Here is a 144,179-nt window from a genome sequence, read left to right as displayed (position 1 = left end):
TAAATCCAAAACATCCGATACAACATTATAAGTCACAAAAAGAAAATGGACAATAAAGCCATCTTAACTATCCTTGTCAACATCTATAGATTCATTGGGCTCTTGTTGAGTCAAAGTATAAACCTATGGTCGAATATTCTGCCTGGATTGATTTTGCACTGAACCTGCAACTGATGGTTCTATCATCTTGGGTTTGCCAAAATTCCTCTATGAAGGTGTTTTATTTGATCTCATTTCTCTTGAAGTCTTCTGAATCAATGCAGGACTATATTTTGCTATGTGCCCAGGCTAATGACATCAATAGCAAGTGTTTGAACCAATCAAACATTCACTCTTATACAGTCTAGCACACTTAGCACAAGCTTCCATAACTTTACTAACAGTTGCACCACTAACTCCACTAGGACTAAACTTGGGTTTCTTCTCATTTGATCCTCCAATCAGATTGCTTTGTATTCCTCTTCAAAACTTTTCCTTTTATATTGATCCCTTCTCTTCTGAGTGGCTTGCAAATCAAACTCGATCCTTTGGACCCTCTCTACCATAGTAGAATAATCCTCAATACCAAAAGGAATCAAAGGTTGTCTAATGATATTCTTCAAGCCAAATAAGAACCAATAGCACTTCTCTTCTGCATTGGGTACCAGATGTGAGACATATCTGGAAAGCCTGGTGAACTCATCCTCATACTGCGTAATAGATCTATCACCTTGTACCAATATGATGAATTTATCCTGCATCTATCTCTTGGCTAACATGGGTACATACTAGTCTCGGAACATTTTCAAAAACTCTCCCCAGGAAACTTGATTGTTGGATCGCCCTCCAAAAGTCTCTTGTAGCTGGCTTCGCCACCACCTTTCTGCCTCACCATCAAAGGCAAAAGCAGCAAGAGTAACTCTTCTAACTTCAGGGCAGGACATACGCTCCAAAATCTTCTCTATCCTTATCACCCAATCTTCTGCCTCTATGGGTCCACCACATGAAAATAACGGATGCTTCATATCTTAGAACATCCTTAAATTTTTATCCATTGGAGTACTAATACCACCGCCCTGAGTCTGAATATTTTTTAGCAATGGGTCATTGCTGCCATCATTTACGTAAAGGATTCCATAATAGCATTGATACTACTACTCGAAGGCTCTGATATGGCTGGTAGCTCCCTCCTAATTTCTTCCGAATTGCCATCAATGGCATCATTTTCAGGATCCATGGCCCTAAGATATAATGCGATGAAATATTTTTAGTCTATAACAACACGCACCCTATACATTCTCTAACCTATAGAATCATCCTATTGTCTCTTTTATATTTATCAGTATGTTAAAACCTTTCGTTCTAATACCACTTTTGTCACGACCCGACCCAGAGTCTCTAATTAATGAGACGGGAACGGATGGTTGGGCAGTAGATCAAATTTTTATTTCCTTAAACCTATTACAATAATCTTGAAAGAGTCACTAAACTTCAAAAACATAAAATGATATATATAAAATAAACATAGATACATTTATTCTTATGCCTCACATCTACAGTAGACATTTCCGTCTCTTCTACTCATTAGATTACATTAAACTTACCTGAAATAAAAGTTAGAGCAACAACAATAAGTCAAAGCTTAATGAGTAACGCATGCCTCTAAATTATAGTAATTCAAGAAAGTAAAAGTAATATGTTAGATATCACTTTCATTTAAACATATCATAAATATTATTTCTTATAAAAATATCATTTAAACATATGCATAAATCATAAATACATATCATTTCATATTCAGTTTATATTTATCATATTTGCATTCATAACTTTCTCATTTTCATATATAGTAAAATCATCACAGAAGTCACCATCTAGTACCAATGAAGGAACTCCTTTACCATATCCTTTTTCACAACCTTTACCAATTTAACGTACACAGGTACAGCGTCCCTAGCTAGTACCATCAGGGGGTGAGCTCCATTTCAACATGCACATGCAATTATTCATATATCAATCATATCATATTCACTTATCATAATACTATGCTCTATCATATCTTTTATGTAGTAATATAGTGAATCACTTAATGTGCGAGAGATAAAATATTGAATCATTTGAAATACAGTAAAGTGAATAACTTACAATATTAATTAAGTGAAAATTTCAAACGATACAATTATAATAACATAGAAATATGTTTACTAAACTTGAAATTGGGAATTGATTTTCTTCACTTGTACTCTTTCCTTCGAGTTCAAAAAAATTAACACCTATAAGAAATAATTTAATATTTATAAGCTAAAGCTGATAATCTCAAACTTAATTCTTCTTCTCCTATAAAATTACCATAGGCTCTCTTTCTTTCTCTCTAATTTTATATAATATCACTAATCACTCAAAATTAACCTATTGCTAAAGCATAATTTATTTTAAAATAAACCTAATTTTTAGAGTTAAATTAATTAGAAATTAGAAAAAATAATATTTAAGAAAAACCTTATCTATATCATTAGAAATCCTCTTTTTATCCATTACATAGTACATGCATAAGAAAATCTCCCATACATTTATTACTAAAGAAAATACAATTAATTTTTTTGGATTAATCTAAATTTTAATAAATTAAAATAGCATTTTGTGTAAAACCCTAAATTTCACCTCTAAAATCCTTCCTAAGTCTATTTGAAACCATAATACTTAAGGGTTTTCATGATTAAGGAAAAGCCCTAATTTTTTAAACTTGAAATTACTCATAAAAATCACATTAACATCCAATAAAGACTCAAATATCATTAGAAAGCATTCTTCCAAAAATATTTTGAAAGAAAATGAAAATTGAAAGAAACCCTAATTTTTAAAATCCAAACATTTTGAAGAAAAAACTCATTTCATGCTTAAGATCATCTCCTAAACCTTCCTTATCAATCTCCTTCAAAAATATTTAGTTTTGAACAAACCTTAGATTTTTCATCTCAAAAATCTATGAGAAAGATAAAAAATTCTAAACATACCTTAGTGCTCCTTAAGCTTTCCCCTATAATTTCGCTCCAAAGACCTTGCCGGCAAACCGCCCTAGCAATCCCATCGCCTAGCTCCCGCCGCCCTCCTTCCGTCCACCTCTCCTTGCGTTCGGCCGAAAAAAAATAAATGTGGAACGAATAAGTTTCGGTCCCCTTTAGAGGGAATGGTTATGTTTAATTGCTTAATGTCCTAAATATCCCTTTCAAGACTCATTTTCGCTTTAATATTAATAAGGGCATTTTTAGTCATACTGAAACTTCTATAATTTTTAGCTTCAAAATTAAGCGAAATTCACTATGTCATTTATATCGTTTTGCTCGAAATTTTATGTACAATTTTATAAAATTAAATTCATCAAAATCCGATGACTTTGAAAATTCACTTAAATTTCATCGTGGCACATCGAAAAGCGTGTGATATATAAAATTGTCATTTTTGGGTTTTACAATTACTACATGAAAAAGAAGTTGAATTTGGCATAGAACTGCAACCATAAACATCGGCAATTTATAAATCTCCTTATAGGATGGCTCCAAAGGAATTATAAGAGTTAAAAATGCAATTACAGGAATTGATAAAGGATTTATCCGAGCTAGCCATTCACCTTGGAGTGCACCTGTATTTTTTGTTAAGAAAAAAAATGGATCCATGAGAATGTGCATTGGCAACAAAGAGCTGAATAAAGTGACTATCAAGAACAAATATTCACTGCCCCGCATAATGATTTATTTGATCAATTAGCACGTGTCACAGTATTTTCCAGAATTGATTTAAGATCAGGATATCATCGGGTAAGAGTCAAAAAAATATATGTCAGTAAGACGGTCTTTGGGACTAGGTATGGTCATTTTGAGTTCAAAGTCATGCTTTTTAGGTTGACAAATGCTCATGCTATCTTTATGGATATGATGAATCAGATTTTCAAAGATTACATAGATAAGTTTGTGATTATTTTCATTGATGACATTCTGATCTACTCAAGCACTAAAGATGAGCATGTTAAACATTTAAGAATAATTTTGCAGACATTGAGGAAAAATCAATAGTATTCAAAATATTCAAAATATGAATTTTGGTTAAGAAGTATTTCCTTCTTAGGGTACATTAGTGGTAAAGGAATTTTAGTAGACCCGCAAAAAGTGAAAGCCATTATGGAATGACCTACACTAAAGAATATTATAGAAGTTCGTAGTTTTTGGACATTAGCAGGATAACATAGAAGATTTGTTAAGGATTTTCACAGATTGCTATGTATTTGTCCAAACTAATGAGGAAAGAAGTCAATTTTGAATGGACAACTGAATGTGAGAAAAGCTTTTAAGCATTGAAAGAGCGTCTAACTACAGCACCAGTATTAACACTTCCCTCAGGAAAAGAAGTATTTCAGATTTACAATGATGCTTCTTTGAAGGGTTTTGATGTGTTCTAATGCAAAATAGAAAGGTGATTGAATATGCATCGAGACAGTTGAACCCTATGAAAGAAATTATCCTACATATGATTTAAAGCTGACTACAGTGGTATTTGCTTTGAAAATTTAGAGACATTATCTATTTGGGGTAAGATGTGAAATTTTCATTGATCACCAGAACTTAATATATATATTTTCAGAGAAAGAATTAAACTTGCGACAAAGAAGATGATTGGAACTCATCAAAGATTATGATTTGAATATTCAGTATTGTCCAGGAAAAGCAAATATTATGGTTGATGCTTTGAGACGCAAGTCTACATGAACGAGGAACTGTATGATTACTTAAGAGGTTAAATTGATCAAGGAAATTGAAAATCTGCAATTGGAGTTTAGAGATTTCAAAAATATGGGACACTTGCATCAAATGACAATAAAGCTCACTTTAACAAACCGTATCAAAGAAGCTTAAAAGTTCAGTAGTGAATATTCAAAATTGATGGAACAAGCCCAATCAGGGAAAAGACCAGATCTTTCTATTGATGTGGATGAAATTATTAGGCACAACTCTCAATTGTGTGTACCCAGTGATCCGGATTTGAGAAGAAAAATTTTGTAAGAAGCTCATTATTCTGGCTATAAATTCATCCAGGCAATACCAAGATATATAAAGACTTGAAAGTAATATTATGACGATCGAGCATAAAGAAAGATGTTGCTAAATATGAAGTTAAGTGTGAAGTATGTCAAATTGTGAAAGTTGAACATCAGCGGCCTAGTGGATTACTGCAATCACTGCTTATTCCTGAGTGGAAGTGGGAAGAAATTGCAATGGATTTTGTTACGAGATTTCCCAAATCCAGACTGGGACATGATAGCAATTGAGATTATTCATAGACTGACAAAATCAACTCATTTTTTGCATATCAAACAAACTGATTCAGTAGACAAATTGGCACGCCTGCATTTGCTATTGTCTCAGATAGAGATGGTAGATTTACTTCTAGGCAATAGAAGAGCATTCATAAAAGCTTGGGTATAAATTTGCATTTCAATATAGTTTTTCATCATTACGGTCAATCTAAAAGAACCATTCAAGTATTAGAAGACCTGTTGAGATTATCTGTTCTAAATTTTAGAGGTAGATGGGAGGATCACATACCATTGATCGAATTTACCTACAACAATAGTCATCAATCAAGTATACAAATGGCATCATATGAAGCACACTTTATGGTAGAAAATGCAGAACTTCATTAACTTGGATAGAAATAGGAGAAAGACAGTTAATGGGTCCAAAGTTAGCTGATGAAGCAACAGAGAATATCAGATTAATTAGCGACAGATTAAGAGCTGCGCAAGATCACCAGCAAAAGTATTATGACCTCAAGCACATAGCAGTAGAGTTTGAAATGGGTGACTTTGTATTTTTGAAAGTTAAGCCTGTAAAAGGTAAAACCAGATTTGGGCAAAGAGGGAAATTGAATCCTAGGTACATCAGACCTTTTGAAATTATTGAAAATATTTAAAAAGTTGCTTACAAACTTGCTTTCCTAGCAGACATGTTAGATATACATAATATTTTTCATGTGTCAATGCTAAGGAAATGATTTACATATATCCATTAAAGAATTTCACATTATGAAATTGAGCTAGAGAAGAATTTGACATATACGAAAGAACTAGAAAGAATATTAGAATTTAATACTAAACAACTTAGAAACCGTCAGATCCCTTATGATAAGGTGAAATGAAAAAACAGGCCAAAAAAAGAGGAAACCTGGGAGAAAGAAGAAGATATTAGGATAAAGTATCCTTATTTGTTTGAAGACCACTAAAGCATTGAATTTTGAGGTTGAAATTTAAATAAGGTGGGGAGAATTATAATACCCAAATACTTAAAATAAATGGTAAGTAAAATATCTGTATAGCTATTAAATCAATAACTGCTTATTAATAAAGCCACAGTTATATAATAGTTAATTCATTTTAATAGTTAATGCATTAGTTCCATTAATAGCTAATTCATTTTAATCTATTTTCAGAAAATTCCACTAAGGCTTGCATGCATTCGCTGATGAATTCATTACTCTATCCAACGGCTAGCAATGCAAGAAAGTGGCTTAGTGGAGGTATGAGTGGATTCTGAGTGGAATTTCTTGTATAAATATCAGTATAAGGTAATCAGTTAAAAACCTTAAGCTATTTTCCTCACATCCGTCACTCTAAGGGCAGCTGCCAGTTGCATGCTTGAGTGAGGTAAGAAGGATTGCTGTTGCCTGAAAGAAAATTTTGAGCAAAGAGGGGCAAATGCTGCTGGACAGAATTCATACACGCTTCTATGGGGGAGAATTTCAGGAAATCTCAACAAACCAAGGTAAGAGAAAGAATTTAGGTGCTGCAGTTGTGGTTGAAATTGTTATTTGGCTGAAATTATGTGTTGTTGATTCAATTAGGTAGTGTTTTTGCTGATTCATGCGAAAAACAGTTAGGAAATGAATATAGTTTTGCTGAATTCAGATATATGAATCCAAATAGAGGCGGTAGGGTTGCTAAAATTTGCTAAAATCAGTGGGTTAGTGCGGAATTCAGCGGAGATAAGGGATTGCTGCTATATTTCTATAAAAAGGGATGTTGCAGTGGGATGAAATTGAGCTGAAGCTGCTGTAGTAGTGGCTAATCAATGAGGAAAGGAGAGGAAAAACTGATATCAGTAAGGTAAGAAAGCAGTAAAGGTAAGGGCTTTAATTTTGTTAAAATCAGTGATGTAGGCAAGGGGAGGGGTCAAAACAAGTTGAGTTTTATTTTTGGTGGTTTTAATATCCTCTACTAAATGTCAGCTCATTAATATTTAGTAGAGTGTTTTAAGCTCATAAATTGATGATTAATTAGATTAATCCCCTCCTCCTTGTGGCTCTTAGGTTTCTTCCCTTGTGTCTTTTCTCCTTCCCCCTCTTCTTTCTTCTTGTCTCTTGGAGAATCGTGGCTTGCTCTTTAGTGATGGCTGAATTCAAAGCATTACCTTCCCCCCTTTCTTCTTGGAAAACCGTGGCCTGCTCTTTATTTATGGCTAATTCAATGCAAAATATTAATGAGGAAGTTATTGATTTTAATGCTTTACCTTTGGGAATTCAGCCAGCCTTTGTTTTTTCCTAAATGGAATGCTTTTCCCGTAACTATGCTGCTTTGAATTTCGGCCTGCTTGCTGAAACCGTGTGGAATTTTCTGTGCTGGAAACTTCCACCTCCTCTGGAAATCTTGCGAGCTCTTTCCAACCTTCGTCTCGGCTTCTAATCTCTTTCTTCTCTCCATAGTAATCATTCCATTGTATCCTTCTTCTCAAAGTAAGCAAGTTTAGGGTGTCATTTTGTAAGTTTCAAAGTTGTAAGTGTCGTCAAGTAAGTGTCTATGTTTGTAAGTTTCTTTATATAATATAAAAGTGTCTTTTGAGTATTTTTAAGTCTTTATTTTGTTCTTAGAAAGAGTTTCTTCTTTTTGTGATCAAAAATTTGGGTCCCTCTCCCAAATTTTTGATTGCATCAATCAGTAAAAAATATACTGAATTATCAGTGTCCTGAATAGGGATTTGCAAGAATTCAGGTTCTCAACAATCATTATTTGGGTGTTGTTATTCAGTTGTTGAAGCCAGTAGAGAAAAGAAAAGAAAGGAGGGAAATGAAAGTAGAGGGGAGAAACTATGTGAATGAGGAGAAATTTAATAGAGGTTGTTTACAGAAGGAAAAGAAGGCAAAGTATTGTAGAAGAACCAATTGACAACGAGGTGAGATACCCAACCGATGCATAAGAAATAATAAAAAGTTTATATAACTGCAAATTGATATTTATTAGGTTTTTAATATCATTTCTTTCCCATGATAGCATGTGTTTCAATTTGTTCAATTGCTTCATATGTGGATTACACATGTAGTTGTTTCCAATATATATAAATTATTGGTTATGATTATGAAAATGTACCTGAAATGAAGGAGAATATAAAGTGCTTTAAGTCATATGCTAGGGGATAAGTCTGCACAAGTAAAAACGAAAGAATTGACAAGGTAAGCCTATACTCTCAATTCTAGAAGTTGAAAATTTAGACCCAACCTTGAGTGAGAGAATAGTTCTAATTCTAAAAGTTTGGAAGTCAGACCCATCCTTGAATTGGAAAGTTGAATGGGTGTAAAAGCTTATAGTTATCATATAACTTATACGAAAATGTTGAACAGTTATTAAGATAGAAAGTCATATTATGCCTTTCTTAGATTTTTAAATTAATTCTTAGATTCACTAACTTTTATATATTGCTTGTGTATTTCATTGAGCCAACCTCATTAGCAACGGCTATACTGCAAGTAGGGCACTAAGCGGAAAAGGAGATGACAGTTCTTTTAGTATAAATATGTTTTGGGTGTGCAAAGAGATCTAAAAAGATACATGAATAATGGTTGTACATAATTTTGGGTATGTAAATAAATTTTAAAAGTTTTAATAGAGCTATGTATTGACTTTAATCATATTTGATGTTGATTGATGTACTTTACATGCTTCCTATTGTTAAATATAGAACTTGATATATTGACATGTTAGGAGAGTCTAAATAGACTTTTTTTCTCACTTGATTCTAACAGAAGTGGCTCATAATGGGTGTTGTTAGTAAGGAGCATATTTATATTTTTCCTTCTCTGTTATACTCCAGGTTGACCATTAGGGGTTGGGCACACTGGGGTGTGACGAGCATCATTGACCAGACAAAAAAATGGGAGTAACCCTAATATAGGGATAATGAGGGAGAATCAGGAGGTGAAAATAGTGGGGGAAGAAGAGGGGATGACACTTTGGAGCCACTTCCAAGGAGAGAAAATGGCGGAGTGGGACTTTTAGTGGAGCTGCAGAATTTGGAAGGAAAAAAAGATAGAGAGAAGATAGAAGCGCCAGATATGATTCTACCACCCCTGCAAAAGTATCGAGAGGCGTTCCAACAAGTTCAAATGTTGAATCCTTCACGGGGAACGCGAGTATGTTATCATCTTGAAGGAAGGAGTCCAACCTATCAGTGTTCATCTATATCGTCATCCCCAAATCAAGAACGAAGAGATTGAGAGATTAATCAAGGAGATGCTCAAGACAAGGATCGTTCAACCTAGTGTCAGCCCATTTTTTAGTATAGTGGTATTAGTCAAGTGCTTCAGCAGCAAATTTGTTCGTTCTACCTTGAGGACAAGATGGAACTTTGAGAGGGGAGTATTATTAGACCGATTCAGCTGGTTTATATAGGACTGGCTTACAGGCGGAACTTCCGCCTCCTGTACGCATCAAACACATGCTCGGGCCAACCAAGCCGTCTAGGAATAATTGTTTGGGGAGTTAGGAGGGAAATTTGAATGTTGGGACTATTTAGAGATTTCATTTTGGTTTGTATGCATTAAATAGTTTATTTTCCTAGGGTTAGGGCATCTTGAATTTGGTTGAATTTTGGGATCTCTAAGATTTTTCTTGAGCTCAAGCAACATCTAGAGATTTGGGAGAGATAGATCCTCTCAAATAGATGGGAGAGATAGATCCTCTCAAATAGATGATCAATTATATCTTTATCTCCTTCTGTTAGTTTGATTATTGCAATAAAACTATTATTTTTCTGGTTTTCACTAGAGTTTGGAAGAGTTTTTTCATTGTTTTGTTCGAAATTGATAGAATTTACTTAAAATCCTCAAGTGTTTCCTAGTAGAGACTCACTGGGTTATGCATGATCAATTTGAATTTTGAAAAACTTGGCTTCTTGAAGGGAGCCATGTAATTTTTTTCTTTGTTAGGAAAATATGAGGCCTAAGAATGATTTTATGTTGTTTATATTTTAGTATAAAGAAAAATTAATTTTGTCCTAAGAGCCTACTGCATCAAACATATTCATGCCACCCCCCAACAAAACAAGAAAAGAAACCTAAGAAAAATCATGTATTTCTACTGCATAATTAGGTAAACAATCAACACATGTTTTATATATAAATCAACCAAGGCAGAAATATAAATAATGTCTCAGTTATTACAATCAAATTTGGCAGCTGAATTGTCTGTCATTATACAACCAATTAAATATTTATTTACAGACTCTTACTTATGGAGGTCTTCAAAATTCAACTTTTAGGTAGATCTTACGCTTCAACTTCAACAAGCATGTCCTTCTTGATTCATCTCTCCTTTGACTAAACCACATAAGTTTAACATATAACTCAAATTTAATCAAATACATTTAGAAAATGAAAAAACTCAAAGCTGCAAAATAAAGGGTTAGAAAATAATTTATATAAAAAATATGTCACATCCAGAATTTGCTTAGTACTTGAGTGTCAAGCACCTATTTCCACCATATTGGCCATATCTCTTAAGAGGGTTTAAGCAGCAACTATCATGCAAACATTTTTATTTATGATTTATTGTGCCCCCTGTTGGATATAGCCACCTACAAGAAAACAGTGATGCAATCTAAAAAAATAACACACTAGAATTGCAAACAAAAACTTCCTTTTCAATAAACATAGACAAACAAAACCATAAAACTCAAACTACTTCAAACTCACATTAAACGAGACACTATAATACCTTACAACTTATCAAAGATCTGAGAATAAAGAGACAAATGGAATGGCAACCATGGATAGAAGAAAAAGATAGAAGTCCGAGACAAAATAGAAGAAGTAAGGTAAAGAAAGATAACTCGCAAGCTAACCCGCAAGTTATAGTGTCCAAATATATTCTTCACCATTCAACATTCTTTTCCAACAGCAAATCAGCCCTATTTATAGGGGGAAAATGGTCCAAATGCAAAGAGGGGAATTGAACAGCCACTAGCAGGAATTCCAAAGCCCAGGAAAACCGAATATTCATGGAAAACAACTGCAGGAATTCCAAAATCTGCTTGGAAAATCAGCAACCGAAATCTGCATGGGAATCACAAAGCAGCCAGCCAATATGGGCCAAGCCCATTAAAGAAAATATAGCCCAAGATTATATACCCACTTAGCCAACAAGGAAGCAAAAATCGAAAATATAAAAACTAGCTTTGATTGCATCAATTCTCCCCTGGTGGAAGAACCTCATCTCTTGATGAGAATACATCAGTAACACGCTGGAAAATATCTGGACGACGATGTTGCAACTCCACAGCTCCAATCCATGAACTATCGGACAAAGAACGTCCACTCCATTTAATGAATAATTGTTGATGCATTATTTATCTTGTTTGGAAGTACGAATATCTATGACATCTTCAACAAGATCATCATATGCCTTAATTGGAATGAAAAGTGGCCTAGACTCTAAATCTAATAGTATTATCATTAGCAATTTTATGCAAAACAATTTTATGAATTTTTTCTAGAATTTTCTTTTTTTTAGCATGAAAATATTCCTTCCCAGTTTCCTGAATTAAAATGTCGTACTTCCTTCGGATCTTTTTTTCTTATTCAAACTCTCATTGAAGTAGACGCTTTTTATCTTCATATCTCTTTGCACATAAATATTGTTGTCTTCGAATTTTGAAAAGTTCATTTTGTATGGATTAGTGGATATATATATATATATATATATATATATAAAGGAAGACACAAACACGAAAACCTATGTATCTAAACCAAATTGATGCAATAAAAAATAGAATTGCAAACTAAAGACTTCGTTTCCATAAAACATAGACAAACACATATAGAATATAACAATACTATTATAAAAACGACACACCTTACAACTTCAAATAAAATGGATACAACACCTTACAACTTAAAATACAACACGACGCAATGACACCTTACAACTTATAAAAGTTTTGAGAAGAAAGATACAGGTAATGAGAACCGTGAAGAGAAGAAGTAAATAGAAGTTCGAAATGAAATATAATAAGTAGAAGAGGATAGCTTGCAAGCTACGACAAACCCGCATGTTTCAAGATCCAAATATTCATCATATATCTCTCCATTTTTTTCAAACTCGCATTAAACATGACATAACAACACCTTACAACATACAAATAAACATGACAAAAATAGATAGAAGTTCGAGATGAAATATAAAAAGTAAAGTAGAGGAAGATAGCTCGCAAGCTAAATAACCCACAGGTTATAGTGTCTAATATTTTTCACCATTCATTATTCTTTTCCAGCAACAAATCAGCCATATTTATAGGGGGAAAAAGGTTCAAATGTCCTCATAAATGTGTCACCCCAAGTAGCCAATAGAAGTCACATCTTAAGAAGATAAAACATTAATCTAGGAAACAACAAGGATGGGAATTAAACAGCCACCAACAGGAATTCCAAAACCCATGAAAATCGAATCTGCATGGGAAACAACAGCAGGAATTCCAAAATCTGCTTGGAAAATTAAAAACCGAAGTCTGCATGGAAATCACAAAGCAGCCAGCCAATATGGGCCAAACCCAATAAGGAAAATACAGCCCAACATTAAATACCCACTTAGCCAACAAGGAAGAAAAAATAGAAAATATTAAAATTAACTTTGACTACATCAAACAAATAGAAAACTCCTAAGGAACATCTAAATGTTATGATTTAAATGTCATAAGAGGAGGATTAATTGTTAAATGAAAGGATACTTAGAATTTTGGTCTAAAAAAGGGATGCCCAACATGTAGCTTTTGGGCTAGTTGTTAGAGAATTCTCCTTAGCTTTTAGAGCTATGGAGAGGAAAATTTTCTAAAACTTAGAGGTTGGAGGAAAAAAAGGAAATCTATAACTTTGAAGATGAAGAAATGGATGTTTTCTTTAGCTTTGAGGCTAAAGAAAGAAAAAGGAGGTATCCAACATTAGCTTTTGGACTAAGTGTTGGAAGATCCTCCTTAGCTTTTGGAGCTAAAGAAGGGAGGATGTAGGAATCCAACATGTTTCTTTTGAACTAAATATTGGATGGTTCTCTTTAACTTTTGGAGTTGAAGAGGGGAAATTACCTAAAACTTTTGATGTTGGACGAGGAAGAGAAGGAAACCTATAGCTTTTTAAGCTAAGGTTGAAAATCTCCTAAGACTTTCTAAGCCCATAGAAGTGAGGAAAGATTTGTAGCTTTGAGGATACCACCTTGAATATTTGTATTCAAGGAGAGGGAGATACCTTTGCTTAGTTTAGATCAAGCAAATGAAAGATGGATCACCAATTAATTTTGGCTCAATAGGTGAGGGAGATTTTGTAACTTTGGAGTTGCAAATCAAGATGAATTGTCATTGAATTTTTATGTTAATGATGAATATTTAATTTGTTAAACGTAGGTAAAGCAAACATGAAAGGTTGATATGTAAATTTGGGCTACATATCAAGGAATTATCATTGAATTTTATGTTCAATAAAGGATGCTTGATTTGCTTGATGTGGATGAAGCAAATGCAAGAAGGCGATATGTAGGTTTTGACTACAAATCAAGATAAATTCTTTAGACTTTTGGGTATCCAAAGATAGATCATCATTCACCTAGTTTAGGCTAATTGAATGAGAGGAAGCTAAGGTTTTAATTCCTATGCTTGTGTAGGATTATTTGTTGATTTTGATTTAACAAACAGATGGATTAGATGTATGATTTATTAACTTAACTTGGGTTAAGGAAATGGCAGGAACTCCTTACAACTCAAGAGTTGTAGGAAGAAGGGAGAAGTATGTAACTTGTAGGTTACAAATTAGAGAAAGATCCTTGAACTTTTGATGTTCAAAGAGGAAGATTCATTTTTCCAACTTGGGTTGGAGAGAAAAAAGGAGAAGAAATGCAACTTATGAGTTTCAAATTCATGATTATTCTTTGAACAATTGATGTCCAAAGAAGATCATTCATTTTCCATTTTCATTGCTATGCAAATGAAGGAGGATTTGGTGGTTCTTCTACAATCCTGACTTATAGTAAGGAAGAAGATGCAGCTTGGAGGTTGAACCTTGGAGGAAATTCCTTGAACATTTGGTGTTCAAAGAAAAGTAAATAAAACTAAAGAAAAATTCGCCTAATTTGGGTCTAGGCAAACGAGGGGAGAAATGCAATTTAAAGATTGCAAGTTGGGGATATTCCTTGAGCACTTGGTGTTCAAAGAGAAATAACCACTTACTTAATCTAGGCCATGTAAATGGAAGAGTTTCTTTGAGTATTTGGTGTTCAAAGAAAAAGACATACACTCACTTAATTTAGGCTAAGTGAATCGTGGAGCAGACTAGGATTTGAATCCTAAGACTAGGAGGTTATGTTCATTTGTTGACTTTGTACTCCAACAAGTGAAACGAAAGGACCTAGAATTGGGTCCCAAGTTCAAGAACCATGTGCAATGATATTGTTGAAGTTTTGGAGGACTTCAAGCTATCATACAAAGAGGATTATTTGTTGGTTGCTTGCTCCAATAGATGAGATAGGATCATAGGAGAGCATAAAATTAAGTCCCAAGCTTAGGGATTCATGGCATAACACGTGTAAGATTTTTAGGAAAATCCAAAATATCATGCAAGAGGGATTGGTGATGGTTGTGTGTTTATTTTGGAATCAACAAACAATACAACATTTATAATTTGAAAACCTCTTTATGAGTTTTGAGGTGACGAATGAAGAGATGGTTTGTTTGTTTTGGGTTCCAACAACAGACATGAGGGAACTTAGAATTTGGTTCTAAGTTGAAGGTTATCATGCAATGATAGCTTCTTAGAACTTTGGAGGGTATTTCTGTGATGCCCCAGGATCTAATTTGAAAGAATTATTAATTTATCATTTAAATAATCAACAACCAGAGCTATCTAATGTCATTTATCGGTAATAAACAGTACAACATATTCTACAATTTAAAACATCTTTGACAGCATGCAGTGCCCAGAGAGCCGGAAGGTACTAGCTATATTCCTATTTGAATGAGAGGCTGAGAGATAGTGGATTGGACAGAAGAGAGAAATTTCAGAGGAGGACTAATGCTGAGATCACTTGGGAGGATTTCATTATAGTATTCAGGATGTGGTTTGTACCTCCATCAGATCGGAGACAAATGCAGGAAGCTTTCATTAAGTTGGAGCAAGGACGCATGACAATAATGCAGTATGAGGCCAAGTTTATTGTTCTTGCTAGGTATGCTACTTATTTGATCCCCATTGCTGAAGAAAAGTGCACATCTATCATGTCCTGAGTACAAAAGAATACACAACAACAACAACATCAAGCCTTTATCCTACTACGTGGGGTCGGCTACATGAATCCTTTTTCTCCATTGAGTCCTATTAAAAGTCAAATTCTCGTTTAAATCTAATAAAGAAAGGTCATTCATAATATTTTCTAACCAAGTCTTTTTAGTTCTACCCCTACATTTCTTAACACAAGTCAAATCTAATACCTCTACTCTCCTAACCGGATCATCGGAAGTCCGCCTTTTTATGTGACCAAACAATCTAAGGTGACTCTCTAATCTTATATTCTACTAGAGCTACTCCAACCTTTTCACGTATATGTTCATTTCGTATCCCCTCTAAGGGTAAAGCCACTCATCCACCTGAGCATCCTCATCTCTGCCACACTTAACTTAGTATTATGCTTTTCTTTTAATGGCCAACATTCGGCACCATAAAGCATTGCAGACCTCACTACCATCTTATAGAATTTTCCCTTAAGTTTGAGGGGTACATTTCTATCACATAACAAGCCCGATGCATTCCTCCACTTCAACCATCCAACTTGAATTCTGCTAATAATATCATCATCTATTTCATCATCACTCTGAACAATAGATCCAAGATATCTAAAACGTGTACTCTTATTAATGACTTGATCGCCCAAAGTCACAATCCCCTCACTAGGTCTATTACTACTAAAATTACACTCCATATATTTCGTGTTAGATCTACTCAAGCGAAAATCTTTAGACTCTAAGGTTGACCTCCATAATTCAAGTTTACCTTCAACTCCCTCTCTAGTCTTATCAACAAGAAGAATATCATCAGCAAAAAGCATACACCAAGGTACATCCTCTTGCAAATGTCTAGTGAGAACATCCATGACTAAAGCAAAAAGATATGGGCTTAAAGCTGATCCTTGATGTAACCCAACCGAAATAAGAAAATACTTGGTCACTTTGATACTCCAAGCACATCTTTTGCAATATTCTTAATATCACTAGTCACTTTTTCCCACATAACATTAGCATCCTCATGCACAAACAAAATCTTAAGATCTAAAATTTTACTCTCAAAAATATTTTTGTTAATATTATTTAAATGCCCCCATCTAATCCTAACAAGGTTTAAAATTGCATAATTAAGCCTCGAGACGGTTTTCGTCCGTGAGGCAAGGCGTAAGCCTCGAGGCGGTCTGAGGCATAAGCCTCACGGACACAGAATTGCGTAAATGAAAAATTAAGGATTTTAGCAGGAAAATAATAGCAATATTATATCTTACAATAAAAACATCTAAATGATATATAAAAATAGTCGAAAGTAAGAAAATAGATGTAATAAAATCATGTCCCAAAATACAAAATCACAAAATATTTGTTTAACAAAACTCCCAAAGTATAAAAAACATATAAAATGCAATCATATCACATCACTAAATGGGTTTTTAAGGGAATCTTCTTCTCCAATTGTATTTATGAATGTCATATCATCATCATTTTCAATATGACTCACTTTTCTCTTCCCTGTTTAATAAGAGAAAAGATCATTATCATGTTAATTGCTCACTTGATATAAATATAATGTAATAGCATATAATAAGTTGTGGAATACCTTTACTTGATTGTTGTGCTGCAGAACTAGTGGATGTGTGTGGTGTGGTACTAGTGGATGTGCCAACTTGATCTGCTTTGCCCCTCAAGACATCCACACTTAGATTTCTAGTTGTAAGTCTGATAATGACAAATATGTCTCATCAGTTATGAACCACTCATTATCAGATGACACATCTTCACACACCAACGGGTCCTCATCATCCTTCAACCCCTTATTCCTCAACCTCCTATCTCTTAACCTCTTGTTGTGCATAATATATACGAGGGAGTTCGTTCTAAGTGTTGATAGCCGATTTCTTCTCTTTGTTTGCACTTGACTATATATACTCCAGTTTCGCTCACACCTAGAAGAAGAATAAGTGTGGCCCAACACTCTTACAGCAAAATTCTGTAACTCAGGGGTGGAATCACCAAATTGGATCCACCATTCAGCTGTTTTCAATAAGAAAAAATATAATCAAAACTGAATAAAGTGTCTTGCATTTACCAAAATAACTATACCTGGAGACCGTTTGGCAATGGTTGCTTTTGCTGCATTCAGACCAAAAAAACCCTCTTTATTCCGAAATAGAACAAGTTGTAAATCTGCAAGCTCCCTATCTGCCTGCTCCGATATTAGTCTTTCCATATAATGATACAGACCAATCTTCACCTCCGGGTTTGAAGATTTCTTCTCTGAATATTGAAATTAAGGATTGAGATAATATGCCGCTGCATGTAGATGGCGGTGTAACTGCACCTCCCACCGAGCATTAATGATATCCCAAATCTCCCTATAACTTGCCTCCTCTCCTCCCAAGTTGTGTGCAATCAACTCCTTGGCCTCATCCATAACATTATAAATAAAACTCATAGATGGTTTCTTCTCTTCATCCACTAAGCATAGTATTTGCACTAAGGGTCTCGTGCTCAATATGGCATAGGTCACAGTAGCCCAAAATTTATCATTCAGAATAATCTTTATTATTTCCTTCCCCTCACTTTTCTTCCCCCAAGCAGAGTTAAGTCATTCAGTTGATATAAACATTGCTTTCAAAGGTTGCCTCACATCCATCAGGCTCTGCAGTGTCAAATAGGATGTGGCAAACCTATAGATTTGCAGTGCACAAATTTAAGAACATACCAAGTGGTTGCAGGGCGAATGATTTCCTTTTTTGAAAACTTTCTCATCAAGCTTAAGACCAATGAGTGATTATAGATGAACTTTGTAATCTTCTTCGCCCTAGAAAGAGCACTCTTGTGTTGAGGTAAGTCACCAAGATCCTCTAAAATGAGATCGATACAATGTGCTGCACAGGGGGGTCCAATACAAGTGTGTTCTCTTCTCAATCAACATGTGACCAGCTGCTTTGTATGCACTGGCATTATCAGTCACTACCTGGACAACCAATTGCTCCCCAATCTCCTCAATAACCCCATCACGTAAATTGAAAATGAATGTAGCATTTCTCACCTCATCTGAAGTTTCAACTGATCGTAGAAAAACCGTGCCGTAGGGATTGTTGACAAGGATGTTAATCAAGCTCCAGCTCTTCATGTCAGACCATCCATCTGACATAATGATAACACCAGTCTCAATCCATGTCCTTTTAATCTCATCAATTCTCCGCTCTATGTTCTGCATCTTCTCCTTTAAAATCCATGTTCGCAACTCATACATGGAATGTGCCTTCAACCCTCTCCCATACAACCCTACAGACCGCAACATATTGAAGTAGGCAGGCGACGTAGCAACATTAAATGGTATGGCATTTTCAAAAAAAAAACCAGCCAATATCCATGCAAACCTGGCGTCGACCCTCTCTAGTACCAGCCGCAGGCATCATTTGTGTTTGTCCTCTATCCTCTTGTGGAATAGGCATATACTGATCCATAGGACCCCGTGCACCTCTGTTATGTATAGTGGAGGAAGAGCCCTTTCCACTCTCACTGCCAAAGTAAGCACCGTACTCGACCCTATCATCAAATTGCTCCTTTTGTAAGTATTTTGTCGCCGTACTTTTCTTCATATATGCAATAATTTCATCCTTTACCTTCTCCGGCACATTTGCACATGGCGCTACGTTTTTATGAGAGCATAATAAGTGCTCCTTCATGCGGGTAACTCCTCCCTTAACCACTTTTTCGCAAAAATTGTATTTCAAATAAACATAACTCTTCTCTCCGACGCCTATGTCAACTTGTACATTATATTTTCAAAAAGTGTCCCTCCGCAATGACGTATTCCCCTTCTCCTTACCTCTAACCATGTTCCCTAATGCAAAAATCCAAAATCAAACAAAATAATTCAAAAAATCAAAAACCCTAGATTTCCTTTAACTTGAAAAATCTAACCAAAAACTACATAAAAATACCTAAAATCGATTGTGGACTTCTCCTAGAAAGCGGCTGGATGCTTCAAGTTCGCCGGAGAGAGGTGGCGCCGGCGGGAGAGGCGGCGGGACTGGAGGTCGACCGTGCGGGATCCTTTATTTTTCGCGAACTGGAGCTTGCAGGAGGGAATTTTCAGGAAATACCTTGGCCGGACAGGTGTGGGGGAAAAGAATGGCTCATTTTAAGTAGGTGGGGCCATTTGGATGAGGCGTACGCCTCACCCAAAATTGCGCAATTGAGGCGCGCCTCACACAAGGTGAGGCGTACGCCTCATCCAAGCTCCAAATTATGTGCGCCTCGAGGCGCCTTTGGGAAGAATTGCGCAGATGCGCGCCTCTTGTAGCATTTAAACAGAGAATCTTAGAAAAACGTTTTACTTTATTTTTTATTTTATGCCTCTTTATCTTAAAGTCCAAAACTAATAATCGATGTTGGGTACATAAATTTTCACTCGGAATAACTTTACAATCTTTGCAATCTAAACGATTTAATTTTATAAAAAGAAAATAGTCAATCTGAGTTGTACTATATCCATTTTTATAAGTGATGAGATGCTAATTTCATTTTTTAAATAAGGTATTAGCAATTGAAAAATCATAAGCTAAACAAAAATCTAATATGGTCTTGCCACCTTCATTCGTCGTTCCAAATCCATGGTTATCATGAATGCTTTAAAATCATCTACCTCTCTACCAACATGTCCATTAAAATCTCCTCCAATAAAAACTCTTTCTTCAAGAAGTATCTTTTGTATTAATTCTTCTAAGTCATTCCAAAATTTTAATTTAGAACTCATATTCAAACATACTTAAGAAGCATAAGCACTTATAATATTAACAATCTTATCATCAACAGCAATCTTTAAAGCTATAATTCTTTCTTCAATCCTATTAATTTTTATAACATTATCCTTTAAACTCTTATCTATAATAACACCTATACCATTTCTAGTACGACTCCTACCCGAATACCAAAATTTAAATCCTAAACTATCAATTTCCTTAGCATTCTCTCCAACCCACTTAGTTTCCTGAATGCACAAAATATTTAATTTCCTATGAATTATAATATCTATTAATTTCATTAATTTTTCTATAAGGGAACCTATATTCCAAGTTCCTATCCTAATATTAGTTTCATGGAGTAGCTTCTTTGCCCACATTCGTCCTTGATGTGGGAACCCTTGCCTATTTAACACTGCACCCGGGCTTCGGTGTAGCGGCCCTTGCACACTTGTCACTATATTCAGGCCATACAGCGCGTCGCTTCCAGAGGACGTCCTAGCATTAACACAATTTCTTAAAGGATTCATGTCATTATTGTTCAAAAAGTTTTACGCTGGCTGTCGACTACCTAACGCAACCCTCCACTTTTCTCATCCAGGACTAAAATAAAAAAAATATAACCTGAAGAACTCTGACCAGCCTCACACTCCTGCTCCCCTGTCCTGACCTGAAAATATTTAACTACATATAATGAGCTTAAAAAGCCCAGCAGGTCACCAAACCTACAATTGAACTCAAAGCACGGTAAATGAGCAATATGAATGTCAACAGTCAAATCATAGCAGTTACATTCATATGATTATTGAATCAATGCAGAAATAGTAAAACCCACAAGCAGGAGCAGTATAATTTGTAAATAGTATAAAAGCCCATAAAGTAGTAAACCAGTACGAGTGTCAGATCTCTAAAGAAATCGTCGTATCCATAATATCAGTCAGTATAAAATCGTATAAAACATCAAATCAAAACATTGTTAATGATTGTTGAAATCAAATCAATGTAGTAAAATCATATCGGAATGTATACATGCTATCCAGTTATTCTATATCACATGCATAATATCAATACAGTGAATCAGTAGTATCGAATAGTACCAGTGTCTATATCAGTAATAATAACAATACGGTGGCAGGAGCAATAATGCAATAACAGCAAATCCGTGCAGTAACAATAAATTTATACAATAATAAGAATAATGCCTCAAAAACATGCATTTCAATAGTCACTTTAAACAAGTAAAAGCCCTGGCTATCATGGTGTTTTTCAATATTGTATCAGTATCAGCAAACCATTGGCTCAATAAACAGAGTCGTCACTCTTTGCCCATTGGCACAATAATCATCTCCTTATAACACACAGTCAGTATCATGTGAATCAAAAGAGGGTAACACCAAACCACAGTATTTAAAGGAAAGTCAATCAGCCCACCATCCTGTACAGGTTTATTAATCTCCAACCAACAGGTCAACCAGTCTTTACTTATCTTTTACACACAGTAGTATCATAATACTATAATAGCAATTTTAATCATGTATCCACATTTATTTTCAATGCATTATAACTGAACTTAATAAGATACCAAAATGACATAATGGTACACAACAAAGAATCCTATTCGGCAAAAATATACATTTCAAATAATTATCAAATTATCAGGGATTATATAAAATGATATTTTAAGACTTTTATTCTACTACATTACTATTTTTAGTCGTCAAAATAAATTTTGGGGTAGACAAAAATTACTGTATTTTTAAAATTGCCGAGTGAAAAATCTCAAATAAATACTCAAAATGCTCATAATCATGATCTCTGTAACATACAAAAAGTTACGCTGTGAAAGTTTTGTCAATACAAAATTATTCATGTTTTTCGATAACTGAAGTACAAATTTAAGCGGAAAGATACCAAAAACACAAAATCTTTAAAATCAGAAATAGGATATGGATTCCTAACAGTGAGACGAGCAAATCTTTCAACTAGCCCAACAAACAAAAATCGCACCGTGTCCTCCAAATCTCAATTCTCTTTTTCTCTCTTCTCAAAGCTCTCAAAAGCCGTAAAATATTTCTCTGTTTTCCAGAGATGGGAAAAGGATTTAAATAAAAATCTTATAATGCTTTGAGATATTTTCAATAACTAATAATATAATATTATAAAATTAATTTAAATAATTTGTTTTAGTATAAAATTTAAATAATTCATTTAAAGACTCAGAAAATTACAGAAAAATATTCGTAAAATAAATCATAATACTTAAAAAATATAGGTGAAATCGGTTTACAAAACAGACACTTGACGGTCCCGAAACCCTCACTTGTACTAACATGTACAAATTCCTTAAGGATCTTCACCGGTGTCCAAAAATTACGAAAAAAATTATGTAAGTAAAATACGTCAATCAAAATACAATGACGAAAGCGGTTTATGATTTGGAGTTATAATGACTCCAAAAAAATGGTAAAGTCAAAATATAGGATATTACAATTTCAAATTATCATGCATGAAAGGGGATGAGAATAATTGTTCATCAAATTTGTATTTCAACAAACAAGGGATGGGTGGCTTAGAATTTCGTTCTAAGTTCCAAAGACTCGTGTAATGGTTTTGTTGAAGTTTTGGAGGATTTCAAGCTATCATACCTGAAGAAAGAAAGGATTTTCGTTTGTTGATTTTGTGTATCAACAAACAAAAAGGTGGATTGATTGATCATGTAATGAAGCATTTGGGGCATTGAGATGCTCCAAATTATTCATGCATGAGAAAAATGAATAAATGTTTGTTGATTTTGCGTCTCAACAAACAAGAGATGCAAAGCATAGAATTTGTTTCTAAGATCCAACAACTCATGTAATGAAGTTTGTCTGGAGCCTTTAGAGGCTCCGAATCATCATAAATGAGAAGGGTAAGGAATGGTTGCTTGTTGGTTTTATGTTAACAAACAAGATGAAGTAAACCTAGGATTTGGCCCTAGAATATGCTTATGCTCTTTTGGGCTCTTTAAAGGTTATTTGAAAACCTCTATGTGAGCTTTACAAGAAACAAGAAAATTATTTGTTAGTTCATATGCTCCAACAAATGAAATAAGAGAGCTTAGAATTTGGTTCTAAGCTCCAATGATTCATGCAATGACAATTATGCTACCTTGAGGAGACTCCAAATATCATACAAGAGAGGAGTGAATGGTTATTTGTTAATTCTAAGCTTCAACAAACAAGGTCGAATAAATCTAGGATTTTGATTCTAAGATTATATGATTCATGTAGTGAAATGTTTGAGAGCATTGGGGAAGCTCGTAAATATCACACATGAGGGAAAAGAGCATTTAGAAGAAAGCTCCTTATGTATGCTAGAACTCATGCAACATAAAACTTGGAGCTTTAAGGAAGCTTCAAGTATGATGCATGAAGAAGGATGTGCACGAGAAAGAAAGCTTCCTACTATTCTACAAATGTTTTGGATTTGTTTGAAGAAGTGAAGATTGATTTTCTAAAGCTTTGGAGAGATTTATAAACCAATTTTGTCCGGATTAAGAAATTTAGAGACTTATGGAAATACAACCCTACAATTTCTAAGATGTTTGAAATTGTTTAATGTGATCTAAAGGATTTAGAAGTGCATGTGCAAGTGATTTGTATCTTAGGAGATTTCACTTCAACCTTCTAATTTTAAAGTTACATAAATAGGATTAAATAACTCTAAACATGAGGGCTCATGGGCCTTTAAAGGCCATGCTACATATCAAGTTCATTTTAGAATTAAATATGTATATTTACTTATCTTCCAAACTTTCACAAGTTAAGGATTATAATCCAAATCATGCAAACTAATTTAGTTAAGTTTGCAATCATTTGGATTAGAGTTATTCATCATTCATCTTTCACTCTAAATTTGAGAAAGCATCAAAAGTGTATTCAAATAATTTCATTTATCATGGAATTCGATACATGAATTTGAGGGTTCATGAAAAACCCCACTATTTGTTTGCAAGCTCTCAAAATTAATTTATTTCATTTTCTTGACATTCAACAAATTCAGACGAAATTACAAATGCTAGCAATGAAATGCTTCCAAATCTCTAAGTTAATTTTTTCATAACTTACAATTTGCTAAAAGTGAAGTGCATGCTACAAGATGTTAAAGATCATACACATTGTCATTTAAGTTATGGTTGAATGACAGCGCTTAGCCTAAGGCTTGGTCATAAGCAAAAGTGTTTGGCACAAAATGAATGTATTACAAGCAAGATAGAGTGCATTGAACACAAGCCAATCACTCAGCGCCTCGCCTCCATGGCTCTCACATGAGAGCAAATCATGAAAACTCACCTGATTTCCATGGATTTGGAAAGTAAAAGCGAGGTTTTCTAAAGAACATATGCCTTTGGAGCATCATACACACAACCATTGGCTTAGGGACCTAGGTCTTGCCAAGTTTTAAGAGTTTTACCTCGCCGAATTTTCATGGCGCTGACCACACTCCACTCACCTTGCAAAGGCAAGAATACGGCGGAGGATGGAGGAAGAAACTGATGTCCAAGAAGCTCTAAGTGTTGTCCATGTTGTCAAGAGGTCACCTTGTTCCACTCGACTCTTCCAAAGACACAAACGGATGACAAAATGGATCACAACTTAGAGTTTTGGACGCCTAGACGAGGTCAACGGCTTGAAGAGGTTCAGCAAGCTGAAGGAATCGAACGTCTAGATGTAAGACTCGCGACCTAAACGTTGGCGGCTCGGATGGTTTGGACAGAGACGCGCACAGATCCAAGCGGCCCTGCTCCCTCTCTTCATCGAACACACAAAAAGAAGGCATGCAGAAGACTGGAGACCTGGACGGGGTCGGACGCACGAAGCTTGCGAAAGACTTCCGCCTCCACCTTGTTCTGCTTCTCTCGATCTGGACGCATGAAAAACACACAAAACCCAACAAATCCTACTCTTCGTCTCCGGCCTCTTGCTCTATTCGGGACGCACGTAAGCCAGAGAGGCCAAATATGGCCTCTTCTCTTATCTCGCGCTCCCTCTTATATGCGAAACAAGGGGATTTTCGCTCTCGAGTGGATCTTCTGGGAGATATCAAGCTGTAGCAGGTCGAATCATAGGGAAGTGACGGGTGAACAACAGCTTTTTGAATCTCAACCGTTTGATTTAGTTTCTTGATGAGGGAAAATGATTACAAAAAACCAAGAAGCCAATTTAACCTATTTGGGGTTAAATTGAATTCAAATTAGGTTGGGCTAGAATTGAGCCCGAATCGAGAACCCTAATTTGATCAATTTGAGTTGATTCAGGTTCGATTGGATCCGATCAAATCAATTTAATGAAATTAAACTTGAATCAGCATCGAATTTGGTTCGACGAGGCTCAATTTGGATCGATTTTGGGTTGGCTAGATCAATTAGCCTTTAATTTGATGAAATTAAATTTAATTTCATCTAATCATGGCCCAATTTAGATAAATTGACGCTCGACGATAGTCGATTGAGTCGATTGAGTGCAGTCGGGCACAAATCAGCTTGATTTGGACTCGACGTGAAAATATAAATCAACAGTTTTGTCAAAAGGACATGTATTACTTTAACTTCAATTGACGTTGACCAACTTAATTAGTTAGCTACTATTGGTCAATCCCACCATGGGAGTAGCTATTTAATAGTGGCTACTAATACGAATGAGTCTTCTACAACACCAGTGATCAATAGCACATCCTATGTTGTACAAATTAAATGCTCCTGCTAAATTTAAGGGGTATACAGCACCATATCCCACTATGTGGGGTTAGCTATATGAATTATTTTTCTCTATAGTATCATGTTAAGAGTCAAATTATCATTTAAACTTAATAAAAAAATGTCATTTCTAATATTTTTTAACAAATTATATTTAAGTCTAACTCTTCTTTCTTAACATAGGTCAAATTCAATACATTTACTCTCCTAATCAGGGTCATCTAAAGGCCGACATTTTAAGTGTCCAAATCATCTAAGGAAACTCTCTTTAATCTCATCTACCAGTAGAGCTACTCCAACCCTTTCACGTACATAGTCGTTTTTTAATTTATATCTAAGAGTGAAGCCACTCATTCACCTGAGCATTATCATCTATGTAACACAAATTTTATGCTTCTCTTTTAATGACCAACATTCTGCATTATAAAGCATTGGAGGTCTCACCACCATCTTATAGGATTTTCTTTTAAGTTTGAGAGGTACTTTTCTATCTCGCAACAAGCCCAATGCATTCCTCCACTTCAACCATCCAACTTGAATTCTACTAATAATATACTCATCTATTTCAAAATCAATTTGAACAATAGATCCTAAATATATAAAACAAATACTCTTATTAATGACTTGATCGCTCAAAGTCTAAATCCTCTCACTATATCTATTATTACTAAAATTACACTCGACGCATTTGATTTTAGATCTACTCAAATGAAAATCTTTAGACTCTAAAGTTGGCCTTCAAAATTCAAGTTTTCTTTCAACTCTCTCTCTCATCTTATCAAGAAGTAGAATATCATCAATAAAAATCATACACAAGAGAACATCCTCTTATAAATATATAGTAAGAACATCTATGACTGGAGCAAAAAAATATGGACTTAAAGTTAATCCTTCATGTAATCCAGCTGAAATAAGAAAATAATTGGTCAAACCACCTTATGTTTGAACACAAGTGGAAGCTCCTACATACATATCTTTAATGACTTGAATATAAGCATTAATTACTACTTTTTTCTCTAGAACTCTCCAGAGCACTTCTCTTGTAACTTTATCATATGCTTTTTCTAAATAAATAAATATCTATGTATATTGTTAGACCGGCCCAAGAGGGGCCGTTTCGGCCGATCAAGAAGGGGTCGGTCCAATGTTATACCAGGCGGAAGCCTAGGCGGAACCATGCAAATCCCGCCCCCTTTGGGGTGGGGTCCACGTTTTAAAGAAGAGAGAGAGAGGGGTGGATGAGCGGGAGATTTAAATTTAAAGGGTTGTTTGGACCTTTTACATTGTATTATTTGCTTTTGATAATTATTCTCATGCTAGGGTTAGGGGGATGGGTGTGTTTTGGCTGAATTTAGAAGTTCTCTAAGTTTGCATGGGCTCTAGCCACCGGCTAGAGATGAGAATCGGATCTTCCTCTCAAATCGAAAATCTATTGTATCTTGCTTGTTTTTCGTTCACCTTTCATCTATTATTAAGTTCTCATATTGATTTGCCAAAGAATTTCTTCAAATTTCTTTAAATTTCTACTTGTTCTTGCTGAAATTCCAAATTTCAACCACAAATTTGATAATTTATGTACTCTTTACCTATCATTTATCCTCTTTATTCTCTTTATACTTCTCCGTCAAACCTCCCAATAAATGTATAGCTTCAATAGTAGACCTAACGACATTAATCCAAATTGATTTTTAGAAATCTTAGTATCACGTCGTAACATATGCTCAATGAATCTCACCCAGAGTTTAGGGTATGACACATTAACTTAATTCCTATATAATTCGTACATTCTTGTGCATCATCTTTATTCTTTAAAATAGAAATCAACACACTTCTTTACTCATCTAATATATTTTTAGTCTTCAAAATTATATTGAAATGTTTTGTAAGTCAAAAAATTCCTTCATCTCCTAAGCATTTCCACACCTTTATTAGAATATCATCAGGTCCAACCGCTTTTCCACACTTCATTTTCTTTAAAGTCTCTAACTTTGATTTTATTAATACGACGATAAAACAAAAATCTTTAATTTTATTTAGGATGATAGTCACTAAACTCAATCATGTTCTTACAATCTTCATTCAAAAACTTATCGAAATATCTCCTACACATTTGTTGAATATTTTCTTTTAATAAAAATCATTTTTTATCTTCATCCTTAACGCACTTCACTTAAATTAAATCCTTATTTTTCTTATCTTTGTGTTCAATGAGCTTATACATATATTTTTCACCATCTTTAGTATCTAATATATCATATAAATCATTCAAAACTTAATTCTTTGCATCACATATTGATTTCTTAAATTCCTTACGGGCCCCTTTATATCTTTCTCAATTTTTCAAACTTTTACATCCAAATCAATTTTAATAACAAAGCTTATTTTTTTATTTTTTCTTGCATTATTTGATTCTACCGCCAACTATTATTACTATTAAGGCCTTTTGCTTTTGATACTCCAAACAAATCTTTTGTAACATTCTTAATAGCACAAGTTATTTTTTTCACATAACATTAGCTTTCTCATGCAACCACTATAAGTGATGAGGTGCTCCTCTCTATATTAGGTACATAAACTTTCACTTGGAATAACTTTATAATATTTGTAATACAAACGATCTATTTATTTTATAAGAAAATAATCAATCTAAGTTTTCTTATATCCATTCTTATAAGTGATGAGGTGCTCCTCTCTTTTCTTAAATAATATATTAGCAATAACAAATTATAAACTAGAACAATATCTAATATGATCTTACCAACTTCATTAGTCGCTCCAAATGCATAGCCACTATAAATATTTTTAAAATCTTATATCACTTTACCAACATTTCTATTTCAAACCCTCTAAAAAAAATCTTTCTTTAAGAGGTATATTTCGTATTAATTCTTCTGAGTCATTCCAAATTTTTATTTTTAAGCACATATCTAAACCTACTTGAGTATAAACACTTACATGTTAATAATCTTAGCATTAACAGCAATCTTTAAAGTCTTACTTATATCTTCAATTCTAATAATTTCTATAACATTATCCTTCAAATTATTATTTATAATCACACCTATATCATTTCTAGTACAACTCCTACCCGAATATTATAGTTTAAATCCTAAATTATAAATCTCCTTTAACTTCTCTCCAACCTATTTAATTTTCTGAATTCATATAATATTTATCTTCTTATGAATCATAATATATATTAATTCTATTAATTTGCTAATGGATCAACTGAGCATATACAGTCGAACAACCCAAACCCAGCAAAGGGGGTAGGTCTAGCTGGCAAGAGGAAGAGCCCTGTGCCCCAATAGTGTGGGCGGCAGGCAAGGAAAGAGGGGGGCTAAAAGGGTCTTAATTCTACCATTAATTACTTACCATAGAAAATCAAAATTGTGAGGGAATTAGGAAGGTTTATTTAGGAAAATATGACTGATTTGAATTCAAATTTGGAAGGAAATTAAGAAGGTTTATTTAAAGAAAGATGGCTAATTTGAATTAAGATTTTGGAGGGAATTAGATAAGTTTATTTAAGATTAATTAGGTTGTTTTATTTTCATTATATAATTTTATGTTTAAAAGTAATTTTCTTTGGAGTTATTCCTGGTGGCACCTAGGGATTTTGGAGAGTCAATCAACCTCTCGAATAGTAGTTCAACTTGTATCTTGATTTGTTGTGCCGATATCAATAAAAGTATACCATAATCTCATTCCTTCTCGTTGATTTATGTTGTATTTTCTCTTTGTTATTGTTGTTTTTCTTTTGTTGTGCGGAGATCGAATTCCTATTATGTGTCTATAAGAGAACATATATTCCAAGTTCCTATCATAATCCTAGTTTCATGGACTAGCTTATTTGCCCACATCCATCCATGATGTGAAAATTTTTACTTATTTAGCACTGCACCCAGTGTCGGTGCAACAACCTTGCAAAATTCTCGTTATATTCAGATCATACAATGTGTCGCTTCCAAGGAACGCCCTAACATTAACACAATTTATTAAAGGATTCATATCATGATTATTCAACAAGTTTTATGCTGGTTGTCGACTACCTAATGTAGCCCTCTACTTCTCATCCAGGGCATGGGACCTGGCACCATCAACAAAGTTAACTATGATATACTTTATTTTGATTATACCTTTGGGGGGACAAATATAAATTTTACTTTTGCATCAACAAATGCTCATTTGAAAAGGTTGGAGTTGCTCAAGTAGAAGATAAGATTAGAGAGAGTCGCCTTAGATGATTTGGTCACATAAAACGGCGGCACCGATGACCCGGTTAGGTTTTGAATCAATTCACTTGATAATAGTTCAATCCTATTTTTATTTCTTTCTGTCTATCCTTCATACCCATTGGCCACATGTTACTAGTAGTCCATGACCACCAACCCATCTCGCCATCTCTCTATTTTCCCTTATTACAAGTTTTAACTACATCAAAAATACATCACCTACAGTTTTAGCAACTAGATGCACCAACCTGTTGCACAATTTTCGTCTTGTCTCGACTCAAATTGAATCAAGTCAGGTCCAATTGGGTTCAATCAATCCCAATCGATTTGATCAAGTTTGACCAAACTCAAATTGAGTTCAAGTTGACTCATTTGGTTCAGCCCAATCTTCCAAATCAAATAATCCCATCAGACGGCTGAGATAACCTTAATACACTAACCTGCATTGTAGTCTTTCGATCCTATCCCAAGATTTTTGCGATTGGAGCAGTCCAAGTAGCATGGCTTCTCGCTCTGATTACCTAGAAATGAAAAACCAAGCGGGCTTAAGTTGTTTTGTTCGGCTTCTCGAGCATAAATGAGGGAGAGAACAAGTGGAAGAGGCCTAGTCGTGCATGCTTGGGTAGATCGAACATGAGTGGCTAGAAGCAGGAGGACCTAGCATATGTGTTCGAGTTGGACTGAGTAAGGAAACTATGCCTAGGGGCATCTCGTCCATGTTTGGGACGAAGAAGAGCAAGGGAGGATAGTCATTTCTTAGGTTCTCTTGTGTGCATGTCAAGGCCGAGTCAAACGTCTAGGCGAGCTCATTCATATAGCAAGGGAAGAAATCGGGGAACACTCATGTTTGCACGGTTCGGGGAGAGCTCAAGGGGGGAGACGCTGCTGCTCATCTTGTTTCTTCCAAAACCAATACAAGGAAGTAATTGCAGTCAAGCAGCCACTTGTGATTCTCCATAGAGCATGAGTCAAAGGTTGAAGTGAGTTGTGTGCGTCCAAGCAAGACAAGCAGGCTCGGCAGCTACTACTTCTCCTTCTCACTGCTCTTCCAAACTGAGAGAAGCAGGGAGACCTCATTGCCTAGACAAATCTATTAAAAAAGGGGTCAAGTTTCTTCCACCTCTTTCACTAATTCTGGCGAGGCGTTGGCAGAGGCAACTTCTCGAACAACGGTCATCCTTACATTTAAATCATCTTTGTATCTTCAAGACAAAGGTGATACGATCGGAACCATCGAACGTTAGCTCCAGTGAGGTATACTTCTAAAACTTAGAAAGACCTAGGTCTTTACGCCTTTTGTGGATGTATGTATAGCACTCCCAAACTCCTAGGTCCTTAGAAACCATCATTTTACGCTTTCCAAAACCCAAAATGCCCGTTTCCCTTGTTGCAAATCCGTGGAAATTCGATGATTTCCGATGGATTTTTTTCACCTAAGAGCTTAAAGAGAGAGATGACGAAACGCCAAACCATTGGACTTGTGTCTAATGACCCCAATTGCATGATATGCATTCATGTTGCTCCCAAATCCTTCACCTATAAACAAAACCATAGGCTTTCATAGCCATTGGATCCAAATCCAATGGTTATGCACTTGACCAAATTAGGTTGCATTTTGCTTAGGACTTCGTTTGTGCCATAATAAATCAACAAAAATAATGTGTTATAGGCCTCTTGTAAGGGTTGTCGCTCTCCTAAAAGAAAATTTTTGCAAAGTGTGTAAATATGTTCATTTAATTTTGAGTGTTTGGAAAGCTAATTTGAAGTATTCTATAGACCCTTAAAGATCCATATAGATTATACTCCATCTCACTTTAGAATTATTTAAGCTTAGCTATCAATTCCCAAATCAAATGGATAAATAAAATGATAATTAACCTAAGCATTTGAGAAAACTTCTAAAATTGTAAGTCATTTAATACACACCTGAGTCCTTAAATTTGGTTTAGCACCCTTCTAAAGGCAAAGGCATGATCATTTACTATTTTAATGAATCCAAATTATTCAAAGAATATATATATAGATATAGGAACTCTTGTTTAGGAGCCTTCTATTCTCATGCATGATGCTTTGGAGCCTCTTCCAAGACTTCAAAAAATTTATTGCATGAACTCTACGATTCCTTAGGAGTTACCATCATCCTAAATAAATCCTAGGATTATCCTGAATCAAATTGAGCCAAACCCAACTTGACTAAGCCAATCCTTTAGCCCCCTTACTTGGTGCTTCTTTGAGCTTGCATAGAGGTTTCCAAATAACCTTTAAAGAGTTCAAGAGAGCATTGGAGACTCTTAGAACCAAAACTTAAGTCCCATTGACCAACCTATTGAACCAAAATTAACAGATGATATTCGCAACCATAGAATCCCAACCCTAGCTTATTTCATTTGCTTAAACATTTTAAACAAATGGACCTTTATCCTTAAAACAAAAGTTCAAGGATCCCTTGATGTTTTGTAATCCTAAAGTTATAAATCATCCCTCATTCCTATAGTCCCAAAAAGTCAGAAAATTCTCCAATCCCTAGGATACCATGAATGACAGGCTTACCCCAAAGAGGTGAAATGTCTACTTCACTGGATCTTAGGATACCATGAATGACAGGCTTATCCCAAAGCAAGCAGAGATCATTCCATGGATTCTTTTTAACACTCTAAAAATCAAATAAAAGTTTTCTAAAGTGCTCCAAGAATCATTGTATTTCTTAAAAAATGTCCCAGCACTAGCATTAGTTGATTGAATGATTGAACTACTATTATGCAAAGAAGTACAAATAGAAGTATAAACTTTAAAAAGTTTTCTATGAAACTTTCTAAAGCACCGTTCTAAATTTTTAATTTCCAAATAACTAGGCCTTTTTCACAATTGATGGAGCAAACATTCTAAAACTACTATTAATCAAATATGTAGAAGTAGAAAACATAAAGTGATGCTAAACAAAACTATAAAGCTAGTATGAGGCCATTTATAATGATTATGATGTTCAAATTTCATTTATTTAATAATTTATTCCAATCATGTAATCTGATTTGATGCAAACTCTAAAGGCCTAACTGTAATAGTCAGCTAATAATATAAAAAATCTATTAACATGCCAAAAGAAGCCTACAAATCATCCCTTGGTGAAATTAAACTTTAAGAAATAAATTTCAAAGCCAGTACAAAGTGAAATATAGCATATATTCAATGGAATTGAGAAAGAAACTCACGGTGGACAATAACTTTATCAGGATGTTTCTTGATGAACTGTTCCGCAGCAAACCTCCAGTCTTTTGCACTGCAAACAAGCAAAAGAAAAAAGAGAGACAGAAAATTTTAGGGCATAATGTAATGAGTAGTTTAATGGTTATTGTGAGGCATGATGATTTATAATTTATAGGTTATTAGTGATTTAGTGTTTATTACACTGTTATTAGATCATACATCATTAGATGCTTTGGTATTCTATAAATACTCTCCACTTGAGAAGGATTATACCAAAACAAAGATGAAGAAATTGAGCTCAGGCTCGCTTCCATCCCCCCCCCACCCCATTGCTACCTAGAGTTGTGGTCATCCTACAATTGCCTTCTGATACCTCAAATTGTCTTTTGGGAATTCATGCAATCTCTGAGTTTCGTAGTTGTAATGAATTTTCTATGTGCTACTGTATTGTTATTGTTTTGGCTTGCAATAATGATGCTCTTATTGAGCCTCACCAATGTCCGGTACTCCATCCATCCTACACCAAATTCCTCTTGATGCCTCTTTGATTTCCCCTTGCTTGCTCTCACACCCCTATAGCTAGATATGCATCGTCCAGTCATGAATCACTCAATCTAGAGACTTTGGCTCCAACCAAACCCTCACATCCAAATCTAGCCACCTCCGCCTAAGACTCATTGTCACCCGATCTAACCACCTCCATCTACATCCCGAATCATAGAGTTTATAGTCTTTGTTTTGTATCATCTCAAGGCAGTCAATGGTCATCTTGCCAAACCTATCATTTGCCTCCACTTATGTCTTGTCGTCTGGCCCAATCCATCCACAGCTACCTTGCCCTTAAAGTCCTTGTGAAAAGGTGGATAAAGAATAAATGTAATGAATGGTTTAGTGGGTTATTGGGAGTCCTAATAGTTTATAGGTTTTATGGCTTATTAGGTTTTTATTAGGGCATTTTGTGTATTTGTACTCTATAAATACTTTCCCTTATGGAGGATTAGAGAAGGCAAAGTTAAAATATTGAGCTAAGGCTCACCTCCCTCACCCCTCAATGCTACCTAGAGTTATGGGAATCCTTTAACTGCCCTTCTACTTCCCCAGCCTATTTGTCAGGAACACTAAGCTGTGTGGTTTGTTAACACCTAAGTAATACGATTATTGCTTATTATCTGTTATAACCTTTTCTTGTAATCCAATGGCTAAGCTACACGTGTAAAGCAAACCTATCTCTATCTTTATAAATAGGTAGCTGTACTTGTTCTCTAGTAATGAAAATCACTTTATCTCCTTCGTGTCCTTTTCTGTTCTTGTCGTCTTCTTCACTGTTCATCTTCTTCATCTCCGGCAAGAAGCGGAATATGAGTTTCTACATGGTATCAGTAGAGGCTTGATCCTGCGGCCAACCCTGTCCATGGCTTCATCTATCTCTCGCTCCTCATCTCCTACACCTCCGTCTAACACTGACGCTCCGTCGTCTAATCTTAAACATGGTCTGTACCCCTCTCTTAAATTCATCATAGGCCACCTGAAAACTTTGGTTCCTCACCATCTATCCTCGGATAACTATCCCATATGGCGCCATCAAATCCTTAAGCTGTTTAAGGTGAATGGATTCGCTATCTTTCTTGAAAAACAATCGTTTCAAGATCAAGAAACGAGCGATACTCTCTACACTGAAACCTCCTGGGCGTTCACCAACCAAAATCTTGCGGCTGCTATCTGCTCCACCATATCGGAACCGGTATTACCGTACGTAATACATCTTGAATCCTCCTACGCTATCTGGCAAGCTCTCCAAATCAGATTTCAGTCAGCGAATAGATCCAAGGTAATGCAACTTAAAAACGAGTTGAACAACATTACAATGAAGAATATGTCGATGCAAAACTATCTCACTGAAATCAAAAAGATAGTCGATAACATAGCCTCTGCCGGATCCTCTCTTGACACGGAGGACATTATTCTTCATATCCTGAACGGATTGCCACCGTCGTATCAATCCTTCAAAACGACGGTCCGAACAATGCAATCATCCCTCAGCCTCGACAATTTCTACGCGATGCTCATCAGTGAAGAAATTCACATTCAAGCTGACTCTCTGCGTTCGTCTCTTCATCAAGATCAGCAAACCGCTCTTTACGTGAACCATAACAGAAGCCGCCGTGGTCGTGGTCGACAGCAGAATTACTCGTCATCCGTTCCTAAACCTGCTACCAAATCTGTCATTATATGTCAAATTTGCCAGAAGAAAGGTAACTCTGCAGATGTTTGCTGGCATCGTCACAATGCCAACTACATTACCCCCAAGCCGCAGACTGAAAACAAATCGGCTCTGTTTGCAACCAACGCTGAATCTTCAGAGGATTGGTTTCTTGACTCCGGCGCCTCAACGCACATGACTAACAAACCCGATCATCTCACTCAAAGCTCGGTCTATCATGGTAAAGATCAGGTAATGGTTGGGGATGGTCGCTCCCTCCCGATAGCTCATTCGGTCACGGGAATTCTCCCCACACCAGATCGTAAGTTACTTCTGTCTAATCTTCTTCATTTACCTGTTATTTCACATAATCTTATATCTATCTCAAAATTGGCTTCTGCCAATCAAATTTCAATTTCGTTTACCCCTAATGACTTCTTTCTTAAGGATCTGCAGACTAATCGTATCATACTCAGTGGTCCCTGTAGAAACGGGCTTTATCCGATTACTATCCCGTCCAGAAAACAGACATTTCAAGCTATGCCGGCAGTTCAAATCAAGAACATCAACTGGCACGCCAGATTGGGTCACCCTCATCAGCGGACAATTCAGCAAATTTACAAATTATTTCCTAGCATTTTTACTTCATATAAATCGTCTTCTTGTTTGTCCTGTAATGTGTGTAAGAGTCATAAACTACCGTTTGATAAAGCTGTTCATAATACTAGTAAGCCCCTGCAATTACTACATTCCGATATCTGGGGTCCGTCCCCGGTTATGGCCATGAACGGCTATCGCTATTATCTTCTAATAATTGATGACTACTCACGTTACTGCTGGACATTCCCTATGTTACTCAAATCTGACACTACTAACATCTTCAAAAATTTTATTGTGTTTATTGAAAATCAAACAGCACACAAAATTAAATGTATTCGTTCAGACGGTGGAGGCGAATACATGAATATGCAGTTTAAAAACTATCTCGCAACCAAAGGCATTCAACATCAGGTGTCCTGCCCCTATACCCCCGAGCAAAACGGAGTAGCTGAGCGTAAGCACAGACACATCATAACTATGGCCAGAACAATGCTGCATTCCTCGTCCACACCTCATACATATTGGCCTGAAGCAGTGCAAACAGCGGTTTACCTTATAAACAGGCTTCCATCTCCCACCACGCGTCAACAAACTCCGTTGCAGCTCATGTTCAATTTAACTCCGGATTACACTGTTATGCGTCATTTTGGCTGCGCATGTTTTCCCCATTTACCTCAGCACGCTTCTCACAAGCTTCAACCAAATTCCACAATTTGTGTGTTTCTCGGTTACTCGGAAAATCACAAAGGCTACAAATGCCTGAATCGTATAAACAATCATATATTTATTTCCCGCCATGTCAAATTTAACGAAAACTTCTTTCCTTTTCAGAATCATACTACCTCCACTACTACACCTCAGCCGGCTCTTCCCGTCCAGCTGCTTCTTCCAACATCCAAAGCTACTGATATTCTGATCAGCTCTTCTCTCCCCACGGGTAGCATCAACCCGCCTCAGGAAGTCACACCTTCGCACACTAATCACCAGAACAATTCTATACCCAACTACCAATCCATGGAACCCGAACCTTTACATCATGACGCTCAAATCAAGCATCCCATGATAACCAGGTCTAAAACTGGTTCGCTCAAACCTACGCGCAAAATGAATCTACTTCATAACACCATCTCTGTTGATCATCATACCACTCCTACCAACTACACTGAGGCAAGCAAAGTCTTTGAGTGGCGACAAGCTATGGCAGATGAATTTGCGGCACTTCAAAAACAGGGTACTTGGACATTGGTTCCTCCGTCACCAAACATGTCCATTCTGGGATGTCGCTGGACATTTCGTAAGAAATTCAATGCCGATGGTACAGTGGCGAGATTCAAAGCAAGACTTGTTGCTCAAGGCAACCGACAAGAACATGGTTTGGACTATGAAGAAACCTTTAGCCCTGTTGCAAAACTTCCCACAATTCGCGTTCTTTTCACCATAGCGCTGCATCATGGATGGCCGGTGCAGCAACTCGATGTATCAAACGCATTTCTTCACGGCAGCTTACAAGAAACAGTTTTTATGCAGCAACCTAAAGGTTTTGAGGACAGCTTGAATCCCGACTATGTCTGCCACTTGAACAAAGCGATCTACGGGCTCAAGCAAGCCCCACGGCAGTGGTATACTACATTCACCAATCACCTTACTACTCTCGGGTTTCAGTACAGCAAGGCCGACCCATCTCTCTTGGTTTACCGTCGACATGACATTCAAATATTTCTTCTAGTCTACGTCGACGATATCCTCATTACCGGTAATAACAGCGAGGCTATCTCCCACCTTCTCCGACAACTTCATCTCAAGTTTACGATGAAGCACCTGGGAATTGCAAATCAGTTCCTTGGCATCAACATTAAAACTCTTCCAGATAAGTATTTTTTATCGCAATCTACGTATGCTCTTTCCTTACTCAAACAAACCAATCTTGACAAATGCAATTCTCTATGTAATCCTTCCTTCATGAAACAGCCAAAGCAACTCAGCTCGGTCGACAATCTCCCTGATGCCGTTACCTACAGACGGATTACCGGTGCTCTGCAATATCTCACCATCACAAGACCTGATATAGCACACGCCGTCAATACTCTCTCTCAGCATTTACAAAATCCGGAACAAATTCACCTATATCTGCTCAAGAGGTTACTCCGATATATCAAAGGCACTATTAACTACGGTCTTCCCATCAGCAAATCATCTCTAACGCTTCGCACATACTCTGACGCTGACTGGGCCGGTGATCCCGTAACGAGAAAATCTACATCCGGTTTCTGTACTTTCCTCGGCTCAACCATCATCTCCTGGACTGTCAAGAAACAAACGACAGTCTCTCGGTCGTCCACTGAATCTGAATACAGAGCCTTAGCTGCGGCCACCGCGGATACCATCTGGCTAAAAAGGCTTCTCGCTGATTTTCAGATCAGTCACGACGAACCAGTCTCGGTGTTCTGCGATAACACATCGGCGATTGCTCTGGCAAACAATCCGGTGTTTCACGCTAGAACGAAACACATAGAGATCGACCAGCGATTCATTAGGGATCACATTCAGCAACACACAATAAATCTGCTACCCATCAGCACCGTCGACCAACTCGCAGATATTCTCACCAAACCGCTTCCTACTCTGCGCTTCAAGCAACTCAGACTCAAACTGACGATCGACGAAGAATCGGCAGTTTGCGGGGAGCTGTTAACACCTAAGTAATACGATTATTGTTTATTATCTGTTATAACCTTTTCTTGTAATCCAATGGCTAAGCTACACGTGTAAAGCAAACCTATCTCTATCTTTATAAATAGGTAGCTGTACTTGTTCTCTAGTAATGAAAATCACTTTATCTCCTTCGTGTCCTTTTTTGTTCTTGTCGTCTTCTTCACTGTTCATCTTCTTCATCTCCGGCAAGAAGCGGAATATGAGTTTCTACATGGTTCTCTTCACCAATGCATGCTCATTTTAAAAAAAAATTCTAATATGATGTACAAGCAATAGCTTAAGCAACAAAAAGCTCAGCCTAGGCTTTAAAAATGAGTATTTTGACAAGAACTGTGAGAAATCCATCACTCCCACAAATAAAATAGAAAAAAGGCCTCGCAAACTAATTTCTGGTGGAATAGCAGAAAAGACCAAAGCATGTGAAATAAGAGAAACGAACGAGCAAAAACCAAGCAGAATCGTAAGATACCTCCCAACGAGTCCATTAACCATGACGACGAGGTGCTCCGGGATCCCTCTCCTGGTCGACGAGCCTTCCATACCTTCAGCCCAGAGATCCTCGCTGCGCTGAACAATCACCACATCACCCTTATTTTCCGTCTTCATCATTGGAGACCGAAAGCAGCCCATCCACTTCGCCGCAACGCCGTCAGCCGACGTGGATCGCGCGCGTGGCCGCAGCTCTAGGCAAGGCATTCCACCCGGTTGGCGGATCCAATATTGACCAGTTATACCAAAAGCAAAGGCCGAAGGAGCTCCGGCGGACAGCATTCGTGCCCGATAGGGTGCTCTTAGGACTCACTTGTGTTTAAGGGAAGAAGAAAGAAAGCGGACGCATTTCGATGAATCTTAACGGAACTTTTGGTGTTGGGTTCGGTTTGTGAAGAGATTTGAGAAACAAAAGTGGTGAAGATATAATTTCTCGACTTCGCCGGGTGTGAGGGAAGACGAGGAGCCGCCGCCTTCTGAGGTCCAGCGCTTCTTGCGGACTCTGCCGACAAACTTGCCCGGCTGCGGAATATTGTTGACCTTGATTGGCATAAATTTTGAGCCATACTCCTCTCAAATATCTCTACTGTTTATATTTTTTAAAATATGATTAAAATTCATTTTAAATGATTTTATTCTCATTTATATTCATAAATTATTTATTAAAAATATATCGAGAGTAAATTTTATTTAAAGTTATTAAAATTTGAATATTTATTCAAATAAAAGTTTCAATTCGATAAAAACATTATTCAATTGATTTCAAATCTTAGTTTTAACATACTAGAGTAGGCACAATCAAAATTCAAACTTGAGGAATTTTGTCCATGAGTGCGTTAGGAGATACATCGCAAGATTGCTGACATGCGACCTTAAAATTATTGGTTTACATCGTAGGATTGACGGCATGTCATGAGAAGAGTTCGCAGTTGAGTGGGTGTTTACTTTGGAAGGTATCGTATGGTCATTAGTGTGTGACATTAACATTATTGGGGAGTCATCACAAGTCAAATTTGTGTGAGAAGAAGGCGAGTTCATGTTTGAATGAGAAAGACATCACGGGATTGCTCGTGTGTGATCCCAACGTTGTTGGGAAGGCAACACAAGCTAACAGCATTTGAGGGGACGAGAGATTCATATTTGACAAAGAAAGACATTGTAGAACCACTTGCGTGTGAACTCAAAGTTGTTAGGAAGACATCACGGACCAGTGATTTAATGAACCTCCATTTCATTAAATAAATGATCTATTAATGATCTAATAAGAATATGATATTTTTTTTAATAAGAACTTGATATGATTTCTTGCATAAATGATTTTTTTCCTAGAGCGTTGTGACGCTATGTTGGTGAATGGAGTGGTGCTAACCTCTTTGTATAGTAGCATTTGGATTGAGCAGTGCAGCGGCAATGGGCTCTCTTTGGGAGAGTGTTTGGCGGAGGACAAGAAAGGAGAGAAGGGGGAGAGAAAAGGAAAAAATAGGAGAGAAAGTTTGCCTCAAGCTATTTTTCTCCGTCTTGGCAGTCGTGAAAATTGCTCATCTCATGCTAGGTGACCTTAACGTTAGTTATATTTTTAGTTATTTTGATTTCAGGGTTTTTCTCTCTCAAATCTCATAAAAATGTATTATCTTAGGTTTTACTGAACTTTCATCATGTCACTTTTGATATGTTGTAGATATCTTTATTTTGAATACTTTGATATGATCATATTCAGATTTCACTGATTAGTTTTTCATATATGGTATTATACCTAAAATGATAAGAATAAGGCACATAAAATATAATTTAGGACAATTTCATCTAATGTGATATAGCATGAATCTACTACTATACATTTGACATAACATGCATAGCTAATAAAATGCATCTAATTTGACTTATATATTGACAAGATTTATAACATGCACACTAATAGGCATACTGAATATATATGTTACAATTCATAATATTGATATGATTTATATATTATTTTAATTGCACTAGATATGCACATGATATAGGATGTATGTTATGTTAATGATAAAAATATGATATGGCATATGTGTGTATTTGCAAGAAAGGCTTGTTGGAGATTTGACTAATTCAAGTTGGCAAAGATATATTACCCTGTATAGAAGGGTGAGCTGTCAAACTTTCCTTTAAAAAATATTCGTGATATAATTCTAAAAGATTATATGAAAGGCATAATGAAAGCTTGATTAATATGATATGATATGATACACCGACTTGCAAGAAGTGACAACATTTCATATGAAGTCCCCTGACTTATGATTCATGAGACTGATGATTGATATGACTTATTCCTATAGGTTTGGCCTATAGGGCATAAGATATCTAATATAGAAGAAATATCACACGAGCTAGATGTCCTGATTTGCATAGCATTGTATGATATGTGCAAATGACATGATTTTATATGGTCAAATAGAACATTACATGGCATGATAGTTGCAATTGTACATTACATAATATGTTTGATATATAAAACAAGATACATAATAAAACGGATACGTGTATATGATAATAATATATTGGTTTATGATATACATGAATTGAACTGATATGATATGATATTTATATAAGTAGACATACTGATATATGATACTATATAATAAACACACTTATAAACATGAAATGATATAGAGATAACAGTTATAAAACAAAATTGCATACATTGATAATTGATACAAAACAATCATGATCCTGATACATTGACACAAATAGAGCATATATATATGATGCATTAATAATAAAAATAATAATTATATTGTTCAGATAACAAATACGTACTAATTTAGTTGCTAGTGAATTGTATATGGTATAGCCACATAAGTGGCTTATATAATTCATTGATAAAATTGACACGATTGTATTAATTCATATGATAACATTTCACATAGCACTTCACATGATAAACTAGAATAGGATTGAGATAATTATTATTTATCTATAATATGTTTATTGTTTGTATTGATTGGAATTGTTCATACTAACTGATATTATTCATATTGATCTAATTTTAAATATCTCATGCATATTATTTTTTTTTTATGTGCATTGAATGCAGTTATAAGTTTTATCTGACCTATTTGGATTGTTAACTTATAATGTGATCTACATGTTTTTTTAGGAAGGTAAGGTCATAGTGGAGTGAGAATTGATCAGAGCCTGGTATGGGTATTTCTTTTTGTTGTTAGGTTTTTCCATTCCTTTGTAATCATGGATGTATTTTTTGTTAGACTAACATGATGGTATCGATGATTATTATACATGATTTCTTAGAATATGTGATATGTATATGATGATGTATAAAAATGATATTTTTGTTGTATTTTTTGCATATTAAAAATTATTTTCTATGGGTGAATGATTAGAAGAGTAAAGATACAATTCTTTTCAAATCGGACTTGGGCATTTTTGATGCCTCAACCTGATCCAAGTTAATATGTTACAACTATAGATTAAATAGAGTTGGGGTGTGACTAGTGATGGTGAGGAGAGGAAAAGTTCACATTCAATCAAGGAAGGTATCATAAGACCATCTGCATGTGAGCTTGTTGAACTATAAATGTGTCATAAGATAATACCAATTATACTCAATCAAAATTGATATTAATGGAAGTTGTTGAATACAACATTAAGCAAAGTTAATCAAATGCCTCGGTCATGATAAAATCATTGAACTAGTGCTTTATTCTCAAGTCAAGCTAGACCAATATGTCCAAATACTAAAAATAACTAGAAAAGCGCTCACATTATCAAATTGCAACACGATGAAGAAGATAAATATTTGATGTGATGTCAAGCAAAAATGCACAATTGATGCACATTTTTTTAAATCACCAATAAAAGTATCTCTTTATTTCATATTCATCAAATAAAAGAAAAAAAACAAAACAAAATTTTCCCGTGCGTGAGAAAACAATATGTAATTCAACACTCACAAGAGATGGATATATATATCCACTCCTCATACATTATATGTCATGGGAAATCCCATTTTCATATTGGTATCATACGAGTTTATCAGTGAGAGTCCCATGCATCTTCACACATAATGTCCCTTCTATCCCTTTCACTTAAAAAACAAAAGCTAAATACCAAACATTACCCATATCTCAAGGTCTTTGATCCTTTTTTCTTCCTTTCTTAAGCAAAGTTGAACCCATCAATGCTTCCTTTACCACAACATGCATCATTTCTCTCCCAGTAACTCATAGGCTCTTCTCCCTCAAGCTCCCTCCTTCCTACCTTCATCATGTTGCCATCTCATGCTCTGTCACCCTAAAAAAATAGAATGTGACCACACATTTGAACCTTCAACCTCTCTCTCTCTCTCTCTCTCTCTCTCTCTCTCTCTCTCTCTCTCTCTCTCTCACACACACACACACACACACACACATCTTCAATTTTTATTGGGTGATGACAATCTTATTGGTTATTGTACATCATTGCCTCTCTTCTTGCCTCCATCTTCACATGCCTTTGTCTCAACCTCATACCATCTCCCTCTTTCTTCTCTCTACCAAAATATCATGTGAGCCTCCTCTTTTTGTTAATTTTGTGTTTGCAACCCACAACATGCAATAGTAACAATCTTCTCAAGTTCTTTGTTAATTAATATTGCTTGCTAGTAGGATCATGTATCATCGGCACATACATTTGGATCTAACAGAGAGAGAGAGAGAGAGAGAGATGGGGGAGTGGAAGAGGGAGAGGGGGAGAGAGAGATGTGGGTATTCATTCTTACAAGTTCTTTGTCATCTTGCATTATCATCGATCACTTGGCACAATATATAAAGCAAAAGCCTTAAAAGTAAGTACAGTTCAGTATTTTTTCAATGCATTGAGGAATTTTGAAATCTATGTACCAATGCACATTGTTTGAGCAAGATGAGAATATTCATACTTAAGTACTTATGCCCATTATTACAATAGAATATATCAATCTTGCATATTTCTTATGTAGGTAATGAAGGCATATGCATGCTTTTTTTAAGTGTAGTAGGTATGAAGACCCCTTATCGTAGTGTCTCATGACACAAATTATACCAATTTTTTAAAGCATGATGGACAAACTCAAACTCCCCATAAACTTTGACTACAAAATGAAAATGTGGGAGGTTGTAGCAAACATGACTAAGCAAACTCATAGGGAATAATCAAATGTAGCTCTTTAAAAACTTATAAGATAAAATTAAAAGAATAAAATATAAATTAAGAGTTAAATTAAAAAATCATAAATGTTATATAAGCAAAGTTTGAACATGGAATTGAACTTAGGGCTTGGATGGAACTTGTAATGATCACTCCAACTTGCTTAAAGTAGAATTTGAACTCTATTACTACCCTTAGTATGAGACCTCCATATTTAGAGTTCAATTCATACCAGTCCGACTCGGCTAAACGTCAGGTAACCAATTAACTCTCTGTATTTGAACTCTTTTAATCATGTTTGAGAGTGTTTTGCGTGCATGTGAAGGTTTGCATGTGTTTTGTATCAAATATAAGCAGTGTTTTCGGTCCTTTTAATTTGAGAACAATATTTTCAATCATTTTGGTTTGAGCTATTGATTTATGTTTTAAACTATGATATCCTACTGAACTATGTTAGCTCACTCATACTTTTGCTTCCTTTTCAGGTTGGGGAAAAGGTAAGGAGTAAGCTGAGTAGTTGATAGCATGCTCTAATTTGTATTGTAGATATATTTTGGCTATCTCAGTTTTGTAGGCTTAGCTTTTATATTGTTGTTCTCTCTATTATCAAACGTTATTATAGATAGACCTTGTATTATATATATATATATATATATTGGATGATATAATAAAATCCATTTTTGAGATATAGTTTTTTTAATTTTATATTCTATAGTGGCTCTTTAATGTGTTTAATTTGGAAGTGTAATTTTTTCATCACTTCTCCAATTGGATCTTGGAGTTAATTTTTTGTTCTTATCGTGATTGGGCATGGTATGACCTACGTGGTATTGGGTCATATTAGGTCAAGTTGTGACAAACATTTTGGTATCAGAGAATAGGTTGCAAAACAAATTGTAAATGAGCCATGGGATTGAATCTATAGAAGAGTGAGATAATTTTGGGCATTTTTTGTGCTTATTTTGTTTATTTTTCATGTGCATGTGTCACATATAGTTATGTTAAGTGCTTCTGAGATGGATTAGCTAGATCCATGTATGACTAATGGTTAGAGCTCTAATCAGACAACTCAAGTTTAAGGTACAACTCCAGTGATTAGTTTTGAGGTAGTTCCAATCTGCAGTCTCTCAAACTTTTAGGTGTTGTTGAGCCTAGAGCGGCAAAGGATTAATTAATTAGAATAGAGAAGACTCTACATGAGATACATTATCCTCCTAAGAGGAGAGTTACATTAGTTTCATTTCTATTAGATGATGAGGCAAAGCATTAGTAGCTTGGACAATAGAAGGAGAAGTTTCATGGTTGTGTAAATACCCTGATTACTAGAGAGGGGTTTATGGAGACATTCAAGGCATGATTTGTACCTCCATATCCTAGGAGACAACTACTATATGGCTTTACTGTTCAATGTTTATTGATTTATTATCACTCTATGGATTTATTGTTACTACTATGGGTTTACTAATACTGATACAATGCTGATATTATCACTGATACTGATACTAATATTACTACTAGTATACTATTACTATTGATACTACTATTATTAATTCACTATATTATTTATTTATTGACTAATTATATGATGTACTAAGCATGTGATTACGATGATACACTTGGTGTAGAATGTGATTACTGTTATTAGTTAACTATATTGATATTACTACTCACAGTTTACTACATTGATAGATTTACAATAGCCTTTACCGATGCTTTAGTTTTACTAATATAAATGATTAATTTCTGATTTTTATTGATTGATAGTATTGATATGATGATTATTTTATGGTTTCGATACATATAATAGTTTATTGGTTTTCACAATATATTGCTTTATAGTTTCCCGTACCATACTATTTTACTATTTATGTACTCCACTACTACTTTATGTGAGTTTTACTATTTATGTATTGGTTTATGATCATATAACTATTATTTATGTTGAACTGATTAGACATGCATACTAATTTTTACTGTGTTTTGGTTCAATTATAGAATTTGGTGACCTGCTCAGCTATTTAGCTTATTATATATGGTTTAAATGATTTCAGGTTATGACATATGATCAGAAGTGTGAGGTTTATCAATTTCTCCAAGTTTATTATTATTCAATTTTTTATATCTATACTTATTATGTTATACTGAATACTAAAATGATAGATCACATTTATATGATTTTTTAGTATTATATATAATTTTGAAAAAATGAATAGAGATACATATGAATGTTTTGATCAATAGAATTTACTTTCGCTAATATTTGATTTCATTACTTAAAAAGAAATTAGATAGCTCTATTGAACAGTAAAGCCATACATGCATAAGGAGGATTAAATTTTTTATGCTTTGATTTTAATTAAGGTTTAATTTTAAATTAAAAATTTTTATAGTTAATTTTAGTTAAAATTGAGGATTGAATTTAATTTTTGTTGATTAAAGGATTAATTTAGAGTTGATTGCAATTTATTTTTATTTGTTATGATTTTTATATAATTAATTCTGATTTTTAGAAAAAATCAACCCCTAAATTTGTGGTTTATTTTTTGGGTTGGTTAATTAAATTTCTTAATGATATCCTATTAAAATGTGAAAGCCAGTTTTCTTTCATGTTAAGTTTTCCTTTCAGGTTCGTCCGAACGAAGGGAAGTTCGTCCGGGATGAATAGTTGAGAGCTTGGTGACAGAGAGAATCACCCCAGGATGATCATAATTATCGTTCGTACGAAGGCAACCCGAGGGCACCGTCCAGGGACGTAAGCAGTTTTCATATGAACGATTGGAGTCCAGAAGAGATCATCCTGGGACAATTGGGGCATATCGTCCAGACGATCGAGTTTGATAAATATCTGAATACATAGGCGGATCCACATTGGCCTAAGTTCCACTAAGTTATTTTTTGGGTATCACAATTATACCATATTTATAGTTTTTGTCTAACCATTCTATAAATATGTTTTAGGAGGGGCATTTGCCCACCCTCAAAAAATTTTTTTAAAATATTTAGAGGGAATTTTTTAGAATATTTTGGATATTTTGCACATTTTGCCCCTCCTAAAACAATTTTTTTGTCCTAATTTTATCAATCCTAAGCATCTTTGCCCATCCCTTAAAATTTTTTTTTTGCCCACCCTAAAAAAAGGAGCTGGATCCGTCCCTGTCTGAATAGTGATTTTTTTGAAGAGAGAGAAGGGCAGGAGAGAGAGAAACGAAGGAAAGAAGAGGAAATTCGAATTTTGGGCATCTTCGGTCTGTTTTCGTCCTTCGTCGCAGTTGGGAGAGTTGACCGACTCGAGGTAAGACACATTATGCCTTTCTCAATTTTCAGAAATTTAATTTTTGACGAATTTTCTGTTTAAGATTTTGTTTCCGTTAGCAAAAAACGGGTATAATTTTGCACCGGTAAAATTTTTATAGCGTAACTTTTGGTATGTTGTAGAGATTGTAATTTTGCACGTTTTGAGTATTTTTTAAAAGTTTTTCACCGGGTATTTTGAAGTCTGTGGAGTTTTTATCGAATAGTAAATTATCTGGTTGTTGAAAAATATTGCTTCAATACAAGAAAAGTCTTGAAATGACGTTTTACACGATCTCTGTTAATTTTGTGATTTTCTGAAATTGTGCATTCTTGATTCATTGGCTTTCTGTCATTAGTCGCTATACAAAAATGTGAAATTTTGATATGTGTGTTTTTATTCGCGTTTTGGCATTTTAATTAATTATATAATTTAATTAAATTTTAATATAAAATTCATATAAATTATTTTGGAGCTCCAAAAATTGTAAATTTTTTTCATAAAATAGTCAATTTTATTTAGAAAATTTTGGTTAAATTGGTTTGCAAAATGAACACATGATGGTCTCAAAACTTCTACTTGTACCGATATATATATGTCGATTTCTTAAAGATTTACACCAATATCAAAAAAATATATGAAAAACTAGTATAATCAAAACATTGCAATGTATATGTTATGTCAAAGGCGATTTGTGATTTGAACTTATAATAACTCTTGAAAAAAAAATTGATTAGATCAAATTTTGGTTATTGAAGTGTGGTGGTCGAGTTTTGGAAGCCATGGAGGTGCATGGAGGAAAGAACCAAAGCAAGGCCATGCCTTCATGTAGTTAGTCCATGACCTCTTTGAGTCATTTGTAAAAACTTTTTTGCTATAGTTAGAGAATTGAAGAATAATTAACTCAAAATTAAGCTAAATTTAGAAGCTCTTATTGACTTTGTCTAGAAAAGGATAAAAGCGAAATTTTCACCCAACTTAGCCCTGACAATGAAACCATTAGCAATGCGATGACTATTGAGAGTGTTACCATAGAGACCTAACACAGTAGTACTTATTCAGATTGCAAATGTATTGGATGAATACTGTTGAGCTTGTAAACAAAAAAGGATACATAAGGAGATTAATTATTAAATAAATATAATGCAGGGAAGTGAAATATAAGAAGAGACCTTAATGGAATTGACTATAAGCATGTTGAATTTGACTATAAGTATGCTGAATTTGACTGTAAGCATGCAGGGAAGTGAAATATAAGAAGAGACCTCTATTATATGATTCATATCGCTTCTCCTCATCATAAAATATTTATTCAATATTTAAGCACCTTGATGATACTAGATTTGAGTGATTTTGTGTTCGCTCGAATCTTCTCATCGAACCGTTCAATTTGAGAATTTGGAAATTATTTGTCTATCTAATTAGTGTTTGAAGTTTTCAATTATATTTTAAGTGTTTGAAGTTTTCAATTATATTTTAAGTGTTTGAGTTGAGCTCATTTAGATTTGGATTGGATCACTTTTAGTTTAGTTGGATTTGCCTTATTCAGACGTCCAAATCAACTTTAAATTTGATGAGATTGAAGTTAACGTTATCCTAAATTTAACTTTCAAAAGTTCCCCATTTAAAATTCTAGCAGGACATTATAAGTAATTTTAATAGGATATCCAATATAATTTTAATAAAATTTCAAGAAAGAACAAGCATCAGCAGAAAAATCCTGACATAAGGAAGATAACACGCAAATTCTAAGTTGACCAATCGACATCAATATGGAGTTATCAGCTCTCAGTCCAAGCTCCGCCCAATGGCTCTTTTCCACGAACCCTAAACCTACCACTGATCCTCGGATCCTAATGAAAAGATATAGTGGATGGAGAATCCAAGCTTCCATGGCGGATTCGGGGGAGTCTTTTCAGAAGCACACAAAAATAGTCACATTCCTCGGTAAGGGAGGCTCTGGCAAGAGCACTGCCGCTGTTCTCGCGGCCAAGGTATCATCTCGTGGTGCTTTTTCTTCTTTCTGTTGGTTCACGTTTTATCTATATTCTTTATGCCCTTTCACGAGCTACATCTAATCTGATTTAGTTCTCTTCTTTTTCATTTAAACATTAATTAATACTTGATAAACTAATCTATCCTTTTGTCATTATAAGAGGTTTAAAAATATATGCTCGTTACTGTGGTACTTCTCACTACATTGGCTCTGTACTTGTTTAAAATATATGCTTGTTTAAAAATATATGCCCTTTCACGAGCTACATCCGGACTCCAATATGTGCAGCCTTGTAGCGGCCTGACGACCCGACGATCCGACTCCATGAAATTTTAGGATATTGGCGGAGTACTTTCGCCAACTGAGACAAGATTTCTACTCAGAATAAAGTTGAGAAAGAAAAGATAGAAAGAAAATAGAGAAAGAGAAAGTGGCTATGAAGATGAAAACCAATAAACCTTTATTGGGAGTTAAAGAAGTTTCTGAGTTTGCCAATTTCGTCTAAATTGAGACCTGTTGATTCGATATGACAAGCCTATCCTTTTGGGTGACCTTTATTTATACCATAACTTAGGTGCTTTTCGTGTAGATTTCAATATTATTTTTAATGTTTTATTTCTTCTTATAGTAATTGCATCATAGAATTAAAGAATGACAAAAACATTCTTTAAGGGTCAGTAGCAATAAGTCCCTTATGCTGAGATTCGGTGATTACATGATAGATTTTTAGGAGATCGAAGCATTAAGCATTACTGTCCTTTCTTCTTCGACTTGTATACAACAACAACAACAACATCAAGCCTTTATCCCACTACGTATGGTAGACTACATGAATCATTTTTCTTCATTGTGTCATGTTAAGAGTCAAATTCTTATTTAAATCTAATAAATAAAGGTCATTTCTAATATTTTATAACCAAGTTTTTTTAGCTCTATCTTAGGGCTGCAAACGAACCGACCCAAGCCGAGTATGTGAGTGTTCATGTTTGAGTTCGTTTATCATTAGCTTGTTCAAGTTTAGTTCGTGTTTGATTCGAGCTTTATTGTTTGTGTTCATGTTTGATTCATTTAATTTAAGGGTATTCATGTTTGGTTCGTGTTCGGTTCATGTTCAGTTAGTTTAATGCTTATCGAGCTTTAAACAAACAAGCCTTAACTAGCTATGTTCGTGAACAAATTTAACAAACAATCTATTGAACAAACAAATATTAAATTTGTTCATGAACATCTTAAACAAACAATCTAACAAACACGGATAAATGTGAAATGTCTTTTGTTCAGAAAATTAAATTTATAGTAAAAGCAATTGTCTATTTAAAATAAAAATATGATTAATCTATATGAATATATTCTTAAATGAAGCTTACCTGTTGCATTTCTCTCCATTCGAGCTTTTTAGCGAGCTTAATGTCGAGCTTGTTCACGAACTTCAAATGATGTTGTTCGTGAACATAAATGAACCGAACACATTAGTGTTCAAGCTTGTTTATTTAAGGATCGAGTATTTAAAATGTTGTTCAAGTTTGTTTGTTTAGTTAGTTAAACGATCACAAACGAGCTTTACTCGAACCGAGCATCGAGTAGCTCGTCGAATACTTGGTTCGCTTGCAGTCCTAGTCTATCTCTACCTTTCTTAACATATGCCAAATCTAATACATCTACTCTCTTAACTGGGTCCTCGGAAGGCTAACGTTTTATGTGACCAAACCATCTAAGACAAATCTCTCTAATGTGATTTGCCATTGGAGCTACTCCAATCTTTTCCTATATATACTTGTTTCACATTCTATCTTTAAGAGTGAAGCCAGTCATCCACCTGCATCCTCATCTCTGCAACACTTAACTTAATATTCTTCTTCGACTTGTATACAACAATAACAACAACAAGCCTTTATCCCACTATGTGAGGCCGGCCATAGGCGTGGGGGGGGGGGGCCCTTTTTTTTTTTTTTTTGAGGGGCCTTATTTTTTTTTTCTTGACTATGTGTCATATAAAACCTAAAGCAAATTTTTTTATAAGAAAAGTAAGAGATTGAGGCATAATTATTCATTCACCATTTTTACTACATGCAGTATATTCATAAAAAAATAGTTACAGAATTTATTGATTTTTTTCGTCAAAATGGATCTTAAAAGTATTGTATTTAATTTGAGATATGTGTAATATACATTTTAATTGAATTTTTTATGTTTTGCACTCATTTTAAAGCAATTTACATAAAAAAATAAGCATTATTTTTATAAAAAATAAGACCTAACAATTCCCTAATTTAACATGTAAGAATATGCTTTAGACTTTGTTCGGAATAGTAATCATACTAATTTTCACAATAACTTTCTTAGAAAATTTTTTACTCTGGCAACAATATCATATTACATGCCCATACGGAGATTGCTCCCAAATGGCTTTCTTTCCCTCGACCCAAACTATCTGCTTCGTTTTCCCCTTTGCTCCTCTATCGCAACTCACAATCTCGAACACGGCTTTCATTTTTCCTTTCGGTCCTCTCTCGCCATGTTATTTGCATTCTTAATTTTGATCTTATAGTTCCTCTTGGCTCTAGTAATGAGACGACAAACGGAACTATATTAATATATTCTCAAATTCCAGATGAGATGGCATACTGTCAGAAAATTGACCATCGGTGACCGTCGGAAAATTCTATTAGTAACGGGTGATTTTTCTGTAGTGTTTAATTTAGGCCCCCCGAATAAACTTTCTGGCTCCGCCACTGGAGCCAACTACATGAATCTTCTTCGACTTGTGTGAGAGAAAAAAAATCTCATGTAATGATGTTAGATTTACTCTGTTTAAGATTTTGACATGAATTTGATCGAAGTTTTTATTGAGTCCTTCAAAGAATTAAAATACCTTTCTCTTTCTTGAAAATTTCCGCATCATCACAGCATATTATCTTGAGATCTCGATAATAATACAATTCAAAATAATAAACCTTTACTATATTAAAGTATTCAATAACTTGAATGGTACTTTGCCTGGTTGTTGAAATCCTAATTTTGATCTCTTATATGATGGTAACATCCTTCACTTTTGAGTACATTTGTTTGATGGTGTTCCAAACTTTTTTTGGTTGAGAGGAATATATGTGACCTATTGATATGAAGTACCATGATATTTTATGACCATATCATGATCATGAAATCTGTTTCAACTTAAAGTATAAATTTTAGGTCTTTCGCCTCTGAAGGAAAATTCTTAAGATGATGGATCTTTCTCTTTTCTTTTAGAAAGACGTTCACAATTTAAGACTATTCAGATTTCTCTCATTCAAGACTATTCAGATTTCTCTCATTCATGTGATGGGAGGTTTGTAGCCCTTGAATCTCTCCTTTAGTCTGATTTTTATTATTCATGATGGTTGACTTCTTGGAATGAAAGTTAAAGAAACCAACTATAATGAAGAGAATGACGCATCTTGACAATTAGGGAGAAAAAAGAATATAGGTTGGAACACAAAAACCTTAGTCTTGCTCTGATACCATTTAAAAAAAGTAGAAAAAGTTACTTTCAATTTTATTTCTTAATTCTATACAAAGTGTATAAGTATTTATTGATTTCTTCAAAAAACTTATAATGGAAATAAATCAAAACAATTTAAAACAAAGGAAAATCATCCCCAAGGGGGGTCGACTGCTAGAATATGAAGATGTGACACACATATTGCAATCTAAGGATCATGAGAGGATCGATCCAACTGTTAGAACCCATAATCTGCATGCTCAAAGATTCCTATCAAGATTAATTGATTTGTGGGTCCCATGATCCTTCAACATATACTTTATCTATTACAACACATTATGTTTGAGCTTGATTCATGTCACTTATATGAAGTTTTTTCCTTGTATTTAATCATATTTTTTCAGCTTTAATCGTGATACACAGCCTTGGAATGATTCATTATATTTCGCTTTTGGATTGTAAGTTGTTTGCTAGGGAAGGACTGCAAACTTGTTTGGTAATTCATTCACAAGATATTACGATTAAGCAGCTGATGGGTTGCACAATCGGAAATTCTCCTACCATGATTTCTGAGAATCTATATGCTGTTCAATTGCAAACCAGTAAGGTAATATGATATTTTCTATATGTTTTAACTGGTCAGCATAGTTGATATTATGCATGAAATAGTAGATGGTGATTATCAGGAATTTTTTTCTTCTAAAAACTGCAGATGCTTCTTGAACCTCTTGATCGGGTGAAGAAGGTAGATGTTCGTATGAATTTAACTCAAGGAATTCTTGAAGGGGTGGGTATGCAAGCATTGGATTTATGTTAGTCACGCAAAGATTTTTCTAGCTTCCTCATTTAGGCTTTGTTTTTGAAGATGGTTAAGGGTGAAGAAAGTGAAGATAAGTAGAGGTTTTTGAAGTTTTAGTTGACTGCGCTTGTGTATTTCAATGTCTTTTATGTCCTTTTGCCGTCCTTACCTAGCAAAACTTCAAACATGAATTGATTCGTCCATGTAATAGGTAGTAGGAGAAGAACTTGGTGTCCTTCCAGGGATGGATTCTATTTTTTCATCATTAGCACTTCTTAAATATGGAAATGTTCTTGGAAGTGGGAGGAATTACTCAAAGAAAAAGTTTGATATTGTTATATACGATGGTAGCAGTTCTGAGGATACATTGCGATTGGTTGGTGCAACTGAAAGAGTAAGGTAGGGTTTAATGTTTGTGGGAACCATGCATGGAACCTTCTTAGCTTAAGGATATTTTGACGTTGCAGATGTTATCTAAAATATATTCGGAACCTGGCTGAGAAGACAGACATTGGAAGACTGACTGCACCCTCGTTCTTGAGGCTATTCTATGAATCCGCTATGCCTAATTCAGGGTCTGTTGAAGGCAAAACAAGTGCTGATATATGGAATGGGATTGAACAAATCCTAGAGGTCTATTTTTGTGTATAGTTCTTTTTTTTTTGGATGAATACATATTCTTTTGTTAAGCTTTAGAATTAATGTTTGAATAGGACTAAATAATGCAGGAAGCTTCTGCATATTTTTGTGACTCTTCAAGGTTTAGATGCTACCTTTTAATGGACCCAATCAGGCCGTTGTCAGTCATATCTGCTTTACGCTATTGGGGTTGTGCAATACAAGCTGGGACCAAAATTTATGGTGCATTTGGCTTTGCTCAAAAGTTTTCCTCTGCCACGCAGGAAACCACGGAGAAAATATCTCCTTTGTGTTTTGCACTGCTTCCATATATTTCCTCGTATTCCTCTTTAGATTGGGATGTAACCCTCAAATCTTTCAGGAAAGATGCAAGCCACCTACTTCTTGGCAGTACTATTTCTCTTCCTTCATCAGTTTTATTTGATCGCAAACAAAAGTCTGTTACCCTTTTCCTTCCTGGCTTCGACAAGTCTGATATCAATTTGTACCAGGTAAACTTTTCGCTCTTTAGTGTTACTTTTTGACTGATTAAAAGCACCAATTAAATTGTCCTATTACACGATTGATTTGCCATGTACTGTTCTTTAAAGCAATTTATAAGCAAAATATTTTCTCTTTTTTTCATCATTTTGTAGTTTCTCCTCCTAGACTTAATGGTATAATGTGTTTGTTGATTAATGTCATTTTCTGAGGAGAAAGTTGCTGTGATATGAGATACTTAAGCTTCATTTGAGACAACTTTTTTACAGCTTAAAACAGCTTTTTAATTAAAAAAATTAAAATTTTTATACTAGAAAGCTAATTTAAGAAGCATTAAAAAAACTGTTCCAAACTAACCCTTAGTATATTAGTGATGTAGAACGAAAAGGAGGGTTTGCTAAGGAGAGTATCCCCTCTCCAAAAATCTGATAGCAAGCCTAGGTGAGGCCCAAACTTCCTCTCCTATATTCTGAAAACAATTTCAGAATTCTCAACAAAGAATTCTAAGAGGAGTTCTCAGATTTCTAACAAAAAAACCTGAGACAAATTCTCAACTTTTAGTAGACTAGGTTGTGGAGAAAACTGAGAAAAAATTTGCCAAGCTACAGGTTCTGCACTAGAAAATTTTGTCTAGAGCCAGTAGGAAAGAGGGGGGGGGGGGTGAGAGAGAGCTAGGCCAACGGGATTTGAATCAAGGAAAATATTTTAGAAGAATTTATTCCAGCAAGGAGCCACGGGCTCATATTTCCTAATTCTCATATCTAGTATTAGGAAATAAAATTAGAGCCTAGGTATGAAGGAAAATTCGGCTCATTAGGAATTAAATGCCATGAATTCCACTTAACTTCAGCCTAGCCGAAATTATTTCCTAATCTAATCTCTCACTTAGGAAATAATTTGAAATCCCCATAATTTTCCCTGAGCCGAATTTTCCTTCATACCTAGGCTCTAATTTTATTTCCTAATACTAGATATGAGAATTAGGAAATATGAGCCCGTGGCTCCTTGCTGGAATAAATTCTTCTAAAATATTTTCCTTGATTCAAATCCCGCTGGCCTAGCTCTCTCTCACCGCCCCCCTCTTTCCTATTGGCTCTAGACAAAATTTTCTAGTGCAGAACCTGTAGCTTGGCATTTAGGCTGACAATTTTTTCTCAATTTTCTCCACAACCTAGTCTACTAAAAGCTGAGAATTTATCTCAGGTTTTTTTGTTAGAAATATGAGAACTCCTCTTAGAATTCTTTGTTGAAAATTCTGAAATTGTTTTTAGAATATAGGAGAGGAAGTTTGGGCCTCACCTAGGCTTGCTGTCAGATTTTTGGAGAGGGGATCCTCTCCTTAGAAAATCCTCCTTTTCGTTCTACATCAATTAGTTTACGAAGCATTAAGGTACTCCATTAGGCAGTGCTTTCAATAAGCATATTATTGTTAACAAATATATTTTTGAAGCATAATTAGCTTGAAAATTAATTGCCACCAATCATTAATGAGACATTAGCGCAAGCTAAATTACAGATTTGTAGAGATCTTAAATGGAGAAATAGCATATAGGAGGATTAAAAAAAAATGCTATCCATTCTGCATTGACTCCTGGGATCTCTCATTGAATGTCAAATATATGCGCAAAATAGTATTGATATATTATGCAACACTCAATGCAATAAGTGCGTATTAAATAAGTTAACATCAAGTAGTTGGAATAAGGCTAATGATGAGGAGGATATAAATTAAAAATATTGTATTTAGTGACCATGAAAAAAGGATATTACAATGATTCTAATAAAGCCTTCATTCATTTTTAAGTTCTACTTTCCCGTGAAAAGTTAAAACTTTTAGCTTATAATCCACTTTGTTGCTTGAATTGTTATCACTATGATAAAACCCTCAGGTTTCGCATGTGGAATGGAGAACGCTTATTAAATTGAGTTGAATGGACAATCCAATGACGTTTTATTAGGACCAGCAAGCGGTATATTGTATGGGTGCAACACTATAGGTGTGTTTCCAGCAAGAATTTCATTTTAATGGCGCAAAACTTCTGATTTTGGATAAGCATTGTCTAATCTTTGAATGATCCAACAACTAGAATGTCAAGCCTTGAAGGTAGAAAAATGATTGCAGTTTCCTGGGCATAGGTGAATTTGCACAGCATAAAAAAACGTAAACCAAATCATGATGGAAACGAATGCTTCGATGCCTATTTTAATCGGTAATTATAGATATAAAGATTTGGGAAATACTGAAAAACAAAAATATTATACTTTCTGACCACAGATTATTGGACTAAAGCTAAGGATCTGGATCAATGATAAGAAATAAGAAAAATATATAATTCTTCTTACATTTTTAAGTTCATAACAATTCCAATAATATTCATGATGAAATTCATCACATTCCACTATTAATATGAAGCATTCTGGATATTCCATTTATAAGATATATACAACGTACAGAGCAACTACAACTCCAAAATATTTTCATAACAAACATCCTACATCACTCAGATCATGATCTATCTTTGACCGCTATACAATAAACACGAGTTTTAATTCTCATTTAAATCTAATAAAGAAATGTCATTTCTAATATTTTTTAACCAAGTCTTTTTAGGTCTACCTCCACCTTTCTTAACATAAGCCAAATCTAATACATTTACACTTCTAATCGGGTCATCGAAAGACCATCATTTTATGTGACCAAACTTTCTCTAATATTTTCTTTCACTTAAAGCCACTCATCCACTTGAACATCCTCATCTCTGCAACACTTAACTTAATTTTATGCTTCTCTTTTAATGGCCAATATTCTGCACCATAAAGCATTGCAGGTCTCATAACCATCTTATAGAATTTTCCCTTAAGTTTGAGGGGGACTTTTCTATCCACAACAAGCCCGATACATTCTTCCACTTCAACCATCCAACTTCAATTCTAATAATAATGTACCCATCTAGTTCACCATAACTATGAGAAATAGACTCAAGATTTTTGAAACATGTACTCTTCTTAATGACTTGATCGTCCAAAGTCACAATCCGCCACTAGATCTATTACTACTAAAATTACATTCCATATATTCGATTTTAGATATACTCAAACAAAAACATTTAGACTCTGAGGTTGACCTCCATAATTTAAGTTTACCTTTAACTCCCTCTCTAGTCTTATCAACAAGAAGTATATATGTTGTAACTCGGGCTTTCGAGTTTAAGATTTTGATGATAATAAATATTATTGATTACCTCTTCATTTCTCCTAGTATTTGTAGTGCATATTGGTTTTATGTGTTTTGTTTATTTGTTTTGTATGTTTGTTTATCTGTTTTGTGTATTTAATTTTTATTATATTTTATGCAGAATTTCATGTTTTCATTTTTTATTATGTTGTTATTTTCTTCCACATTTATTTTAATTTTAAGTGTTATTTTATCCATTCTTTTTGATAATGTCAAAGGGAAAAAATGTATTGTGGTTGGTTGTATTTATGTTTTATTTTTTTTTTAATTTTATGTTATTTAGCTTTAAAATTTATGTATTAAAAAAATGCTTTCCCCTATTTTTAATGTAATTCTTTTAGTGGGTGAGAGTTTACGAGAAAATCTTTTTAGTTTGCAAATTCAACCAATATTATTTACCATCATCAAAAAGGGGGAGATTGTTGTAACTAGGGCTTCCGAGTTTATGATTTTGATGATAACAAATATTATTGATTACCATTTTATTTCTTCTAGTATTTGTAGTGCATATTTGTTTCTGTGTTGACTAATATTTCAGGTACACAATGCACCATTCTTTGAAGATTCATGGCTCAAGATTGGGTAGAATATGTTATGTTAAATGAGTCTATAATTTTCATTTTTTTATTTTTTTAATTTCTTGAGTCAAGTCCTGTAATGATGTATGTTAGCTTGGTGATCGTGCATACACACACAGGGGGAGTAAAAATGATTTAAAATATTTTAATTTTTCTATACATTGTACTGTACGATATAGATCGTACTGTACGATCTGGTGTTACAAAAATTAATTAAAATATTTTATTTTTTTTTGAAAAATATTTTTGAAATATAACTAATCATACAGTACGAACACCACATCATACTGAACGATTTGTTATAGTTAAAAAGCTTGCATTAGACAAAAAATTGAATTTGAAAAGTTGTTCTAATTGTACTGACGAATTTGATCATATTGTACGATGTTTAAAACTTTGCCTAATTTAATCCCGTGATTAGTCAATCGAATCTGCTTAATTTTGATATTCTGATCATACTGTACGAACTGGATTGTACAGTACGATCAACAGAGACGATTTTGGTTGTCTCATGATTTGTCCTGGACGAACTGCGTTTCAGTTGAACTAATTGTAATGTACGATTGGTCATTCGTATTAATGATCGTACAACACCAATATGCAAAATGAATTGTTTGTATTGATGTTCGTTCTGATGATCGTACAGTACGAACAGACAAATTGAATTGTTCGTACAATACTAACGGGTGATCGTACAGTACTAACATGTCAAATTCTGCACATCGCACTGGACGATTCTGAGATTATACTGTACGATCTTTGATGGCTATATTCATTTTTTAGGGTTTTTTTAAGTCCTCTATTTAAGCTTTCTTATAAGACTTTGTAAGTGTCTTTGACAGTCATTATATCTTCGTTCTTCTAGATAAAACTTGAAGAGATAACTTGAAAGGAAGAGTGGAAAGGGTGGAGTTTAAGAGGGAAGATCCTTGGAGGAGGATTCGAAGGAGTGTGGAGGGGATTTCACACGGTTGCTCTGGCAAGCTTGCACTTTAGTACCATCGGATTCAATGTTTGTCTTGAGGGAAGTTTTGGGAAGAAAAAGATCTCTTTGGTGTCAAAAGACCTACTTCGCTGCACCGGGGAAGGTGGAAGTGATTTTGTAAGAGCTTCTCCGCCTAGCTGTGGGGGCTAAAGGAGAATCACTAAAAGTTTAGTGCAATACTCGGAGGGTTCCTCCGGGGAGTGGACGTATGCCAAGGTTTGATTGAACCACTATAAATTTGTTGCGTTCTTTTTTATTTCATTTTCAAAAGTTTATTTTTCTGCATTTTATTTTTTATTATAACTGCTTGGTTGAAAATCTGTGATTGATATTATGTTGTATTGATTAGATTATAATCACCATATTTATAACTTTTGATAAGTGTACTAGCTTTCACATCAAGTGATAATATTGCTTCCGTATTAGTATGACTTAGGGATAATTCATTGAGGTCTAAGAACCTCCAAGAACTTTCAATATCATCAGCAAAAAACATGCACTGGGGTACATCCTCTTGCAAATGTTTAATGAGAATATCCATTACTAAAACGAAAAGATATGAGCTTAAAGTTGATCCTTGATGTAATCCAACGGAAATAGGAAAATACTTGATCAAACCACCTTGTGGTTGAACATAAGTAACAAATCCTGCATACATATCCTTAATGATTTGAATATAAGTATTATTAACCCCTTTCTTTTCTAGAACTCTCCATAACACTTTTCTTGGAACTTTATCATATTCTTTCTCTAATTCAATAAATATCATATGTAGATCTTCTTTATTATTTCTATACTTCTCCATCAAATCTCTCAATAAATGTATAGCTTCCATAGCAGACCTACCCGACTTGAAGCCAAATTAATTTTGAGAAACATTAGTATCACGCCGTAACTTATGCTCCATAACTTTCTCCCATAGTTTTAAAGTATGCCAAATTACCTTAATTCCTCTATAATTCACACAATTTTGTGCATCACCTTTATTCTAAATACCCTAAACCCTAATATTTTTAAATACTTATATAATTTTAATTTCTAAATAATATAATAATAAATTTTAGGTTATTAATTATCGATTTATTAGCTGTAGCCGAACAAACCCTCACGTAGTCGAAGCCCCGAAGCCTCATGAACGCACCTGATTCCATGTTTCCGCACGAAATTCTACCTTCGTTCACGTGATTTCGGCTGTCGTTCGTCCCTCGTATTCCTTCCTTCCACTGCTCCTTGTTCGTCCAGGTGATTACGGTCGTCTTTATTCGTCCGTTGCTTATGGAACTAAGAGATCCTGACGTCTCCTTTGATAGTCGACTCATCTGATTCCTCCGAAGTCAAGGGTCGTTGTTAGATTACAATCTTCTTCTTCGTCCTTTGGTCAATCGATTTTGATCAACTTGTATTTTTTTTATTTATATTATAAGCTTAGGGAAAATGCATCTACTACAAGCAGATCTTAGGGAAAATGTTAAGTAGAAGAAACAAAGTCTGAGACTAAAAATGAAGGAAAATATCTGTGTGGGCAAGGTATATTTTTCAATTTTATAACTTTTATTAGCAGCAACTTGTATGTATTTTCTTGATCGTCTCAATATACTTAAAATGCAAAGTTATCAAAGTTCCTCTATCAATCCTAATAATATCTTCATGATATATCAAGCAAGTTTGAAGAGTCATGAGCTTCATTAAAATGCCTACCTATATAGTAATATTTACTTTATTTTATATGCTTATTATTCTGTTTTATTTTACGTCGTGTTCAAAATGGCACGCGCCGTGCGCTATGCGTCATGATTTCACGGAGAACTCTGCGCCGTGATGAGCCATTCACCGTTGACAAGTATGGGATATGACAAGCTCATCAATAACCTTTTTTTTATTAGTAGATAAATTATATTAAAGCTAGATAAATCCAAATGGATCTGAAAGAATAAGAGAGAGAGAGAGTTTAATCTCTCTTCTTCCTTTAGCGGATGAAAAAGCTTTGAATAGATAGCTTTACAAAACACGTCTCTCTCTTCAATTAGATGGTTTTGCATTTTTTATGAAGCCCCTGGGATTTGATTTCTCTTATGCTCCATGAGTCCAGTTTGACTTTTAGGCATGTCACGTCTTAATTGGATCTAGCTTATGCTTGAGTTTAGGCTTGCAATTTGACCAGATCAATTTATGCTTGAACCTCCAAGATCACCTATGGATGAATGCCATGCCTTGAAGTCCCATCAATGCAACTTTGGGAGTTCTTTAGAGGGATTAGTGCCTCTGGCTTTGTTCCTACATTTGCTAGAGGTTTTTTTCCACTTTTTAGCATCACTTTTGTTAGCCTGTTTTAGTTTATGGACTCTCGTTTCCTTTACCGGAGCATCATAGATTGTACCAGAAAAACTGCAGTGGATTCAAATAACGGTCTTTTTACCCTGAACACAAAAGAGGTAGAGCTTTTGCTATCACTTGTGTTTTTACTATTTATATCTAACTCGCTATTTGCATTCTTTGCTTTGATTACTATCATTCACTGGTTTATAACTGATACATTTTCTTTAATGGCATGAATTATTTGAGCCACTTTCCTATCTCGTGGTTTGTGAAAGATTGATTAATTTGGACGCTGGGATATATATAATATATGGTGGTTGGTTTTATCTAGTATCAAGCTCTGCTTTCTTTGTTTTATTCCATATACATCTTCTTAATACAGTATAGAGGGGGCACGGAACTTCTGATAGAAGCAGGGGATCAAAGACGCATCATCCAATTGCCTCTAGCTATGCAAGGAAAGGTTGCAAGTGCTAAGTTCATTGAAAGAAATCTTGTGGTTACGCTGAGGTAGGTAATATTCCTTGTCAATGTTTTGTAAAATATCCAAATTGCAATTCTGAGGATTGCCACTCGCTATGTTTGATCAATCCTATTAATTGATAAGCTTCTTATTATCGGGTCTACGCTCAGGAGGGAAATGCTAGAATCCGATCCCATCGGGTATATACTGAGGAAAAAATTGTGTTGATATTCAAATTTACTCCATAACGATTTTCTAGTGATTGATTTTATTTTGAAATGAGTATAATAAATGCTACAACTTATATGTTTCACTTATCTCAAAAACAAACAGGGAAGCAATTTTAAAACTCATCTTGATCCAAATTTTTTTTCTTTTTTACTATGAGCGAGGCAGTCAGTGCGTGATAGTGTTCTAGGCCTCCAAATCATGGGTGTGGTTTTGACTTAAATTTGACTAGATTGTTGATTTTTGACTTTGACTGATTTTTGAAGGTTTAATATTTTTGATAAATTTTAGATTTTATTGAGTTGAATGCCTTTAAGTTTGATCAATTTGAAATTTTTTGAAATTAGTTATGATTTTTTAAAGTTTGAGTATTTATTGAATTATTTAATTGATTTAATTATGTGGGCCTTTTATGATTTGAAATCAAATAAATTCCAAACTCCTTGATATCACCGCCAAAGGTCAGGAATGACCTAATGAGAGATTCCCAAGTGTTTAGGAATTTTTTGAAAATTTTAATTATTTTTAATTAATTAAATTAATTAAATATTGATTTTCTAATTAAAATTAAATTAAGCTTAAATTTGATGTCAAATCAAAGGGGTTTTAATTTTCTTAAGTTAAGGTTTGAATTTTGGTCAATTTGAGGTATAATATGTATTTTGTTAGATTTAAATTTTATTTATTAGATTTTTTTGAAGTTTTTTATTTTTTATTTTTTTATTTATTTTTATTTATTTTTTTTAAGATTTTTTTGAAGTTTAAATGCTTAATTAAGGGTTTAAATTTAAGTTAATAAATTAAGCGGCTTAATGATTTTTAAAGTTGTTGGAAATTTTTCCATGGGCCGGAGATGGAATTTTATGTCAATAGGAGGTGTATTATATTTTCTAGAATTATTCTATGTTTTTAAGACGTGTCATTAGTTATTGTCCTTAAGGATAAGTGCATATTTGTTAAGTGGGTTTAAATCAATGTCACTAACCCTTAATAAAGACATATACAAACATATACAATCACAATCAAGTCTTTAAAATTAGAGCCTAGGATAAGTGCATATTTGTGCATCTTATACATGTAATATATTCAATTAATTGGAAGATTAATCAATGAGTAATTAGTAAAATAATTACTCATTGCTTAATCATCACTCCCCATCAAATCTGTTCAAGCAAGCTCAACATATGCTTAAAATTTTAAAACTCTCAGTCAAAGCTCTCAAAATTTACAATATATAATTTTAAAATCAATTATATATATGGAACATAGCTCGAACTTAAATTTTTTAAAGAAAATTAAGATATTATTAAAAATTAATTTAAAAATAAAAATTAAAATAAATAAAAAATATCAAAATATTTAAAATAAATTAATTCAATATAAAATAAAACTTTTTAAAATTGAAAAAAAATTGTACTTATTTTAAATAAATAATAATTTTAAATATTAAATATCTCATATTTTAAATAATTTAAAAGTTATATTTAATTTTAAATTAATCTTAATTTTAAATTAAAGAAAATTAAATTCTAAAATTTTAATATAAAATATGTATTTTTTGGATTTAAAAATATTAATTAAAAATCATTTTAAATGAAACGATGGTGTAGCGACAGGGTGTTGGATACATTTTAGTGCTTGATTGGGCGATGCAAACCTCGGCGGCGGTGACAATCATTTGCACTAATTACGCCGCCGTGTAATCATTGCAATGGTGGCGCGGGTCGAATCTGTGGCGTCTTATCCACGTCTGCACGCATAAAGGCCATCTGATCCTTCACAGTTTGAAATAGACGGTCTGTCGAATGATGAGATAAAAGGTCTTATCAGCAGTCAAATTCGAACCGTCTAATCTTTTGTAATGAGAGGGTTACGTAAACCAAACCCTAAAATGGGTTTTTGAGCTCATTCTCATGATGGGGTGAACCATTTGTCTTGAAATTTAAAAAATGTATCAAGCTAATGAACAAAAACGTTGGGGAGTATTTTTGACGGTTTGAAAATCACTTAATAGAAAGTTAATTAGTCCTAAGTGATGTAACCTAGGTCTAAGGGTTTTGAGAGATTTAACTGTTGGATTTTGAATTTTTTGATCTCTTTGAGCTTGTTGATTATGGTGTACTATACCTACACTTATACTATACATATATTATAATATATTATACCATACTTATATTATATTATGATATACTAAAATTATATTACCACTATACTATACTAGAACAATATTATACTATTCAAATATTTTAATATACTATGTTATAACTGTATTATATTATACTACCACTACATTATACTATAATATGCTCTCTCTAGTTTTTTGTTTAGAGAGATAAGCTATGGTTTTTTTAGGGTTTTGACGCGTTTTGGTTTTTCTTCCCGGCCGCCTGGCCGAGATGGCTGCCTCTTCTCTAGATTCCCCCCCTTCCAGGTTCTTCTTCCTTGCTTGGGGCTGCTCCTCCTCCCCCTCCTACTATGTCTTATGCTAACAATCTCACAGCCCCTCCTTCGTCTCGGGAGGAGTGGCCGATGTCTTTTGTTAACCCTACCAAAAAGCTTTCTTTTGCATCTTCCGAACTTACAGAAGGCAAAAGCCTGTGGGATCTTTCTCTGGTGGGATATTCTCTTGGCCAGAGGCCTTATTATGAAAGACTTCTGGGGGCCATGAACAAAGCTTGGAAACTTAAGGGCTCATTCTTGCTTCTCTCCCTGGCGGGCGACTTTTTCTTGCTGAAGTTCACTTCCATTGAAGACTATGATATGATCTGGTCTGGAGGCCCCTGGTTTCTTCTCGGTAAACCGTTCTTCCTTCAGAAGTGGTCTCCGAAGTTTCAGCCCAGGCGGGATGAAACTGCTGCGATTCCTCTATGGGTCAAAATTCTCAACCTGCCACTTGATCTCTGGACCCCCTCAGGTATCTCTAAGATAGCAAGCTACATTGGTATCCCGTTATATGTTGATTCTCTGAATGCTAAGAGAACGAGGCTTACTTTTGCGCGTATTTGTGTGCAAGTTGATAAGTCGTCTGAATTACCGGATGAAATACCGTTAGAGATTGATGGTGAGGATCTCACGCTCAAAGTGGTTTATGACTGGAAGCCCTCTAAATGTGAAGGGTGTGGCTCCCCCATTCACTCCTTCGCCCTCTGTCCATCTAATCCTAATCCGAAACCTGCTCTTCCACCTAAATCGGTTCTTCGTGGTAGAAGTAAAAGCCGGGCTCCCACTGCCAGGGAGCTTCGAGGCCATCTGAAAACTTACAAGATATTCCTTCCACCTCCATTATCCCTGTCCAGTGTCCCTATTCTTGTTCCTCCACCTGTAGCTGCTTCTTCCACGCCTATGCAGGTACTTCCTCCTTCTAAACCAACTCCTGCTAAACCTCTATCTCTTTCTCTTGACAAGGAATCCCCCCTTCTCAACCTCAATTTGCCTCAGGAAGAAGCCTCTTCTTCAGAGCAACCTTTCTCTCACTTGTTGTTGCAACCTTCACAAGTTATTCTAGCCAACAGTTTTGCTGCTCTGCCAGTGGAGGCCACTGACAATCCTGTTGAGGATAACATTGAAGTGGAATGCTCTTCCACTTTCAAGACTCATGGGGATGACCCCCCTTTTTCCTCTCTCTCTAAAGCTTCCCCCTCTTCCTCTAAACCTCCTCCTACAAAAAATGATTCCCCGACCAATAAACCTAAGCCAAAAACGGCCAAGAAGGCCAAAAAACCTAAGTGATCCATGTCTTTGCCTGCTATAGCTACTTGGAACGTTAGGGGTTTCAACAACCCTGTTAAGGCCAAGTATTGTAAAGACCTCATTGCCACCTTTAGTCTTAAGCTTATGTGTATTCTAGAAGCTAAAATTCATCAATCTGCTTTGGACCCTTGGTTCTGCCACACCCACACCTTATTTGATAACGAGATGAGTTGCGATAATTTCGCTTGTTCATCTCCCGGCAGAATTTGGATTAAGTGGGACTCTTCCCAGGTTTCTTTTAAGCCCTCTTTCACCTCAGCTCAAGTGATACACGGTATTCTGGAATCTGGTTCCCTTCCCCCTATTTTCCTCTCTGTAGTTTATGCCGCTAATGACCTGGTGCAAAGAAAGTCTCTGTGGGATGATTTGTTAAGCTTCTCGTCGAATGGTGATCTTCCCTGGCTTGTCATGGGGGACTTCAATTGCTGTAGGTTTGAAGGAGAAAAAGCTGGGGGTAATCCCCTCACTGTGGACAGATTAGGGGAACTCAACAGCTTTATTTTTGACTCGGGACTGCAAGAGTTGGCTTCAGTGGGGCTGTTTTATACTTGGTTCAACCAACAGTGTGATAATCCTATTCACATTAAACTTGATAAAATTCTGATAAATTCTTGTTTTTTGGAGCTGTTTCCTGTGGCATATTACAAAGTTGACAATCCTTCTGGGTCAGACCATTCCCCTTTAATTCTTTTTGCGGCTCACTTAAAGAAAAAATTATCTAGATTTATGTTCAAGATTTTTTGGACTAAATTTGATGCTTTTTGAGATGAAGTTTTTACTGCGTTTAACAGACATATTTGTGCCAGCCCTATAGTTTTCTTTTATGATTGCTTGAAACAGCTCAAGCTAGCCATCCGTGGGAAGCATTGGAATTCTTCTAATTTCATTTCTAACAGTATTTTAGAATTGAAAAGCAAGCAGCAACAATGCTTATCTGATATACAACTGGACCCGTTAAATCTGGCTTTAAATGCTTCCCTCAAAGATACTAATGACAGTTTAGTTTCCTTTCAATCTGCATGGTTCTCTTGGATTTCTCAACTGGCCAAGGCTTATTGGCTTTACCAGGGTGAGGATGATCTTGGATTTATGTATGCCAAGATTAGATCTAGAAAAAACCAGAACTCTATCAAGGAACTTTCTGCTGTTTCTGGGATTGTTTCGTCTCATGAGGGCTTGGCTCAAACTCTTATTAGTCATTTTAGGGAGCTTTACAACTCTCCCAACCCGCCTTTAGAAAATTCCTATAATATCCCGATTGGCAACATGGTCCCTCCACACTTAATTCCCTCTCTTATCCTACCGGTTTCTAATGAAGAAATTAAAATGGTGATTTTTGAGGGTAAAGCCACTTCTGCTCCTGGTCCGGATGGTTTTTTTTTTGGCTTCTATCAAAAGACTTGGCATATTATTGGGTACCACCTCTGTAGAGCTGTTAAACACTTTTTCAATACTGGTTTCTTGCCTAAAGGAGCCAAAGCCACTGCTATTACGATGATCCCTAAGGGTTCTCATGCTCATAACATCTCTGATTTTCGACCTATATCCTTATGCAATGTTTTTTATAAGATTGTGGCTAAAATTCTTGCTAATAGATTGAAACCTATCCTTCCTTTCATTATTAATGAGAGCCAATCGGGTTTCATTTACAACAGATGCTCTACTGATAACATCATTCTTGCTTCTGAAATTTTGAGGGAATTTAAAGATCGACATAAACATTTCTGTGCAAAACTGGACATAAGAAAAGCCTTTGACTCGGTCTCTCGTACTTTCATTTTAAACAGGTTGAGACAGAAAGGTTTTCCAGAAGGCTTTATTAATTGGATAAGGGGCTGTATATCAGATGTGTATTTCTCTATTTGCCTCAATGGGGCCTTGGAGGGTTTCTTTCCCTCTTCTTTTGGCTTGAGACAGGGGTGCCCCCTTTCTCCTCTTCTCTTATGCATTTCTATGGATGCTCTTTTTGCTTGCCTTGATGCCCCTCAGGCTTTTCTGGGATTGGAAATTAACAATAGCAATTTTAATCATTTGATGTATGCAGATGATCTTTTGGTGTTTGGCCAAGCTAACATTGAGAATGCTTGTTCCCTTAAGGAGATTCTTCATTATTTTGGTTCGGCTTCTGGCCTTCATGTTAATCCCAGCAAAAGTGCCTTACTCTTCCCTAAAAGATTTGTTTCTGGGAATGACATTAATGCCATCTCTACCTGTCTTGGTATTAATCGGGTGGAGGACTTTATTACTTATTTAGGCATTCCTATTTCAACCTCCAGGCTCAATTTTTCTCACTTCCAGCCCCTTATGAGTAGAATTTCTACTCTGCTTGCGGGTTAGAAAGTTAAATTTCTCTCTTTGCAGGTAGACTTCAATTTTTAAAGTTCACTATTGCAAATACTATCGCCTATGGATTCGAGGTGCTGTTATACCTAAGGTCTGCCAAAAAACTATTAACAGAATATGTTCTAAATTCCTCTTTTTTGGCAACATTTTGGACAAAAAGCTTCATCTCATTTCTTGGAGTAAGGTGGTTTTTCCTAAATTTAAAGGTGGTTTGGGGCTTCCCTCCTTTGACTACCTGTACCATAAAATGGCCACTTCCTTTTTGTTTAGAATGTACAACAATTTCACTTTGATTGGGTCTTGGTATAGAGAGAAATTTGTGTCCCCTTGGAAACCGTCCACGATTGGAGCTTTTAAATTTTAGAAAGTTTTTTGTAGTTTGGCTGCTTCTATCCTTCCCTCTATTGCTCTCTCGGTTAAAAAAAAAACAGCACTCTATCTTTTATGTGGGACCCTTGGTGTAAGAACAAGATTTTGGCTGACTATTATTCCTCTCCCAGCCTTTCTCATCGTAGAGTTAATACTTTTATTTCTGGAGATCACTGGGCTCTTCCGGCTGACTTACCTGAGGTGATTTTCTCTCTCATTGTTGACATTCCTATTTGGGGGGAGCAACCAGTTATGACCTAGGATGGCTCCCCCACTTCCCCTCCGAAGAAGGTTATTGCTCAATTTTACAAACACTGGGATAATGTCAACTGGTTCAAATATATTTGGCATAAAGGCAATGCCTTGAGGTTTTCTTGCTATGCTTGGATGGCTTTAAAAAGGAAGTTAAAAACTGTTGATAATCTTATTTTAAGAGGTATTGCTATCCCTCATTTATGTTCCTTCTGTAGTGGCAATGTGGAGAATTACTCTCACATTTTCTTTGAATGTGATTATATGTTCACTTTGCTCACGAATTTGCTCCCGGTTACTTCTAAGTTTTATCTTAGACCTAATCTGTTGCAAACTTATGATTTTTTGGATAATTTACGGGACTTTGACAAGGAGGACAAACAATTTTGTTTTCTTTTAATTGCCACGCTTGTTTATTATATCTAGAGGGAGAGGAATAGTAGGCGTTTTGCGAATGTGTGGATGTCTCCTCTTGACTTGAAGGTTGATATTATCAAGGCTATCCGTGCAAAAACTACTCACTAGAATGGATATTATAGGCTCAAAGAAAAATTCTTGGGAATTCTGGGCTGATTGTCTTGTTTTTGTCATTGCCGCCCTGTTCGAAGTTGTCTGGATAGTGAATTTCTGGAAGGTTTATATGCTGCTGTGGATTGAGCTTGGCCCTGTTTCTTGTTTTCTTTTCTGCTGCTTCTTCTTGCGGCTGGATGCTGGTGCTTTTTCCTGGAAGTTTTTGGTCTCTGTCACGGCCACTTCAATGCTGCTACAACATTCTTATGCTTTCTCATGGCTTGTGGACGTGTCTGAGATTTTGGATTTTGGGAATTTTGGGACGATGATGAACAAGGACTACATCAATCCAGCACCAGGTTATTTGTGGGAGGTTATTTTGGCACTGCGAGGGTCGGTTCCCCTGAATCTGGCAACCAGTGCTTTTGCTGGATTTTGGCGTTCCTTTTGCCTGATCTTCAGGCAGTTATGATGTAGTTCTTTTACCTGAGTCCATTTTCTATTTCCCTTTTCCTCTCATTGTTTTTGTAATGTAGTGTTTTTCTTCTCTTAAGGTTTTGGGGTGGTATAGATTTTCTATACTTACTTGTAACTAGCTTTTGTAACTTTCATTGATTAATTTATGGGCTTCTGCCCCCAATTCTCCCAAAAAAAACATTATACTATAATATACTACAACTACACCTATAACTATTATATATTATACTGTATTATACTTTACCATAACTACACTATAATATACCATATTTTTACTATATTATACTTATACTATACCTATATTATATTATAGTATACTACAACAATACTATATTATACCTATATTATACTATACTACAACTATATTATATCATATTATATTATATTGTGCCAATGTTATACTATATTATGCTATAACTATACTATACTATATCACAACTATAATATACTATATCATATCTTTACTATACTATACTTATATTATACCTATATTATATTATACTATACTACATCTATACGATACTATATTATACATATAATATACTATACTACAATTATATTATATTATACCTATATTATACAAATACTATACTATACCTACATTATACTAAAATCATAATATATTATATTGTACTACAACTACACTATAGTACACTATAGATATATTATACTACACTATACTATATTATAACTATAATATATTATTCCACAACTATACTATATGATACATATATTATAATATACTATACTATATTATACTATACTTATATTATAACTGCACTCAATAGTGGAGCCAGAAATTTTTTTAGGAGGCACAAATTATCGATTTTAAAAATACTTTCAACATTTTTCATTCGAACTTCAAAATGAGTTTGAGAGTTTAAAAAAATTAAAATTTTAACATAAAAATATAAATAACATGAAACAAAGTTTTAGTGAAATGCATTTGGGGTAATTAAATAAAAATAAACATATTTTTAATAATATAATAATATATTAAAAAAGTACCGAAAGAGGAGGAAGAAAAATTACTTACCGTGTTGAAGTTGAAGACAACTCCCAAATTTGTGAGAGAGAGAAGGAGAGAGAGAGACACCTAAATAGGAGAAGTGGAAAGAGGAAGATTAGAATCAGAGAAGTCACAGCTTCATTTGCCTCACAGTGACAAACGACAGCCATAATTTCTTGTAGATCACAAAGGAAATGCCAATTATACCTGTTCTATTTTGTGATTTTGCTTTCCAAATATAAATTTGATAGGTAAAAAAGAAAAAGAGGATCTTTTGGTTGTTCGTGAGCATTTTTAGAAAGAATTTTTCTAGCACACAAAAATCAATAACAATTTATAAAAAAAAATATTTTATCAATGAATTTTGACTATTTTTTTTTGCATGTTTTATCATCGAGAAATGACTGTTTATGAGCTGCCGAGGATGGGAGGAAGGCTTCGTTTGATTCGGTTTATGCTTATATAAAAAGGAGTTTTAGAAAAGGAGGTTGAGAAAAAGCCGATCAATAAAATGGAGTTTCAATAATGAGATATGTTTGACTAATATTTTTAAAAGTACTTATTAATACTTGAAAGTAATTTTAAATTGTTTGTTTAGGAGTTCTGCTTTTGAGATTTTATTATTTAATACTTGAAAGTAATTTTAAATTGTTTGTTTAGGAGTTCTGCTTTTGAGATTTTATTATTTAATACTTGAAAGTAATTTTAAATTGTTTGTTTAGGAGTTCTGCTTTTGAGATTTTATTATTTAATACTTGAAAGTAATTTTAAATCAGTAATTCGTTTCCGAAACTCCGTTTTGTGACTGAAGAAGCAGATACGAAAAGAATTTTGTAACCGCCGAAAAAACGATGTTTATTAAAAAGGAATTATTGTTAAGCTTTGATTCCAAAATATTATATTTATACTATACATATATTATAATATATACAATACTATATTTATACTACACATATATTATAATATACTATACTACAAATATACTACTATACCCATATTATAATATTCAATACTACAACTATACTATACTATACTATACTACATTATTCTATACTTATAATTATGTTATACCATATTATAAATGTATAATATACTATACTATATTATACATATACTATACTATACTTATATTGTACCCATGGGCGGAACCACATGGTTCCTAAGGGGGGCAATTGCCCCCCCTCAAAAAAAAAAATTTTTTTTTTAGAGGAGAGAAAAAAAAAAAATTATAGGAGAGTAAAAAAATTCTAAAATTTTTGTCCTAACTTGCCCTAAAATATCTATATATTTCTTCACATTTAATTCTAATATTCTCTTTCATGATTTTTATGACAGTTTAATTACATCTTCTTTTAATTTTTCTTGCTTAATTTTTTTTTAATTTTTTCGTAATATATAGATAAATAATATTATTTTTGTGCTGTATTTGCCCCCCCTCAAAATTGAAGCTGGTTCCGCCCCTAAATTTGTACCTATAATATATTACACTACAATTATACTATATTATACATATATTATACTATAATTATATTATATTGTACTACAACTACACTATAATATACTATACATATATTATACTACACTATACTATATTATAACTATAATATATTATACCACAACTATACTATATGATACATATATTATAATATACTATACTATACTATATTATACTATAACTGCACTATACTATAACTATATTATACTATACTATAACTACACTATACCTAATACTAAACTATACTAAACTAAAATTATACTATACTATACTACAACTATAATATACTATACTTATATTATACAATAACCATATTACACTGTAACTATATTATACTATACTATAATTGTTTTATACTATAACTATGCTATACCTATAACTATGCTATACCTATAACTATACAATACCTATATTATACCATACTATAACTATACTAAACTATATTTGTATTATACTACACTATAACTGTACTATATTTGAACTATATTATATTTATAGTATACCAACACTATACTATACTACAATTATACTATCATTAATTGAGGAGAGAATTATTGCACCACTCCCCTTTGACCTGTCATACAGTCATGAAAAGAATAATTTATGTGCTTAATTACATACAATTAATTATTTCCCTAATATAAAAACAATCTTCTCGAACTAAATAAACTAAGATCCATGACAACTCAAGAAGACAGATCCATAAGATCTTGATGAAATTCATCTTCACTCCCCCCACCATCAGCTAAACTAAAGGCAATAAGTTTTCATTTTAAAAATTCAACTATGAGCTAAATATTTAATGCCTACGAACTAATCTTAATTAAAAATTCTCTCTCATGATTAGGAAGGATAATTATTATAAGAGCTTACAACTAAAAAAAATCTAGGATTAGATCATAGAATCCTCACAAAAAAGGAGGACAAAATCTGTAGATAATTTCTTATTTACCCTCTAATTTATCTTCAGCACCTTTGACTCAAAGCAAACTCTCTTAAAAGAGCCAAATATGATTTCAGAAGCCCACATTCAAATATAGGATAATTAGTCTTTCATTAAACACTTGTAACGCAATATTATCATCCATAACCAACACCCTACAGAAAGACTTGCACATTGTAGAATATTATTAAATACTATATAGTTTCTAGTTTCTAACTACGAAGGCATCATTGCTACTCAATTCTCCCTTTGAGTACACCCGTAACCCAACAACTTCTGACGCACCTGCCCTCTCTTCATGTAAAATGAGGATAGCGAGGCCTAGAAGTAGCAATCTGCCGACTCATTGAAGATTTGAAGTAATCATATGCTTTGATCGATAGCCAAATATTAGATACGAGAGAGGTCTTGCTAGCTTAAAGATATAAACTAAGCTAGAATCCCCCCCATCAAAATAATGCCAAATCAATATTAAAAATGCACATATGATTGAATATGCATTCATCTTATTCCAGTATTAGCTATAGGGTATAGGGTTTAGGAAATACCAGTAAATTATTATAAAAAACAGCCTCTTACCCACACTTTTATCTTTGCAACGGAGCAGCTGTAGGTTGTACATACACTTCTTTAAGTCATCTTATGAATCTCATAGATGCTTAGTAGACAAGAGTTCATAGAACTTCTACGATTATTAAAAACAAAAGGAAAATCAAGTCATAAGTAATTTTATCTTCAGCTTCAATTTTTTAGCAGCATTTTTATAGCCATAAGTTTAACAAAATCATATTTTACCAAACAAGTTTGTTTTCAAAGCATGAATCATGATGAGTAATGTCCTTGAAGATTAAAGTTGAAATTCATTAACATCAAGTGGTGAAAATTTTAGATTGCCCAATGTGATACAATAAAATATTATATTATACAAAATGATCTCATCGTCTTTAAAAGAAAATACTATGATACAAAGGATGCACAGACTCGAACTAATAGATGGCATGATTGATATATATTTCCTTGATGGAGGAATGGTATTAACAACCAGCTTATGGTTACTTCAGACCTATTGAGGAGACTCGAGATTATTAAATAGAGAAGACGATGATTTTTGTTATCTTGTCCAACATTATGATTTAAATTTTTTTTTTATAAGGATCATTATAATATATTTTTGGTGGTCATATGAATGCTTTAGTAGGCATAGTTACTAGTGGAACAAGGGAAGGATGCCCCACTGGTGCAAGAAGCCCTGACCTGTAGTTACTTCAAGGACCAACAAACCAAGCACAGCAATCATGGCTGCCCTGCCATTCCATGTCTCTGCGCTTCTTGTCCATCCCCATTCCCAAACTAGCACCGGTGGAGGAAGTTTTTCACGCTTGGTGTCATAGGCAGCCAATAACTCTTCTACGCTCCCAAGGGGTACCAATGACTGCAAAATATCAACATTTTATTAAACACTATACCGACATCCATCACACTTAAAATGTTATTGAAATACTCCTTAAAAATCAATGTCTTAACTATTTATTATAGGTTTGAATGTATTGGTGTTTCCAGCACTCTGATATGGCATGTTAAATCATGAAATTGCCTCAATAATTGATCTTTTGAGGCAATTCAATCACTTAGAAGATCTCCATCGCCATTGACAAAAAAACATTTATAATATGAAAGCTATAAATTGGCAGAACTCACCATAAACTTTTATATATTATAACAGTTACTTTCTCAGTTCATTGACTAGATTCTTAAGCTTTCAAGAGGAAAGCAAATCCACACATAATGAAACACCTACTACGATAATAAGGATCACTTTTAACTTGGTGAATACAACCCTTTGATACCTGACGAGCCTCAAGATTGGAGACGGCCATTGCTCCAACATAAGGAAGGCTTTCTATTACTGCATCAGCAAGATCAGCAATGAAGGTAGGTTCACATCCTAGTGCAGGAACCCGTCCCCAGTTCCTCACACCAGACTTCATAGCCAACTCTTTGTACTCGACATCAATTTCTTCAAGAGTTTCAATGTGCTCACTTACAAAGCTGAAAAAATACAAATATGTTTGGAGAAATAAGACAGTTCAAAGCAAGTAAAACGTGCAACCTTCCCATGCTTTCAGATTCTGTCAATATATTTCGCTGATAGAAATATGTTTGCTTTCATAGGCACATATATGCAAGTCATTCAACTGTTCAAAATTTTTCATAATATTTTTGGTTATAAGAAACGTGAACAAATAAAATGACCTCCCGCAATATTATTTTTGTGGATTCATAAAAAAAAATTTGTATAATTCATTTAATATCATCCTCATGTTTCATTCTAGATTTTCATAATATCATAGTTTCATATTAAAAATTGTAAATAAAATATCAAACATCTAAATGGGCAAAGGGTTACTAAACTAAATAAGAAAGCCAAAACTTAAATAAAAAAATAAAAATATAAAAATGAAAATAAAAATAAAAAAACATGTCATACCTTATGGGGACAGCCAGAAGGCTTTTCACCCCTTTCTGTCCAAGCTCAGCAATAGTCTCATCAGTGTAGGGCCTCAACCATTCCACAGGTCCAACACGACTCTGTATTCAACTAAAGAATTTAAGCAAGCTAGAAGGATATGTAAATGAATGCTTTCAGTTTTCCACGTTTTACTTCCACAAATTAAATCTATTATGTTTAATTCAAGACAGTTTATGGCACTATTAGTGGCCAGGGAAAGTGATGAGGACACAAAAAAATACGGCTACGATCGTGCCTATATATTTTGATCTATTTTATGTATTTGATTTGTTATTGTTCTTTTTCTCTTTCTACCCTCACTTGAGGGCTTTGTCTAATGTATGCCCTAGGGGCAATAGTGTCTTTGTTATTCCCTTCATGTATTTGGCTATTTAAAGCCTCCCTCTTCTTCTAGGAGGGTTAATGAATGAATTATAAGAAAATTCCTGCACATGTGTTCTTTGAAGAGTTGTGAGAGTTCTAGGAAAGAGCTTTGGAGAAATTCCTAGGGAGGAAAATCGGATCACCCACCAACCTTGGAGACGGCCGGGTTCGTGGTTCTTCTTCCTTTACCTTTCTTTCGTTCCATTTCCTTTCCCTTTCTCCTTCCCCATTAAGCCACCAACATCCCCATCCAATTCCCTTTCCTCTTAGCCGCCGGATTCCCTAACCACACTCCACCTCGACGCCGGCCAAATTCCCCCACGGCAACCACCGGCCCACTTACTGAAAATCCCACCCCCACCCACCGGCCCTTCACCCAACCGAACCCTAGCCCAAGCCGCCGCCCCTTCCCCTTTGGGTTTTCCCTCCATCATTGCTTGCAATTACCTCTTTTCTAATTGGATTTGAATAATTTAGGCAACTCAACTACTTTATAAATTCAAATTTATTTGAATTTGAAAAGTTACCTAAAATACCAATCCTATTTTAGGAAAGTTTCCAAATCCCTTCCTCTTTGAGTTTTAAATTAATTTGGGATGAAATATCTCAAGGAAGCATTAAAGGCTTCCATAAAAATTTCTCCAATTCCCCTTGGTGCCGCCGGCCCCTCCAAGCTCCCACCTCCTTGATGCTTTCCAAAATAAAACCTTTCATGTGGGAAAGAATTAAATACTTTCCTAATTTAGATCATCTTAACTTCGGAAAGAATTCAAATTCCAATTAAATTGAATTTGAAATCCTTTCCTAAAGAGATTGATTTATTTTTGGAAACTCCCAAATCCTCTCAAATCTGAAATTGATTAGAGATTTCTCTCTAATTCTCTTTCCCTTTTTAGCAAAACCCAAGTTTGGAAGGACTCATAAATTCCACAATTAACTCTCCATTGCTAGACCCCCCCACCCCATCTCTCTTTTCTAATTAAAATCCTTTCTTAAATCCTCAAATAAAGCTCTCCCTAACCAATCCCAAATCCAGCCAGTCCCTCCCAAGCTGTCCCTGACGTTTCCCTCTCGTTTTGGAACTTTTGGCTTGCTGTCTATACAAATCAGAAGAATTATCCTGCTGTCCTGCACTATTGGAGTTCCTGAATTAGTATATAAAAGTTCCCAGCATCATCTAGCAACCATCCAAGGTTTTTCTAAGCATTAGAAGTTGCTGTCCAGTTTTTTCCAAGTGCCAAACTGCTGTTCAAGATCTTCTCAAGACCACCTATCTACTGTCCAGAGATTCCCGCAGCAGTTCGCTGCTGTCCAGCCCCTCTGGGAGCGACCGTTGCTGCCCGGAATTATCCGGAATCACTGTCCCAGGTTGGCTACTTGCTGTCCAAAGGTTCGAGTGTGGATTTGTTACTGTCCGAGCCGTCAAGATGCCACCAACTGCTATCCAAGCTTGCGAGAAGGTTGAATCTTAGTAAAGGGTGAACTCTTTCCTTCTCTCTTACCTCCTTCGTTGATCCTTGCTTGTGGTTTTATTTGATTCATGCAAAATCTTACCAAGCTCTGCTAAAAGCTTAGTATTTAGTAGGAATTGTTTGAGAGATCTTTCATAGCACTACTCTTATTGTTAGATTAGGGATTTCTTGTTGAAACCCATCTCGTATGCAACGTCAAGAGTAATTGATTATTATGGGGTTTTTACTTTTCGAGAGTAACTTGGCCTAAGCTTGTGTTTACCGCTCTTCGGTTTTATTTCATTGTTTGAATCATCATAAAACTTTAATTAATTAGCTCTTACTCAATAAGTGTGCAAAATCCTTATCTAAATCAAATTTTTATATATGTCCTACATCAGAAAGCTATGGTGAGTGGATGGCTCCAACTCCTATTTCCCCAACTCAGGAATTCTTTTAATCTGCCATGAATTAAGTAAAAATAAATTTACCAAAACAAAACGAAGCTAGAAAATATTAAAGAAAAAAAACCAAGAAAGACATGGAGCTCGAGTTAAAATGTTATTTCGTCTCTCCACGCATTAGGGTGCTACGGAAAAATGTTATAATGCAAGCCAAAACGCTACTAGATAACTCCAATTAGCAGACAAAAAGAACGCAGTTATGTCTAAATGTCTAGTAACTATGAGAAAAAGGGCAACAGAACAACAGATTTGAAGGTTATGTTCCAAAAAAAAATTATCAGCCTTAAGGGGCCTTTTTCTGGGAAATGTGGCTAATCAGAAAAACTACAAATGGCCAAATGAGAAGTTGCAAAGCAGAAAACTGTTGAGCATTCAGCCATGTGAATTAGTAGTTGATGATAATATAATGAAGTTGAAACGCAGAAAAGGTTAGGATGATCACAAAGCATGCCTAGAGCATTTGTCGCTTGGAGATGGGCATAAAGGTGAAATAACATGAACATTCAAGTTGATATGTTATGGACATCAAACTCTAAGGTTATGTATATATTAATATTCTTAAAGTGTTCTTAGTGTCAATGTATTGAACGTATCATAATTACCAAAGTTAAAAAAAAAAAAATAAATCAAAAACTTTAAAATGGTTAAATAGCTCACAAACATTACTATACAAGTCTTGGAAAGTCAAGGGTGCAAATAGTCTATTCCTTCCAATTTGGACTCAAACAACCTCATATGCTGAAATCACAACTGAGCTTCCTATATATCATCAAAAATCCTTTTTTATTTATTAAATAGTATTTGTTGCCTTTAAAACCCATCAAAAATCCTTTTTATACAAATACTCATTTTTTACCAGCGTAATTCTATCATTAAACATTCCCAAGCACCCAATTTAAAAGCAAATTTTTTTTTTTCTTTTGAGGAGAGGTTCTTATATATAATCTCAAAGAACGCATTACAAGCATAAACAACCATACAGTAAAAACCCACATTGCTCCCCATCTTAGCATATCTATGTAGCCAAGCATTTCTCTCATGCCAAATGTTTTTATATAAACTCCCACGATTAAAAGGAACATGCTGTGAGAACAAGTATTGCTGTGACAAACATTGCCCACATTGCTCCCCATCATAAAATCCTTAGAATGTTAGTTTGTCTCTCCAAGCATGAGGGTGTTACGCCGATTAGCAGACAAAATTGTACTGCATAGTTTATGCTTATGCGTTTCTGCTTTGCAACATCTCATTTGGTCATTTGTAGTTTTCCATTCATCAATGATGAACCACATTTCTCAGAAAAAGGCCCCTTAAGTCTGATTTTTTTTTTGGAACATAACCTTCAAATCCGTTGTTCAGTTACCCTTTTTACATGATTACTAGATAACCATGAGAAAACTAAACAGTAAGGTTCTCATTAAAAGGGGTTTTGCAACTTCTCATTTGGCCATTTGTAGTTTTCCATTCATCCATGTGCTGCCTCTATCCTGATTGGAAAAGGGCAGTTATCAATCTAAGCCCCTTCTAGCGAGAACCTATTGCAACTTTCTGAGGTTCATAGTGTTAAATGGAAAGTAAAGCTAAATGCATAGATGGAATCGATTCAAATATTGGAATGATGAAATGATTTTTTTTTTCAATACATGGCTTGATTCTTGATGTTCCTTGGCCCCTCTGCTTTGGTACTTTTTTGACTAATTTAGTTATTGCTCTGTTGGATAGAAATGTTTTGAGGTTGCTCTTCTTATTGCTATTCTAATTTTGATTGAAACAATAATGAGAGCTCAACCAAGTGTGATGACTACTCTGGAAGAAGCTCTAAACAGCGGCTCATCTGGCAATTTAACATCTCTGACAATTTAATATCTCGGTAAGTTCTCATTCCTTTTTACTGGCTTTTGTTAAGGATCTGCAACCTTATGTAAATCACACGTTCCTTTTAGCTCTCCCCTTTTTTAAAATTTGAAACAACTTTTTATTATAATTGAGCTCCATCTCTTATTATTCCAAAAAAAAAAAAATTATTGCTGTTTGTTTAGGGTAATGCAGCTTTAAAAATGCAGGCGCTGGTAATTTCAGAGATACGGAAACTGCTGTTTTCCTTCTCCTATCATTATGTTTCTCGGCTAATGCAAGAGTAATGCTATAAACCACTGTACAAACTGGAAAATTTTTACTTTTAATAGCTAACACAGCTTCCAAACTTTCCACTTTAGTTTATCTTGCCTTTTAATCTTTCTCAATAGCTATAGTACTACCCAAGATGAATTATAATGGATTAGAAAATACAAAACACTCTTCAACAAAACTCTTCCCAGGTGTTCTTAAAACTGAAGCAAAAAACTTTAAGCAGTTTTTTTCTCTTTCCAAAGAATGTTTTTCTACTGAAAGCCTTTTCATTTAGAAAATTTTTTGAGAGGAATGTTCATCATCTCCAAATCATTCTTCTCTCGGACAACAAACATCAAAAAACAAATCCAAATCGTTTTGAGAGAAATACAAAGGTAGCAATGCTTACATTGCAAAGCCTCTCGAGGTTCTTTCAAAAGGGTTGTAGGATAAAAAATATAACTTTTTTTATATAGCACATTATGTCGTCACTGCAACAACTGTCGCCAACTTCGCCGCTGAAATCACCTGTGAGACGCATGTCACCACCATCTTCTCCTCAAGCAAATGCATTTCCTCCTCAAGTATTATTCATTATTTTACAAATTTTGTTCCTAATAATTATTTAACCTATTTTTTCTTTTGATTTGTAACCCTCATATCCTTTGATAAACTTGATTAAGAAATCCCAACTAAATTTAATTTTCAATTTTTCTAATTTCTTTTGAAATCATAATTTTTTAGAAACAATTAAATTTTTTTAACCCTTTTTTTTGTGCTTGTAACCCTAAGGCCAGTAGTGATTAGATTTGTGTTATAATTTATATTAGATCATTATAATGATGTTGCTTTAATTTTTGCATCAGGATTTAGATTAGTGAGTTATAGTGCTTTGAAAATGTTACTTTAGTCAGGGCATGAAATGGAGGATAGGAGTTATTTTTTCATTGATGTAGGTGCACATCCCTTGTCATGCAATAAAAATGCGAATAAATGATAGATAGAACTCATAGAAGTTCGCTAGTTTTTATTTGCTTTCAACTAATTTATGAGTTTGTTGTTCAGATATTTTATTTTTTCTGCAATATCAAATACTTGAACACAATTTTACACGCGCTTCCAGCAGCTAAGGGTGATCCAAGTGATGAGGTTAAGCCTACTATTTCCAAGCGGATTAGGGTCATTATACTGCTTGATTTTTCTTAAAAAATCGAACTTTGCATTAGAACATTAAAATGATATAAAAAAGCATCGAGATTCAATGCCATCATTTTGATTTCATTATGCAATGTTTTTTAAATGTCAAACTTCAATTAATGTATCTAACCTTTATGAGCTACAATTTCATTGATCTCAGCTTGTTATTTTAGGGTTTTGTAGAGGATGGTTAAAGCAATGATAAAATTATATAAGTCAAAGGAAGGACCCGACATGAAAACATAACAATCAAGTTGATGTAGAAGCCGGACACAATACATGTGTATTTGAAGTGTAATGATTGTGAGAAGGTGGTGAAGGGTGGTGTCACTGGGAAGGATCAGCTAGCTTGATCACACAAGAATGTCTCCCTTTGTACCCAAGTGCTTGATACTGTGAGGGAGGAGATCAAAACATGCATGATTAAGTCAGTAATGTAAAAACATCTATCATAGAAACAGTTTGATAATTGAATTGATGTTGGCTCAAACTACAGGAGTGACCTTAGTGGTCAAGATTCATCTTCCTCATCGCAACCCATGTCCGCTAAGAGTGCAAGGGGTCCCATAGATCAGTTCATGGAAAACAAAAAGAAATGCCTTCTACATCACAAAGGCTTACCCCAGAGAATGCTAGAGAGGCGCGTATACGGGTATTCATGGATATAGAGAGATTTTCTTACGAGAATGCAATCCCGTTTAATGTTGCAAACTCTCTTTCTTACTACAACATGATCCGTTCAATTGGAGTCTATATATGAGGGTAGAAACCTCTATCATGTATAATTTGAGGACATAGGTTTTGAAGGAGTTGGCAAACACTAAGAAAGGCATTGACAAACATTGAGGATTTAGAGTCAGTTAAGGGTTACTCTCATGTCCGATGGATATTCAGACATAAAGATCAGAAGTTTGATAAATGTACTGCTCAATAATTCTTACGACATACTATTCTTGAAATCCATTGATGCATCTGATCAAGTAAAAGGTGTTTACTTTATTTTTGGATTGCTTGATGGTGTTACTAAGGAGATCGAGGAGCACTTGGTAGTTCAAGTGATAACAAATAATGTCAGTGCTTATAGAGCTGCAGGGGTAAAACTTATGGAGAAGGTGAAGCATTTATATTGGACTCCCTATACTGCACATTGCATAGACCTAATCCATAAAAAACTTGGGGACCTATCACAACATAAGAATGCACTGACAAAATTAAAAATATAAATAAGTTTTATATATAATTATTCTTAGGTTTTAGCATTTATGAGAAAAAATTCAAAAAAAAAAATACTCAAGCCTGAAGCAACAAGATTTGTCACTGCCTATTTGATTTTGCAAAACATTGGAGTCAAAGCAGCATTTAGACCCTATGTTCACCCAAAATAGTGGCTAAGTTGTGTTACAACAAGAAAATATGAGGGGAAAGAAATTAGAAAGATTGCTTTAAAAGACAGGCTTTGGCAGAGTGTATTTTACGCTATTAACACCACTAGGTCAATTGTGCAGGTTCTGAGAATGGTAGATATGGAGAAGAAGCTTGTTATGGGTTTCACATATAATGTTATGAATGAAGCAAAGGAGATGATTGCCAACAATTTATGAGGAAAAGAGGGCAGCTATAAAAAAATTTAGGATATTATTAATGAAATGTGAGGCTACAACTTTATTGGCACTTACAACATGTTATTGTCTTAACCCTCTGTTTAAATATTCAAAAAATAGGTTAACGAATCTATGGGCTAAAAAATTCATCCCCGTCCTCCCACGCGTTGCTTTTCTTCGGGGGGAGTTTTAACGGAATTAAGTTCCGGGGTAAATTTTAGGAAGACAGATGAGGTTCTAGAGATTTCACTCTCATTTTGCGAGAACTTTATGATCTGAGTTCTGTTTTCCTATAGGCGTAAGCCCCTATAGTTAATTACCCCTCCTGATAACGAGAGAGAATTTTCGATTAGGGCTAGTCTTCAATCAGATACGTAGAAATACGTGTTATCTAGCATATAGTAGCAGCATGAGCTTAGGTATTGAAGAGTTTGGAGATTTGATGTTTACAATAGAAATTTTATCATCTTGCACATAAAGTGGATGGTGGAGGAATGAATGATGGACCCAATCAATATCCCATGGTTCTGTCGTCCCGGGCCATTGTGGTCCCCAGTCTACTTAGTCAGAGGAGGTAGTCGACCCAACCTGATAGAATGATCCTTGTCGGGAGCCATGAGTTGCTTCGTCCAAGGGGACCTTGTAGACTAGGGGTGAATGTTTGTCTAAGGGGATAATTTGAATCCACCTTAACTGACAAAGGGCTTTGTCCCCTATCGATTATATCTTATTGATTCATTGCTCAATGATTTGACGCCATTAGAGAGCATACGGGCGTTGACCATGACCGTAATTTAATGTTACCATTTTACGACGAACAACCCGATTCAGAGGGTTTCGGTCATAACTGTTTACATATAGTGCCATTTCACAGCAATACCATAGGTGTGGTGCCATATGGCGACAAAACCATCAGTTAAATGACATGTGCCACGTCCTTAGTGGCAAGAGACATATTGAGAATGAATCATAGTGATATTTTCGACCAGGTATTAACTCTTTGTGAGCTAAAGTATTTTTCAATTTGTCCACCTCGACAAACTATTATGGAGAGTGGATGGATTTTGCTTCAAATGATTGATGAATTATTTCAACTTTAAATATTCTAGACTTGGATGATTTTGGGATTCTAGATTTTGTGGTATTTGGGTGGGCATTTTGAATATTTGAAATTAACCCCTCCGGTTGAGATCTACATTCAACACGACCATCATCGGGGTGTTTGGCGGTCATTTCTATTTATGGATTAAACCTTGTCAACTCTGCCGAGCTGTCAACAGAGGATCGGCTTCGTTGCTTACTTTGTGGTTTTGTTAATGAATTTTCTTTGTTGGAGGCCATGAAGGTCTTGTATGAACTTATAAAATAAGTATTTCGGTCGACACCCTGACCATATATCTATTTGATAATTCGAGCCGTGTCGACTCTTATCTATCCATATAGAAGAATCGGGTTCGAACTACGTACATTTATTGACCTGCGCAGTATCCCTAGATGTCACGTGTGTATCCAAAACACACTCGCCGGGGCCCATGAGGGTGTTTGAGGGGCATTTTATAATTATTTGTTAAGCCTTATCGACTTCTATTTACCTGCTTAGGAGGATCATGTTCAAATTTGGATTCATCATTTGACTCGCACAACATCCATAGACATAACGTGTGTATCCATAACACGCTTGCCGGGGTACATGCGGGTCTTATGATTATATATGCCTCTATGTGTACCTATGTGCATATATATTACAGTGCATGTGCGGAGCATTGCATGCAACACAAAGGGGTGTCCGACTGCATAAGTGACTATTATTACTGAATGCGCGGAGCTTTATTTTAAGCTTTATTGACGCCTCCTATTTGTTTGTATGAAGGTTGCAGATCCGATGGTGTGGCGTTGCGCTTCAGTGGTCCATGGTTCTTACTACCGATTTCCTGCTTTTACTTACACGTGAATCGTAGCGTTGTCACCTAATTCCCATGAGATATCTCATTGTTCTGATGTAAACTCCATTTTTTCAGTCACCCTTAAAATAATTAATTTTAATTAGAAAAATGCATGATTTGTACAGGATTTATGCTAAATCCTCCGTAAATCTTACAGCAGAATAAATTCTCCATTTCCCTCTTGTTTTTCCCTAAGGGGCTGTTCGACAACATGATTTATAGGATTTGGACTACGAAGCTTGTCGAACGAAGAAAGTTACCTTCACAGCGTGCGGGCTCCCGTCACTGCCTCCAATAAAAATGACGTAACTTCCGATCCCATGGGAAGGGAAAGGCATTGAAGGAGCGTAGTCAAACAACCATGAAGGAGCCGAAGAAGCACTCAGAATGGAGAAAGTTACCTTCACTGCACGTGAGCTCCCGTGGTTGCTTCCGATCAAAATGTCGTAACTTTCGATCCCATAGGAAGGAGCGTCGTCGGAGGAGCAAAGTCGAACAGCAACGGAAGAGGCCGCAGAGGCAAGTGACAGGGAGAAAGTAAACTTCACAGTGATCGAGCTCCTGCCACTGCTTCCGATCAAAATATCGTAACCTCTAATCCGAAAAACAGGGAATGTCGAATGAGCGAGCTCGAACAATGATGAAGGAAGATGAAGAAGGTGGAGCGTGCAAAAAGGAGTGCGAGAAAGCAAAGTGGTCGAATGCCTCATTCATGCGATCATTTAACGACGCGAAGTTGAGATCGTGCGGAGAAAGGTCGAAGGGGTATCGACGTGCAAACGACGTGCAAGCAGGATTTGGGGCAACGTGCGTTGTTCAGGTACGACGCTCTCTTTTTATTTTTGCCACGACTTACGGGTCAACAAAATCCTGAGATAAAATTATAATTATATCATTGTATAGATAGGCTTATAGCTGATTAATCTAAGAGAATAAATGTTGACATGCAACTAGTACTTCTCAGAAATAAAGAGCTTTTTTTTACTGCAACAAGCAAAAGACACTATTTCCAAGCGATTTTAGGGAATTTGATTTATTTCTTTAATGTTGGATACAAATTTATATATGAAAATGATTCATTCTACTTAATATACTCATTTATCCAAATCTCATTTAAGTGGTGAATATAATTTGGTGACAACACTCCAAAACTACAACATTTTGCTTTTAAAGTTTTGTGATTATCGTAATCTTCATCTGAATGTGAACACAATTGGAGTGCATAAAATCAAATGCACACGAAGGGGAGTAATCATTTAACAATATTAAGAATGAAGTCCTTGGTGTACATTATGTGCAACAAAAGACTTAGAGACATAAAATTGAAGAAGAAATGGATGCAGGTTGATGAAAACCCTTAAATTTGTGAGGACGTGACATCAAATGATGAATTGTTTGTAGATGATAAGTGATTTGTAGATGATGAAGTGGAAGTAACACCATTTGAATTACTAGATGAAGATTTGAATGTTGATTGCTTTGATAGTGATAGAAAAAGAGCATCTACATCCACCACAATCCAACTACATAAACAACTAAAGAGAAAAGGTACATAAAAATAATTTATTTTGTAAAGTTCATTTAATTTAGAGTATTACTCTCATCTTCATATTGATAAGGAAGAGGAAGATAACTAAACTAGATGAAAAAGAAGCAAATTGGGAGGCATTAGACTCCACAGGTGATGAGGCAAGGAAGAGATCATTTTATTATAACGAAGACTCAAATGAAAACCCTCTTAGTAATGACAACACAAATGAATTTTGATTTGTCATACTATTTTTATTTTTTAAAGAAATGAAATGTATATGAGTAAGGAACTGAAAAAGAAAGAATATCAAGTTAAACTTGATGATATAATGTTATATGATATTTTTATGATGTGTAGCTATTATGATATTTCTATTTTAATTCTATTTAATGCAATTTATCACTTATCACTTTACGACTTGTGGAAATTTTTGTTTCATATATATGTCAATATGCCTTGCGAGCAATCTACTGGGCCTGTACAAGCCCAAGGGTGTGAGTTCAGCCGTGAAATGGCACGTGAACTAAGCACATCAAACTCGTGAACTGAGCTCATCGGGCTCATGAATTGAGTGATCTAATGGCTCGTGAACTGAGCTTGATAAGATAATGAGCCAAACTTGAGTCTGCCCCAACTTGACTCATTAGCTCGTGAACCACCTCCTTTAGAAAATTTTAATATAAAATATACTTAAAATATATTAAAATTTAGAATATTAAGTACAAAGTTGTTAAAAATATTTAAGAATAATATTTCACTTTCTTAAATTAAATGATTATTATTTTTTATTTATCATTCTTTTTTATCATTTTATTATAATAATTGCTTAAATTATAATCATTTTCTCTCTTTCATAATAAACAAGTCGGCTCGAACTCATAGTAAAAGCTCGAGCTCGAACTCGATTAATCAAATCAAGCTCAAGCCAAGGGTGACTCGAGCTCTGCTCGACTTATTTAAACCCCTATGCAAGCCAGATAAAAAAGTCTAGCGTAAAGGGCAGAGTGGGTTAGATCACAGAGGAAGGGGAAGGGTGTTGTGGTGGTTAGAGGGTGGCTACACCTCTCTACACCATGTTATAAGGGAAATATTTTGTTTTGTATATTCATTAGAAGAATACCTTAAAAATAGAGGAGCATATAATTTTATGAGGATCAATCAAATTAACATACACCTCGTACTACATCTAGTTAACTTTCCAATATGGATATTTTCCTACACTAGCAAAAGCATTGTCTATCGCAGAGTTTTAATACAATTTGCTAGGTTTTGTTGTACTACTGTAAGAATTACAGTGTCACTGCACCGTTATAATCACACACATATATCATAAAAGCATACTGCTTAGCTGCTCTGTATGCAAAACTATTGTCGTTTCTACAATCAATCGGTTTGCAAAATCATGATCAATTACAAGGTATTATCTTGCTTGGCGTCATGTAAATCTCTCCCAGCAAAATTCAACATCAAGTTTGCATGTATTAGTATTACTGTGCTTTCCAAACTCATTCATTTTATATTTTGAACACTGACTGCATCTAGTTTGGCTATTATGTTCATTTAGTAGTTGCTATCAAATGCAGTGCACACAGACGCAAAAGAAATTGAAAGCAAAAAAATTAAAATTAAAATTATGACATTATTAGCAGAAGCAGTTCATGACAGGATATTCTTCCTAACTGCAGATCCGTCTAACCAAATAGAATCTAATAAGCAAAAATCTTGCCATCAGGTGTTGTTGTGGAGTATCGCAAATAAAAAAGAAGAAGAAGAAGATCCATTTAATAGCCAAGTGAATGTATAGTAAACCATAAGCCAATAACCTTGCTATCTCAAAAATTAAAGTTCAAAGGCATAATTTTAAGGTAGAAAACCCGATAGAGAGGGGACTAAAATATCAAAAAAGAAAAAGCTATGGTTTTGAAAATCAAACCGGACCGGACAATTTGACTAGTTCAACCGTGAACCCATCATATGGCCAGTTCGATCCTCACAAAAAACCAGCCCAATATCAAACCGGTGAGAACTGGTTTGAACCAGCTTTGAACCGCTGGTTCAACCGGTCAATCGTTGAATTGGTCCTGATTTTGAAGAACCAGTCGGTTCAATTCATAACCATTTTCAATAAATTAATTTAATATAAAATATTTGATAAAATATTAAACTAATTTAATTATAACACATTTTATTTAATAATGAGCTGAAATTTTTATAATAATCATATATCCATTAAGTGAATTTAATATATAATTTATGGTTTTAAAATTTATCTAAATATATAACATAAATTAACAATAGTTTATAATAATTCATATTAAATTTAACATAAATTAGTAATAATTTAAATTAAATTTCTAAGTTTATATATAAACTAAATTTATTTTTAGTCACAAATTTATATCATTATATAATTATTATATTATTTATTTATTATTAAATAATTATAATATTTATTACCCAGTTCAACCCTGATATAATCCCGATCGAATCATTGAACCTTGAATCTCTCATATTTCCAATCTGACATCCGATCTAATTTTCACAACCATAGAAAAAGCACGTATAGAATACCTAAAAAAAGGAGTAGAGCACCTGGTAAGCAAGTGTGTAGGCATTAGTGATATGCCGTCTCTCTAATTCTTCCATGATCAACTCCACACACTCCTCCATCTCTGCTTTGTATGGATCCCCAGCTTCTTCAACATATGCAAGTGGAACTCCGTGGGCACTAAAGAATATCATAACCTGAATTTCAATCAACCCACATTGTGAGCAAATGAAGTTTGTCAACAACATGAGATATTTGTCGGAAGTATGAAAATGAATCGATGATACATCACAACAGGCAAAGCTCCACATAACTCAAAAGCATAAACACAAACTCCTTGTTATCTCTTATACTTCGTGTTTTCCAGTTTATTAAATTCACATACAAAGCATTGTCCAACTCTCTTAAAAAGTCTTATCCAATTGACCCTCCTAAAACAGGCAACTTTTCATATTACAAATGACAAACTCCTAGTCAAGCGTATAACCAAACTGTGTTTAAAATAGGAGAGGTGTCCCTATAACATTCACCTATACGCCAAATAACAATTCAACAGGACCTTACACCCTACGCTGCATTATCATTCCCACAAAAAATAAATACAACAACAACAATAACATCAAGCCTTTGTCCCACTACGTGGGGTTGACTAAATGAATCCTTTTTCGCCATTGTGTCATGTTAAAAATCAAATTCTCATTTAAAACTAATAAAGAAAGATAATTTCTAATATTTTCTAACCAAGTCTTTTTAGGTCTACCTCTACCTTTCTTAACAAAAGTACCAAACTGTGTTTAAAATAGGAGAGGTGTCCCTATAACATTCACCTATACGCCAAATAACAATTCAACAGGACCTTACACCCTACGCTGCATTATCATTCCCACAAAAAATAAATACAACAACAACAATAACATCAAGCCTTTGTCCCACTACGTGGGGTTGACTAAATGAATCCTTTTTCGCCATTGTGTCATGTTAAAAATCAAATTCTCATTTAAAACTAATAAAGAAAGATAATTTCTAATATTTTCTAACCAAGTCTTTTTAGGTCTACCTCTACCTTTCTTAACAAAAGTCAAATCTAATACCTCAACTTGCCTAACCGGGTCATCGGAAGGCCTCCGTTTAAATGTGACCAAACCATCTAAGCGACTCTCTCTAATTTTATCTTCAACTGGAGCTACTCCAACCTTTTCACGTATATGCTCATTTCGTATCCTAGTGTACTCTTATTAATAACTTGATCACCCAAAGTCACAATCCCCTCACTAGGTCTATTGCTACTAAAATTACACTCTATATATTCAATTTTTGATCTACTCAAGTGAAAATCTTTAGACTCTAAGGTTGACCTCCATAATTCAAGTTTACCTTCAACTCCCTTTCTAGTCTTATCAACAAGAAGAATATCACCAGCAAAAAGCACCACACAAAATAAATAAATAAATAAAATAAACAACAACAAAAACATATAAAGATAAAAGTTGCAGATGTATCAATAGGAGATGGACCTTTTGACGGCTCTCAAAATTTTCCAACTCTTTTTCAATTAGATTTGCCATGGCTTTAATATATCCTTCACGCTGGTACCATGAGGGAATGACAGTATGCTGCATATTGACTAAATATTCATCCTCCCTTCAGAAATACAACAAATACATAAGATTTTCATTTTATTTTAAAAGCATCATAATGGCATTTCAACCTTAAAAGTCACGACCTGAAAATACTCTCTAGTAAACGAAGACTTGAACCACTGGTTGATATTGAGAATTGTGGATAAAGAGGAAGAACGACAAGTTTTGTGATGCCATCCCTTTTGATCTGCAGGAACAAAATCGTTAAGTTGCAAAGTATCTTGCCATTAATTTGCACGGAATTTAATTTACTATGATATATCGACTAGAATATTAATGTACAGCCAAATTTGCATTTCAAAACATCAGACGCAGTGAAATCTAGTCTGCAAGTAGAGATATTTCCAAAAAAGTAGCTGGAACAGCGTTGATTCCTATTAATTAGGGATATTTCCTCATCCCAAAACTAGAAAACATATGAATTGCGAGCTGGGGCTACTAAAAAATCCCATAAAAATAACCTATTATTTTTAATACTCAATCAGTAATTGTATAATAGGGGGAAAAAAAACTTTTTTAAAAATATCACAAAATAAAGCTATCTATTATTTGCATTACAGGGAAAAGCCCAAAATAATACTCCAACTATTTATATGTGAAAAATTTAGTCTCACAGTATCACACTTATTCAATTTAATCGGCCAACTATTAAAAATTTCATAAATGGCCCCCCCCGGGGGACCCAAAAGAGCTCACAACTCTACTAAAGATGAAAAAGAAGCCAGGAGAGACGCTAAGGAGCTTCATAATGTGATTCTAGAGAGATTCTAGAAGTGAAAGACCTCGAGCTACTATCACTTAGGCCACTTGACCCAAGGACTAAAAGACGGTTTGTTCAAATATGCATTTGGCTTACAGCAGTTGAAGACTCTTGCTGAGCAGTTGGAGCTGGCCAACAACTATGTAAATGCAAAGGAGTACAAGAGTGGTCAAATCTTCCTAGGGCACTTTCCCCCACATGACCGTTGCTAGGAGAGAGCAGCTATGGGGAAGAGAAGAAGAAATATTTTGCACTAGGGATAGGAGAGGCCGAAGAGATCTCCCACCGCACTTGTCATCGTGTTGAGCACTAGAGAGAACACATGCAACCAAGGACACAGAGAATTATTGGACCGCCAATGCCAAGGTGGAAGAGCCTCCACGTGCTACTCACTCATAGCTGGAAGAATCTGCCAGCCGACCATCTACCTACCCTACTTACACTCCCTTGAGAGTATCAATGGCCGAGTTAGTTGAGGCAATCCAAAACAAAGAGTTCTTGAGGCGCCCAGTGTATATGAAAGCGACTGCCCACACATGTGATACCTCAAGGTACTGTGTTTTCTACAAGGACAACAGCCATGACACAGAGTGTCGCCACCTGCAAAGTCTAGTAAAAGAATTGATTAAGACTAGAAAGCCAAAAGAGTACATGCTCACTAAGCTAAGGCAGAAACGAGCGAAGGCGTCCATAGGAAGGGCGAACGAACAAGTGTTTACCCATTCAGTCCATATCGCTAGAGTGGTATCCACCATCTTGGGGAATAAGCGAGCCAACTTGGCAAAGAGTGCGAAGAGGCTACGAGCTTGAAAAGCAAACTCAACATCTACCTCGCGCGCTCCAACAGTAGATGTCGCCCCAATCACCTTCAGCAAAGTCGAAAGCCAACCAGAGGGAACCAGCATACCGACGCTATCGTCATCACCATGCTGATCATCAAGTATCAAATTGGAAGCATTCTGATAGACACAGAGAGTTCTGTTAATATAAATTTTAAATATATTTATGAAGATGAATTTACTTGCCTCTCAGCTCCCCCGTACTACATGACCCTTGTACGGCTTTTCAGGAGAATGACAGGAGACAAAAAGAGTGACTGCTCTGCCTGTCACTTGTGGAGAAGGCGACCATTAGTATACAAAAATAGTTGATTTCAACATCGTCGACACCCCTGTCATCTACAACGCCATATTCGACAAGCCCCTAGAAAACATTTTCCAAGTCGTCGTGTCTACCTACCACGTTGCGATCAAATTCCCAATTAGAAAAAGGGAGATCACTGTAAGAGGGGACCTCACTCAGTTGCACACTTGCTACCTAAGGGCGATAGGGAAGTTGGTGACCACCACAGAAGAGGTCCTACAACTAGACGTGGAATGAGTTCCAGGCTTGGAGACCATAAAGGCAGTGGAAGATGTGTATGTTGTTGATAGTGAGTTAGGAAAGACTCTCATAATAAGTGCTTCCTTTAGCGAGGAGCATAAAAGCGAGATAATCCCGACCCTCAGGAGCAACCTGGATGTTTTTGCAGGGATCCCCATTGAGTTGACATGGATCAATGAAGAGGTCACATGGCATCAACTCAATGTGACGAGAGACATTCGGCCCATCAAACAGAAAAAAAAATGACGTCTATATTCATCGAGCCTATTAGAGAAGCGCAAAGCTTAAGGACGTCGACTTCATCAGAGAGGTCTGATACACTGAATGGATCTCAAACGTGATGATAGTGCAGAAGGCCACTTGCAAATGGAGGATATATGTGGAGTTCATTAATCTGAACTCGACGCGCACCAAAGAGAGCTACCCACTGCCTAAGATTAATGCCTTGATCGACTAAGTAGTAGGCAATTCAGTTATGAGCTTCTTGGATGTCTTCTCGGGCTATCATCAAATAAAAATGCAACAAGGCAACTGTGAGAAAGACTTCTTTCATCATCGCAGAAAGCTTGTACTACTACAAGGTGATGCCCTTCGGTCTGAAGAATACAGGGAGACTCTCAAAGGATAATGGATAAAATGAGAGAAATATATAGATGTATGTAGATGATCTCTTGCTAAAGAGCAAATCACCCAACCAACAAATTGAAGATTTAAAGGAGACGTTTTCTACCTAGAACCCTCATTTGGGGCAAGATCAGGAAAATTCTTAGAATTCCTCACGCCTGAGAGGATCAAGGTAAATCCTGATAAGATGAAGGCAATCCTAGAGATGCGGTAACCCACAACGGCTAAGGAGGTACAACGAATCACTGAGTCAATAGTCAGGCTCAACCGTTTTATCTCCTAACTGGGTGGAAGGTGCTCGACCTTCTTCAAGGTACAAGAATGCAAAGTTCCCTTGGAATGAGGGCAGCGAAGCTGGCTTTCAATAGTTGAAACTTCTCACCTTGCTGCCTCAACTTCAAAGTCCGCAATAAGGCGCAGACCTATTATACCTAGAGGTAAGTGAGGATGCCATCAACTTTGTGCTTGTTAAAGAAGAGGGAGAAAGGCATGTGAGCAAGTAGTGACTGACCATCCTCTCAAAGCTATGCTAGCCAAGCCAAATCACTCAAGAAGGTTGCTCAAGTGGTTGATGGAACTAAGTGAGTTCCAAATCACTTACATCCCAAGGATGGCCATCAGGCTCAGGCACTTGCCAATTTTCTTGCATATTTTAATGATCAGAGCACAAGGTCGGAGGTAATGACTCCACAACAATACTGGACATGTTATGTGGATGGCACTTCGATAGAGCAAGGGGTTGGTGAAAGCATAATTCTGAGGAGCACTACCAAAATCACCATTACCCAGAAAACAAGTATCAAATTCTAAGTTACACATAACTAAGCTAAGTAGAAGGCTTTACTTGCTAGCTTGTGACTTGCCTCTGGGGTGGGGACCACTCAGCTGATGGTATTTTTTGATTCACATGGACAACCAACCGTACAGTTTGCAAGGCTGACTATCGAGGAAGAGGAAGTTATGTAGAACGAGGTCAATCGTCCTGCGAGTTTTTAAGATATTCCACTTCATTGATAAACCATCCACTTCATTCAACCACTTCATTGAGTACTTAAAGATGGGGACTACCAATACAAAAGTTGGCTGCAGTTTGCCGACTAGAGCCTGAAAGATTTTTTGTCACTCACAAGGGATTTGCTTCAAGTTCATATCAGTCCACCACCTGCAGACTAACAACCAAGTTGAAGTTGAAACTACCAATAAGCTAATCCTGAATCTCCTAAGGTGGAACGTGCAAAGGGTAAATGGGTGGAGACACTTCCCTCAATCCTTTAGGCACTTAGGACAACCCCATTATCAATGACTAGGCATACGCCATTCTAGCTCTCCCACGGCGTTGAGGCCCTATTGAATTCAACATGCACAATTAGAGTATGGTCAATGCCACTAACTATGAAGGAAGAGAATTCACCGAGTGCAAGGCAACCAATGGCAACGGATCTACTATAAGAGTTAAGGGTGAAAGCCGACCTCAGGAAGGAAGAGGTGAAGAGAAGAATGACTAAGTACAACAAAGGGAGAAGGCCTTCCGACCTAACGATCTCGCTGTGAAGTACTCGACAAGCTGGCAAGTGCCTAAGAAGTCTCATACATCATTAAGGAGTAGGTCACACCATGCGCCTAAAAATATTCTCATCTCTCTATATCCTTGTTCTGTGCGAGAATCATATAACTACAATCATAATCATCAAAACATGCATGAGGCGCTCACCCCGATTTCCAATAATGCTTGGGGAACTCGCACTTCCCAGAGAAAGCAAGGACTCGCTCATACATGACAATCGTCCAAACCCTTGGGGAACTCGTTTCTCCGAGCGTATGGGTGTGAAACCACTTAAGTAAAAAAAAGTTAAACTCTTAAACATCGAGGCCCATTTTTGTGTAATTCTTAAAATTTCATTAATAAACTCCAAAGTTGAGCATGCTCATGCAGGAGAAATTCTGGAATGGGTGACCTCCTAGGAAGTTACACCAAAAGGACAAAATCATAAAACCATTAGGCCAAAGCAAATAACACCTCGATAATTAAGAGTTTGGACTATTACAATGGGAACTTTAAGGTAAAGCTTGAGCAAGTTTCTAGTGAAACTAAGGACGAGAATTCATCAAAGCTTTTAGATACCGATTATGCACTAATGAAGCAAGATTTGGGAAGCAAGTTAAACAACTCCCTAAAGGAGAGTCAAGCGCCCCCCGCCCCCCAAGCACAAAGACCTTTAGACGAGCCAAAGCCCCCAAATGAAAGAAAGACGCTGCTCAAGATAGGTTCACCCCTTATTGTCTAGCAAGTATCTACAATGCGTCATGATTCAAACACCTTAATTTTTTCTAGAGGAACTTGCTCAACTTAGGCAAACCCATTATCCTATTACCTATTGAGTCTCATCAGTACTTTGAGATTCTTTATCCTTCACGATAAATTCACTCAGCATATGGTAAAAACATAAGATAAAGAGAGTGCTCAAACAAGATAGAAATACAATAATGATAATAGTTATAAAAAACACAATAAAAAATTTTCTTTCACTCAAAATAGGTGCATATACAAATGCCTTTAGGGGACAATACATAGAGAAGCTACAAAAGGTAAAGCATGGTTTAACAGCTGATCCACTCACCCCACCTTTAACGTTTTCTTCTAGGTGCTTGTGGTAAAGAAGTGACACCACAAGAGGGCTTTTGGTAGGAGTCTTTTCCTCCAGAAAGACTCGGTCTCCTGCTTTACAGTGATGCCACAATGTCCCCAAAGGAGTTCGTTCGTGCTCAATATCATCTAACGAGAAGCGTCGTGTCAGAAGAGACGGCAAGAGAGCAATCCCGCTACTCTTCAGCACATCGGTCAAGCGACACATTGACTCGCCCCCCACATTAGGTATTCCTTCATATGATAAAATGATTTCTAAAAAAACATTGTTGTTTTCGCCCACGAGTCATACTCTTTATGGAGACCTTACGAAAACTTGCTAGGAAGTATGTGTTTCTCAGCGGCCTCCTATTTATAAAAAGCTGCAGAGTTATTGACACGTCATCACCGGTAAAGTGACCCGAATACAACAAACAATGATACAGGGAAAAGAAGTGAAAAATTTCACAAACACGTAGTAAAAATTGATTATTAGGCACACTAATTTAATGTTCTAATAATTGGTAGCAGCATCTCATACTTACCCAGTCAGTTTAATTACTCACCAGAAAGGTCAATCGTCAAATTCCCACAACAAACCGCCTAATCACTATAGGTCGAATCTCCCTTTGCGACAAGATATGCAATACGTAATGCACAAGTCCCCTATTGCAATAAAGGCGACAGTAAGTACTTAATAATTGTGAACAATCATGTAGGACAACTCCATTTGCGACAAGATCTGCAATGAGTAGCGAGCAAGTCCAACAATCAACAAGTTTAGGTGGTTACCTATGTGAACACCACCATTCTGGCATGAAAGCGATGAGCCTACTATCATCAGAGTTAAATCCAACTCACACAGACCGCAACAATTTTACATAATTATTATTAAATCTACTTGGCTGAGTCAAGGACTATCTCATTCAAGGTTTAAAATTGCGTAACTGCGCCTCGAGGTGGTTTTCGTCCGTGAGGCGAGGCGTAAGCCTCGAGGTGGTCTGAGGCGTAAGCCTCACGAAGACAGAATTGCGTAAAATAGCGCAAAGGCGCGCCTCTAATTGCACAATTTTAAACCATGATCTCATTAAAAATTCTCATGGCAATGTATATGCATGCTTATCATATTATCTAGTTAACAAATACCAAAGATCCAAATAAGGCTTAAGCACAACACTATTCTCGCCAGGATCTACCGCACTCGCAAAATGACTAGTCCAGCTTTTGTGAGCTGCAAGTTCGAAAAAAACACACATCCCTCATTACAAGCAAGCATGATAAGAAAAGGTGAATTAGCCAAAAGAAAAACAAGACAGTGTCACATAGCAAGCCGGGTTTAGATGCCAGTGCCATTCACCTCGTCTGAGTCCTCTACTTCCTCCTCACCACCAAACTCTCCATGGAAAATAGAAGGATCTTTGTAGTGGGGGTTGAGCTTGCCTTTGGTGACTAGCTTCCTCAGACAGTACTTCACGCCTAAACGAAATTTCTTGTTCAAGATTTGTTCATATTGCCTTCAAGGAAGATTACCCACTCCTCAGCCTCCTTCGACTCATCAATGAACTAGGCGACCTCCACCTCTACTCACTCCTTCGCCTCCAATGTTGACTTGGCGAGAGCATTCTTTATAGACAGCTAGTCATGGAACTCCTACGTGAGCTCAGCTTCCAGCTCCTTCACTTTGTCTTCCACGACGAGCTTCGGTTTTTGTTCATCCTCTAAGTTCCTTTAGAACTCCCCATAGACTCGCCTCAAGCTCTGTATCTTCCCTAACTGGTCCCGGTGGCACTTAGATAGGAAGAAGATAATCTACCACAGCGGAGTAACAAAGCTTTACAGCGGGAAGTCTCTTGAGGATCTCCTCAAGCCTGTTGATATGGATGATGTCACCCTGCTCGAATAGAGATCGAGAGATGCAATGGTCTGCTTGGGGGTCAAACTAGAAGATGTACTCTTCTCACTTCCACTCATCGAGCAGTTGCTCAATGAGTCACTATTAGACAAGTAGCTGTTTGATGACTCGTTGCTCATCCCGATTGGCACTTTTCCCTTCACCAGCCACTCCGCAATGAGAGGCCCCTTCCTCTTCTCAGCCCTCTCCTTCACTACATCCTCATCAATCCTTACGCCTCTAGTTGCAAGAGTCAAGCCTTCTCTATGGGGACAACAATTTCTGCCTATTCTTCCTCTTATGCGAGGGGAGGTCACGCTTCCTTGGGCGCCCGCGATCTCTTAATGATTGGCTCCCTGCCTCATTTCTAGCCTTGCATTCTTCTTAGGAGGCTTCTCCATCTTAGTGGACTTGGCGGTTCCCTCAAAGGACCCCAACCTCTTCACCATTGCTAATGGAGACTACCTTTAGAACTTCAGAGTCCTACAGGAGGTAACAACCATCCATTTTCTATGCAAAAACAAGCAAGTCAACATAAGGCGAGTAAAAAACTAATAAAAACTCAACATAGAAGTTGCAGAAGAAGTTGAAGTAATCGGCATGGCAAGGATGATCAAGGGCTCACCTTGATTTAATAGAACACCCGTTACTCACTCGTCAAAAGATCGAGTACCTTTGCCTTCTTCCTCACGAAGGCAACAGAGCAAGTCGACACGGTCCACGTGACTACACTCTGTACCACCACAAACTTCGCCTTGACAACGAAGATATAGCATAACAGATTCAAAGACCACTGCAACTTGCGCTCGCACAGGTACGAGCAAAAGAGATCACAATCGCAATCGAGTTCGAAACATCTAAACAAGGATGATCCTGTAATAGTTTAGTGCTTCTTCCAAAACTCTATGCAGAGTGGGAAGTGGAGACCCAGCTGGAAATGATCACAAGGCATGAGCAACGCATCATCAACAAAATAGTTAATACGCTCACTCGCCTCCACCGACCTCACAGAAAAGTTCTCGTGCTCGAAGCAATAAGCACGATACGTGAAGTCAGCAACCTCATTAGGCGACCTCAACTCTAACAATCCACATCGGACAAAAAACCCCAATACACTTGTAGAGAGCAGCCATGAACTCCTCGCTCTCTCTCCCTCTAGGCACTCACAAGGACTCACAACAAAGTAAAGCCTAAAGGCAAGTGGAACATTTAGATCTACAACTGCATCCACAGGACCCTACATCACCTATTTATAGGAATTCGTGAGCAAAACAGAGATGATAATCAAATCACATTAAATACAAAGATCTTGCTTTTCTCTCTCCATCATCACAAGAATATTCACGCATCATTCCTCCAACTCATCCCAAAGTCACTTGCAAGCAGCAATCTACCGCCCATTCGTCGAGTCAGCTGCATTGTCTGTTTAATTCGAATCATAAGCTCATTCGAAAATTTTCAAAGTCATTCACTCAATGCACAAGCGGTCACTCATTACTTGTAAACTCAAAATTTTCGAAATAAAGGTAAGCATGAATTTTCTTCAAAATGGAAGTGTATTTAAATATGCCGTAAATGGACAGTTATAATTGTAACCTTCTACTACAGTAGCTGTATTAGTAATTAGCTAACAGTGACTTTATTTTCATTTGAACTAGTGGAATTTAATATATGATTATAACAGTAACTTTACTTTCATATAGCTGTATTCATAATTAATTAACAGCATACAATCATTTCATTTAAACCTGTGGGATTCCACTAAACTGAACATGCATGGGCCTGCTTGGGATCTACAGTGAGATGTGTTTAGTGGAGTGTTTGTTGAAATCTGCTTTGCTGAGAATTACCAAGCGCTGTAAGTTACTGAAGGCTGGTTGTTGATTTCATATTGCAGAATTCAGTTTTGTTTGGCTGAAATCGGTAAGAAAAAAGGGAAGAAATACTAAAATAAGTTAAAAAATCAATTAAGAGTTATAATGTTTGCTGATTTTACAATTTGCTGGAATAATTGTTGCTAATTTCAACAAAGAGCAGGGCTGTGGTTGCTGGGAGAGGAAGTGGAAAGAGAGCTAAGGGAAGGAGTGGGTTGAATGAGAAGAGATTTGGTGGAGGTGGTGTACAAAAGGAAAGGAAGATAGAGTCTAGGAGAACAAAATTCTATCAAGGTGAGATATCCAAACTATGGTATAAGAAATAGAAAAACTTTATACAATTGTAAACTTACATTGTATATGACTTTAATGACATTAATTCCAGTTTCATTTTGTAGTTGGATAATGATTCATCAAACAATTATTACAATAGCATATTGTTATTCTGATTGTTATAAAAATGCGAGGTAGGTCATATATGGGGATTGGGGGATAAGCCCGCACAAATAAAGGCGAAAGGTCTGACGATGTAAGCTTTACACTCTCTCAATTGTAAAAGTTGAAAATTCAGATCAAACTTTAAATGAGAAAGTAGCCTCAAATCTAAAAATTAGGAATATGGACCCAACCTCGTTTTAGAGAGCTGTGAGTGTGCAAAAGCCTATAGTCATCATATGAGATACATAGAAGTGTTGAACCATAAATAGAACAAAAAATGATGTTATGTACATCTTATGTCTATTATAGAAATTTTCATGTGTTTTAAATTGGCTGCAAACATGTTTCTTTTTTCTTGTATATTATTTTTGTATTTCATTAAGCTCTAGCTCATTAGTAATGGTTAAGGATGTCAAAACGGGTCAATGAGTCGAGTTCAGGCCTAACCCGAATTGACCCGAGTCCAAAAGGGTTGACCTTAACCCGACACGATTTTGCAAATAGGTCAGAAATTCCAACCCGAACTCGACCCACATAGGTTACCAGGTTGGCCCGACCTGACCCGTGAAATCGAACCTAATGCAAGGGCAAGAGGGGTGAGGGATGGGCGGGTGAGTCCGGACGCGCTACAAGAGGACAGTCGGTCGGGTGCTGCACTGCTACGGACTACAGGCTAGCAGAGGGAGGCGAATGCAGGACGCCAAAAGCCAGGTTGAGCATGCGGGGTTAAGGCATCAAACCATGAGTTGAGTCTGGACGGGGACGCGTCAGTCATCACGCGAGGTCGAGACACCAAGGCCTGTAGGGGCGAGGTAACAGCTAGTTGCGGGAGCAGACCGAGCGGTACACATGACACAATGAACGTGAGAGTTAGGATGGGTGTGGGAAACGCTGCTCGCGAGTCAAACTCAGGTTGATTTTGGGTTTTTGGGTCAACCTAAACTTCACCCGATTTTGTAAATGGGTCGAAATCTTGAACCCGAACTTGACCCGTATGACAAACAGGTTGACCCGAACCCAGAATTTTCAGGGTTGAGTTTCAGGTCGGGTCAAATATTGACACTCCTACCAGTGGTTATATTGTAGGAAAGAGGAAGGAGCCTGTGGGGTATTAGAAAAGACAGTTGATTGCCCTTTTTGTGTGCATACATTTTAGGTGTATATATAAGTTGTACACACTTTTGGGTATGTAAATGTTATTTAAAGTTTAGTAAAGCTCAGTATTTGATGTGTTTACTAGATGTGTTTAAATATGCTTCCAGTTATGAAATATTGATTATACTTATTAAGTTTTAGAAAAGTGTGGATTGACTATTTCCTACTCAATTTGTCATGATATAAGTATTTCAGGATGGGAGTTAGTAAGAGATTGGTCTGTTCAGATTCTCCCTCTGTTACACTCTCGATTGACTATAGAGGATGTCAAATAGGATGTGACATCACTCATCTCAGCAACCTCATTCCTAACACTCACATAATAAGCTTACTCGCCTTACGATATAGAACTCATTATACAACAAAAGCCAAAAAGATTAATAAATAAATAAAAGACATAATTAGGGAAAACGAACGAGCAAGCAATAAACATTAAATAAGCTTTACTACATGAATTACAGGTAAAAAAAAGTACATCACCAAGAGGGCAAGTCTATTAGCCCTCACGCATCATCTACACAAAGAATCACTCGACGCCTCCTGTATTAGCAAATTTACACTCTCTATGTAATCCAACATGAATATGCTGCCAAAGAAGTTGGACAGCTTCGTTTTTTGCACAACGGCTCTCATCTCTCCCCTGGCAACACCAACCAACGTCTTCATCACCTAATGATTGCAACTGATCTGCCTGACCTTCTACTTCAACTCGGACACCTCCCTCCCCAACTCAGTGAGTAACTGAGTCCCATAGACACTGCCTCTCCTCGCTGGCCACTGGACCCACCAACGCTCTAGGGAGATATCATTCGCTTAATGAATATCCTCAAGAAGCACCACAACAGTTTCTTCTACTCTTTCCTCTATGGCTACCTCGACCGGTGCTTCAATGATTGTGGATTCCAGCTAGTCTACTCTGACCTTCTTGATGACACCCCCTTGTTCAGCAGCACCTCCCTCCCACCAACCTCGTCGAGGCAACCGCCTTGACAGGTTCCACACTTTGAGGCTCCATTATGGTCGACACCCCCGTCATCAGGATACAACTCAAGGAATCTAAGGGGGATGATCAGAAGTCTATTTCGCCCCTCTGTAAAGGTCATAGGTTGCCCACCGATTCAAAGCCTTCATTTCCCGCTCACTTGGTAGACACTGCAACAGTTTGCTCAAAGAAACGCAAACAATGGGCTCTCACACAGCAACTACATTCTCTCTTAATAATTAAATAATCGAACTTGCTTTTCTTTGGCTTACTTGACCCTAGAAGTGGCGATATCACAACCACACTCTGGCCAACAGAGGGAACGTCTTTAGCACCCCCTATAGAACCTTCCCTAACAAGGATCACCTCCTTAATACTTGCAAGAGGGATTCAACCTCCTCCTCCATCGTTAATGTAGCACTCGAAGGAGAGCTCACCTTCTCAACAGGAATTGGCTCAACATCGTTACTCGCCACAAGTACCACCACAACCTTAACTACCACCTTAGTCTTCATATTTTTTATTGGAGGGTTGTGATAAGTTCTATATACGCAGTCTTCCTCCTAGTACTAACCATTCCAACATCTTTGCTCAACAAGAGCCCCACAATTTCAATCAACTCACTCAACAAGGTGACAACGTCATTGACCCCATGACCAGTGAGATCTAGACAACCTGTATCTCCTTACTCGATGATGCACCCACAAAAGCAGTCACATTCTTCGCAATATGCTCATCGAGTATTTCATGAAGGGAAACTTTCCTCGAAGCCTTCACATGAGAGCGAACTATCGCAACGAGATTCATCCTTATCGCTTAAGCTCACTTGAACTCGCCCGATCTCATAATCGCCACAACAATGTGTGATTCTCACAATGCACAAGCCGCCAATTTATAAGGCCAAAGTAGATGTTGTCATCTCATCAACATCATGTCATCACCGTTGGGACAACGCAGTCTCCGAGGCTATAGTAAAACTATGGGAGTAAATACACATTTATTTATATGATTCAATCCATTTAATTTCATTCACTTGTCATTTTCGTCACTTGCCCATCAAAGGGCAGAGTGAATCGAGGAACTAAATGTATATGTATAATGCCTTCAAAAGTGTCCCGACCACTATCCTTTAAACACTCGCTATCAAGACCACATCCTTTAAATAGTGTCCCGACCTAAACAAGTTGTTCGCCCTAAACGAGGCGAGTCAAGGACGATCCATTAGGCGAATCACTTGTCATTTGTCGCTATCTCAGTCACTAACTCCCATTGTAGAAGCATCGCCCCTCACCTAAGCTCGGTTACAAGAAGGCTCTCATCTAAGACACACTACTCACCCCACCAATGCTCACCACCACATCAAACCTCGGCTTCCTCAATACACTCGCCTGTTCTTCCACCGTGATCCATAACTCAAAACAAGACCATAACTCCTAACCAGTCTATCGTTATAGAGTTCGTTCAACTTGTCGCCAGCCCATAACGCATCTGTCATCATCGAGCTCACCCTCTACGCTACTCACCCATACCATCCCAACATTGCTTTACTCACCCAAAGATGAATCCTTTGTCCTAGTTCTCCCACCAATCAGATGTCAACATGCATATAGAATATGGTGTAGTGTTATACATATAATCAGTCTAGCATTGTATTTTTTATCATTTTTCTATGTAACTCTTCATATTGCCCCCAAAATCCTACAAATAAGGGGTGGTTGGCACTATTCCAAACACAAGAAATTTTTTTGGAGAGGTCTCTTGGCTTAGTAGGGAAATTCTACTTGCCTGAGATCTCTAGCCTTTCTCTACTCTTATATCCTCTCCATTTTTTCTTACAGGTTTTTATTGTCTTCAAGTAGACCTGATAGTAAAGTCAATTGTCGCCTACAAATAAATTTGGATTCAACAAGAAGGATCATCATATATTGTATAGAAGAAATATTTTAAACATTATAGCCTATTTTGGAATCATATAAATTAACTGAAATTAAAATTTCAAAAGAAGCAATCAAACATTAGATTGAATTATTTAAATTGAAGCGGTATTACTTGTTTCTAATAAAGAGAGATCTTGCCTATGGACGAATTTTCAAGGATGGAATTAGGAATATTTCTTTATGAGTTTCACTCTTTTTGCATAGCACTTCATATACTCTTTGTTCATACACACACTGATTCAATGAAAAGTAACTTTTAATCTCAAACAAAAATATGTCTAAAAGGAGTTGATGCTATCAAATTTTGGATTGATTTACGAATAAACCACAGTTGAGTTTTGTGAACCCTAACATACCATCATTTCCTATCTTTCTCTCATATTCTCCTATATTCCCACCACCTTTCCAAAGCCTTAATCTAGTTCAATTCTCACTAAACCCGAGCCATACACCTTGCATAAAATCCTAAATCACCTTGTTCAGTTGTTGGTACCAATCCAATTAACCTAAAATCACCTTCATTAATTAGCTAACATCCCCAACCTCTGACATGGAAGTCCCCATCCTTTTGCATCAAAGAAAAATTGACCAACCATTAAAAAAAAATCAGCAATAAATCTGTCCAGATATCCTAAACAATATTCTTAGCTTTCCACCAACCCTAAATCTACCACTACCACTAACTCCCCATCAGAATCTCCTATATCTCTATGTAGATGGAAAAATAGATCAGCAAACTTCAGCCACATTATAGCATGTGATGATGTTTAATTTTAAAGCCATAATTAGATGTTTAAATGCAAATAGCAAGTACGAGTTTTGGAAATATATGCATTGTCAATGCTCAATGTTCCAAGTTGTTCAACTACTTCAGAGCTTGGTGGTCAGAGCTTGGTGTTCAGAGCTTGGTGACCAGTGTTTGGCCTACCAGAAAGACCAGCAACAAACCTTATTTTACCTAGCAGTATTAGTTTCAACTTACTACTACACAAGAAATGGTACAAAGCTGTATATAAGAGTACAAAAAAACATGTCACGAAATAGTGTAACAGGCCTAAGCTTTGTGAAAATTAGATTTAATCAAATGCCAACCTGTTCAATAGCTTCTTCAGTGAACGGATGCCAATACCGCATTCCAACATACACCTTTGCTGGAACATTTTTGTCACACAAAGCCTTCCTCAATTCCTCTGCCTAAACTAAAAGCATAAACATCATTACCTCACCATTCATAACTCCAAAAAAAGAATCAATACTGCGTTATGAATTGAGAGCTGAAACATGAAAAAAATTAACCATTAATTGCAATGAATACTGTTCTAGTCAGAAGTAGCAATCATGACACAGTTGCTTAAACATAATGCCAGCTAGCCAAATTATTTAGAGCATCATTATCAATATCACAGGCATGAACACCGAGCAAAAAACAAAATAATTTTTTTTTTCTCTACACAAAATTTGGTTACTAAAAAATCATAGAAGGTACATTTTTCAAAACATATACTGAACAATGCAAACATTTTTTGCAGCCTTTGAACTATATTGGGACTGAAATCATCCTCATCGCTCCTTCATAGCTAATTCTCTGGACTTACATTCAGAGGTTCTGCTTGCGGAATGCAGAATAAAGAAACGCATGCCAGTAAATGTGGCCATGTTAAGCTGCATTCACTTGGGAAGGAAATGAAGTATGGAGTCTTAAAAAAAAAAAAAAAAAAACTTTCTTCCACTAAGTTTATTCAAGTCAAAAAAAAAAAAAAAAACAAAAACAAAATGTACACACTTTCTGCATCAATTTTTCACCAAACCCGACAGCCTCTTAAAAGGATAGTCATGCATCTGTGCAAGCTCAATTTTCCACGTTATTGCACCAGAAAGTTATTGATATTGCCTCCAACTTGCTTGATAAAAAGTGAAGGTAGTATTTGATTTGTTGTAAATCATTTTGGTTTCACGATAGGAAGCCTCTACTCTGTTTGCTTACACTGCCAGGAGTTTGGTTTATCAGAACACATTTAGTGCAAAGCTTTAATGAGAATATCTGAAGTTTAAATTTTTAGAACATAATTTAATTGGAGTAATCCATTTCCTTTTATTTTTGAAAAAAAATGTCTATCTTAATGTGTTTAGTCTGGTCAAGGCGGACAGCATTTTTTATAGTACTTTTTACAGCCCTATTGTCACAATACATTTTTACACATTTTTTCATATGATAATTCAGTTCTTCTAACATCTTTTTTAATCACATTCCTTTGCAAATACCAAGTGTCACTGCCCTATACTTAGCATCAACACTGCTTCTAGAGACATATTTTTCTTCTTCAAATAACCAGATTTACCCATACATAGTTACAATAGATATAGGTGGATCTTCAAACTAATGTCTCCAACCCAATCAATAACTGTGAAAATTTCTTTGTTGGATTACTTTTTTATAAAAGGAATTTTTCTTATATCATTTTAAGGTATATTAGAATGCGGTTAATAGCTTCTATGTGGTCTTGAGTAGGATTGTCCATATTGTGGCATAAAACACAAACAAGGAACCAATAATAGGTGAGAGAGAGGCATATGAGTTTGTCCATAATCAATTGATACCTATCTTTATCGACGGAGTGATGTTAGTAGTGATCCCAATTTTCTTTATTGAATCCATTGAAATTTCTGAGTGCTACATCCTAGCATTCATGTTTCTTAAAAGAAAATCAAGAATATACTTACTTTGAGAAATAACAAAACTTCATTTTGATCATGTCACTTCCATAACAAGAAAATAATTTAGATTCCCAAGTTTTTTACCATAATTCATTTGCGAAAGACCCTTTTAATCTGATTAGCTCTTCCCTGAGGTCGTCAATCAATAACATCATCTACATACATGGTCAAAATGGTTTTTTTTCCTATAAGTGAATGCATGATAGAAAGAGTGTGATTGGCTCGAAGCTGAGTGTAATCACACTTTTTAATATATTTGAAGAATCTGCCAAACCAGATTCGAGCAGATTATTTAAGGCCATATAGAGCGTAGAAAAAACATAAATATTAAAAACAGTTCACTTTTATTGCTCTCGATTCACATATTGAAGGTATGTATAGACTCCTCCAAAGATATTATATATTAAAAAAGGTAAACCTATTCCTACAAAATAAATAAATAATTCAAAAAAGGAGGGTCGGCGGCTAGGTGAAAGGAGAGGAGAATATGGCTTACAATGAAGATGTACACCAAAATCAACAATAAATTGACTTGTGATGAGGACATCGACAGACGTTATCGATGAGTATATCAGCATAGGAATCGTAGATCGATGGTTACGATTCACAGTCTTTATTTTTTATGCTTTTATGTATTATTTGCTATTTACGATTGTACCATTTCTTTTTAGTTTGCTTGAGTTGTAGCCCAGGGGGCATTTGAGTCATTGTTTTTATTTCTCTAGGCCTATATATTGTGTCCTCTTCTATTATGAAATGGATGATTTTGATGAATGAAATTCTAGCACCCCTCCCCCTTGCTCCAATTACCCGCCGCCCTCCCCATCCCTACCAAGACCACCGGCCAACCTCTCCAACCCAACGGCCCGCCTCCCCCCCCACCTCCCCTCTCCTTCCCTAGCTTAACCCGCCGGCCACATTGCCTCCCAAAAATTATGAATTTCAAATTTCAAATTGCCTTTGATTACCTTCCTAAAATGCACCCTTGTTAATTAGGAAAAGTAATTTATTTGAATTCAATAAACTTTTGAATTTCAAATACATTCCTATTAGTAAAATCCCAATTAGGAAGCTATCCTAATTTTAATCAAATCTGAAATTGAAAATCATATTTGATTTCAATCCAATTAATTCCCTTGGGCCCCCATACATTAAATCTAGACATTCTCCCTCCATCCTCCTATGGCTGGCCCCTTCCCCTTGCTTTTCTCTCCAATTAAATCCCAATCTCATTTAATATTCCCCCCAATCCCCTTCTAAAACTGTCGGCCCCCTCATAAGTTTAATTTGAATATTTTGAATTCAAATTAAGCTTCTTCCTTCCGATTAGAAAAATCTAAAATTGAATTCAAAATTTTCTAAATTAATTCTCCACCACTCAACCAATCCCAATCATCCCACCTCACCTTGCCCGAGCCGCCCCTCTCCTCCACCCGCCAACCCTCACCTTCCGTTTCTTTTCTCTTGGCCGCCCCTTCCCGTTAGCGGCTCCTCCAAATTATATCACAAAGGTACTCCCATGTTCATGCATGGCCGGTCCGGATGTTGATCATGGATTTGTAGAGGATTCTCTGGGCCGAACCAACATCCTCCACTCTCCATTTGTTGACCTAAATTTGGACGTCAACGATTCCGTGGAAAGCTATCTTAACTGTATCATCTTCACGTTGGCACCGTCGATTGAAGAACATCTCCCAACCGGGCCGTGGACAATCTTGGAACATCAACCTATCCAACTGTCGCCGGCTACCTTTCCAACAACGAAGTTCCTAGGGTCCCTCCTAGTGGTGATCTCTTCTCTAGTGTGGAGCATCTTCTTCCGCTAACCCCACGAGTGATCGAGTGAGGAGATCCTTAAAGTGAAATCTCTTATTATTAAATTACGGATTTTTGTTAATGCGCTCATAACTTAACTCTTGTCTTTGGGATTTGATTAAATTGTCTTGTTAATGTACGTGTACTTCTTTGCCTAAGCAAGTTGAAGATTATGAACTCCTAAAATCTTTGTTTGTTGTTACAATAACTTTATATTGGAAAGCTTTTAATAATTGCTCTTATTAATTTCTCGTGAATTCATGGTAGTTTCACATCAACTTGTGTACCCAATTGAATTTTTTACTTCATAAGATTATTGGAAGGATATATCTTATTCAAGGATAATCTTCTTAGCCCTACATAGCAGAGATTCTTTTTTGGTAAAGGTATATTAAGATATATATACACACATTAATACGTGTGTGTGTGCATATGCCAAAAAAATATGTAGACATCGAGAAAAGATGAAAAATGTTGCTTTCTGAATTTTATAAACAGGAGTTAAAAAATTATTTTGGAAGAGGACAATGAAAAAAATATGAGATATGTGACAGACTCATCTGAAAATAGTGGAGTCGGCTCTATAAAAGAAGCATAAATGTAAACTTTCAGGTCAATATGAGATGCTTATTGAAAATTGACAAGTTATGGGGAATTCTGCAATATTTTGGATAACAAATCATTTTAATGAAATTTTAAAGACAGTATGCAAATGATTGCAGAAGCATCAATTTGATAGCGATATTTAAGAAACTAAGCTTATGAATTCCCAAGATTATGATAATAATAAAGAAATTAAGCTTATGAAAATAAAATGATATTACGGTCAATGACTTGAAAAAATTAAATAAGTTCTGGATGATAAAGTTGGTTTCAAGCAATGATGATCTAATATGTGAGTTCTGGAGCAAACAAAGAATCTTTAAATAATTTTCCAATAATCTTGAGAAGGCAAATGATAGAATAACGAGATTTTTTGATGTGCAATATAGAAAAAAGGGTTAAAGAGATATTGATGTTATCAAAGACATGCGTGATAAATATTTGACTAGTATTACTATTTGTGGAGTAATTAAAGAGTTTCTAATTATATATCTGTTATATAGATGCTTACAAAAGATATTAAAGTAACTTAATGCTTGCATTCAACAAGAGAAAGATATTCATCAAATAACATTTCCATTCAATAAGAGGAATTTATTAAAGATATTCATCAAATAACATTTCCATTCAACAAGAGAAGCGTTAAAATGAAAAAAAAAAAAGAATAATTGAAAAAATATTTAAAAGATAAAGGGCTTAGAATTACTAGAGCAAAGACTAAGTATGCCATGCATAATTTTAATAAGAAGTGGATAAACTTCTAAACAATGTGCCTTCTAGAGTTCAGATTGAGTTCTTAAAATGAATAAATGGCTTAGAAGTATTATGTGATAAAAAGGTATCATGAAGATTTAAATATAGAATTCAAAACTACAATTAGTCGGCTATATTATATAGATTTAAATGTTTGGTAAAAAAAATGTCATTCATAGTTAAGTTGACATTAGCTAAACTCAAAATGTAAATACAAATTAATGGCAAAATAAAAAAATAAAAAAATTAAAAAAGATGACTTAAGGATAATTAAATTAAAAAATTGGTTGGAGTGAAATCTATTAAATATAAGTAAGATGAAAATAGTGATTTAAAACTATACAACAAGGGGCATAAATATGCCAAATAGATGGATAGTTGAAGTTAGTGTGGAATCATTAGGAAGTCATTAAAGTAAAGCAAAGGTAAAATAGGCAAAATGGGCAATATGTTGCTCACAATGATTGGTGAATAAGAGGTTTCACACATCAGATAACGCTTAGTAGGAAATACTAGAAAATGAGAATTCATAAAGTCAACACCAAATAATTGGGATAAGGCTAATGTTACTAATGATTATAATTATGATGACAAAAAAGAGTAGAAGAAGTTGAGCAAAGAAAATTAATTTAGAAGAATAAGAAACTAAATGATGGACCAAAGGCAACATGACAACACTTAACAAGAATGCATGAATAATAAGCAATGAGGATTCATAAAGATGGTTTCAAATAGTTTGGATGAGGCTAACAATGAGGATGATTATGATAATAATTTATCTTTATGTATATCAAATCCAATTTAGTCCCACCATGGCATACACTTAAAAATGTGGTCACCAACTTGGCATAAGGCATGGCATCATTGCTTTGGAATTCTCAATTAATCATCATCCAAAGAAAAAAAAATAAAGAAGGCCTTACATTTTTGCAAGTATCAATGATCTATACACAATTTACAAGTAAATCAAAATTCAAAAAATTAACTGAAGTGTGAAATACATTAATGTAAGTAACAAATAAAAGCTATAGCAAATTTTCAATATACACACCTGTGCATCTGTTATCTGCCGAAGCGGGGAGCCACCTCCTATAGAAGCATATCCTTCTTTACTCTTTGGTGCTCTAACAATAGAAACAAATTGCGCCAATGGCTTCTGAAGAAACCGAAAAAGCCTAGGAAGACGAATGATGTCCTACAAATTTTTTGTAATTATGATGCACTGGATGGGAGGGATGAAATCTCAAAACATTAAATAAGGTTGTAAATGCATTTATTTAATCTTAACATGGCATAATAACCATTCAAACAAAACTTGGCACAAAGTTACTTGAAGTGTTGCATTACGATCAAGTGAAACATAAGAATCAAAGCAAAATATTTGAGCGAATAAAAAATTGATAAATTCTATGCAAGTAAAAGAATTAGATATCAAAGTAGCAACTTAGTTAATAGTTAGTTATAATAGATCAATAAAACATGATTGCTCAATAACTTAATCATACCAAATAGGAGGGATGAATTCCTCTTCTCTCCTAGACCCATGCTGCCCATAAAAAACCCTACCAGCTCCAAAGCTCAGCAGTAAACAGCAAGAACAAGGACAATGATAGCAGAGCAAAGCAAATGGCCAGCCATAACAGTAGAACATCGTATGTATCCAAGGAAAAATAATTTCTGAATATGTTTTAATTAATTTTCATATTTTAAATATGAATAACTCCCTCCCTCCCTCAAGCAAAATCATTAATACCGCAGCCATCAAGTTTTGAACCCAAGACCTATGCCTTCAACATATTTATACATCAATAATTTTAACTCAAACATTTCACTATTCAGTATGATCTATAATATGAAAATTATTTATGGATAAAGTTTCAACAATTTTCTCAATAATTCAATAAATCAACATTAATATAAAAAATAAGAACAATCAAACAGCACATTGAAGCCCAATTAAATTTTAATTTTACCCATATATTTCAGTAATAAAAACTTCCAATACAATAAAAATATCATCAACAACCATGTATTGAATTCCAAATCATGTGATAATCTCTAGACATTTAAACCACAATCATCTTATAATTCAATTAAAGATAACATTTAGAAATTTTAACTAGCTTTAATGATGCTAAAGATGATTGTAAATTTCAAACTCACAATTGAATGTCATAGTATCTGTAAATTCAAGTAGGAGGAAAATGATGATTCCTCCTTCAAGGAGAGAAATCCATCCTAAAATAGGGATGTCCAAGAAGTGTTTATTACCGGATCTGCGAAAAGATTGAACAAGAAAGGCTGCACGTCCTCAAGGGTCTCAGGACCTCCAAGATTGAGTAACAATACGCCAAGTTTTTCATTTCCAACAAGGACATTACTCGCTGTTTCCTTTGTTTCAGATGTCATAAATGCCTCAGAAATTGATGAATGCCTTTTAATCATCAGCTTATGTGTTTGATAAGAACGGTAAATCAATCTTGGATAAAAATTTGCAAATACAGACTTTAATTGAGATGATTTCCTCCAGGATTCCATATGAACAGCAGACCAATTGTCAAGCATTCGAACTGCAAATGCTGGTCGTGGAGAAAACCTAAAATCACATAAAACCAGACAATTAACTGTTTCAGAAATCTTGAATAAGAAAGCGATTCAACGTAATGCAACTGCTTTCCAAATTGCAGAGATATCTCTTCGTAGGTAAAGTGGTGGGGTGGGACATGGGAATTGAGATGTTTATGACTAAAAAAGAGGAACAACATTTAGTTCCATAAATACGAAGAAATAAACTTATTAAAGAAAGGGCTATTAAATAAGACACTAATGAGCAAATCAAGTAGTCAAAACTTGATAAAAAAAAGTAGTCAAAACTTGACGTGCATAGATGAAGAATCTACTATACTAGAGTTCTAATTGAAGCTCCTAATAATAAGGAACCATAGCACTGTATTCCTAAATGTATTTAAAAAATCAAGGGCATAAAAGTGCCAAATAGCCCCAAAGACAACACGGAAAAAAAAAAACCAATTTGCAGAATTTTGTTCATGTTGAGTCAATATAACATATTATATATATATATATATATATATATATATATATATATATATACCAGATTTAAGAAACAAATTTACTATTTTTCAAGTTAACTTGCTCCTCGCCGTAGAAAATGAATGCTCTCTTCTTCTTCCTTTCCAAAAACTTCTCCCTTTCCTTCAATTTCTTCCTTTCCACATTCAATCTCTTCCTTTGCCTTCAATTAAGTATCCCTCATTGTTTAGATGAAGTATTAAGAAATGATGTATACATAAATGGGGAAAAAGTAACAAACCTTCGCTCATTTTCCTCTTAGCCGCCTCTTACGACAGTTCTTCCAATTTTCTCATCTTTAGAGATAAGGAAAGAAGAGAAGGAAGTTAAACTTAAAGAGGAGTCGTTTCTTTTTATCCTCGAACACAATCCTATGCTCAAAACCATGAATCGAGCCGTCCAGATTCGCCCACGCAAGTGTTCGGCCCGCTCCAGGTCGCGGATGTCTCCACTCGGTTCCATCTCTGCCTATTCACGGTTTTAGTTAATAGGGTTGGCCGGTTCAATTGAACCGGCTAATTAAACCGGTTATTACATTGTGCTTGAACAATAGCACGATAGGCATCCTTGTGTGATTCAGTGGACTCAAAATCAAAGAAAAAGTTTGTCCAATCAACAAGAAACAATTCTAAAAGATTAAGTGAAGAGATTAATCAGCTGCGATCTTTCTCATTTTGATAATTCGGGGCCACAGGGTCCAGCATAGAACTTCCATTGCGGTGCTTATGAATTAGAAATTTAATTATGCATTTGTGGTGGTGGTAGTAATTTGAAAGGTTCCTCTTACAACCTTCAATGACCGCAACAACAATGGAGATAGTTCAAGAATAAGTTTTTTCATCATAGTCCCTTGTCCAGAGGCGACCACTGTCATTGACTGAACAAGATCAAGCGAAGCAGCAGAGATTTTGGCGTTGCTTTCATCTGAAGAACCTTCTGCAGTTTTGGCAATCTTGGGCCGAGTCTGTGTCATATTGTCAAGGATACCATCTTCTATTTGTTCCACTCTTTCATTTCCTTCATCCATAGAAATAACCTCAGCCACTAGAATAAAAGCTGTAGAAGGAAGATCAGCAGTAAAGGAAGCTTCTCTGCTATTTTTGTTGCATGCAATAGAAGTTCCATCCAAAATCCATGATCTCAGAATCTGCAGGTGCACCCAAATGTTCAGAGCCATGGTAGTCTCTTTTGAAACACCTCACCCTTGAAGAACCTTCTGAAAAGTCTAGTTTCCAGAAGACTCGCTGACCAGACAAGTTGTTACTGAGTGGACAAAAAGTTTGTTCATTTCAGTAAGGAAGTGGATAAATTTCCGCCATGCTCGACTCCCAATGAACCTGCGCAGTTGTTGTAAAGCATGAAGTTGGGAACCCCTACTAATCTCCATATGCCGCATGTTTTGTACTAAAGCTAAGATCTCTACAAATATACTAGAGTACTTATTCTGTAATGTAGAATATTCTTTTCGTAATATTGGCTTCAAGTCAACTGACTGAATGCTGTGAGTCCATGCACTTCCCATGGCCTCTATAATATTCGACCTCAAGATCAGATTCATTCCTCCTCTGCAGTGTTGTTGCCATTGCTACGACAATAAGGCCATTACCAGAACCAATCCTGCCCAAGCTTTCACGGTCTAGTGCAGCAACAATAGCAGCATCCCTCACTGCAGTTGCATCTTTTGGGGCAAAAAGAGAATTGTTCGACATATCAGGAGGTTTTGGAAGACTTAAAAGAGAAGTTAGACTGACCAGTTTCTGATCAGAAAATGATGGGCCATGCTTAAGTGATGAATATTTAACAAGTCGTATGGTGTCACCACCAACACCAGCAATTACCAATGCTAGCGCCATTGCAGCAAGAGGTGATGCAAAAGCAGAGGCCCACCCAGGGGATGTCAAGTAGAGAGTAGCTTTGTCCTCAATCATTCGCACCTACAAATTTCTCACCCTAGGATCGTCACTTCCCTAATAGCTTCTTCCTCCTCCAATGTAGCGGTTGTGGTGATCCCTCCATGTCTCTTTCATGTATCGAGGGTGGGAAACCCACCTTTCTTCCATCCGCCCCACATGACCCGATCCCCATGGTCCGGCCCGTCCCCTCTCCTTCGATCATCCACTCCCCTTGCCCAAACAGCCTCCCATAGTGGTCGGTCAATCTACCCCAATCACCATAACACTCCCTTCCTATTGTCCCCCCTTTCAAAAACCCTATTATGCCCATTATCTAATCCCTAGGAGGTAGCTCTTGATGGAGCTCTCTTCGTTGAACTCTTCCCATCCGATCTCTTTCCCTTTAGATTCGACCAAGAGAATCCCGATCAAATCTTGATTAGGGTTACCAATTCGAACTGTTGGTGGAGTTTTAGATCGCATCTCCATGAACCTTCTCATCATCTCCTCCAGAATTTTCTTTCCCTTTGGTTCAGCCCAAGGAATCGCCAGTGAAGCATTCGACTGCATGTCAATCATTTTCTTAATCATATCTTCCAATTTATCTATTAGCCATCGGACATATCCCGCAAATCCCGCTCAAACCCGCTAAAATCCTAGAAATCCCGCAACTTAGCTGCGCATTCGGCGCCGTTCCGAGATTTGCTCGCCTAGATCGCTCCCCTTCCACTCTATTAAAACGAGAGTGAAGCTCTCGGTCGCGGGCGGCTCTCTCTCTCGCTCTATCCCGCATCCCCTTCTCACCAAATCAAAAGTTACGACACTTTGGCCGGAAGCAACACCGGAGCTCACCGACTGTGAAGAGAGCTTTCTCCCCTCCATCGCGCTTCGGCTCCCTTCGTGGCTGGACGACTTCGCTCCTCTGGCGACGTTCCTTTTCTGCCGGATCGAAAGCTACGACATTTTAATTGGAAGAAGGGACGTAAGCTCGCTCGCTTTGAAGGCAACATTCTCCCTTTCGTGCTCTCCCTCAACGACATTCCCTTCACGGTCGGATCAAAAGTTAAAACATATCGATCAGAAGCAGTGACTGGAGTTCGTGCTGTGAAGGTTGATTTTAATTAAATAAATATAATTAATTATAAATTAATTATGACTTATGATTGTAATTAATTTTAATAAAATTTAATTAATTATAATTAAAGTGATTAATTAAAAATAATTTGTTAATTAATTATAGTTAACTAATATTAATTATAATTAATATAAAAAAATGCTTGCTTGCCTCCTCTTACCTCAATCCTCGTGCCCTCCACCGCCGGTCCATTGATCCCCAAGGTATAATCTAGACTCAGATTTCCTTCCTCGACGCTCGCGATGAGCTGATAAACCCCCTACGCGCTCACGTAGCGTAGTAGAGAGGGAAACCAGTGCGCCGCCTACGACGAGACGGACAATCGCCTAAAATGCTTCCTCGAAGCTCGCGACAAGATGGCGAAACCCCATATGCGCTCACGTAGCGTAGTAGGGAGGGAAACCAGTGCCCCGCCTACGACGAGGCGCACAATCGCCTAAAATCCTATTCTCGATGCTTGCGACGAGCCGGCAAACCCCCTGCACGCTCACGTAGCGTTGTAGGGAAGGAAACCGATACGACGCTAGTGGCGAGGTGGGTAATCCCCGAACCACTCATGTAGCGTGAGGGGAACGAAATTAAGTACCCACATGTGGGGAAATACTTGTGCTCTCTTTTCAACAGGTACCCAAGACCCTTAAACGCTCACGTAGCAGACGGGGATCAAAGAAAATGAGGCCGCGGTGTCGTTGGACACCTACCCGAAGCGCTCAAGTAGCGACTAGGGGAAGGCTAGTCTCTCGGATTTATCCCCTAAACGGGGGGGACGCTGGGAGGCTGCCGAAATTCAGACTGAAGACACCGTGGACTTAAGCAGAATTTGGGCCTACATGTGAACAAATTTTGAACAAATGAGGACTTGATTTGGACAATGAACTGAACATAAAATTGAGCCTAAACCAAACTTAAATGAACTTAAATCCAAATGAAATTGAACATGAGCTTGAACTCGCAATGAATGACAATAAAATTGGGCTCAAACTTGAGCTGAACTTGAACATGATTCAATTATTTGAACTCAAACAAGAATTTGAGTTGCACCACAAGGGACTTGTGAACTCGAACTGGATTGAATACAAAGGACCTGTGAACTTGTGCACTTGAACTCGAACTTGAACTTGAACTCATGTTCAAACAAATGAAAAGAAACTACACTTGAATCTGAACTCAATTGGAATAAAAGCTTGAACTTGAGATTTGAACAATCTACAAGGAACATGAAATAATTGTGACATTCCATGTGCAAGTGGAGGGATTTGACATGCAAACAAAAATTATATGAAAGTGCAATCAAATAACAAACGATCGTCATCCAAGTGTTGATCGACATTCATGGTTACTCAATCGAGATTAAATGGAGGATGTATGTTCGATAAGAATCATCATCGGGGCAAGAAGTGATGAAATTAAAATGACTCAAGCTCTCCAATCAAGTTGACATCCATGCGATGATTGAACGAGAAATGTGATAATGTGCCTAAGGCAATGATATAAGGCTCTTCATGCATACAACCACTTGCTCATAGTCACATAGATCAAAGTAGTGATACTTGTAAGAAATGAAGATCAACAAACATATGGATTCATCTGTCTTCTACGATGACCACTTAAGTTACTTGTGGATAACAATAGTGGATACGTAATAAGTGTAGTAAATCCTCTACGGACACAAGTACATCTATTCTCCACAAGCAATATACAAAGTGACTATGCCAAGTGCAAGTACCTATGATTCTTTGTAAGAGGCCTATATGTAGCAATCAAAGTGCCAAGGCTACATATAGGTAATACTCGTACACTCGACACATGTCTGTGAACAAACATGAAGGATTTTCAATACATCACAAACATGTATTAGCATAATGTAACAAACTCCTACAATAGTCCCTACAAAGTCAAAGCACTGTACTTGTAAGCAGCAACAAACAATTGCAAGGTGTACGAGTATTACCTATATGTAGCAATCAAAGACCCGTCCCTACAAACAAATGCAGTCATCAAACCCACCTGAGATTGGTGAAAGGTGGATATGCTGCAGAAACAACGGATCTTCTACAAACACTTCTAAGAGATTGTAGTGGATACAACAGTCCCCTGCAAATGAATACTTGTGGGTAACAATAATGGGTATATCGTAAGTACAACGAACCCTTGTGGACACAAGTACAGATGTCACCTACGACAACAATGACCAAGCTCTACAAGTATGTCGGGTATAAGGGCAACCCGATGTACAAAAAAGGGACATCTCTTGATAGAATAGGAGAGATGTTTGAACAAATTAGAACTAAACTTCTTGGTGTTCCAAAGCTTCTTCTTAGTCATATATTTAAGAAGAAAACAATTCTGGTTCCCACAAACACCGGAAGTAACAAATCTATTCACTAAAGATCTTAAAAGGGGTCCCTTTCAAGGCAGTGGCCACGAATTCCAAGAAGAACCTCCCCGGTGAATGAGAAAAGGGGAGTCAACAACATGACATCCAGATAATACCCCCACCGGGTCCGCAACACTCGTACTAGAGGAGAGAAGGCGTGTATAAGCTCTCAAATGAAATGTCGTGTATTCAAATAGCAATTGTCTGCACCATAATTTATATACACATAGGTACACAAAAAGGGGTAAATATAATCTCGACCAGCATAGGCCCCAGCGAGCGTGTTATTGGTACACACATGACATCTAGGGAGACTGCACGGGTCAATAAGTGAAGTCAAGTTCGAACATGATCTTTCTATGCGGATCAATAGGAGTTGACAGGGTTCGAACCTTGAAACAAATACATGGTTGTGGGGACCGGTGTATTTGTTTTAATACATTCATATTAGGCTGTCAAGGTCTATAATCAAGAGAATTCACTAAATAAAGGCATAAAGCCTACGAAACTCGATCCCCCTAAGCAGATAAATAGGAGTAGATAGGATTCGAATCATCGAATAAATATGCGGTCACGAAATTGACCAGAATATTTATTTTGCACATTCATATTAGGCCTTCAAGGCCTTTAACAGAGAAAATTCACAAACAAAGGCATGAAGCCTACAAAACTCGATCCTCAGTCAATAGCTCGGCTGAGTTGACAAGGTTCAAGCTACAAATGAAAATGATCCCAAACACCCCGATGATGGCCGTGTTGAATGAAAATCTCAACCGGAGGGGTTCACAAACACATTCAAATGCATTCCAAAATGCCACCTAGATGCCCATCAAAATCCAAACTCCACAAAAAATCTCAATTCCAGATATTTAAAACTGAAATTCATCCATCAAATCACTTAAAATAAAATCCATCCACCCTCCGCAACAATTTGCCGGGGTGGACAAATCAAAATTTACTTCAGCTCTCACAAAGCTAATGCCTAGTCGATAATATCACTAGGATCCATTCTCAAATAATCTCCTGACAATAAGAACGTGGTATGTGTCCTCTAACAAGCAGTTTTGCCGCCAAATGGCACCGCAGGATAAACGGTTATGACCCGGGACCCTCTGAACCAAGTGGTTTTGCCGCCAAATGGCACCATGAAATACCGGTTATGGCCAGCGCCGATACGTTCCTTAGTGAAATCAAATTCTTGAGATATGAATCAATATGATATGGTCGATAGGGCACAAAGCCCTTTGCTAACTAAGGTAAATTTAAATTTGTCCCATTTTACAAACATTCACCCCAAGTCTACAAGGTCCCCATGGACGTAGCAATCCATGGTTGCCGACAAGGATCCTTCTGTCAGGTTGGGTCGACTACCTCCTCTGACTAAGTAGACCAGGGTCCATGATGGCCCGGGACGACGAAACCATGGGATCTTGATCATGTCCATCATCCATTCCCCCACCATTCGCTTTAAGTGCAAGATGGTGAAATTTCCATTTTAAATATCAAATCTTTCAACTTTAAAAATTTCCAAATCTTAATACTTATGCTGCTACTATATGCCAGATAACACGTATTTCTACGTATCTGATTGATGACTAGCATTAATCGAAAGTTCTCTCTCGTGATCGGGAGGGGTAATTAACTATAGGGGCTTGCGCTTATAGGAAACCAGAACTCAGATCATAAAGTCCTCGCAAAATGAGGGCGAAATCTCTGGATAGTGTCTTATCTACAAACTCATATGCCTTCCAAAATTTATCCTGGAACTTAATTCCGTTAAAACTCCCTCGCCGAAAAGAAAAGCAAAACAACAAAGCGGGCGGAGGCTGGGGCCAAATTTTCGGAGCCCACATTCTCAAAACAGATCTCAAAGAAATTCTCAATGGATAAGAGCCTTCCTTCCACTCCCGAATATTTTTCCTCCATTCCGTCCCTGAGTTGTTCTATTTTGCCTTCCAACGCATCCATACTCTTTCTCTCCATTCACGGATCTAGGTTCAAAACTGCGAAAAACACAAAAAAAAATTTCAACAAATCTAGTCTTCAAACAACGAAAATCAGCAAGATGGGAAGATAAACGCAGCAGAAATCAACGCCGAGGGCTTAAATTTCAAACAAGTAAACATATTTTAGGAAACATACCTAAATAATATTCCCTCTCTTATTTAAATTCAAATTGGAAATCTTTTCATAAATAATTCCCTCATTCCTCCTCCTAACATAATGAATCACAACTTTATTGGGCCCCACAAGGGGGGTTGAATTTTCCCTATTTTCTGCTCTAGGTTCCACCCAATTGGATGGTTTGTTTGATCCATGCTGGACAAGATGGTTGGGTTGGTCATCCCCTCCAATCGTATTATATTACTCATATATAATAATCATGACATTCACATTTCGCTTTGTTCAACAAATGGGTTTATATGCCTTTGTTCATTCTTAATGTATATATGGGCACTCTTAAAGACCTTGGATTTGGAATTCTATTGTTCCTTTTAAAACTATATACTAGCTTGGATTATTCATAAGAGAACATTCCAAGCAATCTTTCAATGTTTAATGAAGGCATCATCTAATTAGCTATATGTGACATCTACAAGGAAACATTTGAACAAGGCTTTCGCATATTCTTCAATTGCTGCATTATTTCCAATATTGGGAGAAAGCCCTATAATATTTTTGGTATTTTCTCACACGTTGATGACTTGCATTCTTTTGCCACCACTTGAAGGATTGAATTCAATCAGACTTCTAAAAAATCTAGGATGTTTTCTTCTCCTCTTCCATTGATAGCATTTGGCATGAGTGTGATAGACCAGCTAAGCCTGTGAGCCCCACCAGTGTGGGCGACAGGCACGGAGAGAGGGAGGCTCAAAGGGGATTAATTACTTACCATATTACAAATGTTTATTTAGAGAAAGGGGGCTGATTTAATTGGGATGGAATTAGGAAGTTTTCTAATAAAGAGGGAGTTGTTTAGGAAGATTCTTAATTAAGGGGAAATTACTTAGGAAAGTTTTAATTATAATTGGGAGGGAATTATTTAGTGTAAGAGATCTAATTTGAATTTAAAATCTAAGAGGGAATTATTTTAGGGAAAGGGAGGAGGAATCAAGGGAGGCTTGTTTATGAAATTTTTAATTACAATTGGGAGCATATTGTTTAGGACAATAGATCTAATTTGAATTCAAAATTTAAGAAGGAATTATTTAGGGAAAGGAGGCAGATTTGGGAGAGAAGTAGGGGGAGCCTATTTAAGGCTAACTATGTTGTTATTTTGGAGGAAGGTAAATTTTGTTTGATGTAGTCTTTTTTGAGAGGGCTCTAGCCGGCAACTAGGGAATTGGGAGAGCCGGATCTTATTCTCCAATTGAAGATCGAACTGTATCTTGTTATTTTCTTTCATATATCTTGCAATAAAAAGAGTTTTAATGTGTTTTTCTTAATTTCTTATTGTCGTTCACTGATTTTGAGGAAATTGCATCAACTTCTTATTAAATTGGTATCAGAGCATATATCCGGGTACCTATGGCGGGAAGAAAGGTAGAAGTGTTGAAAGGGGAGATCAGACAATTGAAATATGATTTTGCAAAAAAGATTTCAGATTTCCAAACTCAAATTTCAGCAATCCATGAGAAGATCGATAGGAAATTTTCCATCTTGGAGATGATGAGGAAATTATTGGAGCTTCACACTCAACCAACAATATCGAAGGAGACAACACCATTGACTGGACTGTGAAGTGGGGGATACCCTAATATAAGGACGATGAGGGAGTATCGGGAGTTAAAAATTTTGGGGGAATAAGAGAAGATGCCACCATTGGAGGAGCCATTTCCAAGGAGATGAAAGGGTGAAGGAGTGTGATTTTTGGTCGAGCTAAAATATCTGGGAGGAAAAGAAGATGGGGAGAAGATAGATGCATCATACATGGTTCAGCCACTCCCACAACAGTATCAAGAGGTGTTCCAACCAATTCAGGGTTGCCTCCTCCGTGGGAACACTGGCATACTATCATCTTGAAGGAAGGAGTCTCACCTATCAGTGTTAAATTAGGCCGGCCCGGGCCGGCCGGCTGGATCGGTCCAACATGGACTGGTCCTTATTCCAGGTGGGCCCCACATGGGGCGAAAAAGGGGAAGTGGGGGGCAAAGCCTTGGGGGCCATGATTGGGTTTAATTCAAGTGTTGGAGGAAAAATTTGAATGGAAGGGGGGGAATTTGAATAGAAGGGCTGTTAGGGATTTTGTATGAGAACTTTGGAGTTGATTAGGGGGAGGGGGAATTTAGAGTTTTATCATGAATTTGGGCTGATTTTTTGGGATCTTCTTGGAGGCTTGGGCTCTAGTCTTCTTGACTAGAGATTTTGGAGAGTTTTCTTCCTCTCGAATTGAAGAATCTTGTATGGTTGTTTTCTTCTTTCACCTACTAGTGGAATACAAGTGGTTGGCTTGATTTTCTTCAGATTTTTACTCAGTTTCTTGATGTTTTCCTGCTACATACAACAGTTTCGTTGCTGTTTGTTCACCAACTTGGGAGAGGTTTGCTTGCGAACTCAAGTACTGCTTTAGGGTTACTTGTGAACTCAAGTATTGCCTATCAAATTGGTATCAGAGCGCTGTCTTAGGACCATCGGAGGCTAAAATTTTGTAATTTCAGCAGTTTTTGTGCACACAAGATTTTTTTTGGTGCCTCATCGGAGGAATTATGACCGGACAGAAAGTTGAAGTCTTGGAAGGAGAAATAGGCCAATTGAAGACTGATTTTGAGGAGAAAATTTCAGATTTTCAAAGTCAATTTGTGGCCGTTTATGAAAAGATAGATGGGAAGTTCGCCGCTTTGGAAGATTTGATGAAGAAGATGCTTGAAGATAAACAAAAACCAGCAACATCGGAATCGAAGGAGACCCCGGCATCCAGAGAAGGGGAGGTATTCCAAACCCATTTAGGGCAAGGAAAAACCCGGAAGTGGAGGTTCTTGAAGGAGATGATTGAATGCCTCCGCTAGAACCGCTGTTTAGGGAAGAGATGAGTGTGGGATATGAAAGGAGGGGTGCTGATTTTGTTGGAAGAAGGGAAGAATTCTACCGTTGGGGTGCTGATTTTGGAGGAAAGGGGGGAGTATGATGAAGGGTTTGGGCATAATCGCAGGAGAGAGGACCGTGAAAATTGGGGAGCACCTACCTTTCAGGGAATGAGAGGTTATGGAGGATTCCAGGGGAACGGGGGTGATCCAAGGGTGAGAAAACTAAAGATGTCTGTCTTTGAGGGTGAGGATGGTCATGGCTAGATCTATAAAGTGGAACAATACTTCACCATCAATGTGTTGACGGAGGAGGAGAAGCTGACGGCGGCATGATTGTATTTGGAAGGAAAGACACTTGCATGGTATCAATGGCGTGAAAGGAGGGAGCCCATCCGAAATTGGAGGGAGTTCAAAGAATATTTCTTAGAACGTTTCTGAACCGAGAGGGGAGGAGACTTCTATGAGCAATTCTTTGCCTTGACTCAAGAGGGGACTGTAGACAGCTACAGCGACAGATTTGAGTATTTGGCCAACAGATTGGATCATATCTCAGAGACAACACTGGAGAAAAACTTTATGAAAGGGCTCAAATAGGAGATACGGGCAATAGTCAGATTCTTGGAGCCAAGGAACTTGGGGAAAGCCATGGAGTTGGCACAGCTGGTGGAAGAACAGAGGGTGGAGAGAGTGGCTAGGGGAAGCAACTCAAGGGGTTTGTATAGGGAGCATGAAGGAGGTGCCCAAGGAGAGAACAAGAGGAGGGAAAATTTCAAGAAACTGATTGAGAAGAAGATACAGGAGAAGAGGGCAAAGGGGTTGTGTTTTAGGTGTGATGAGAAGCACATGCCGGGGCATAGGTGCAATAACCGAACTCTTCAGGTTCTCACCGCCTGTGATGACAAGAAAGCTGAAGAGGGAGGTGGAAAGCAGGCTAGAATTTGAGGAGGAAAAGTTGCATCTGGATATGGCCGAAGTATCCCTGAACTCTATAGTGGGATTCACTCCTAGTCACACTATGAAAGTGAAGGGAGATATAGCAGATAGAGACGTAGTGATATTGATAGATAGTGGGGTAACCCACAATTTCATTTCTACCCAGATTGTTGATCGGCTTGGGATGGAATTAGTAGATACAGGAGACTATGGGGTGATGATGGGTACATGAAAGGTAGAGATGGGTAGAGGAGTTTGTAAGGGAGTGGTGCTGATGATTCAGGGGATCAAGGAGAGGGAGGACTTTCTTCCCTTGGAACTGAGAAGCACTGATGTCATCCTGGGGATGAAATGACTACAATCCTTGGGAGATACCAAGGTGAAATGGGAAACATTGTGGATTGAATTGGTGGATAAGGGAAAGAAGATGGTTATTCAGGGTGATGCAGGGCTAATTAAAATTGGGGTATCCCTCAAGTCTTTTGATCCGAACCATAGAGGAGTGGGAGGAGGATACTTGGTTGAGTTGCATTGCCTGGAGGGGGTCAGATTGGAGGAAGAGGGAAACATCCCCTCTTCAGTACAACCATTCATACAATAATTCGGCGAGGTTTTCCAACCTCCTCAGGGTCTACCACCACAAAGGGAGTTGGAGCATGCCATTACTTTGAGGGAAGAAGAGACACCGATCAGTGTCCGACCCTACCGTTACCCACACATACAAAAAGATGAGATTGAAAGGTTGATCCGGGAGATGCTGGAGGCAGAGATCATCAGACCGAGTGTGGGTCCTTTCTCTAATTCAATCCTTTTGGTCAAAAAGAAGGATGGGAGTTGGCGATACTGTGTGGACTACAAAGCATTGAATAAGGGGGTAGTGCCAGATAAATTCCATATTCTAGTGATCGATGAGCTCTTAAACGAGTTATATGGGGCGGTGATGTTTTCCAAGTTAGACTTGAAAACTGGGTGAGGCAGACATTCCGAAGACAACATTCAGAACAAATGAAGGGCATTATGAATTTCTGGTAATGCCATTTGGCCTCACTAACGCCCCTGCTACTTTTTAGTCTTTGATGAATAGGGCATTCAAGCAGTACCTTAAGAAGTTCGTCATGATATTTTTTGATGACATTTTGGTGTACAACAAGACAGTGGAGGAGCATCTTGGACACCTGCAAGTGTTTTTGGGAATACTTTAGGAGCATCAGTTGAGAGTTAACCTGAAGAAATGCAACTTTGCCCAGTCTAGTGTGGAGTACTTAGGACATGTGGTGTCCCAAGGAGTGGCGGCCGACCAAACCAAAATTGAGACAATGCATAAATGACCTTTGCCTAGGAACATAAGGGATTTGAGGGAATTCCTAGGATTGACCGGTTACTACAGGAGGTTTGTGAAGGGGTACGGTACCATTGGATGCCCTTTGACCGAGAGCTGAAGAAGGACAACTTTTCATGGGGAGAGACTGCGACTCAGACTTTTAAGAGATTGAAGAAAGCCATGACTACTGTTACAGTTCTAGCTCTGTCGGACTTCAGCTAGGTCTTTGTAGTAGAGACAGATGCATCGTGATATGGGTTGGGGGCAGTATTGATGCAAAACCAAAAACCTATATCGTGCTTCAGTCAAGTGCTATCCACAAGGGCCAGATTGAAGTCGGTTTATGAGAGGGAGTTGATAGCCATTGTCTTGACTATTCATAAGTGGTGTCCTTACCTTTTGGGTAGACATTTCATCGTCCGAATAGATCAGAGGAGCTTGAAGTACCTGTTGGAGCAATGGATGGTGACCTAGTAGCATCAAATATGGTTGTCCAAACTATTAAGTTATAATTTTGAGATCAAGTACAAGCCTGGGTTGGAGAACAAAGCAGCCGATGCCTTATCCCGGTGTGTTGGGGAGCTCCAGGAGTTGGCAGTGTCTAAACCTTTGATGGTCGACTGGGGGGCCATCAAGGAAGAAAGCATGTTGAATGGAGAGTTGCAAAAGATCAGGGAGGATCTAAAGAAAGACCAGAGTAGCCACCCTGGTTACTATATGGAGGGGGAGAGGTTGTTGTATCAGAGAAGGTTTGTGATGCCACGAACCTCTATACATATTAACCACTTGTTACAGGAGTTCCACGACAATGCGGTGGGAGGTCACTTGGGAGTGCAGAAGACCTATAGAAGGCTGACATCTGAGTTTTACTGGAAGGGGATGCATAAAAATATTGAGGAGATGGTAGCAAGGTGTGAAGTGAGCCAGAAAAAGAAATACATGGCCATGGCTCCAGGAGGATTACTACAACCCTTGGCACTTCCAAACCGAGTCTACGAGAAAGTCTCCATGGATTTTATAGACGACCTACCACGATCAGAAGGATTCACTGTCATTTATGGTGGTGGTTGACAGACTTAGTAAGTATGCACATTTCATCCTCTTATGACATTCCTACACCGCGGTGTCAGTAGCAGCAGCATTTAACAGGGAGGTGGTTAGACTGCATGGGATCCCTGAATCCATTGTGACTGATCGTGACAAAGTGTTCCTCAGCTAGTTTTGGAGGGAGCTATTCAACTACTCTTAAAAGGAGCACCACCCACCGTCCACAGACAGACGAGCAAACGGAGATAGTAAACCGAAGTTTGGAGACCTATTTGAGGTGTTTTGCTTCTGAAACATCGCGAATGTGGGTGAAGTGGTTACCATGGGTTGAGTATTGGTATAATACATCGTACCACTCTGCTTCTCTGATGAATCCTTTCAAAGTGATGTATGGAAGAGATCCCCCACACCTAGTGCACTATTGGAGGGGAAGCTATCACGACCCAACCCGACCAGGATGGATCCTATCGTGTTGAGTTACGACGGATAACCCCAGGATCTAGTTCTGGAATTTAATTTCAGATTTTTCTTCCAATACACAATGAAATACAAAACCACGGAGCTTCTACAAACATCCAAATATACCGAAAACTCATCCATAAGTTTTTTCTTCTCATTCTTCAAAATAATCACATACATTACAGTGCATGGCTATAAGCAGAAATTTCAGAACAGAACAGTAAACCAGTCATGACTATACAAAAATCAAAAGTACAAAAATACCTATAACTTCAAATCAGATCCTGAACGGCTAGTCCAAAACTTCCTTCCCTTTTCCAAAACCTAAAAACCATGAAGATGTGGCTAGTCCAAAACTTCCTTCTCTTTCCCAAAACCTAAAAATCATGAAGATAACCACAGTGAGCTAATAGCTCAGCAATATCACACTAGCCGATCTAAATTCCCAGATTCTCTCATTCCAAAATAATTCACATAAGCTTTAAAAATAATTCATTTTAAATCAAATAATCACTGAACTGAAATCTCAAGGCAGAATACATAGCAAACTATTCTTTAATTCAGATATTCATATAGAATTCAGAGAATCAAACAAAATTCAGATATTCTAATAGAAATCATATAAACAGACAGAATTCAGAATATCGTACAAAAATTAAATAATCGGACGGAATCAAATAACAGATACAGAAGATCTGAACCGGATTCATATAACAGAATTGTTCAAATCACATTTCATATCACATTTCAAATCAGATTTCAAATCATATTTCAAATCACATATCCCTGACCCAGACAGAATCTCAAAGGATTCTAGCCCCTTATGCATCTCTTCTCTGACATAGACAGAATCTCAAAGGATTCTGACCCTTTATACCTCCATTTGTGCTTACAACACCAGAACATACCAGATATACAGAGTTATCATATCAGAATTCATTTTCATATTCTCGGACCCAAACATAATCTTAAAGGATTCTGGCCCCTCATGCCTCCCTTCGCTAACACAGACAGAATCTCGAAGGATTCTAACCCCTTATAACTTCCTTCTGATATTATTCAATCATATAAAACATCACATCATCACATCATAACAAATACGGAGTAATTGAGCACATATCAAAATTTCACCTTTTTCATATAGCGGCAGACAACAGAAAGCCAATGAATAAAAAATGTATACTTTCAGAAAATTATCAAATTACCAGAGATTGCATAAAACAATATTTCCAATCTTTTATTGTACTGAAGCAACATTTTTCAAAATCCAGATACTTTTCTATTCGATAAAAAACCCACAGAATTCAAAATACCCGGTGCAAAATTTCCAAAAAATACTCAAAACGTGCAAAACCATAATCTCTGCGACATACCAAAAGCTACGCGGTAAAAGTTTTACTGATGCAAAGTTATACCCATTTTTTGCTAACGAAAACAAAATTTTAATCAGAAAATTTGTGAAAACTCACATTTCGAAAAATTGAGAAAGGCATAATGTGCCTTACCTCGAGTCAATCAACTTTCCTAACTGCGTCGTCGAATGAAAACGGATCGAATACGCCCAAAACACAGATTTTCTCCTTCTTTCCTTCTCTTTCTCTCTCCGCTTTCACTCTCTTCAAAACGGAACAAATCGTGCTTAAAAAGATATTTACGATCGTCCGAACAAAAGTTTACATTCATCCTGGGACGATTGGCTCTGTCATGCCCTCAGAATACATTCGTACGGACAATATTTTATTTTTGTCCCAGGACAATTGGCTCTGGAAAAAAAAAATGTTCAGTTCGTACAAACGAACTGACGGTTCGTACAGACTAACTGCACCTTGTTCAGTTCGTACAGACTAACTGCACAAAAAAAAATTCCAAAAATAACTTGAGGTTTAAGGGTTTCACAGAAGCACACCAGTTTCTTCAATTGAGCAGTACTTGGTGGAAAGGGAAAAGGTGCTGGAAGAGTTGAAGAAACATCTGTTGAGGGCACAACAAATCATGAAAAAGCAGGCGGACTCACATAGAAGGGACATGCAGTTTGAAGTGGGAGAGGAGTTCCTAAAACTACGCCCTTACAGGCAGAGGCAGTGGTGAGGAGGACCGAGAAATTGTCACAGAGATACTTCAGCCCCTATAAGGTTTTGGATAGAATTGGAGCAGTGGCGTACCGACTGAAGTTACCCCCATCAGCCACCATGCACCCAATTTTCCATGTGTCTCATTTGAGGAGAGCTCTAGGGGAGCATGTAGTTAGTGCAGAATTACCTTCTACACTGACTGAGGATTTGGAAGTAATCTTTGAACCACTGGAGATTACAGGAGTAAGATCAAATAAAGAGGGCAACAAAGAAGTGCTGATTAGATGGAGAGGCCTCCCGATTTCGATGCTACTTGGGAGCCATTGGAATGAATGAAAGATTAATTCCCTTCATTTCACCTTGAGGACAAGGTGAGTCTTTGGGAGGGGAGTAATGTTAGGCCAGCCCCTCCTGGGCCGACTGGACCGGTCCAACATGGATCGGTCCTTACTTATTCCAGGCGGACACCACATGGGGCAGAAAGGGGGAAGAGGGGGGCAGAAGCCTTGGGGCCCATGATTGGGCTTAATTCAAGTGTTGGTAATACTTGAGTTCGCAGTTTCGTTGCCGTTTGTTCACCCACTTGGGATAGGATTGCTTGTGAACTCAAGTATTACCTTAGGGTTGCTTGCGAACTCAAGTATTTCCTATCATGTTCATCTGGACCATTATCCCCAACTCCGGAAGGATGAGATAGAGAGATTGATTAGGGAGATGTGGGAGGCAAAGATCATTTGACCTAATGTTTTTTAGTCCAGAGCTATTCATCCAATGCTTCAACAGCAGTTTCCTTCGTTTCACCTTAAAGAGAATGTGACACTTTGGGAGGGGAGTATTAATGGATTGGCTGAGACTGTTGGCCCCAATAGTGTGGGCAAGGAGAGAGGGAACTCAAAGGGAATTAATTATTTATCATATAAGACAAAAATTGGGAGGGAATTAGTAATATTTATTTAGGGAAATGTGGCTGATTTGATTGGGAGGGAAGTATGAAATTTTCTAATCAAGGGTTGTTTAGGAAGGTTCTTAATCAATGGAGAATTATTTAAGAAAGTTTTAATTATAATTGGGACGGAATTATTTAGGGTAAGAGACCTAATTTGAATTCAAAATCTAAGAGGGAATTATTTAGGGAAAGGGAGGAGGAATGCAGGGGGATTGTTTAGGAAAGTTTTAATTACGATTGGGAGGGAATTATTTAAGGAAACATCTAATTTGAATTCAAAATCTACGAGGAAATTATTTAGGAAAAGAGGGTTGATTTGGAAGGGAATTAAGGGGAACCTATTTAAGGCTAACTATGCTATTATTTTGGGTGGAGTTGATTTGTGTTTGTTGTAGTCTTTTTTGAGAGGGCTCTAGCCGGCGGCTAGGGATTTGGGAGAGCCGGATCTTCGTCTCCAATTGAAGATCCAACTGTATCTTACTATTTTCTTTTATATATCTTTCAATAAAAAGAGTTTATGTGTGTTCTTCATCCTAATTTCATATTGTAATTCGTTGATTTTATGGAGATTGCATCCTCTTCCAATCAGAGTACTAGATACTTTTTTAACCCAAAAAAACACATTATTAGAAATCAATAATTTTGCCTACTTTAGGATCAACAATGCCAAAAGTAAAAAAATCAACAACAATAACAATAAGCCTTTATCCCACTACATGGGATTGGCTACATTAATCATTTTTCTCAATTGTTTCCTATTAAGAGTCAAATTCTTGTTTAAATCTAGTAAAATATTATTTTAATAATTTATAATCAAGTCGTTAATACATTATGATCATGACTTTATAATCAAGTCTTTTTAATTCAACATTTATCTTTCCTAACATAGGTTGGATCTAGGGGAGTAAGTGAGCCGAGCTGACTCGCGAGCCAGCTCGAACTCCATTCGTTTATGGGCTCGTGAGCCGAACTTATCGATCTCACGAGTTGAGTTCGAGCTTATAATCGAGCCCGTATATTATATGACCTCGAGTTCGAGCACAGCCAAACTTAACTCGCAAGCTCGTTGAGCGGACTCAATTAAAAAAATAATATAAAAAAACCTAATATATTAAGCAGACCTCGGGACTGAGCGAGAAGACTAAAGAGGGTGGCGGACCAGACCGTAGGGACCGAGCAGGAGTCGCGTATTCACGTGAGTTGCAAGAAAAGGGCCTTCGGGCCTTGTTCGCTTGACCTATGCACGTGCAAACCGAGGCAAAAGTGCGTGCGCTTGACCGAATGGAGCGAATCTTGGGACCGAGTGGATGCCTTGTGCGTTCGACGTGATGGAGCTAACCTCGTGACGCGTGCGCTCAACGAGATAGAACAGGAATTCGAAATGCATGAGAGGGAAAATCGGACGAGTCGAGCCCGAGTCGCTTAACAAGTCGACCTGCAGTGCAACGAGTCGAGCTTGAGCTTGTCTTTTGAGCTCAACTCGAGCTCGAGCTCGAGCTCGAGTTCGAGCCGAAGTTCTAACTGATGAGCCGAGCTCGATAAGGCCACTACTCGACTCGTTTACACCCCTAGCTGGATCTATAATAGGATTATCAAAAGGTCGACATTTTATGTGACCAAACCATCTAAGAAAATTCTCTCTAATCTTATCTTTCACTGAAGCTATTCCAACCTTTTCACATATATACTCGTTTCACATTCTGGCTCTAAGTGTAAAGCCACTCATCCATCTAAAGCATCCTCATATCTGCAACCCTTAACTTAGAATGTTGGCAATTAAAGCATTGCAGGTCTCACCACCATCTTATAAAATTATCCCTCAAGTTTGAGAGGTATTCTTCCATCACACAACAGGCTTGATACATTCCTCCACTTCAACCATCCAACTTCAATTCTACTAATAATAACCCAATTAATTATATCATCGCTTTGAACAATAAACTTGAGATATCTAAAACGTGGACTCTTTTAATGACTAGATCACCTAATGTCACAATCCTACCACTACATCTATTACTATTAAAATTATACTCCAGGTATTCAGTTTTAGATCTACTCAAACGATAACCATTAAACACTAAGATTGATATCCATAATTCAAGTTTTTCATAAACTCCCTCTCTACTCTTATCAACAAGAAGAATATCATTACCATAAAGCATACGACAAGGTACATCCTCTTGCAAATGTCTAGCAAGAACATCCATGACAAAAGAAAAAAAGTCAATAAGAATTAACAAATTATAGAGGAGATTTGTTCACCAACTAGAACTTCGGCAAGATTATGTTGCATTTTTTTTTAATTTTTTTCATCAATTTTCTAGTTTTGGTGCGGCTTTCTATGACCTTAATTTCTTATTGGTAATTTTTATTATTGAGAAGGGTTCACCTAGCCTTTCACTCAATAACAAATTAAACTATTCCAAGGTGTGTATATGCCTCCTACTACACAAAAGAGAAGAGCTCTACTTCCAAATTATTAAAGTGCTAATCCTTGCAAAGAAGCAAGAGGACACATCAAAAAATTAAAAAAAAAATCATGCAGGGAATTTCTCTTTGATTAATGTCAATATTGCTTCGGTCTCAGATAAGTTATAGTTGTGGCAGGCATGCGCTTTTGTTGCAAATTACTATCCTGCAAAACTCTCATTTTTGTGGGTTGTAATGTTAACCTTCCTTTATTTTTCTTTCATCTAGTAAGGTTGTATGATGTTTAATGTTGCTAGGCTATAACAACTTGTAGTGGATTCTTCTTCTGTTATTTTGCACAAAAGAAAGTTCTCTTAATCAACTCAGAACCTATCTTTGGGTAAAAGTTTAATCTGAAACTTGTGCAGCTTTTACTTTAGGAGCATGAAATAGATAAAAAAAAAAAACAAATGGATTAAAATGTCATTTTCTAATCGATATATCCTCTTCTTAGCAGAACTACAACATCATAGTTAAGTCGTACATAATTTTTTTTTTACTTTCAGAAATATCTATGATTTAAAATTGTGCAATTAAAGGCCCGCCTCAACACAATTTTGAAAAAAAATAAAAGAATGAGGCGTAAGCCTTAATGGGGGTGAGGCCCACTTAAAGGCATGACTCAGTGCAATTTTAAAAAAGCGTAAACCTCAAAAATTAGTGTGTAGCGAAATTTTAAATTTTATTTTTACTTTATATATTAAATTAAGCCTAATTACTATACATACTCAAACAAAACTCGTAGACGTAAGACCCTCACGCCTGCACCCTATCCTCTTGCGTTACTATCATTGTTCTGCCATTGTTGCTGTTACACCTTCACTGCTTCTCCTCCATCGCCTCTCCTCTTGTTATTGGAAACTCATTTCCTAATTTTTAGTATGAAATATGAAATAAAGCAATTAATTATAATAGTAATTCTAAAGAAGACTTTCTAAATGATGAGAGGAGGAATATTGAATTCCTAAATTATGACCCAAGATTGCTTGTTTATGTTGAACTAGAACAAGGAGAGACTATTTCATTATCATTTTTGTAGCCTTGTATGTTTTTTAATGGCCTTACTTTAACTTTTTATTATTTTAGTTTAATATCTTACTTCGGTGTTAATATTTTACCTATTATTTCATATTTTTTCTTAATTTAATGATTTAATATTTTGGTTTACACCTTAAAATGCCTCTACGCTTACACCTTGACTCACAGAAAGAATACGCCTCATTACTCAATTGTGTAACTTCAAACCCCAGAAATATCCATTCATTTATTTTGATAAAAATAAATTCTATGCAATCCATTGCTTAAATGTCAATCATTGATGCCACTAGAAACATCCTACACTCAATCTCATGACTCTAAAGCTTTCCAAGCAATAAGAATGTTATTGTTGGGATACATTTGTTGAAGATTGGGATTATGCATATGATGTAGAATTTTATGTGTGGGTTGATGTTAAATTATGGAATTACACGCTTGATGAAGAGTCAGAACAATTATTCAACTTCTAACGATTTAAATGGAAGATTGAAAACAATAAAGTGATGATTAGCTTAGGCAATTGATTACACGATAATGGTTAGGAGCACAAAATAACCAATTCAAATCAAGCTTTGCATCACGTGGGGGTTTTCAAAAGAAATCCATAGATTGACAGTTAGACTAGTCACTATTAAGGTCCATCACTCACACTCTTAATAATTGGTTAGGCGGAGAAAGCTTGCATAATCTTCATGATGCCACAATTGAGGATGACTAAGAAGAAATAAGATTCGAAGGAGAGTTCACCTTCGTCAGGATTCAGAAGAGAGTTGCCATTGAATAGGAGGTTGATGTTGATTAATAGCGGTTGCAAGGGAGAAGAGGATTCGTTCCATGTATTCTTCGACGGAAAAGTCATTCTTCTAATCTATATCGAAGAATAGAGATCGATGAATGTCGATTAATCCTTGATGGTCAAATACGAAGTAGTGATCAAGCACCAGATCGGCCATTCATGAGTGGATAACAAACTATGGGGTGCTAGAACTTTTGGACAGCAAAGGGAGATCTTCTGAATAGCGGGACAACAGGGCGGCCTTGCTGAAATTTTTGGACAACAATCTTGTGTGGTTCAAATCCTCCAAATCTGAAAATTATTTGGAGAAACTGATTGAGACAATTAATTGAAAAAAACAAAAAAGGGGAAAGGGGAAGAGGGAGGGGGTGGAGTAATTCCGGATTTAGTGGCCAAATTAATATAGGGGCAGCAATTAGAGGAAATTTGAATTAATTATCTTGCTTAGGTAGCATGCAATTTAAATCAAGAATCAATTCGAATGGATTGAGATTTATTGGCAGCATTAATTTGGGGAATTAATTTGAGACATTTGAATTTTGAATCTCCAAAATAAAGAGGGAAAAAGAAGGGGCAGATCCTTGATGGTTGGTGAGATTGGGTACCCAAGTTGGAAAGGAAATAATAGTTGAGAGAAAAGGTATGGCTGGCGGCTAGGTTTAGGGAAAGAATTTAATGGGAGGAGTTATGGATTGCTAGATTTGAAACTTTAAAATAGGAAAGGAGATTTAAATAAACTCCTATTTAAAATTCAAATAAAGCATGAATTGATCGTTTTCCTAAAATAACTTTCTTTATTTTAGGAAATAATTTCAAATTTAAACCGGCGGCTAGGAGGAGGGAGGGGCTTTGGGCTAGCTGCTGGAAAGGAGGAGAGGTGGAGGCCGGCGGTTAGGAGGCAGGGGAAGGCTTTGGGCCGGTGGCTATGAGGAGGGGAGGTGGGTGTTGGACCGGCGGTTAGGAGGAAGAGGGAGGGTGTCAGGCAGCTAGGAGAAAGGAGGGACGATTGTGGAGGAGAGGGACCATGAGCCCAGACGATTCCTGCGGCTGATGGGTAGTACGTTGCCCTCACCTAGGGATTTCAACACTCACAAGAACTCTCAAGCTCTCAAAACACAAATTGCATAATTTTCTTTTCATAATATTCATCATCCCCTCCAAAGAAGATGAGGGGGCTATAAATAGCCAAAATACAATAGTAAATCCAAAAGATAAAAGTGTCCCCTGGGGGCACATGACCCTATTCCCTCAAGTGAGGATAAAATTGAAAAAGATACAATAATAAATTAAATACAAATAATATCTTAGAAATAAAGTAGTGTATCATGGTCGTAGATCTCTTGTCTCTTCTCTAGTAAACTCTCCAATGTCGTATGTCCTCATCAGCATAATTCTCAGTATTGTGAGTTGTAACGCTAGCCTTTATTTATTTTTCTTTCATATTGTACAGTTTAAAGACTTTGATGTTCAATGCTGCTGGGTTTTACTAGCTTGTAATTGACTCTTCTTTTGGTGTTATGTGAATTTGAACCCTTTCTTTGGGCATAAGCTTAATCCGAAACTCATCAAGCTTTTAATATAAATACATGATAATGAAAAAAATGGGATAAATGTCATTCTCTAGGTAATATATTCTAACATAGAATTACAATGTCACCTTTGAGGCATAAATGGTTTTTTATGTTTCAAAAACACCCATGCATTTATTTTGATACAAAAATATACATGATACCCAAAAATGTTACCAAATAATGTCGCTAGAAACATCCTTACACTCAATGGCATAACACTAAAGCTTTATAACTAATAACAATGCTGATATTGGAAATCCAACAGTAAAATGCATCCACAACTTCATGCGCATAGAAATTAATCATCATAAGAAGTGCTCAATTCAAGCAACAAGTTATACCTTGCTTGCAGAGATGTTGACAGACTGAGAGATCCCACATCCAAACTGCCCATCTCAGTTGCACCAAGATTACTCGCTCGATGATATGATGACAATATCTCCCATACAAAAAGGAATAAAGGTAAGAATTAATAAGTTCTTGTTATTCACCTAACCTATATGCTCTCTCTACATAAAAAGGGCAAATGCCGCCAGAAATTCTAAAGCAGCTGAGGAACGACAATTTATTCCCAGCTTCCTCATTTGAAAAATGTCAGACAGGAATCCTATGTTTCATCAAAAAACAGAACCATAGAGAACATAATCGCCAAGAGACCACCTGAGCTCAATTGCACAGAAAAATAGCTCCTTTAATTAAAAAAAAAGGTTTGACGAGCTTCCCTTAATCAACTCCCATATATAGAAATAGTAAGTGATCTCCAAAGACTGCAGCAATAAATCGAGTTGAGTTGGGAAAGTAAAACTTCTTAGGTATATTCGGTAAAATAATCGATTCCATCGTACCATCAGCTTTAAAATCATCCTTAGAAGATGATTTAATTCCTTCCATAAGTTCAATCGAGTAATTGAAACAAGAAAAATACTCTTTATCCATAGTTTTATCTCTATTTACAAAGATCCGAGCCGGATCTTCATAATTGCAAACCTCCGTCGAAACCCCAAAAGGCCCAACGGCATAGCAAAACTAAATCCAAAATAAGAAATAAGAAAGGAGGAAGGAGAAAGAAATTGAAAACCAATCAGTTTCACTACCAAAATCCGATCGCTCCGACAAGGAAGACGAAAATCGCTTGCAGACGCTCCAAGAACTCCGAGAACGCTCGACCAGCCCCTCCGGTCAGGTTTTTGGGTTTTCGGTTTAGGTTTAGTTGTATTTATTAGTTTATTATTATAATAATTAGTTTAGTTTAATTTATTTATTTAGTTTATTATTATTATTTATTAGTTTAGTTTAGTTATTAGTTATTATTATTTTAATTTATTTATTATTAGTTTAGTTTATTAGTTAGTTAAGTTAGTTATTTATTAATAGTTTAGTTTAGTTATTTTATTAGTTATTAGTTTAGTTAAGTTTAGTTATTTTAGTTTATTATTATTATTATTTATTATTATTATTAGTTAGTTTAGTTATTATTATTAGTTTATTTAGTTTATTATTAGTAATTTTTTTGTTATTATTATTATTATTATTTAGTTAGTTTATTTATAATTTTTATTTATTTATTTTAGTTTAGGTTTGGGTTTTAGTTTAGTTATTTTTTATTAGTTTATTATTTTATTTGTTTAGTTTATTATTTATTTTTAGTTTAGTTAATTCTATTTTAGTTTATTTTTTATTATTTTGGTTTATTATTTTATTAGTTTAGTTTATTTTATTTTATTAGGTTTATTTTATATTTTGATTAGCTATTTATTTTAGTTTAGCGGTTCAACCGAGGAACTGCTAAATCGGTCGGAGTTAGAAAGAAACGATCGGTTTAAGAAAAAATATTTATTTTTGTTTTAATTAAATTTTAAATATTACATTTTAGTTTATTAAAATTTTTTAACTTTTAAAATACTTTTATTAAATATGATGATTAATTTCATCATATTATATGCAAGATATCTTAAATAACTCACATAATTTGTTCAGCAAAAAAAGTGTACTTCACACTTTATAAAAAATTCAAAGCAAAATCTTCAAACTCCTTCTATGATGTGGAACTAAAAAGTTGCATGAATAGTTTATAATGTAAATTTGAACTTATTTAGGCTTCAAATTTAGGCTTAGTTGGGCTACAAATTTGGACAATATGTATTAATAATTTCCTATAACATATATTATATGAATTATAATATAAAATATTATTATTATAAATTTATTTATTATTTTAATAATATTATTTTAAATATATTAAATTATAAATATATAAATATATTTAATTATAAATATATTATTCTTAAATGATATTTATATTCCTAATAGGGTTTAGGGTTTAGGGTTGAGGGTTTAGGGTTGAGGGTTTAGAGTTGAGGGTTGGGGTTGGGGGTTGAGGGTTGAGGGTTGAGGGTTCAGTGTTTAGGGTTGAGGGTGGAGGGTGGAGGGATGAGGGTTGAGGGTGGAGGGATGAGGGTTGAGGGTTTAGGGTTTAGGGTTTAGGGTTTAGGGTTTAGGGTTTAGGGTTTAGGGTTAAGGATATAAGGTATAGGGTATAAGGTTTAGGGTTTAGGGTTTAGGGTTTAGGGTTTAATGTTTAGGTTTTAGAGTTTAGAGTTTAGGGTTTATGATTTTTTTTTTGTTAAAACCAACTATAGGGGCTTACGCGTTTATTTAAAAATACAATTACAAATTGTCCTTAAAGAGACTAAAGGCTCAACTAAAAGAAAAGAAAATTACAATAAGAAAAATAAAATCTAAAGAGCCTAAAGTCTCTAACTAGATACAAATTATGAAAGACAATAAAAATGAAGTTCCTTATAAGCCACCAATCTTGAAAAATCTGTAAAAGCTCAAGCACTTGGAAATTTATCAGCCAATTCCAACTTATAAAGTCAACAACATTCTCAATTAATTTGAAACTTCTCAGCGAACACCAACAATTGAAGTTTCCAAAAGATTCTTCAATACCACCAAAAACATACGCACACATGATACATAAGCCTTTAATATTCTTCATCAGCTCAAGCATTTGATAAACCAAATATTGCTCCAACAAATAATTGTCATCAACAACTGAAAAATACTCAGGAAAAAAAGTTATACCAAGCTTTTATAATAATATGAATAATATAAATATAGGCTCAAAATTAAATAATTCAATTATAGAACAGAAGAATACCAAAAATCTCAAAGTAATTTGATAATTATAACACAAAAACCCAGTAAACAGCTCATTAATACAAAAAATCTCCAGCATTTCCAAAAGAAACTCAATAAGATTTAGGGTTTAGGGTTTAGGGTTTACGGTTTAGGGTTTAGGGTTTAGGGTTTAGGGTTTTAGGGTTTAGGGTTTATGGTTTAGGGTTTAGGGTTTAGGGTTTAGGGGTTAGGGTTTAGGGGTTAGGGTTTAGGGGTTAGGGTTTAGGGTTGAGGGTTTAGGGTTTAGGGTTTAGGGTTTAGGGTTGAGGGTTCGGGGTTCGGGGTTCGGGGTTCGGGTTTACGGTTTAGGGTTTAGGGTTTAGGGTTTAGGGGTTTAGGGTTTAGGGTTTTTTTTTTTTTTTTTTGGTTAAAACCCACTATAGGGGCTTACGCGTTTATTAGAAAAAACGATTACAAAGAGTACTTAAAAGAGACTAGAGGCTCAACTAAAATAAAAAGAAAATACATTAAAGAAAAGAAAATACAAAAATAAAATAAAATCTAATGAGCCTTAAGTCTCTTTCTAAATACATTGAAAAAAAAAAGATAATAAAAATTAAATTCTTTAAAAGCCTCCAAATGAGAAAACTTCAAAGTCTTAGCCAGCCATCTCTCATAGTTGAAATCTTCAATCTCCTGGAAATCTGGATAGGAAAACTCCATGCAATTTAAGTAACAATTAAGCATAAAGTTAAGAAAATTTATGCACATTTGAAAATTATTATAGCTCAGGAATAAAAAATCTATTAAGGAAGAAATGAATACCAAAGATTTCAATGTAATTTTACATGGGCAAGATGAAAACTCAATATGAGAAATATTGCAAAGGTCCAGATCAATAAATTCAATGATATTCTTCCGAGCAATATAGAGATACAGCCAGCCCTCACAGTAAAAAAGAATAACCTCCAGCCAAACACAATAATAACTCACAGTAGAATATCTACCAATCAAACAAACCAAATGAGTAGATATCAAACAATTCATCTCTAATATAATTACTAAAACATCACCAACGTGCCAAATTAACCACCTTCCAGCTCTTACCAAACGCCAGAAATACCAACATAACCAAAAAACAACCAAAAGAGAACCTTGCCCATAGAATTACAAAGAAAAATGGCAAACAAAGTCTTTCAAAAAAGATTTAAAATTCTAAACATCATAGCCAAATCAAATACGTATATAAGGTAATCCAGATTTGTCAAGATTGATTATTCCCTTTAATAAAAAGGGAATGTTATTACTGTGAAAAATAGTAAATTGATCCAATTGAGAGCCAGTTTTAGCTAAGTAATCAGCAGCCGAATTACCCTCTCTCCAATATGGGAGATTTTATAGTCAAGATGAGAGAGCATTCTCTTAATATCTTTAATAATATAGAAGGTATCAAAATTTCCTTTTTTATCAGCAGAAATCTCTTTAATAGCTAACAGGGCATCAATTTCTAACCAAATTTTAAAATAACCAGAGGTAAGACAAATTTTAAGAGCCTCATAAATAGCCTTAAGCTCAGCAAGCAAAACAGAACATTTTTTAAGAGGAGTAGCAAAAGCCACAACAAGATTACCTTTGTCATCTCTTAAGATACCACCACAGCCATACAATCCTTCTCTAACAGAACCATCAGTGTTAATTTTAAAGTAATGAACATCAGGTTTTTCCAAATAACAAAATGAAATGAAGATTCATGAAGTTCTTCAAAAATATTAGTATTTAACTTGTTAGCAACAAATTTGAAACCACGAAATTGCTTAGAATTAATCAAATCCACTTTATAAAGGCTATTAATCTTCTCTTTAGTTCTAGCAATTATACGATTATGGTTCATAGGAATATTTCTGTGTTTAGCATCATTTCTATCAATCCATAAGAACCAAATAAGAGATATAGCAGTGACAGTTTTAATATGATCTCTAGTAGTATTAGAAAGAATAATAGTAAGAAAATGATTAAAAGATAAATGCCCACTAAAGTAATTAGTATTAAAGAAATTATCAAACCATATCCAAACTTTAGTAGCAATAGGGCCATTAATAAAAACATGATTAGTATCCTCAATGTGATAACAACAAAGGCATTTAGAAGGAAGATAGAAACCCTTTTTCCAAAGAACAACATCAACAGGAATATAACCTCTTATTATTCTCCAAACAAGAATTGAATAGGAAGTATGAATATTATTGCTCCAAATCATATTGTAAACTATAGAAGTATCTTTCTTACTTCTAATAAAATCCCAAGCAACTTTGAAAACAAAATTACCATTATAAGATAATTTAAAAAGAATAAGATCTTTACTTTGATTATCCAAAGTAAAATCTCTAAATTTATTCCCAATGTCCAAAGGAACCAAATTAAGAATATAATCCATATCCCAAGTGTTGTTATGAAAAAAATTATTAACTTTTAAAGCAGAATAAGAAACAGTAGAAAGAAGGGTTTCCATAACATTCTTAATTTGACAAAGTCTTTTCCAAATTAAAGAATCACCATGTTTATAATAACAACATAAAGGATGCTTACCTTTGCAATATTTATAATTCATAAAGGAAGCCCAAAAAATTTCATTTTTCCTAAAATTCCACCACATTTTCATAGAAGAAACAATAATAGAATCCGAGATAGATTTGCAACCAAGTCCTCCTTCATTCATAGGACCACAAAGCTTACTCCAAGAAGTCCAATGCATTCTAAGAATACCATTTCTAGAACCCCAAAAGAATTTATTAAGAATTCTCTCTAATCTTATAACAGTGGAAACATTGGGTTGAATCACTTGGAATAAATGAAAAGCCATAGAATTAAGAATGCTTTTAAGGATAATCAATCTACCACCATAAGATAAAAAATGAAATTCCCAAGAGGAAATTCTATCAATCATTTTTTGAATGATTTCATCAAATAAATGAAAATTTTTTAATCCTCTAAAAATTGGAGCACCTAAATATTTAAAGGGAAAGCTTCGATGAACAAAATTAGTAATAGAAGAGATTATATTTATCTTGGTTAAAGTGAAATGTTTTGAAGTAAAAAAAAAAACTTTTAGAATCATTAATAGATAAACCACTTTCTAAAAAGAAATTATTAAGAAAACTTTAAATTTTCTTAATATGGTTTAATCCCCCATTGCAAAAAATCATAAAGTCATCGGCAAAACAGAGATGTGAAACAGGAAAACCATCTTTGGTAGAGTAATACATGGCCGGATTCTTCTCAAAAATAAAATTAATGCATCTAGAAAAATATTCCATGGCTATAATAAAAAGAGAAGGAGATAATGGGTCTCCTTACCTAATTCCATGTGTAGAATGAAAGAAACCATTAGAACCACCATTAAGCAAAATAAAAAATTAAACATTATCAATATAATTTCTAATCAATCTTATAAATTGATCAGAGAACCCAATAAGATCTAATACTTTAAATATAAAGTCCCACGATATGTTATCATAAGCCTTAGAAATATCCAGCTTAAAAAGCATGTTGCCGCCTCTAACTTTTATATTGATGTCATTCACCAATTCCCGAGCTAAAAGAATATTATCTGAAATCAATCTCCCTTTAACAAAAGCAGTTTGATTGAGAGAAATTATACGAGGCAACAAAGGACCCAA

The 144,179-nt window shown here is 36.0% G+C and overlaps 3 protein-coding genes across 3 annotated transcripts in view; 1 reads left to right on the top strand and 2 right to left on the bottom strand.

Moving 5' to 3' along the window:
- Positions 1–40,040, bottom strand: part of LOC110109072 (putative lipase YDR444W) — a 90,699-nt gene extending 50,659 nt beyond the window's left edge. Inside the window, exons 1-2 of the mRNA XM_020839972.2 lie at positions 39,460–40,040; positions 33,484–33,551 (exon numbers count right to left, since the gene is read on the bottom strand). Of these exons, the coding sequence (XP_020695631.1) occupies positions 33,484–33,551; positions 39,460–39,761 (370 nt within the window). The 5' untranslated portion in view covers positions 39,762–40,040. The remainder of the gene's footprint in view (positions 1–33,483; positions 33,552–39,459) is intronic.
- A 9,590-nt stretch (positions 40,041–49,630) lies between these two features.
- LOC110109091 (uncharacterized protein At1g26090, chloroplastic) lies at positions 49,631–63,182 on the top strand. Its single transcript, XM_020840005.2, has 7 exons — positions 49,631–49,925; positions 53,872–54,015; positions 54,121–54,195; positions 54,419–54,606; positions 54,675–54,840; positions 54,936–55,337; positions 62,823–63,182. Exons 1-7 carry the CDS (start codon positions 49,704–49,706, stop codon positions 62,952–62,954), a joined length of 1,329 nt encoding a protein of 442 aa, XP_020695664.1. The 5' UTR covers positions 49,631–49,703; the 3' UTR covers positions 62,955–63,182.
- An 11,937-nt stretch (positions 63,183–75,119) lies between these two features.
- On the bottom strand, positions 75,120–138,578 carry LOC110109064 (ferrochelatase-2, chloroplastic-like). Its single transcript, XM_020839960.2, has 11 exons — positions 138,474–138,578; positions 137,721–137,818; positions 113,481–113,805; positions 112,261–112,404; positions 106,416–106,517; positions 91,740–91,843; positions 91,531–91,657; positions 90,061–90,213; positions 76,768–76,868; positions 76,127–76,328; positions 75,120–75,711 (listed from the first exon to the last, which is right to left on the bottom strand). Exons 2-11 carry the CDS (start codon positions 137,771–137,773, stop codon positions 75,487–75,489), a joined length of 1,536 nt encoding a protein of 511 aa, XP_020695619.1. The 5' UTR covers positions 137,774–137,818; positions 138,474–138,578; the 3' UTR covers positions 75,120–75,486.
- Positions 138,579–144,179: the final 5,601 nt, after the last annotated feature.

The sequence above is a fragment of the Dendrobium catenatum genome, unplaced genomic scaffold (genome assembly GCF_001605985.2).
Source record: "Dendrobium catenatum unplaced genomic scaffold, ASM160598v2 fragScaff_scaffold_685, whole genome shotgun sequence".
Lineage (NCBI taxonomy): Eukaryota > Viridiplantae > Streptophyta > Magnoliopsida > Asparagales > Orchidaceae > Dendrobium > Dendrobium catenatum.
Note: the sequence above shows the minus strand (reverse complement) of the source record. Positions and strands in the feature narration are given on the sequence as shown.

Bases quoted from the DNA above. Each gene is read 5' to 3' on its own strand.
- LOC110109064 (XM_020839960.2), bottom strand. From the start codon at position 137,773: ATGGGCAGTTTGGATGTGGGATCTCTCAGTCTGTCAACATCTCTGCAA. The intron at 113,806-137,720 runs GTATAACTTGTT...ATGTGATTTTAG, and splicing joins TCAACATCTCTGCAAGCAAG to GTTTTCTCCACGACCAGCAT. The intron at 91,658-91,739 runs GTCGTGACTTTT...GTATTTCTGAAG, and splicing joins TTACTAGAGAGTATTTTCAG to GGAGGATGAATATTTAGTCA.
- LOC110109091 (XM_020840005.2), top strand. From the start codon at position 49,704: ATGGAGTTATCAGCTCTCAGTCCAAGCTCCGCCCAATGGCTCTTTTCC. The intron at 54,196-54,418 runs GTGGGTATGCAA...TCCATGTAATAG, and splicing joins CTCAAGGAATTCTTGAAGGG to GTAGTAGGAGAAGAACTTGG. The intron at 55,338-62,822 runs GTAAACTTTTCG...TTCTTAATACAG, and splicing joins CTGATATCAATTTGTACCAG to TATAGAGGGGGCACGGAACT.